The sequence below is a fragment of the Mustela nigripes genome, chromosome 17, assembly GCF_022355385.1.
Source record: "Mustela nigripes isolate SB6536 chromosome 17, MUSNIG.SB6536, whole genome shotgun sequence".
NCBI lineage: Eukaryota > Metazoa > Chordata > Mammalia > Carnivora > Mustelidae > Mustela > Mustela nigripes.
This window is the reverse complement of record NC_081573.1, coordinates 34279462-34422152: the sequence shown is the minus strand read 5'-3', so window position 1 is coordinate 34422152 and position 142691 is coordinate 34279462. Positions and strand designations below refer to the sequence as shown.

The 142691-nt window shown below is 44.8% G+C and overlaps 3 protein-coding genes, 1 long non-coding RNA gene, 1 other non-coding gene and 1 pseudogene across 12 annotated transcripts in view; 5 read left to right on the top strand and 1 right to left on the bottom strand.

Moving 5' to 3' along the window:
* The first annotated feature begins 39175 nt into the window (after positions 1-39175).
* GOT2 (glutamic-oxaloacetic transaminase 2) lies at positions 39176-67518 on the top strand. 2 transcript variants are annotated; one of them, XM_059381660.1, is made up of 11 exons: positions 39176-39398; positions 53099-53255; positions 54927-55055; positions 57852-57911; positions 58439-58600; positions 58827-58931; positions 60258-60408; positions 60898-61063; positions 65596-65746; positions 66303-66433; positions 66571-67518. In XM_059381660.1, exons 1-10 carry the CDS (start codon positions 39310-39312, stop codon positions 66423-66425), a joined length of 1293 nt encoding a protein of 430 aa, XP_059237643.1. In that variant the 5' UTR covers positions 39176-39309; the 3' UTR covers positions 66426-66433; positions 66571-67518. The 2 variants fall into 2 exon arrangements, with proteins under 2 accessions (XP_059237643.1, XP_059237642.1); XM_059381659.1 differs by having other exon boundaries at positions 39177-39398; positions 66303-67518.
* On the bottom strand, positions 46343-46464 carry LOC132006239 (small nucleolar RNA SNORA38). Its single transcript, XR_009401022.1, has one exon. It is a non-coding gene; the product is annotated as a small nucleolar RNA SNORA38 (small nucleolar RNA).
* LOC132005753 (ORM1-like protein 2) lies at positions 50426-50838 on the top strand (annotated as a pseudogene).
* A 4674-nt stretch (positions 67519-72192) lies between the features above and the next one.
* Positions 72193-82918, top strand: SLC38A7 (solute carrier family 38 member 7). 2 transcript variants are annotated; one of them, XM_059381693.1, is made up of 12 exons: positions 72193-72329; positions 72930-73065; positions 74407-74828; positions 75486-75684; positions 75924-76068; positions 77058-77156; positions 77765-77822; positions 78042-78156; positions 79491-79638; positions 80018-80217; positions 80927-80981; positions 82702-82918. In XM_059381693.1, the coding sequence occupies exons 3-12, from the start codon at positions 74559-74561 to the stop codon at positions 82802-82804; spliced, it is 1392 nt and encodes a 463-aa protein (XP_059237676.1). In that variant the 5' UTR covers positions 72193-72329; positions 72930-73065; positions 74407-74558; the 3' UTR covers positions 82805-82918. The 2 variants fall into 2 exon arrangements, with proteins under 2 accessions (XP_059237676.1, XP_059237675.1); XM_059381692.1 differs by having other exon boundaries at positions 72270-72329; positions 72927-73065.
* Positions 82919-82927: 9 nt separating this feature from the next.
* On the top strand, positions 82928-84632 carry LOC132005008 (uncharacterized). The gene is made up of 2 exons (XR_009400698.1): positions 82928-83308; positions 83429-84632. It is a non-coding gene; the product is annotated as an uncharacterized LOC132005008 (long non-coding RNA).
* Positions 84633-111947: 27315 nt separating this feature from the next.
* CNOT1 (CCR4-NOT transcription complex subunit 1) overlaps positions 111948-142691 on the top strand; it is a 113087-nt gene continuing 82343 nt past the window's right edge. For all 6 annotated transcript variants that reach the window (XM_059382605.1, XM_059382601.1, XM_059382606.1 and 3 more), the window contains exons 1-2: positions 111948-112083; positions 140949-141224. In XM_059382605.1, the coding sequence (XP_059238588.1) occupies positions 141123-141224 (102 nt within the window). In that variant the 5' untranslated portion in view covers positions 111948-112083; positions 140949-141122. The remainder of the gene's footprint in view (positions 112084-140948; positions 141225-142691) is intronic.

The following is a 142691-nucleotide window of genomic DNA, read 5'->3' as shown; positions in this document are numbered from 1 at the left end:
AATTAACTCATTTGGACCCAAATATAAAATTAAGACTTCTAGAAAAGTACATAGGAGAAAAATCTTTGTGTGACCTTGGTTTAGACAAAGATTTATTATATATGACACCAAAAGCACAATCCATAAAAAACAAATTGATAAACCGAACTTCACAAAAACTGAAGGCTTCTTCAAAAGTCACTACTGAGAGAATTAAAAGACAACCTATAGGGCACCTGGGTGGCTCAGCTGATTAAGCATTTGACTTCATCTCCGGGTCCTGGAATTGAGCCCCTCAGTGGGCTCTGCAATCAGCGTGAGTCTGCTTGTCCCTCTTCCTTTGCCTCTACCCCTACTAAAGCATTCTCTCTCCCTCTTTCTTTCTCTCAAATAAAAACTTTTTTAAAAATGACAACCCACTTGGGACGCCTGGGTGGCTCAGTTGGTTGGACGACTGCCTTCGGCTCGGGTCATGATCCCGGAGTCCTGGGATCGAGTCCCACATAGGGCTCCCAGCTCCGTGGGGAGTCTGCTTCTCCCTCTGACCTTCTCCTCGCTCATGCTCTCTCTCACTGTCTCTCTCTCAAATAAATAAATAAAATCTTAAAAAAAAAAAATGACAACCCACAAACTTGTGAAAAAATTGGAAAGCATATATCTGATAAAGGACTTGTTTCCAGAATATATTTTTTAAAAACCCTCAAGTGTCAAAACTAAGAGCATAGAGGCGCCTGGGTGGCTCAGCCATTAAGCATCTGCGTTTGGCTCAGGTCATGATCCCAGGGTCCTGGGATCGAGCCCCGCATCAGGCTCCTTGCTCCATGGGAAGCCTGCTTCTCCCTCTCCCTCACCTACTCCCCATGCTTGTGTTCTCTCTCTGTCAAGTAAATCTTTTAACAGTCTTTTAAAAAAAAAAAAAAAAAAAAAAAAGATACGAGAACAAGCAACCTAAATTTTTAAATTAGCAAAAGATTTAAGCAAACTCTTTAGCCAAAAAAAGATATATGAGGGGCGCCTGGGTGGCTCAGTGGGTTGGGCCTCTGCCTTAGGCTCTGGTCGTGGTTCAGGGTTCTAGGGTCAAGCCCCGCATCAGGCTCTCTGCTCAGCGGGAAGCCTGCTTCGCCCCCTCTCTCTCTGCCTGCTTCTCTGCCTACTTGTGATCTCGGTTTGTCAAATAAATAAATAAAATCTTAAAAAAAAAAAAAGATATATGAATGGCAAATGAGCACATGAAAGGATGTTTAATGGAGGGCCTAAGTGACTCAGTCAGTCAAGCACATCTGCCTTTGGCTCCGGTCATAAACCTGGGGTTCCAGGATCAAGCCCCATGTTGGGCTCCCTACTCAGTGGGGAGTCTACTTTTCCTTCTCCCTCTGGCACTCCCCCTGCTTGTGTGTTCTCTCTCTCTCCCCTTCTCTCTCTCTCTCTCTCAAATAAATTAATACATAAAATCTTTAAAAAAAGAAAAGATGTTCACCATCACTAGTCATTAAGGAAATGTAAACTATAAACCACAAGGACATAGCTCTACACACTTTTAAACTTAAAAGATGAACCACACCAAGTATTGGCAAGGACGCAGAGAAACTGAAATTCTCATACACTGCTGGTGTGAATGTAAAATGGTAGAATCACTTCAGAAACAGTTGGGGTTACATCCACAAAAGAGACTGCTACTTAGCAATAAAAAGAATGGTCTCAGATATACACAAAAGGTACGCAGAGTAATCAGGTCAAGTAAAAGAAGGAAGATGAAAAGGTTTTTAATGAAAAAAAATTTTAAACTATACTGTGCAATTCTATTGATATAAATTCCAGAAAATGCAAACCAACTTGTACAGAAAGCAGAGCATTCATTTTAAGGGTGGCAAGTGGGGGTTAGGATGAAGAGGGACAAGAAGAAAGACATATAAAGGGAAATGAGAAAAACTAGGTCTAGGACGGACACGTTCACTCCCTTGATTGTGGTATTGGGTTCACAGGTATATACATATGTCAAATTTTATTAAATTACATACTTAAATATTTCTGCCCTATATTAACTATATATAATAACTTCTATAACTTACTTTTTAATTTAATTAATAATTTATACAACTATGCCTCAATAAAAATGGGCACATGACATTTTATTATCATAAAACCCTAAAACATATCTTAATAAATCCAAAGAAATATCTAAGGTAGAAAGAATTTCAGGGACACCAGCTGGTTCAATTAATGGAGCATATGACTCTTGATCTCAGGGTTGCAAGTTCAAGCACTATGTTAGGTGCAGAGATGACTTTAAAAAAATAAAATCTTTTTAAAAATAAAAATAAAAAATATGGGGCACCTGGGTGCCTCAGTCAGGTAAGCATCTGACTCTTGATTTTGGCTCAGGTCATGATCTCAGGGTCATGAGCTCAAACCCCATGTTGGGCTCTGAGCTCAGCAGGGGGTCGGCTTGAGCTTCTCTCCATCTCCCTCTACCACCTCCCCGCCACTGCATTCACAAGCGCTCTCTCTCTCTCTCTCTCTCAAATAAATAAATAAATCTTTAAAAAAATAAAAATAAAAAATAGAGTAGAAGGAATTCCTGTTGCTATGTTAGAGGGAGGTATTTAGGGGAAGTGGAATCTTCAGTTCCTGTAAGTTTCTAAAAGTCTGGCATGGCTAAAATACCTTATATACCACACCACAACCAAAGGTAATTACTTATTTGTCTTGTGAGTATTAACAGGAGTAAAATCTAAAATGAAAATCTAGGAGTGCCTGGGTGGCTCAGTGGGTTAAGCCACTGCCTTCAGCTCAGGTCATGATCTCGGGGTCCTGGGATCAAGCCATGCATCAGGCCATTTGCTCAGCAAGGAACCTGCTTCTCTCTCTCTCTTTCTCTCTCTCTTCCTGCCTCTCTGCCTAACTGTAATCTCTCTCTGTCAAATAAATAAATAAAATCTTAAAAAAATAAAATGAAAATCTACAGAATTTCAAGGAGTTTATTTCAACCATCCATACAAGGACTCTTTCCCTCTTGAGACCGTAATACCTGGAACAACAACAACAACCAAAAAAAAAAAGGATTTCAGTGGAAAATGCCTTGAGCTTAAGTTTCTTTTCAGTTACCAAGACATTCCATCACAATCATGAGAATTCCCACGAATCATTTCAGCACATATTGGGGCTCTACTTAAAAGCTGACATCCCAGTGATACTGCCTGTAATCAATTTCATTCATCTTCGAGCACTTCAAGACTGTCTTTCTAGCACTCAGGTTTGTAAGCCAAACCATAATAATTACCAGAGATTTCCGTGACTGAATTCCTCTCCGTGGTCAACTAATTGCGCACGCTGCAAGAGAAACTGTGTGGGACAAAGGGCGGGGATCCATGCAAACCCTCCCCAAGGCCACAGAAAAGAAGGAGACATTTAGAAATTCTACACTCTTGGGGATGCCTGGGTGGCTCAGTTGGTTGGACGACTGCCTTTGGCTCAGGTCATGATCCCCGAGTCCCAGGATCGAGTCCCCCATTGGGCTCCTAGCTCCACGGGGAGTCTGCTTCTCTCTCTAACCTTCTCCTCACTCATGCTCTCTCTCTCACGGTCTCTCTCTCAAATAAATAAATAAAATATTTTAAAAAAGAAAGAAGGAGGGAAGGAAGGAAGGAAGAAAAAGAAATTCTACACTCTTGTTTCAAAAGTTGATATTCTCTTTGGGGGGTGGGAGCAGTGAATGCAGACAAAACAGAAGTAAACGGTTATACTGAAATCCTCTAGGAAAGGGGACCAGGAGTAGAGCTCAGAAAGTGGGCTTTTACTTTTTACTGTACCTTATAGTATTTTTTAAAGATTTTATTTATTTATTTGACACAGAAAGAGAGACCACAAGTAGGCAGAGCAGCAGGCAGGCAGAGAGGGGGAAGCAGGCTCCCCACTGAGCAGAGATCCCGATGCGGGGCTCGATCCCAGGACCCTGAGATCATGACCTGAGCTAAAGGCAGAGGCTTAACCCACTGAGCTATCCAGGCACTGTTTTTTTAATTTTCTAACTCTTCTTGTGTGTAACTCTTTTCCATTGGCAGGGGATATCTATGGGATTTAAGATCCTTTTGTATTCATGTTTATAGTCTTTTGTATCATATCTTTTAATAAATGTAATTTTTAATAATGTTCATCCTCCTTTGTGTCCATTCAGAACCAGAAGAGATCACAGACATCTCTTAATCTAAGACCAACCAGCACCTGGGTGGCTCAGTGGGTTAATCTAAGACCAACCATTCTACAGATGCAATACTTGATGCTCAGGATAGAGAACCAGGCTCCTCAAGTCTCTACCCAGTAACTAGAATGGTCCATTCAGGATCTAACGCCTCTGGGCTTTCAATACATTCTATCAAATTTCCCTTCTGCATCTACATATTAATTTTCCATAATAAAAATTTTTAAACTGTAAGTGCACCAATTTTCTGGAAGCCACACCTTGAAAGAAAAATGCACCAAAATTGAAAACTCAAAAGAGAAGTAATTGTAGGGATTTAAGAAGGTGAATTAGGGGGGAGCCTGGGTGGCTCAGGGGTTAAAGCCTCTGCCTTCAGCTCGGGTCATGATCCCAGGGTCCTGGGGTTGAGTCAGGTTCTCTGCTCCGCGGGGAGCCTGCTTCCTCCTCTCTCTGCCTGCCTCTCTGCCTACTTGTGATCACTGCCTGTCAAATAAATAAATAAAATCTTAAAAAAAAAGAAGAAGAAGAAGAAGAAGGTGAATTAGGGGAAATTTTGTTGCAATCCCTGACTTTCTCTAAAGCAACATTGTGGGGGAGGGGTGAGGCACATGTTCTGTGTGGCTCTAAAAGGAAATACTAGGTCCCATGAATGGAAGTCCAAGAGTGTAAATGTGACCCAGCTCTCCACAATGGAGTGGTGTGTGTGTGTATGCTTGCACACATGCACACACAGTGATTTGGGGACTAACATGCCAGCTGTGTTGGAGAAAGAGCTAGACATGAGAAGAGGGATAACCTGGATGTGCTTCAAAGTCTTCTCCCCTAAGGGCCCAAGCTGGAGCTCTACACAGCGAGGCGGCTCCTACACACAGGCCACCTCATTAGATCATTCCTTTCCCTTTCCCTTGCCTCCTTTCATCTGGAAGACACTACCTCGTCCCCTACAGATCTCCCCATGGAGTAAATGAGTTACGGTTGGCTTCACAGAAATAGAAACTTAAATCAGCAGCAACAATTACTGGGCAGTAAGCAAAGTAAAACCCCTGGGCCCCACAAACAGCCAAGGATCAGAAAACTCCCAAAGTTCTCCCAAAGAGAACTAGGCAATGCTCGGAAAATGATGAGGCCTCTTTGGTACCACCCCGTCTTTCCTTTTCCTTATACAATCAGTCTCATTGGGATTTTGGTGCTTTTATTTTTTTGTCTGTTTTCTCGGGTTTTTTGCCCTCATTATAAAGCATCTTGGTTCAAAAAGCAGCAAAGCAATTAAAATGATCTTAGCCAAAGAGTGCTGGGTCTTTAATGCAAGGTTAAACAAATACAGGTTCCAAACTTCCTGAGGGCAAGATTCACCTTTCTGTGAGGAATAAAGTAAGAGGTGAGAGTGACCAGAATGAGAATTGGGCTGAATATTAAGTATGATCAAAAAAAAAAGAAAAAAAAGCTATTGGGGCGCCTGGGTGGCTCAGTGGGTTGAGCCTCTGCCTTCGGCTCAGGTCATGATCTCAGGGTCCTGGGATCGAGTCCCGCATCGGGCTCTCTGCTCAGCAGGGAGTCTGCTTCCTCCCTCTCTCTCTCTGCCTGCCTCTCTGCCTACTTGTGATCTCTCTGTCAAATAAATAAATAAAATCTTTAAAAAACTATTTTAGCTCATTGGTAAGTTCTCTTATTAACTTATTTACATATATAATGGCTTTATACACAAACACACACACACACATACACACACACACACACACACACAGTATGTGAAAAACATGAGCTTTGACCAGATAGACAAGGTCTTTGAACGTTGGTAAAGTGACCTGCTTTCTGAGTCTCAAGTTTACCAAGTGTAAATGGGAAAAAAATAATAAATTTCTGCTGGTCACCTTCGTATTAAGCTGGTTGCGGGTATCCTTACTTAAATAATACAAAAGACCCTAAAACTCAGCCTGTCCAAACCTTCCGTGAGCCTGTGCAATATTCTAAAGTTCTCCGTTCCTTACCGCATCACCACACACAGAGCCATAAATCTGAGTCACAGTAAATCTGTTATGTTTCTTCTTCCTTACCCACCCACACTGTTCCAACTACCAAGCCTTGCACTTTAAAAATTAGTCAAGCAACGTGTGGTTTGGACTCAGGTCATGTTCTCATCTCAGGGTCATGAGCTCAAGCCCCATGTCAGGCTCCACACTTAGTGCAGAGTCTGACTGAAATTCTCTCCCTCTCCCTCTACCCCTCCTCCCCGCTCATGCGCTCAAGTGCTCTCTTTCATAAATAAACAAACAAACAAATAAATAAATAAATAAAATCTCTTTTGATTAAATAAAAGATAAATAAAAATGAGTATTCCAAGAGATGCCAGGGTCCATCAGTGAAGTATGTGATTCTTGATCTTGGGGTTGTATGCTCAAGCCCTACACTGGGTGTAGAAATCACTTGAAAATAAAATCCTTAAATAAATAAATATCATGCATTTATTAAAAATAAGATTGGAAATGGATGCATTCCTAGAAACATATAAACTACCACAACTGAGCCAGGAAGAAATAGAAAGCCTGAACCAGTAAGGAGATTGAAACAGTCATTAAAAATCTCCAAACAAACAAAAGCCCAGGGCCAGACAGCTTCCCCGGGGGAATTCTACCAAACATTTAAAGAACTAATTCCTATTCTCCTGAAACTGTTCCAAAAAATAAAAATGGAAGGAAAACTTCCAAACTCATTTTAAGAGGCCAGCATCACCTTAATCCCCAAACCAGACAAGGATCCCATCAAAAAAGAGAGCTATAGACCAATATCCTTGATGGATCAGAAAACTCCCAAAGTTCTCCCAAAGAGAACTAGGCAATGCTCGGAAAATGATGAGGCCTCTTTGGTACCACCCCGTCTTTCCTTTTCCTTATACAATTAGTCTCATTGGGATTTTGGTGCTTTTATGCGAAAATTCTCACCAAAATACTAGCCAATAGGATTCAACAGTACATTAAAAGGATCATTCACCACGACCAAGTGGGATTTATTCCAGGGCTGCAAGGTTGGTTCAACATCCGCAAATCAATCAATGTGATACAACACATCAATAAAAGAAAGAACAAGAACCATATGATACTCTCAATAGATGCTGAAAAAGCATTTGACAAAGTACAGCATCCCTTCCTGATCAAAACTCTTCAAAGTGTAGGGATAGAGGGCACCTACCTCAATATTATCAAAGCCATTTATGAAAAACCCACTGCAAATATCATTCTCAATGGAGAAAAACTGAAAGCTTTTCGGCTAAGGTCAGGAACACGGCAGGGATGTCCATTATCACCACTGCTATTCAACATAGTACTAGAAGTTCTAGCCTCAGCAATCAGACAACAAAAGGAAATTAAAGGCATCCAAATCGGCAAAGAAGAAGTCAAACTATCACTCTTTGCAGATGATATGATACTATATGTGGAAAACCCAAAAGACTCCACTCCAAAACTGCTAGAACTTGTACAGGAATTCAGTAAAGTGTCAGGATATAAAATCAATGCACAGAAATCAGTTGCATTTCTCTACACCAACAACAAGACAGAAGAAAGAGAAATTAAGGAGTCAATCCCATTTACACTTGCACCCAAAACCATAAGATACCTAGGAATAAACCTAACCAAAGAGGCACAGAATCTATACTCAGAAAACTATAAAGTACTCATGAAAGAAATTGAGGAAGACACAAAGAAATGGAAAAATGTTCCATGCTCCTGGATTGGAAGAATAAATATTATGAAAATGTCTATGCTACCTAAAGCAATCTACACATTTAATGCAATTCTTATCAAAGTACCATCCATCTTTTTCAAAGAAATGGAACAAATAATCCTGAAATTTATTTGGAACCAGAAAAGACCTCGAATAGCCAAAGGAATATTGAAAAAGAAAGCCAAAGTTGGTGGCATCACAATTCTGGACCTCAAGCTCTATTACAAAGCTGTCATCATCAAGACAGCATGGTACTGGCACAAAAACAGACACATAGATCAATGGAACAGAATAGAGAGCCCAGAAATAGACCCTCAACTCTACAGTCAACTAATCTTCAACAAAGCAGGAAAGAATGTCCCAAGGAAAAAAGACAGCCTCTTCAATAAATGGTGTTGGGAAAATTGGACAGCCGCATGCAGAAAAATGAAATTGGACCATTTCCTTACACCACACATGAAAATAGACTCAAAATGGATGAAGGACCTCAATGTGAGAAAGGAATCCATCAAAATCGTTGAGCAGAACACAGGCAGCAACCTCTTCGACCTCAGCCGCAGCAACATCTTCCTAGGAACATTGCCAAAGGTAAGGGAAGCGAGGGCAAAAATGAACTATTGGGATTTTATCAAGATCAAAAGCTTTTGCACAGCAAAGGAAACAGTTAACAAAACCAAAAGACAACTGACAGAATGGGAGAAGATATTTACAAACGACATATCAGATAAAGGACTAGTGTCCAAAATCTATAAAGAACTTAGCAAACTCAACACCCAAAGAACAAATAATCCAATCAAGACATGGGCAGAGGACATGAACGAACAGACATTTCTGCAAAGAAGACATCCAGATGGCCAACAGACATATGAAAAAGTGCTCCATATCACTTGGCATCAGGGAAATACAAATCAAAACCACAATGAGATATCACCTCACACCAGTCAAATGGCTATAATTAACAAGTCAGGAAATGACAGATGCTGGCAAGGATGCAGAGAAAGGGGAACCCTCCTCCACTGTTGGTGGGAATGCAAGCTGGTGCAACCACTCTGGAAAACAGCATGGAGGTTCCTCAAAATGTTGAAAATAGAACTGCCCTATGACCCAGCAATTGCACTACTGGGTATTTACCCTAAAGAAACAAACGTAGTGATCCGAAGGGGCACGTACACCCGAATGTTTATAGCAGCAATGTCCACAGCCAAACTATGGAAAGAACCTAGATGTCCATCAACAGATGAATGGATCAAGAAGATGTGGTATATATACATAATGGAATACTATGCAGCCATCAAAAGAAATGAAATCTTGCCATTTGCAACAACGTGGATGGAACTAGAGTGTATCATGCTTAGCGAAATAAAAGCAGAGAAAAACAATTATCATATGATCTCCCTGATATGAGGAAGTGGTGATGCAACATGGGGGCTTAAGGGGGTAGGAGAAGAATCAATGAAACAAGATGGGATTGGGAGGGAAACAAACCATAAGTGACTCTTAATCTCACAAAACAAACTGAGGATTGCTGGGGGGAGGGGGTTTGGGAGAAGGGGGGTGGGGTTATGGACATTGGGGAGGGTATGTGCTTTGGTGAGTGCTGTGAAGTGTGTAAATCTGGCGATTCACAGACCTGTACCCCTGGTGATAAAAATATATTATAAGTTTATAAAAAATAAAAAATTTTTTAAAAAGTTACAAAAGTAAAGAAAAAAAATAAGATTGAAAAATATCTAATTCCTTGGGATGATGTTCCAAAAACAGGTATACACACACATACACACACACACTCACACACACGAAGCAGAAAGTAGAAGAGAGAGAGGGCAAGAGGGAGGGAGATAGAAACAAACTACAAGTTATTTTTAGTAACTACCCAAAAAGTGTTGGGAGTGGAGTTGTTTTTATTTTTCCCTTTTTGCTTATTGGTACCCTGTAAATTTTCTAGGACTATTAATCCAAGGAGAAAGTTCTGTTTTCTAATGATGAGAATTAGCTAAGGACAAGATTCCTTTGATGGAAACCTTTGATACAAACCCTGTAGTTGTTTCGAGACCAAAAGTAGCAGCCGTGGTTAGGACAGACTCAGAGCCACACTTCCTGGCCTACACTCGGGCCCTGCCACTTCTCATTATGGAATCTTCAATGAGCCCACTTACCCTCCGACTCTCAGTCTCTTCATCTGTAAAATGGGGACAAAATCAATACCAACTACGTAGGGTCAGTGTGACAATTAAATGGATTAACAAAGGGTGCCTCGGGGCGCCTGGGTGGCTCAGTGGGTTAAGCCGCTGCCTTCAGCTCAGGTCATGATCTCAGGGTCCTGGGATAGAGTCCCGCATCGGGTTCTCTGCTCAGCGGGGAGCCTGCTTCCCTCTCTCTCTCTGCCTGCCTCTCCGTCTACTTGTGATTTCTCTCTGTCAAATAAATAAAATCTTAAAAAAAAAAAAAAAAAAAAAAGGGTGCCTGGATGGCTCTGTTGGTTGAGTGTCTGCCTTCAGCTCAGGTCAGGGGGTAGTCTGCTTCTCCCTCTCCCTCTGCACCTCCCCCCTGCTCACTCTCTCTCTCTCATACAATCTCACTCTCTCTCTCAAATAAATAAATAAATCTTTAAAAAATATTTCACCTCAAATTAGAAGCCAACCTGGCTAAAGATAACTCTAACCATGTCATATATATTTTTTTTTAAGATTCACTCATTTATGGGGCATCTGGGTGTCTCAATCATTAAACCTCTGCTTTGGCTCAGGTTATGATCTCAGGGTCCTGGGATCAAGCCCCACATCGGGCTCCTTGCTCAGTAGGGAGCCTGCTTCCTCCTGCCTCTCTGCCTGCTTGTGATCTCTGTCTGTCAAATAAATAAATAAAATTTTTTTAAGAGATTCTTAGAAAATAATTACAGAATGAGGTTACATTTGATAAAGTCCAAAAACAAGACATGAATAGATGGTTAACAAAATGGAACGTTAACAAAAACATAAAGACACACGTAGAGTATACCTAGAGCCAGTATCAGCGCGCCTCAGAAGAGGAAACCTTGGCAATGAGTAGTGACAGCTTCCTCAGAACAATTCTAGGAGGTAGGTTCTAGAGACAGACAAGGAACGGAGGATGTTCAAGAGAACTGCTCAAGGTCACAAGGTCAGTTGTGGAGACAACACTCAAACCAGTGTCTGTTAGACTGCAGAGTATGTGTTCTTTCCATGACACTAAGCTCTCTGCTCAACCTGCTGAATTCTCCTACACATGCAAGAGATTTCTCTCCTGGTCAGTCCTACCTATTATCTCAAGCTATGCCTGGCCATTACTGATTCAAGTATAACTTTAAAATGTTCACACACACCCCCATGTTGGCAGAGGCCTGCCACGCTTCAGGCGGGAAGATGATCCAAAATAAATCCATATGTTCTGTGCTTTGGTCTATCTTGTGTCTGACCCAATTTCCTGCTTCCCAAGCCTGATTTAGTCCCAGGAGCACCTCCCTTGGCTGCCCCAGGGCAGTAGGAAAGAAATACAACACTGGGGGGTGAGGGGCGCACCTGGGTGGCTCAGTGAGTTAAGTCTCTGCCTCTGGCTCAGGTCATGATCTCAAGGTCCTGGGATCGAGTCCCACACCGGGCTCTCTGCTCAGCAGGGAGCCTGCCTCCCCCTCTCTCTCTGCCTGCCTCTCTGCCTACTTGTGATCTGTGTCAAATAAATAAATAAAATCTTTTAAAAAAAAGAAAGAAAGAAATACAACAGTGGGGATCGTATACACAGGTTGCCCACATTCACTCAAACAACCAAAAGAGAGTATGGAAATCGGGAAATCATATTCCAAGGCCTATGTCCTCGCATTCCCATTCCCCACCATATAAGACAGAAAACTACAATTGCAATGCCCATCACAGAAAACCAAACATCAATGCTGGCGTCTAGACCAGGATTTAAAGCTTTGAAACACAGATATCTGTGCTCTGATCTGTAAAAGGGGTTGTCAACGAGGAGTCAAAATAATAAGCGTAATTTGCATGGCCCGTTGTAAGACAGGATGCGTCTATCAGTAGTATGGAATAGCATACTATTGTTTCAGCATGGGAAAACAGGTGATAACAGAGGGATCTGGGAAGTCCTCCCCGAATTCTCTGGGCTCCTACATGGGTCCTTTCCCTTCAGCCTGGGATGCGTGTGGACAACTTAGATTTATAACCTGGCGTTTAACAAAGCCCCTGTGCAGAGACATGGTGTAATCTGCCACTCAACCTCAAGGGGCTGCCAAGCTTAGGGTGAATGCTGAGGGAGAGCCTCAGTCACGAGGCAGAGTGAGATTAGGCGCTCAGCATTACGGAGTCTGATCCCAGCTGCCCTTCCCCAGGCCTCAGAATCCACATACCCAGATCAGAAGCAAATGAAAAACAAGAGAGCAAGCAGTAAGTTAACAACCCACTTCAGAAGTGACTGCATTCGTTCTGTGGAGCAGCTACTTAAATTCGGGTGTTTCCCGCTCCTTTGCCACTGTGTGTAATTCTAATCAGGATGAAAGTCCTTCATCATTGCCACGTTACAGAAGCTTCTATCCTAAACCTGTGAGGACTCTTACAAAAGGAAATATCGTGGGTTTGCTGGCCTCTGCAAAGGGAACAAGCTACCAGCTCACAGCTCCGTCCCGGACTTACTCCTGATGCTGCCAGGCAGTACCATCAGAGCAGTACGCCCACCTCTTCCTTATGCATGTGGTCTACGTGACCTTCCTTCCACCTACCCGTGCCTAAAGGTCATCAAAGTCCTCCCTCCTGCTCTGACTCAGGTCAGAACACGTATCATGACTTTCTGCTGTGCTGGTCATGTAATTGTTCACTTTTCTTCTATGTAAAGCAGTTGGTCAAGGCCATCAGGCATTTAATGCCCTGGTGCAGGGCAGAGCCTTTTATGAGGTTAATGAGAGAATGTCACGGGGAAAGACATGGACAGGAGATCTGCACAGTGAATGCAGCAGGCTGTGAAAGTGACTAAGCTCTGTTTGGGTTTGATTGAGAGTAACAAAGAGAAGAAGAGAAAATCATGTTATTGGTGTACAGTATCTTGCAAAATTAATGAAAAGGAAAAGTATGTTTCCTTATATTTATTTTTATTATTTTTTTAAAGATTTTTATTCATTTGAGAGAGAGCAAGAAAACATGAGCAAGGTGAGGGGCAGAGAAAGCAGCAGATGCCCCACCAGGTAGGGAGCCCAACGTGGGGCTCGATCCCAGAACTCTGGGATCATAACCTGAGCAGAAGGCAGATGCTTAATGGACTGAGCCATCCAGATGCCCCTCATGTTTCTTCATTATAAAGAACAACTCTACCCTTTGGATCAATTCATGCAATCCACGTTGGCTCTCCATCAGGTCTATAGCATTGTCTGAAGTCAATTCAGTAACCTAAAATGTAAATTATATATTCCCCGAGTCTGTCCCATTTCTACTCTCCGAGTTACTCTGGCTGGATATTCTACACCCATCGCTGACTCCTTCCTCAACCATCCCACCCGTCATTATCTCTACTATTCCATACCCCCTGCTCCATCCCAACGGTCAGGAAAAAGCTCCAGACCTACATCCGCTCTCCACTAGCTCACTGAGAAAGTACTCAAAGCTCTGTCCATCCTGCGTTTCAACGCATCAAGTCTATCTCTGTGATTTGTAACCTTTTCAAAAAAAAATTCTGATTCCAAAACACTAAGTCTTCCCAGTCTCCACAAAATAAAAGCCCAAATATCCCAGACTCCTTGAACACATATGCTCATGACGGTTCCCACCGGCAAGAAATCCTCAGCCCACTAATCCGTGTAAATCATCCTCCAGCATCCGGGTCCAGGGACCCCTCTCCTGAAGACTCCCCTGACCTCCCAGACAGAAAGGATCTTTCCCTTCTGTCAACTGTACCGCCCTCTCTCATAGCATTTATTACAGTGTGACGAGCTCTTCGCCATTTCACTCAACTTCCTCTCCCGGTGCAACAACAAATCAGTCTCCGAGGAGTCTGAATCCTGACTTGGCCGTTTATTAGATCTTTGACCCGGAGTTCCTCATTTAACCTCCACCAGCCTCTGTTGGCTGGCTTGTAGAAGAGGGGGGAGAAAGATTCCTATCTCACTGGGTTAGAATGAGGATTTAGTGAGGTAATACACATTTAGCCTGCTGTCTGACATAAAAGGGCTCACTAAATTTTAGCTATGGTTCTTATTTATGTGTATGTGTGGAAGTTACTCTCCAAAAAAGGGTTGCCACCGAGTCTTTCCCTCTCTGGAATGGTGTGCTACTTCACCCTTCAAATCTACTTCCTCCTCTCCTGGGTCACGGCTAGCAGCGTGACTTCCCTTATCGATGACATACAGCCGAAATGATGCCATTTCTGCTCCTTTCCTCCTTTTTTCTTTCTAAATTTAAATTTAAATAAAATCTAAAGATCTTATTTACTTATTTGGTAGACAGAGATTACAAGTAGTCAGAGAGACAGGCAGAAAGAGAAGGAAGCAGTTTCCCTACGGAGCAGAGAGTCCAATGCGGGGCTTGATCCCAGGACCCTGAGATCATGACCTGAGCAGAAGGCAGAGGCTTTAACCCACTGAGCCACCCAGGAACCCCTGCTCCTTTCCTTTAAGAAGCCTGCCAGTTTCTGCTTTCTCACTGGTGAAGTCTGCCACGTTGCTATAAAGACACTTGGACTAGGGACGCCTGGGTGGCTCAGTTTCTTGGACGACTGCTTTTGGCTCAGGTCATGATCCTGGAGTCCCAGGATCGAGTCCCGCATCGGGCTTCCAGGTCCACGGGGAGTCTGCTTCTTCCTCTGACCTTCTCCTAGCTCACGCTCTCTCTCACTGCCTCTCTCCCAAATAAATAAATAAAATCTTTAAAAAAAAAAAAAAAAGACACTTGGGCTAGACACTTAGACTAGACACTATTTAAAAAAGAGAGAGAGAAAGGCCACATGAAAGAACACTGAGCCACCGGACACAGGAGTCAGGGAATATTGGACCTCCCGGCCAAGCATCTGCAAGAGACACCCTCTGAGCAAGATAAGCAGATGACCTTTCCCACTGAGTCCTGGCAAACCCACAGCCAACCCATGGGTTTGTGGGAAATCATACATTACTATATAGATAACTAAAACAATGCCCACCCACTTTCTCTTCTACTAGACAGTGAGCTCCTTAAGGGCAAGGACCATATCAAGTTTATATTTGTATTAGCAGTTCCTAGACAGAAATCTCAATAAATGTGTTTTACCAATACACCCGTAGATGATGTAAGTGGTTTAGGCAGAGCGTTTGAACAGAAAGCTGTTGAATGAATTCTTTCCCATCTCTTTATGAGGATACTGTACACACGGAATCAAAGCCCAGGGTACGAAAATATGAATACGGTCTGACATCTAAATGAAGGGGCTCCTTGGGATGCCTGGGTGGCTCAGTTGGTTGGACGACAGCCTTCGGCTCAGGTCATGATCCCGGAATCGCAGGATCAAATCCCACATCGGGCTCCCAGCTCCATGGGGAGTCTGCTTCTCCCTCTGACCTTCTCCTCGCTCATGCTCTCTCTCACTGTCTCTCTCTCTCAAATAAATAAATAAAATCTTTTAAAAATAAATAAATAAATATATAAAGGGGCCCCATCTTTGGAAATTCATGTTTAACATTTTGGTTAAACAGGTCTCTTCCAAATCAGCCTGGCTGCCTGCCAACTTCTGAGACAGAGGCAACCCGGGTAACCAGAGGAAGGGAAGAGGGAAACTTGGATTTATTGCACCAAGTTGAAATTACAGAGGGAAACAGACGGGAGATAAAATGTTCCATGAAGTTTACATGTTTCTGCCATTCATTCAGTGATCACTGCTCACCATCTGTCTTCACTCTGGCAAGTGGGTCTTTAAACATCAAAAGAGCCTCCTTCTGTGACTACTACCAAATGTACCTCTGAAGGTTGTACCTAGTCTAACAGGGCCTGAAGGCCTGAAGGCCTGAAGGCCTAAAAAGACATTACCTCTTTTAAAACGGGGGAAGGAGGGCTGTCACCTGACTGACACAGTCAGTAGAGCACATGACTCTTGATCTCAGGGTCATGAGTTCAAGCCGCACATGAGCAAAGAGCTTACTTTAAAAAAAAAATTTTTTTTAAGTCATCTCTGGCACCTTTTTCTCTTTTTCCAGCTTTGACCTGAACCGTCACCCTCTCACTTTGTTTTTACAGCTCTTTTCTGATACAGAATCTTGCACGTGTCCTAGAACTCTAACTGTATAACAGTAGTTCAGACCCCAAGCTCTCCTCACCAATCACGGTATCATATTTTTGTGAATTTTCCTACTTCTGGGTACTGTGGACAAAGTGAAAATTCTCATTTATATGGCCCAGCCACAACATCCTATGTAAGCCTTTATAATCTCTCTAGTCCCTATGTATGCATATGAACCATCAAATGGCACTCATATCTCATCTCTTAGTCAACATTTTACATGGATCCTTTGGAAATGGGATAGGAAGGAAAAAAAATAATAAAAGGACATGGCCTTCCTAATTGGAGTCGATGCTAATGAAACCCTACATCCAATGTTCTCATCAGCATTCACACTTCGTTTTTCATTATGTAAAAAGGTATGTTTTCCCCAATAATTTTTGTTAATTCCCAAGGTAGTCACATTCTCATCGCCACTCCTCCCTGCCATTTCCTGAGCGCACTGAATTCTGTTCCTGTTCTTGATTATGCCACATGTGCATTTACTGAGCCTCGAATATCTTTTTTATATCCTCAAATACTTCTTGAGTCTTTCATAGGAGATGTGACAAAACCCAGTTACTATTGTCAGGACATAAAGACCAAGTGGGACTGACGGAAAAATCAATAGGCGATTAAAGGCTGTAGTGAGTGTTCCTATAGGAAAAGTAAAATGTGTTCTGTAAGCACCTCATTCTTTTTTTTTTTTTTTTAAGATTTTATTTATTTATTTGACAGACAGAGATATCACAAGTAGGCAGAAAGGCAGGCAGAGAGAGAGGGGGAAGCAGGCTCCCTCTGAGCAGGGAGCCCAATGCAGGGCTTGATCCCAGGACCCTGGGATCATAACCTGAGCCGAAGGCAGAGGCTTTAACGCACTGAGCCACCCAGGTGCCCCGTGTAAGCACCTCATTCTGAGAGGGAGCCGGGAGGGTCAGAAACAGCCTTGCAAGCAGGTGAGACCTAGAAGCAAGTGATACCCAAATTCTTGTACTCAAAGTGTAGCCCATGAAAATAGATGAAGCCACAATTATAGTCAGAGATTTCAGTATCTCTTCCAATAACTGATAGAATGGGTAGATAGGAAATCAGCAAAGATACATCAGACTTGACCAATTATCAGCCAACTTATAAAACACTTGATCAAATAACATTGGAATATACATTCTTCTCAAATGTATAAGGAAAAATAACAAAAAAAAAAAACAGGAAACAAATACCTTATCCTGGGCTATAAATCATGTCCCAATTATTTCAAAAGGACTCAATTCATATAAAGTATGTTCTCTAACCATATAAAAAATTAAATTAGAAATCAATAACAAAGTTCTCTGGAAAATCCCAAAACATTTAGAAACTAAATGATATAAGTCTAAATAACCCTTGGGTCAAAAATAAAATCAAAAAGGAAATTGGAAAGTATTTGAACAGGATGAAAATGAAAAGACAACATATCAGAATTTATGGAGTGCCACCAAAACATTACTAAGAGAGGCATTTATAAGACGAAATGCCTAGGGGTGCCTGGGTGACTGAGTTGATTAAGTGTCTAGCTCTTGATTTCAGCTCAGGCCATGATCTCAGGGTTGTGAGATCAAGCTGGGCATGGAGCCAGCTTAAGATTCTCTCTCTGAGGGTGCCTGGGTGGCTCAGTGGGTTAAGCCTCTGCCTTCGGCTCAGGTCATGATCCTGGGGTCCTGGGATTGAGCCCCGCATCGGGCTCTCTGCTTGGCAGAAAGCCTGCTTCCTCCCTCTCTCTCTGCATGCCTCTCTGCCTACTTGTGATCTCTGCCTGTCAAATAAATAAATAAAATCTTTAAAAAGAAAAAAAGACCTGTAAAAAAAGATTCTCTCTCTGTAGGAGTGACTGGGTGGCTCAGTCGGTTCAGCGTCTGCTTTCAGCTGGGCTCATGATTGTGGGTCCCTGGGATTGAGCCCCATGTCGGGTCCCCTGCTTGGCGCGGGGAGGCTGCTTTTCCCTCTCCCTCTCTCTCTCTCTGACTCTCCCCTCTGCTTGTTCTCTCAAGTAAATAAATAAAATCTTAAAAAAAAAATTCTCTCTCTCTCCATCTACCCCCCACAAAGACTAAATACCTACATTAGAAAAAAAAGTCTCAAATCAATAACTTCAGCTTTCACCTTAATAACCAGAATAAGAAGTAAAACCAAATCAAGCAGAAAATAAAGGAAATAATAGACATCCAACTGGAATAAATAAAACAGAAAACAAAAAGCCAATAAAGAAAAACAATAAACTAAAACCTGTTAAGAGAATATCAATAAAATTAATAAAACTCTGGCCAGAATGATTAAAGGAGAAAAGGCACATGACCAATATCAGGAATCAAAGGGTTCCATCATTTAAGCTTCCGTAAATATTAAAGGATAAAACGCAAACAATGAATCATGGAACACTACATCAAAAACAAATGATGTACTGTATAGTGACTAACATAAAAAAATAAAATTAAAAATTTAAAAAAGCAAATACTGGAGTACCTGGGTAGTTCAGCCGGTTAAGCGTTCTATTCTTGATCTCAGCTCAGGTCTTGATCTCAGGGACATGAGTTCAAGCCTCATATTATGTTCCATGGGCATGGAGCCTACTTAAAATTAAAAAAAAAAAAAAGCAAATATAATGAACAAGTTTAAGACAAAGTATTCAAAAATTTAACTGAAATAGATAAATTTCTTTTTTTTAATATTTTATTTATTTATTTGACAGAGAGAGAGAGATCACAAGTAGGCAGAGAGGCAGGCAGAGAGAGAGGGAGAAGCAGGCTCCCCGCTGAGCAGAGAACCCAATGCGGGGCTCGACCCCAGGACCCTGGGATCATGACCTGAGCCAAAGGCAGAAGCTTTAACCCACTGAGCCACCCAGGCGCCCCTGAAATAGATAAATTTCTTATGAGACACAAATTAACAAAACTCATTAAAGAAAACTTAGGTAGCCTGAAAATTGCCATCCATAAAAGGAATTTAAATTGTAATTTAAAACACTCCACAAAGAAAACTTCAGGGCCAGATGGCTTCCTTGGTGCTTTCTACCAAATATTTTAGGAAAAAATCATGGCTGTTCTATACAAATTTCTTTAAAAATGAAAGAGAAGGGAAGACTTCCCAACTTATTCCAAGGGCCATTCCTGACACCAAAGTCAAAAAATAACATTATAAGATAAGAAACAGACAAACAGGGACGTCTGGGTGGCTCAGTGGGTTAAGCCGCTGCCTTCAGCTCAGGTCATGATCTCAGGGTCCTGGGACCGAGTCCTGCTTCAGGCTCCTTGCTCAGCGGGGAACCTGCTTCTCTCTCTGCCTCTCTGCCTACTTGTGATCTCTCTGTCAAATAAATAGATAAAATCTTTTTTAAAAAAGAAAAGAAAAGAAAACCATAAGGAAGAGAAAATATATTTAGGTATTTATTAAAGAAATCCACATATAAATAAATGGACCCACACAGTTGAAGCCTACATTGCTCAAGGGTCAACTATGTAGGGAACCTTAAGGACAGTATACACACACACACACACACACACACACACACCAATTAGAACTAATAAATAAATCCAGTGAAGTTGCAGGATACAAAATCACATTCAAAAATCACTGCATTTCTACCCAGGGGTTTAAAACCACATTTGGACTGTCAGCAAAAAGAGGGAAGAGAAAGCAAATGAAGCCTTGTTAAAATATGATGGAGAAGATTTGATTTTTGACAATTCCCAGAAGACCTAGAAGGGGGAATTCTAAAGTTGTCTTTAAAGCTCCTGGGTCATGTCCAGCATTTCTAAAATAACTGAACTTCTTCCTGGGGGAGTGAGGGGTGATTCCAGCAGGCAGGTTGGAACTAAACACCACATGTAAATAAGGCTTGTCACCTTACAGTCTTTTGGGAAGGCAGATGGAGGATAGGTTTTGAGAATGTCCTTCTATAGGTTCTCTGTGCTGAACCAAGGCAAAAAGACCCCAGTATCCTCAACTCCAGGGTTCTCTAGTACCCAGTCTCTTGTAAACCCAAAAGGAGCCAATAATGTGCCTGAACCATCTAACCATAACAGAATCCATCTGCCCTCCACACTGGGCGGACGGACACACACACACACACACACACACACACACACCTTCCAGTGCTCACCTGCTTTTCTGACCCATTGGCTGCCCTGCTCTGGAAAAGGAATACTGGTTATTTAGGAATTTTGATCAGAAGTTAATGTAGACGTACATTCAGGCCACTATCATTGTCACAAAGATTTACCAGACAGTGGAACAAACAATAATATTTTGAGATATTTTAAATCTATGGTCTGCTTTCCCAATTTCACTTCCTAGGACACAAGCAAGGGACTGGTCATATCACCATTGCCTCAGGAGAAAAGCAACCTGAAGCAGAAGTCAGAGAGAGAGTCCCCTGATATTTTTATCTAAATTTTAAGCCACAGGAAGAAGAGAAACCAGAAGCATGAGCGCATTAGGAATAGGTGACAGGTCATCTTATGTGTTGATTGAACTGGACTTAGGGATGGCCGTAGAGCTGGTAAAACACTTCTGGGTGTATCTGGGAGGGCTTTTGGAGGAGACTGGCATTTGAGTTGGTAGACTGTAAAGCAGATTTTAATCCCCTGTGTGGTGGGCATCGCCCAGTCCACTGAGGTCCTGAATAGAAGCAAAGGGTGAAGGAAGGGCATGTTGCGCTTTTCACTTAAACTGAATCATTCAACTTTTCCTGCCCTCAGACCCTGGCAATCCTGGTTCTTGGGTCTCCAGTTCTAGATCAGGATTTACGTGATCAGCTCCTCCAGTTCTCAGACTAGCTCCCCTCAGACTAAGACTGGGACTTACACCGTTGACTCCCCTGGTCTTCAGGACTTTGGGCTTGGACTGGAACTCTGTCACCAGCTTTCCTGGGCCTCCAGCTTGCAGACATCAGATGATGGGACTTGTCAGCCTCCATAATAGTGTAAGCCAATCCCTCGTAATAAATCTCTATAGAGAGACAGATCCTACTGAATCTGTTTCTCTTAAGAACCATAATACAGGCTACTGGTTAGAAGGAGAACAGCAGAGAAGCTTCCTCCTAGACTAGAAAATCTTCCTCTGGGCTAAGGAGCACAGGAAAAGGGGAAAGAAGGTTGTCTGTGACGCTAGACTCAGAGGAGCAGGAGAGGGCCTCTGTTCCAGCAGGGGTACCCCAGAGTTGGTCCTGTGGGGTGCATTCTGACACTTTTACCACCAGATGGCAGCATCCACCCACAGATGCTACAACCTGTCAAGCCCATCTCCAATACTCGGGAATTTGCTTACAGAACACTTATAGGGTCCTGATCCCTTGCCTCCTGTTAAAAGGTCAGGAGGATGATTCAGAAAACATCTCGTGATAGGGGGCAGCCCTCTCCACACCTCCACAGGGGCACACCGACCCCTGCACTCCTGCACTGTTACCTACCATATAGGCGTTGCTATTTTAAACACATATCCACCACAAAAAATGGCCAAGCTGAGAAAAAGGCCTTTTAACCACCAAATCTCAAGGTTCAGAGGGAGCTTGCATCTGTTCCTTAGTTCCTATTTTAAATATAGAAGCCACTAGAGAGGGATGCCTGGGTGATTCAGTCAGTTATGCCTTAGGCTCAGGTCATGATCTGAGGGTCCTGGAATCAAGTCCCGCATCAGGCTCCCACATTTGTCTCTCTGGAAAATAAATTAATAAATAAAATCCTTACAAAAATATTTTTAAGAAAAAAGAAAGTTTATGGGGCGCCTGGGTGGCTCAGTTGGTAGACCATGTGACTCTTGATCTCAGGGTTATAAGTTCAAGCCCCACATTGGGCATAAAGCTCAGTTTATAAATAAATAAATTTTTTTTTAAAAAAAGCTTACATGCTGATGAGGCCTTGCAGGTGCTCCTGTGATTACAGAAAACTGCATTTTATGCAACACCTGTGAGAATTCATGCTGACTGGAATTGCACATTCCAATCCATTTAGCCATGGCTTCTCTTTGCTAAGAAAATGTGTACTCAGTATTTGGCAAAATTTGATTAATTCGACTGGATCTTATTTATAATAGGGAAAAAAGTTGCAAGTGACACTCAATTCTTTTCAGAGTACTGGATATTCTCGTTCCCTCCTCCCCTTTGTTAAGCTGTGACAGTAGAAAGAACAGGGTTAGGAATGAGACAAATTCGGTTTGAATTTCTTTTCTGTCACTCGGTAGTACAGGGCAATGGAGAAGTAGCTGAACTTCACTGAGAATCAGTTTCCTGAAGTAACAAAAGGGAATAAATCTTCCTCACAGTGCTTGGCACAGGGAAGTGCTCGGTGAGTCTGAGTGAATCATTTATTTGTGGGTTTCCTGCAGTCCCTGGACAGGCAAAGTGCAACCCCCTGGTTGACGTTGAAACTGTTATTTAACATGCTCTGTCTCCAGTGACTTCTTTTTTAAAATACTGATTTTATTTGTTTGTTTGTTTGTTTGTTTGTCAGAGAGAGAGAGAGCACAATCAGGGGAGCAGCAGACAGAGGGAGAAGCAGGCTCCCCGATGAGCAGGAAGCCTGATGTAGGACTCAATCCCAGGACCCTGGGACCACGACCTGAGCCAAAAGCAGACTCCTGAGCCATCCAGGCGGCCCTAAACTCTACATTATATGAAAACTGCCATACTTGTTCTAAAAAGTGTTCATATATAAAATAAAATAAACTGCATCCTGAGTTTAACTTTAAATGATACATAAACCTGACCCCAGAGTCCTTTTTTATATATACTACTGCCAACCACAGGATCATGATAGTCAACAAATCCATACGGGCTTAGGTTGCATTAATACAATACTGAAGTTCTAAACAACAGAAAGGGTCATCACACTCTGACTTAGACCTCTCCTAATGGGGCTAAGTTCTTGTTAAATCTGTGACAGGTTGTGTTTAACTGAAGAATGGATACTGATGTGAAGTTCTTATCGTAGGGCACATGATGAGTTTTATTAACCAGAGAAGAGACATCAGGATGGCCAAAGGCCCCAGGCCAGACACCTCCAGGGTCTTGAGCTGTTTCTCCTGCCAAGAGCAGAAGAAGAGATGATTTAATAATGGAGATACAGCACCTGTCCTCAAATACACATAGTATTTCTCTTCCCACTTTGGTGATCAGATGCACACCTACAAACTGAAGGTACACAGAGTCTGTCTCATTAAAAGCAAGAACACTGTCACACCAAGTGCTGTCCCACATATGGATTAGGTGGCCTAATCAGGGCACCAGTAAATATTTGATGCATCAATGAGATGCATAAGCAGAAACTTCTTCCATATACGAGATATGCTACGCCAAATTTTAGGGGCATAATGGCGTTGGAGGTAGGCTCTGTTTCTGCCCTCACAGGGCCTTTGCAGCGAAAACAGGGCCAAAAAAAAAAACAAAAAAACAAAACAACAACAACAAAAAAAAAAAACCAGGGAAACTTAACTATAAAGCATGAAATGTACTATAATAAACACAGAATGAAAGGAGCCCCATCCAAGGGGCACCTGACCCTGACTCGGAGTAGTCAGAAAAGGATCCTCAGAGAATGGTTACCTAATGTGAGACCTAGCAAATGGGAGTTAATTATATAAAGAAGATGGAGAAAAGGGAGGCTGTTGCACTAACAATGCTCCTTCCCAAACACTGTTTTCTATGACCTCTTTCTCATATGCGACCTTTATAAACACCAAGAAAAAACTGCCCGTTGTTCTCAGTTATGCTGTGTAACAGGCATAATATTTTGTGGCTTAAAATCACAATCATTTATATGCTCACGACCCTGCATCTTGGCTGGGCTCCTCCATGTGGCTGCAGTTACTGGACAGCTCAACTCGAAGGCACTGCCCACATGGCATCAGTCAGGGCCCCCCGGTTTTCCTGCACTAGCCTCCCACCCCCCCGGAAGGCTGGGTAGAGAGCTTCTTCACACGGTGGTGCTGAGGCTGCTTTCCAAGAGGGTGAAGGAGGAAACAGACTCGTCTTTTCCATGGGAGGAGCTGCAAAGCTCTGGCTCTGTTTTTCAATCGACCACAAGTATGCTGAGAAAACATAAAATGGAAGAATTCACGGAAGAGGGGCGCCTGGGTGGCTCAGTGGGTTAAGCCTCTGCCTTTGGCTCAGGTCATGATCCCAGGGTCCTGGGATCGAGCCCCGCATCGGGCTCTCTGCTCAGCAGGGAGCCTGCTTCCACCTTTCTATCTACCTGCCTCTCTGCCTGCTTGTGATCTCTGTGAAATAAATAAATAAAATCTTAAAAAAAGAAAGAGAGAGAATTCATGGAAGACTCCAGAAAAGAACTCATTCTAAAGAACGAGGAAGAGTTTGCTGAGGAAAGCAGGAGTGCACAGCCCTACGGTGGCAGGGAGGTGTTAGGAAGCACATGCGACCTGCCTGGGGAAAGACGTGGCAGGAAAAGAACTGTCCCGATGTGCATTTGGCTGCTTAGGACATGAGTGATATACCTTGACCATGTCCAGTCAAGGACAAAAGCATGAAGTCCGCTATGACCAATGCAGCAGTTTGCCAAGACAACATTTTCATCAGGGGAGTTAGGGAAAGACTCTTTCCCTTCTGTATGTGAGATGATATTTCACAGATGCCGCATGACATAACAACCAAACTACTTATTCCCGTGGACCCGTCAGGACCCTGATTCTCTGTACTTTCTGTGCCCCTTACGTGATCCAGGTGAACCCGAGTCCTTGTTTAGAACACATCGATTCACTCAGGTTAGAAGAGAGGGGAGCATCCTCAGCAAGTACCATGACCCCACCTGACGTGGTCACGGACACCGAAGCCAGAGGACCAGTATGAAAGCAGACATGAAGGGAAATGGTGAACATCTAACCCAACACATGGGATCTCCCTCGAATTGTTTTTATACACAGTACTTTTTCTCTGTGCCCTCAGTCAGATGGAAGAAGAAGCTTCCTGGCTAACAGGCTAGAGAAAGAACTGAGATAGCAATCCTAGAATTAACCAGTTTTGGCAAAGCCAGGATAAAGATGACTGAGATTGGGGCGCCTGGGTGGCTCAATGGGTTAAGCCTCTGCCTTCAGCTCGGGTCGTGATCTCGGGGTCCTGGGATCGAGTCCCGCATAGGGCTCTCTGCTCATCGGAAAGCCTGCTTCCCCCTCTCTCTCTGACTCTCTGACTACTTGTGAGTTCTCTGTGTGTCAAATAAATAAATAAAATCTTTAAAATTAAAAAAAAAAAAGATGACTGAGATTGCCCAGAGTCATGTGAACCGAATGTCTTAAGCCACTAAGAACAGACAGTAAACATTTCCTCACATTAATGGTTGCTCTGTGAGCAGGAGCTGTGGAGGCCAAGAAAAACAAGGCTGTACCCATCTCGAGTCTAGCCCTGACATAAGTGCAGCCATCTTGATGTTCCAGATGATCACAAAATATTTCTTGGGTTCTGACCTACTCAGGTTGGCACTTTAAACAGTCCCTCTCTCCTTTAATGATTGATTTAAACCCCTGGACTCAGCTGCCTCTGTCTTTCGTAACTCCCCTACACATTCCCTAACTGATCAATGTTGACCCGAGTAGGTAGGGACAACTCTACGCCCCTACTCAGCAGGAAGAAGTTACAGAAGATGAGACCTTCCACCTTCAACAACCTTAAAGATTTAAGGGTCAAAATTGTTCAGGGGGAAATGTGGAGGCCGAGAAAATCAAGGTTTAGCTTTAGCATAAGTACAGCCATCTTAGCTCCGGCAGCCATCTCAGACCCCTGTGCCCAAGGGCTGAACTTTTCCCCCACCCTGCTTTAGTAACCCCCACCCCATTTTGATTCCAGGTAGCCCCACCCTGCTTTAGTTCCAGAGACCCCCCACCCTGATTTGGTTCCAGAGACCCCCCCCCACCCCACTTTGGTTCCTGCTTTAGAAACAGGAACCCATAAATACCCCAGCCTTAACTAAGCTCAGAGTCCAAGTCCCTACTCTACTTTGTTGGGTATACTTGGGCCCAAGCTTAAGCTTGTGGAATAAACCCTCCTGTGATTGCATCGGTGTTTGGCTCCTTGGTGGTCTCTCCGACACGAAAACTCGGGCACTATGGAACTAATCTGACTCAGGATGAAAATGTAGTCACCAAAGACCACATATTATTATTGTATGATTCCATTTATACAAGAAGGCCCGGAAAAGGCAAATTCGAAGAGACAGAAAGTAAGATTAGTGACTGCCTTGTCAGGGTGGGGGAGGGAAGAAATGGAGGGTAGCTGCTAAAAGAATACAAAATTTCTTTGAGGGGTGATGAAAATGTTTAAAAAATTGTAACTATGGTTATATGACTCTGTGGATATATTAAAAACTACTAATTTGTACATTTTGTATTTTCTTTTTATAACCCCACAATCGAGAGTCACACGCTCTGTCAGCGGAGTCAGCCAGCCACTCTGAATGGTGCACTTTAAAGAGTTAATTATATAGCATGTGAATGATGTCTCAGTAATGCTGTTCCAGAAAATTAAAGTCAAAAACTCTCTCTCCATGCAAATCCTGTAATCTGGAGGCTGTGAACTATCCTCTGAGCAGAACGTGGTGCTCAGAAGGTCTTTTCCAAAATCAGGAGGGAACAGAGTCTCCACGCAAAAATAAATGTAAGTGTTTTCTGCTTCCTAACAGTGCCCTTTGTTTAATGTAAAGGAAGCATCTATAGACATGCAGGCAGAAAATCCAGTAACTTTTGATAACTACCAGCTGGAATTTACACAATCCAATTAACCTATCCGCTGACAAAAACTCTCCCTTTGTTTTGTTTTGTGGGGAGAAGTGGAGTGTCCTGGAGGTGGGGAGAGCGAAGACCTGCTGATTCGATGCATTTTGTAGTAGATTAGCAAGACTAAAAACGTGTCCCTGGGCCTCAGGCTGACTGCAGTTTGCCGAGATAGGAGGGAATCCCTCAAGGAAACACACGTCTGGGGCTACTTAACGCTGCACAGTGGATTCATCACTCAGTCGTCCTTCCAGCAAAAGCAAATCACCTCCTGTGTTGCACAAGGCTCTAAAGAAATTAGACAAGTTAGGGGAGCCTGGGGGGCTCAGTGGGTTAAGCGCGCAACTCTTGATCTCAGCTCAGGTCTTTGATCTTAGGGTCATGAGTTCAACCCCCACATGGGGCAACTGAAAGGAAGGGAGGGAGGAAAAGAAAGAAAGAAATTAGACAAGTGATTCTAACGAACAGCCAATAGTTAAGCTGAAAGTTAGCAAGATGGCACCACCCAGGGCCAGGGATTTCTCTTGGGTGACCTGATCAAAAATGAGCATAGGCAGTCATGATGACACGCATCGTTTTTAAGAGCTTTCACATACTACAGTCTCCAGTGATACTCCTTTAGTCATGGTTAGGAAACCATTTTAATAACATTATTTGCACATGAGGAAACAGAGGTTCAGAAACAGCAGGTGCATTTAGCAGACAGGGCTTTGATTTTGCAGACATGGAGCTCTTAGTTCAAATGCCATCAATACAATTTACTAGCCTTCTGACTTTTCGCAAGTTTTTGCAACTTTTCTGAATTTCAGTCTCCTCAACTTAACAGTGTTGGGTCCGTGGTCAAAGGAGCGAGACTGATACAAAGCAAAGGTCAAGCAAAGCTTTATTTCACGCCAGCATCAAGAATCAAACTGACTGGCCAGGGACGTCTCTTGCAAAAAGGCTATGACCCTCTGCCTTACAGACTAGCTTTTAAGGGCAAAGGTCACGTGGTTGGACCTGGCCACCCACAGGTGACCAGTGAGTTGTAACACAGAAAAAGCTGCACAGTTCTGCTAGGTCACACCTAAGTGACCAATTGAATTACAGTTTACCCTATAGTAGATATTTGAATAGCCTATCACCTTGGTCAGAATGGGCACCCAAGAGGCACCCAAAGGGCAGGGCCCATACTCCTTGGTAGCTAGGAGACAGTATGCGATCCCATGGATTGAATGCCTCCACCTGGCCTGACCCATCCTTGTATTTGGGCTTTGTTACCTGGGACTGGTTTACGGGACTTGTTTTTTTGTTTTTTTTTAAATTTTATTTATTTGACAGAGAGAGATCACAAGTAGGCAGAGAGGCAGGCAGAGAGAGAGAGAGAGGAGGAAGCAGGCTGCCTGCAGAGCAGAGAGCCGGATGTGGGACTCGATCCCAGGACCCTGAGATCATGACCTGAGCTGAAGGCAGAGGCCTAACCCACTGAGCCACCCAGGTGCCCCCAGGACTTGTTTTTAAGTAAGTTCCCTGAAGGGGTAGGGGCAGGGCCAAGATGGAGCTGCTCTGGCTAAATAGGCCCTTACAACAGCAACAGTGATAATGCATCTCTCATAGGCTTGTGTGAAATAGAGGAGAACTTACTCACCCACATGTGCACATGCACATGTATGCACGCATGTATGCGCGCACGCACACACACACACACAGAATGCCTGGCACTTCAACAGAGTTTAGCAATTGGTGACTAAGCCGTGTCCTCTGGAGTCAGACTACTTCAGTCAAAATTGCAGGCCTGCCATGTGCCAAGTTCACAAATTTAAGAAGTATGGCATCTCACACCACATTTCCTTACCTACAAAATGGGTCAATAGTAGCAGCTGCCCATAGGTTTGTTGTGAAATTTAAAGATGACAAAGGGGGACACCTGGGTGGCTCAGTTGGTTAAGCTCCTGCCTTCAGCTCAGGTCATGAACTCAGGGTCTTGGGATGGAGCCCCGAATCAGGCTCCCTGCTCAGTAGGGAGCCTGCTCCCCCCTCCCTCTCTGCTTACTTGTGATCTCTTTCTCTCTGTCAAATAAATAAACAAAATCTTTAAAAAAATTTAAACCACCATAAGATACCTCTTTATACACACTAAGATGGCCATAATTTTCTGAAAAAAAAAGAAGTGGTGAGGATGTGGAAAAATTCAAAAATTCAAATTCAAAAAAAAATTCAAAAAATTCAAAAATTCATACGCTGCTGGTGGGAATATAAAATGGTGGAGCCTCTGGGAAATAGAGTCTGGAAGTTCCTCAAAAAGTTAAATATAGAGTAACCATATGACCCAGCAATTCCACTCCTGGGTGTACATCCAGAAAAAAGGAGACCTGATCATATAAAACCTTGCACATGAATATTCATAACGGCATATATTCATAATAGCTAAAAAAGTGAAAACAAGCTGACATCCATCAACTGACAGATGGATATAAACAAAATGTGGTATATAGAACAGAATATTATGTGGCCCCAAAAAGAAATGAGGAGCAGATGTACACTCCACCATGAATGAACTTTGGAAACATTACTGAGAGAAGCCAGACAGAGAAGACATGCATCGTATGAGGGCATGCGGGGGAGGGAATGGAGATATGACTGCTGAGGGTTGGAGGTTTCTATCTGGGGTGATGAACATGTTCTGGAACTAGATGGTGACAGTTGTACAGTCTTGTGAATATGCTGAAAACAACTGAATGGTATACTTTCACATGGCTTATTTATGGTATGTGAATGGCATGTGAATTATATCTCAGTTTTAAAAAGAGAGACCATGGAAGCTGACATGAAGGTCACTATAGGAGGGCTTCCTCACTGCTAAGCATGGGACCTCTCAGGCTTTGACCATGTTTCCAGGGAAGCTATGTTGATTGCAAGGCCAGCGTGGCTTGTGCAAAATCGTCATGCAAAAACTGTGTTGGTCACGTGACTTGAGTTACAGAGCTCTTGCAACAGGTTTTGAATGTCAGAGAACATCTTGAACTCTGTTTGGATAGAAGGCTTTCTGCCATGACCACAAGGCACTCGTAAAATTTTACCCCTCTCTTGTCCCCTAGCATTATGTGCCATCAGGAAAGTATATAAAGGTTCATTCACATCTCTAGTAGAAAACGTTTTACATTGATCATTAACTCATTAATTCATTTATTTTCCCAGTACTTTGACTTATACAAGGTCAAATAGTTCATACTTTAAGTTTAGATGTCCGTATTATTGTTGGGAGACAAGTCTCCCTGGAATTCTCACTTTCTGCGTGCTCTAGGTCTTTTGAGCCAAAGATGTGTTTGAACAGCAAACAGCCTTGGAAGCTAGAAATATGTTCCCTCCTGAGAGACTTGGATATTACCTCCCCAGAGATGTCCCAGTAATAAAGATAAGCCTTCTCTCTCCCTGGGAGATTTGCTCATACTCCAGGCTAATTGAGTAATCTCTCTCTTCAGAGGAGAAGGACAGGTCATTAGTTTCCTCATTTCAGGGCTCCTCTTCCGTGGGACGCCCCATAACATGTGCAGGTAACACGCAGCCCTCACCACATTTCCCCACCAACTTGGAACATAGGAAGTGTTGCCTTGGCTCCTGGTTTGGCCATGAGTAATACACCTGTGTCACTGACCCAGGGGGCACATGATTTCTGTCAGTATATGCATATAAAATTGTGCCAGGCCAATTCATAAGCTTGCAAGTAAGGTAAAACCTCAGGACTTTCACGATTTCTAACTTAATGTTTTATAAAATGCGGAATAACAATGCTTAGATAGCATCTTAAGGGTTTGGATCAAGCCATGTGAATAATGCACTTAGCTTATTATGTCAGTCACTTTTGCCTTATTTTACTAATTAGTCTACTAAACACACAAAGTTAGGGGCACAGTAGACAACAAGAAAGAGATTTGGTTCTTGGATTTCTGTCTGAAAACATGACTTTGAATTCTGGCTCCACCACTAACCAGATTTGTGACAAAGGACAAGTCATCCCTCTCCCAGACCTTTGTGCTCTCATCTGCTAAAGTAGAATACTGGGAAATGTCAATATTTAAAAGATGCTTTCCTAGAAGCATTAGACTCATTAGATTATTCTGGGCAGGGAAGGGGTTCTGTGGACGCAGACATCTGGGAGACTTTGCAACTGGTAAGTCTCCCCTAAAAATCTGTAAGGCATAGAGTAAAAAGCCAGAGAGCCCTGCAGAAAAGAAGACTGTTTGATTTGAATTAAGCCAAGTTTCCAAAATGTCATTTGACCCTTTCTTCCTCATGACACCAAACTAGCAGCCCATGGATTGTATCGTAGAAAATGCTGGACCAGGTGATCTAAGGGTCTTTCAAAGGTCAACAACCTTTTACCTCTCTATCATTTACCCATGTCTGATGTTTCTTTCTATAGTTTCAAGCTCAGGGTATGAGTGACAATGATCTTCTTGTGGACAGGAACCATACCTTTCACTCCTAAACCACGCAGCATAGGCAACTAAAAGGTCCCTACTGACGCAGAGCCACAGCAGTCAAACGCACACCCATCAGCGAGCACACAAAAGAAGATAGTCACATTGGAAGTTTATAAATGAACTGTCCAACATTCTTACTGCCACCAAACACCCCTGTTGGGAAAACATTTCTTTAGGAATCAGATGTGGGGGGAGCCGCATGTGACCATGAACCCTTTTTCCAGCCTTGTAAACAGCTAAATCCAATAAGAATGATGCTCTGGGGGCGCCTGGGTGGCTCAGTGGGTTGAGCCGCTGCCTTCGGCTCAGGTCATGATCTCAGGGTCCTGGGATTGAGTCCCACATCGGGCTCTCTGCTCGGCGGGGGGCCTGCTTCTCTCTCTCTCTGCCTGCCTCTCCATCTACTTGTGATTTCTCTCTGTCAAATAAATACATAAAATCATTAAAAAAAAAAAAAAAAGAATGATGCTCTGGAACCTGGAAGCTTTGGATTCTCATTCTGCCTAAACCATGAACTCACTCCTGACTTGAAGAGAGTCCTCTTCCTTATCAAATCGTGCATTTTCTCCATCTAGAGAGAGTTTCTTCTTTTTTTTTAAGATTTTATTTGTCAAAGATTTTATTTGGGCAAGAGAGAGAGCACAAGTAGGCACAGTGGCAGGTAAAGGGAGAAGGAAAGAAGCAGACTCCCCACTGAGCAGGGAGCGCCATGTGGGGCTCCACTCCAGGACTGTGAGACCATGAGCTGAGCTGAAGGCAGAGGCTTAACCAACTGAGCCATCCAGATGCCCCAAAATGGCATTTCTTTTGATCCAGCAACTCCACGGTCAGTGCAGCCTTCTGCAGCAGCCTTCTGGTGCCGTGCATATGCATGAGCCTCATAGCCTCCAACATGCACAGCTGGAGATGGGAACAGCTCAAGCCCATCTGGGCCTTTTCAAAAAGCCTGCATCACACCTCTTATGCTCAATGCCCACAATGATGTCACTCTTAACTACTTGGGAAATGCTGTCTCCAGTTTGGGGGACAGCCTGTGTCCACTAAATCAATGGCCTGGACTGCTGTGATCCTGAAATTTTCCTTATTTATTTATTTATTTATTTATTTGACAGACAGAGATCACAAGTATGCAGGGGCGGGGGGAAGCAGGCTCCCTGCTGAACAGAGAGCCCGATATGGGGCTCAATCTCAGGACCCCAAGCTCATGACCTGAGTTGAAGGCAGAGAGGCTTAACCCGCTGAGCCACCCAAGCGCCCCGAAATTTTTCTTTTTTTAATAATTTTTTTAAATAACAAAAACACTCATTTCAGTTGTTTGAAGGAGGTGACTTCAACCTCCAAAAGCAAAGAGAGCTACACCTGGGCCTAGAAGTAATGACAGACACATGGCTTAGGTTAAGGCAAAAGAACAATTTCAAGTTTGAGTTCAAATTTGTTCTTTTGTGTATGTGTGGCTCTGTCAGGGCCTTAGCAAGATTAAAGCACAGCTTACTTGGGGGAACTAAATGCTAGGAATGTGTACATTGGGTTCCACTTCTCTGAACTATGCTGAGGAGCTCAAATCCTCTTAACCACTGAGCGCGGGCAATCTCTCCTCAGGGCAGCATCGAGCCTTGGCTTTGAGGTCACTGATGGCACCCTGTCCCTGCCCTCCCTGCTGGGGCTTGTTTGAATCCCCTAAGTCACCTTCTCAGGGCCACGACACTTACAGAGAGAGGAACAAGGAAGACCTGGTTGGCTCTGATGTCACCGATCTGTGACTTTGAGACAGTCTTGTGGCCTCTCTGAGCCTCCCACACTCTACTTCCCTACAAAATGGGGCTGATAATCACACGGTGGAAACCTCAGACTGCTGGTGGGACATCTCTTACCCATCTCCAGCTCATGGGATATCTGGAGGGATCTTGACTTTGTCCATCTACCTTGTCCCTGGTATCTTCCAGGCTTGACAAGGGCCACACCATCATCCTGGTAATAATGTCCTTTCTGTTTTGTTTTGTTTTTTTCTTAGTAAACTGCTACTCATTCTTCTAGAATCCAGTCAAGTGTTTCCTCCTCCAAATGGCTTTTCTTGACATCCCAGGCTGATGGCCCCGTACTGGCAACAGAAGCACTTCCGTTTACATTTGCTACTGCACTTAGAGAACTAAAATCACAGTTTCCACCTTTAAGATGCTCACAGACAGATGCACCATATTCTTTAATAATTGGCCTTTTTTGGAATGTCCCCTCTCGGGTGGCTAATACATGGCTAGGCACATCATGGTTGGTGACTGAAAGTGAAAGTACTTGAGGGTACAGGGGACACCAAGACAGTACAAGGATCCAAGAGGTGTGGGGGCAGCACTGGCATTGTCTGTGGCACTGGAGGAGGCCAGCAGGAGGTCAGCACCTGCCTCTCTTCATGGTCGGCAGATCCTGCAAGACCTCTCAAGGGTGGTATGGAAGCAGAGGGGGGATTGGCCATATGTTTTAGAAGGAGCCCACTGGCTGCTACATGCAAAATGTATAGAAGGAGCAAGACTAGAGTCAAAGAGTCCAGTGAGTGGCTTTTGGTGCGGCTCAAGACAGGGCTGATGGCGCTGGTCATGTGGATGGCAAGAGGCAGGAGGTTTCCATCCCCTGTGGTAAGGAGAAAGCCGGGGCTGAATCCAGCTCTGCCCCTCCATGGCTACGGACTTCAGGTGCCAACTTCACAGCATCACTGTGAAGAATATGTGAGGAAATAAATGCTTTAGTAGCAGCAGTGTGCCAGGCATGTTCTGGAGGTGAACTGGGGAGTATGGCAGGCGAGAGAGCGCCAGCCAGATCAAGGATGTCTCTTGGATTTCTGGCTTAAGGAAATAGGCTCGTAAGTCAGAAATGACTCAACTATGAGCATGTCAGGTCTTCGGACAGGTAGGAGCAGGACACACTTGGGATCTGTGGGTGGAACTTGTTTAGGCCCTCGTATCTCAGCCCTAGCTCTGCGGCCTGGTCCTCACTCACTCCCGTGGGCAGGACAGGGTGGGTGCAGCACAGGCAGCCAGAAAGAGTGGAACTCCTTGGAAAGAACAACAGGTCAGTTATCTGAGAGGCTAGGCCTTATCAGAGGTGCTCTGGATGGCCCTGGGCAAGTCACTTCACCGTCATGCATGTGAATAGAGGAGACATTTCCCAGACACTGAGAGCTGGAAAGGACGGATGGGGACCTTGAAACATTTCTTCATTCAAGGTCCTAGTCATGTGCCACTTCCTCCATGTCACCCCTCCTGGTTCCCCAGCCAGCAAGAACCACTCTCCACTCAGGGCTCCTAAAACCAACACCCCTGAGCACTTACAAGGCTCTGTCTGGCCCCCGCCCACCCCACAGTGCTCCTTTCCCCATGAGCCGCTCTGCTCCCCCTGGCTGGGGTGGCTGGTCCCAGCACCCGGTGAGTCCAGACTGCAGCTCCTGCTGTCATGATCCTAGCCAACAGGGGAGGAAAACCAGGTGGCTGGTTTTCCTTCGAGTGAAAAGTCCGAGTGTGAAGCAGAAACAAGGGAAATCAAGGCATACCTGTACAACAGGGCTGTACAACAGGGGCACCACAGAGGGATACCATTAATAAAGAATTTTTAAATCATTTATTAATATCCTTAGAGTGATCAGGTGGAGAAGGGTGGATGTATTTCTCCAAAGTAATTTCACAGGTGCAGAAAAGTGTTTGCAGACACTCTGTGAGCCAGTGGGAGAGGTTTCTAGAGGGCCCACGAGTTAGAGACCAGGATACTCTGGGGTTCAGGAGATGCTCTCCCACCCCAAGGAAGGTCACAGTCACCAGAAACTACCCCCTCCTGCCTCTTGCTAGGAGGAGGCTGACTGTGGCAGGGCAGGGCCTTCCCCTAGACATCCCCAAGCTGTTCTTCTGAGGCTCTGCATGCCTCCTGGGGCAGGCTGGGCAGAGAGGGAAGGGGTTGTGAGGATACAGAAGACTTTGGTCAGTTCAGAGAAAGGGTTACCTCTTCAGATGAGAGTGGTCCTCTCAACCAGCACCACCCCTTCTCCACCCAAGGCAGCCAAGGCAGCCCAGCATCCCCTGCCCTGACCCAGCTTGGCCTCCTCTGTCCTCCTCTGTGGCCTCCTCAGGGGGCCACAGAGCTTCTTGCCTGATGGGTTTGAAAGCTGGCACACAACTACTCCCCACCACTCCCACATACCCAATACCCACATGCAAATGGACACATACATAGACATCCGCAGAGACAACTGACACTCATTTCCATATTCACAAGGTCGTACTCAAACATAATCGCCCCAAATGTACATGCATGCCCTCCATAAACACCAAAGACATGCATGTGCATATACAGCTACACAAACACACACACACACACACACGGGCACTTCAAGTGTTCTGGCTTTCCAGATTTTGTATACAGCCATATACCTAACCCCTCTTTCCACTGCAGCATTCACTTGCCCAGGGAAGGTCACTCAGCAGGACGGGGTGAGAGGGAGTCTGGGAGGGGGAGTCAATGCAGAGGTATAAAAGCCAGGCCCCACTGGGCACCTGGGTGGCTCAGATGATTAAGTGTCTGCCTTCGGCTCAGGTCATGATCCCGGGTTCCTGGGATCGAACCCCGCATCAGGCTCCCTGCTCAGTGGGGAGCCTGCTTTTCCCTCTGCCTCTCTCTCTCTGTCTCTCATGAATAAATAAATAAAATCTTTAAAAAAAAAAAAAAAAAAAAGCCAGGCCTCATTGCCCCAGATCAGGACAACTTTTGGGGGCTGTTACGGTCTCAGAACCTTGTTACTGCTCTTGGCATAGCTTCTTCTTCTACCCAATTCTGCTTCAATCGAGCCCCCAGATGTTGATCATCAGAAGGCTCCCCAAAAGAGTCATAAGTCTGTGCAGAACTCTCCTGTTCTTTTAGGGTCTTCAGTCCTCTGGACGGGAAGAGACCAGCTCTTTTCTACCTGCAGCCTGAAGGCTGACCCACAGTATCTACCCTCTAGTCTGGGCCTGGAGAAGAAGGCTGGACGGAGAGGATTCCTGGACAGGCTGCCAGAGGCCTGACTCGGGACCAGGAGCAGACTGAAGATCCTCCCAAGTGTCTTTAATTGGGTGACGTTGGTAAAGGGAATCTACCCTTCATCTATGCTTTTGATTCTAGTCTCAAACCCCAGCTGGCTATGGGACCTCCGGCAATTCTTCCCTCTCTGGCCTCAGATTTTCCGTATGTGTAGTGGGAAGCCTGGAACTGGGGACACAGCTTCCTGGGACACCTGTAAAGAGCTGGCAAAGTATGGTTTAGATCTGTGCTACTCAAAATCTGGTCCACTGCTTCGGCCTCACCTGGGAACTTATTAGAAGAGCAGAAGGGCAGGCGCCTCCCACGATCGGCGGAATCAGAATCTGCATTTTCCCAAGATGCCTGGGTGGTGCTGATGCACACTGCTATCATAGAAGCACTGTCCTAAATGAGCTTGGAAAGCCTTTCCGTTTCTGGAGGTCTATAAAATACAACTTGAACAGGATCGGAGTAGAGAACATGGGGCTTTTGGTTGAGAGGAGTTATTGATTTGCCAGGGAAGCTTTTCCTTTGTCAACCCCTGGTGACAAAGGTATCTCCCTGATTTCCATAGCTAGAACTGAGGCCTGCTTGGAGACCCTCCCCTGGATCCCTCTCCTCCATCTGATCTTTACCACGTTCTGTCTCCTCCCTCTTAGCTCCTTTAAAAGATGGCTAGTGTGAGGCACCTGGGTATAGGAGCCTTCTCTCTACCTGGTTGGTCTCCCTACCTTGTAAGGGTTGACCCTTCCCACCTATTTTTCCCACCAGTAACTCAAACTAGCTGTTGTATGAGAAAGTTCAATGTATATATTACAGAGACCAGTATAAAAAATACATACATCCAAAATGCTGACCACTGTTAATATTATCTGTAATATGTTATGAAGCAAATATGGCAAAGTTGTACCATTCCCTCCAAAAGGCAAGCACCCTCTTAAACCCTCCTGATCCTGTACTGAATATATCCTTCGTGTGTTTTTTGTCAAACTTTTACATATGTTTACAAATGACTGTATAAAATGATTTTTGCATATGTTAGAATTTTATCTAAATGGTTCTGCAACTTGCTTTTTTTGTTTTCGAGGTTTATCTATGTTGATACCCATAAATTGAGATCATTCAGGGCCTCCTGGGTGGCTCAGATGGTTAAGCATCTGCCTTTGGCTCAGGTCATGATTCCAAGGTCCTGGGATGAGCCCCACAACAGGGTCCCTGCTCAACATGGAGCCTGTTTCTCCCTCTCCCTCTGCTAGTCCCTCTGCTGTTTCCCCTGCTTGTGCTCGCTCTCTCTCTCTGTCAAATAAATAAGCCTTTTTCAAAAAGTGAGCTCATTCACATCAATAGTTCTGTAGTACACCATCATGTAACTATAACAGCACATCTATTTAACTACTGATGAGCAACTCGGTTTCTCCTGTGCTTTTCTTTTGTAAACAATGCCCGTATCCTACGCATGTGTGAGGACTCTAAGGCCTATACTTGCAATTATAATTGCTGGGTCTTAAAAACAGTGATTGTTATGGGTTGAAATGAATCCCCCCAAAATATAGGTTTAAGTTCCAATCTCAGGTATCTGAGAATGTGATTAATTTGCAAGCTGAGTCTTTGCAGATACAATTTCATCAACTTAAGATGAAAGCAATAAGGTGGGTCCTGATCCAATAGGAGTCATATCCTACAAGAAAAGACCCAGCCGTACACACAGGAAGAAAATACGATGTAAAGACAGAGGCAGAGATTGAGTGATGTAACTACAAGCCAAGGAGCTGCTTGATGGCAAGGACTGCTCGTAACTGCCAGAAGCTGAAAGAGAGGCAAGGAACAGATTCCCATTCCAGAGACTCCAGAAGGAATGACCCTTGCTAACACCTCGGTGTGGGGCTTCTAGCCTCCAGAAGTGTAAAAGAATAACTTTCTGTTGTTTCAAATCATCCAGGTGTGGTACTTTGTTACAGCAGCTGTAAGAAGCTAATGGAGTGCTGGAATCAAAAGTCCTGGCCTCTAGGAGCATAGGTTAAGGCCAGATAGAGAGCAGATGAGTCTGGGACAGTCAGCAGGGGCCAGACTGGGAAAGACCTAGAATACGACCTTGGATAGGTGTTTGGATTATTCACTCAGGCAAGGAGATAAATTGTAAAGGGACACAGTTCTACTTGGGATTTTTAGAAGTGTCAGAGAAACAGCCGTTCTTTCGAGCCGACTTGATTGAATCATTCAACTTCTGATATCTCCAATGTACTCATTTTTCCCTTCAGAAATGATTAATTCCCTTCCACACACAACTGCAAGGATTTGAAAAACACAAGTTTGTCATTAATAACCACGGGTTATCTTGTGCTGCTAAACCAGGCCGTTTTTAGACATAATCGGCTAATCTCACTTAATCCTCACAAATACCCCCCACGAGACGGCCCCGTTATCCTCTACAAACATGGATAAAGAAACTCGGGAAGAAGGTGAGGCGATTTGCACTTCACGAAACATCCCCCTAAAGATTGAGGACTGGCAACATTGCCTACGGGGCTGTACGGCAGGAGGCAAATTACTTTGCCTACATCAGCCTACATTTTCCCAGCTTTTAAACTGGCGTGATAGCGGCCGTACTGTCTGGTCCGTCGTGATCAAACGAAAGCTTTTCAGGCGCTGCGAACCACGACAAACCGCACCGTCACCATACTCGGGGACCACGTGGCGCGGGAGTGCAGACTCCACGGCGAGCCCACACACCGCGCGGTGCAGGAGGCCTCGCTGTCTGCGCTCCGGGCGCCAGGGTGCGCTGTGACGACGCTCCGGACGACGGACGACGGACGGCCGCTCTAGCCGCCCCGGGGAAGTCGCTGTCCTTACCTTCAGCGGGAGCCCGCGCCTCGGTGTCTGCGTCCGCTGGCGCTGCGCTCCGTCCTGCAGCTACCCACTGCCTTCTTGCCGCCCACCATGGCCCTGCTGCACTCTGGCCGCGTCCTCGCCGGGGTCGCCGCCGCTTTCCACCCAGGCCTCGCTGCTGCGGCTTCTGCCAGAGCCAGGTAAGCAGGGGAGGCGGAGAAGGAACCGTGGACAATAGGCCTGCCCACCCGGGCTGCGGACGCCCCAGGACTTCCACCCCTGCCCCCCAAGCACAAGCGCGAGTATCACACACACGCTTTCTCTGACGCCCCCTCGGCTTCACTGGGGGCTGATAATTGAGCGTCGGGGCCTCGAAATGACGGTCGGGGTCCTACAGCCCTCCCCTCCCTCGCCCCCCAGGACCGTAGGAGAGCGTGCCCACGCGTTCCCCGGGGGTTAGAAAGTGTGGCCCTCTACGGCACCCGGACTCCCATTCACGGGTTGGGGGGGGGGGTCACGAGACGCGAGTTCGGCGCCGTGGGGTGGGGGAAGGGTGGCGAGGGGAGAACACACGGGGCCGCAGTGCCGGCCGGCCTGGCGCCGATTGGCTGCGCCCCCGAGACTGCCTCGCGCCGATTGGCTGCGGCGCGGAGGGGCGCGGGTGTCCTTGATGGGCTACCCTGGGGCACGGCGGGACTCACCTGTCCCGGCCTCGTTGGGGCCTGAGCAGGGTTGGCAGGCCTGGGGCGTGCAGCTGGTCGTGGGCCCGGGGATGGGAAGTACATGGCAGGAAGGCTCCCGGGGCTCCGGCTTTCGGGCCCAGCTTTCGTTCCTGCATCCACTGACCTTGGTGCGTGGCATCCTTTCTCCCTACCCCTCACCCCAACCCCGTGTTATTGCCTCAGTTGCCGGTGACCCCTGGGTCGTGTGGCCTTCACGTGGAAAAGAGTCAAGGTGTAGTTCACCTCCTGTTTGTTTGACTGTAGGGAGGTCCCGGTTCTTCCTCTTCACCTCACTCTGCACTCATTTATTAAGTAAGTAGTTCGTCACCTGTTTCTCAAAGCCAGGTGCTGGATCAGATGCTAAGTTTGAGCGAGAGACCGGTGTCGCTCAAAAAAATTTCAAAAATGTAATTTCACACTGTGTGCTAAGTGGTGCAACAAAAAAGTACGTAGTTTAGAACAAATTAGCAATTCCTTCTCAGTGGAGACCTGAGCCAGGCAATTAATTCACTCAAGAAGGCAATTTGGTGGGGCGCCTGGGTGGCTCAGTGGGTTAAGCCTCTGCTTTCGGTTCAGGTCATGATCTCAAGATCCTGGGATGGAGCCCCACATCAGGCTCTGCTCAGCGGGGAGCCTGCTTCCCCCTCTCTCTGCCTGCCTCTCTGCCTACTTGTGATCTCTCTCTCTCTCTGTGTCAAATAAATAAATAAAATAAAATTTTTAAAAAGGCGGAAATTTGGAACAGTATCCTAAAGTACCTCGTAATGAGGAACCTACTCTCCAACTCACCTCCAGGTAGATACTGGCTACAAGGAGCAAAGCTTTGGCCCTTATGGGTGCCTTGATTGTTTGCATGTCCTCTTCAAGCCAGGGGAACAGTTTGTCCTTTATGCAGCCTCCTGTTGGCAGTACAGTTTTGCTTGGGCTCTCACATTTTCTCTCTCCCTGATTTAGCTCCTCCTTGGCCCCTTGTCAAGGTATGCTCTTTAAACCAGCCTATCTAGTGGACCAGATTGAGAGAGGGTTTATCATTTATGCAACTAATACGGAGAAGAGAAAGGGGTGTCTGAAATGATGGGCAAGAGAAAAGTCTTTCAACATTGTAGTGATCTTACAGTAATTACTGTTGTATAGATTTTGTTGGGTGGCTTAAAGTACTTGGTGAAAATCCCTATGGGTGTGACCTTTTAGTCATTCTTTGAGTGGCTGACTCACTTTTCTTTTCTGTCTTTTCACAATGAGAATGTAAGTTCCGTGAGAGCAGAAACCTTACCGACTTTGTTCACTGATGTAAAGTCTTAAAATATTTGAGCATTTGAAGCTGAGAAGGTGTTGTTCAGGTTTAAACAATGATACATGATTGAGTGATAGGGCCAGATTCCGTAACTGGCAGACTGGTAACTGTTCAGACAAAAAAGTGAGAACCTGCATTGCTGCCACTGTGAAAGCGATCTTTACCAAAATCCAAAGCAAAAACATGTAAAATAAACCCAGCTAATTGAAGTTTCTTTTCCTTTCTTTTTTAAACAGCTCATTTTGGGGCACCTAGGTGGCTCAGTGGGTAAAAGCCTCTGCCTTCGGCTCAGGTCATGATCCCAGGGTGCTGGGATCAAGCTCATTGGGCTCTCTGCTCAGCGGGGGAGCCTGCTTCCCTTTCATTCTCTCTCTGCCTGCCTCTCCACCTACTTGTGAACTCTGTCAAATAAATAAATAAAATCTTTAAAAATAAATAAATAGGGGCACCTGGGTGGCTCAGTGGGTTAAAGCCTCTGCCTTTGGCTCAGGTCATGATCCCAGGGTCCTGGGATTGAGCCCCGCATAAGGCTTTCTGCTCAGCAAGGAGCCTGCTTCCCTTCCTCTCTCTCTGCCTGCCTCTCTGCCAACTTGTGATCTCTGTCAAATAAATATATTTTTAAAAATCTTTAAAAATAAATAAATAAATAAATTAGCTCATTTTACTACAAGTCAACCTTGGCAGTCACTATTCTAAAGAACTGAGGATTTATCCTATGAAGTAGTTAATTGGTGTTGGGTCATTTAGATGGAACTCTAAGTTCAAATGTTTCATTTAGCTGCGTTTTTTAAACAGAAAGCACTCAACATTTAACCTTCTCTTCCTGACAGCTGTGAAAACATAGTGACATGAGATCAGCCTTAATCCCAGGTCAATGAAGAAAGGAAAATATGCTCATGAATTTGGTTTATAAAATGATCTGTTCTTAATTACTCTGGTTATTTAATATTTAGTGAAATAACTAAAGGAGTATCATGAGACCTTTTACAAAGGCAGTGTGCTCTTGCTCTCTCAAATAAGTAAAAATTTTAAAAGGGGGGGTACTTCTGGGCTATTCAGTCGGTTGAACGTTTGACTCGGTTTTTTTGACTTGGGTCATGATCTCAGTGTCATGGAATTGAGCCCCATAGATGGGCTCTGCACTCAGTGGAGGGTCTGCCTAAAGAGTCTCTCCCTCTGCACCTCCCTACCCTCATACTCACTAGCTCGCTCTCAGATAAATGAATAAAAATCTTGGGGTGGGAGGAAGGCAGTGTACAATAGTAGTATAATAACTAGTAATAGAAATCAGGATTATAGTATCATCTTTGCCATTTTTAGCTCATGATCATGAACAAATTAACTTCTCTCCTTATTTTAAAATAAGAATATGAGGGGCACCTGGGTGGCTCAGTTGGTTAAGCATCTGCCTTCAGCTCAGGTAATGATCCCAGGGTCCTGGGATCAAGCCCTGCATCGGGCTCCCTGCTCAGTGGAGAGTCCGCTTCTCCCTCTCACCTTCCTCTGTGCTTGTGCTCTCTGTCTCTTTCTCTCTGTGTGTCTCAAATAAATAAATAAAATCTTTTAAAAGAAGAAGAAGAATGTGAGGAAAAGCATATTTTTAAACTACAAAGCACCAGAGAGGTTCCCAGAAAAATTGCAAGGCCTTTGAATTAGAAATATTTTATTTGAATAGTTTTTACCTAATGTGTTTTGGTTTGCTGGTCAGCATTGCTCAATGACTGAGGCTTTGCATTTTTGTCCAAAGTACATTGGTAGGAATCAGTTTGTAGGCCACAGGTTATCACCATCAGTTTTGTCCCTAGAACATTGTTTTCATCTGTTACTGTCCCTTGAAAACATCATGGTTCTTACATTGTGTGCATAGTCTTTACCCTTTTAAGGAATGGAGTAATGAAGGGCACAGAGATTCTGAACATGATGTAGAACTAATCGAATCGAGTATCCCTGCTCCTATATTTAGATTAAGATTCAATATTGTAAAATTGCTTTTAGAATTTTTAAAAGATACCACTCTATTTTTTTTAAAGATTTTATTATTTGACAGAGATCACAAGTAGGCAGAGAGGCAGGCAGTGGGGTGGCGGTGCAGGCTCCCTGCTAAGCAGAGAGCCTGATGTGGAGCTGGATCCCAGGACCCTGAGATCATGACCAGAGCTGAAGGCAGAGGCTTTAACCCACTGAGCCACCGAGGCGCCCCAAAAGATACCACTCTTGATGAGATCTCTGCCAGAAAACTCAAGGGTATGGTTTCAATGAGAATCTCTGTGCTCAATAAACTTTTGAAAGAACTTGATGGGGGTGCCTGTGTGGCTTAGTGGGTTAAACCTCTGCCTTTGGCTCGGGTCATGATCTCAGGGTCTTGGGATCAAGCCCCATGTCGGGCGCTTTGCTCTGCGGGGAGCCTGCTTCCACCTCTCTCTCTGCCTGCCTCTCTGCCTACTTGTGATCTCTCTCTCTCTGTCAAATAAATAAAATCTTTTTTGAAAAAAAAAGAAAGAACTTGATTAATAAGTACTTTTCGCACCATTTAATAAGAATGGTGCCTTCTGTCCTTGTAGCTTGAGGCAGCAGTCCTGTCATTGTTGGTTAAAGGCCTTAGAGACAGAGATACCTTTTTTAAAAATGAAAATTGCTTACTGGAAGTTTTCTATAATATGTCCTTGGCATTCAAAGTATTCCTTTCCCTCATCAGTTAATGACAGTGACATATAGAGGCAGGTGGCTACATGTCTTCAGGATCTGAATTGTGGGTAGGAAATAAAGGAAGCTTTCTTCAGGCCCAAGTCAGAAGTTGCTTCAAGGTATTTGTTTCTTACTGTTGCTTAGACACTGGAACAGCTAAGCAGCCTACAACAATGAAAAACAAGAGAGGGATTTTGAGTCCTGGCAATAGAGACAGTGAGGGAAAAGGATGGTAATAATGTCCCCCAGGACTGTAGAAAAACTAAGAAGAAATAATTGAAAAGCAAGAAAGACCTGTATTTGGTCGTAAAAATTATGACCGTATGATTCTTGACTTTTATCTACATACTTGCCTCATGAGACAGGATACTCAGGGCACGATAGTTACAAATGAAAGCATAGAAGTAATAATTTAGTAGCAGTGATACTAGCTAACAGCAAACACTCACTCTGTTCCAGGCTCTTAGTGTTTTATATTTAATAACTCCCTTCATCCTTCTGGGGCGCCTGGGTGGCTCAGTGGGTTAAAGCCTCTGCCTTTGGCTCAGTTCATGATCCCAGGGTCCTGGGATCGAGCCCCACATTGGGCTCTCTGCTCAGCGGGGAGCATGCTTCCCCCTCTCTCTGCCTGCCTGCCTCTCTGCCTACTGTGATCTCTCTGTCAGATGAATAAATAAAATCTTAAAAAAAAAAAACCCTCCATTCATCCTTCTAACACCCCTGTAGGATAGGAACTGCTATGCCCTCACTTTACAGATAAGGAAAGTTGAAACTTAGAACTTAATTGGCTTGCCTGTGCTCACCCAAGCTGGTAGGCCGCTGAGCTGTTACTTGACTCCATACAGGTTGCCCAGTACTAACATTTCTAAGGCAAGCTGATAAAAGCCTGGGAAATCCAAAAATGGAATAATTTATTCTTCATTAACAGAATTAACTATATGTAACAATTACAGCTGCTAATACTCAGGCAGTTTTCAAGGAGTCAGAAGAGCATAAATTTAACTCTAGTGCTGTGCTGAGCCATCCAGTGTGCCTCATGGAGGAGTGAGGTGCGTGAGTGCTCACTGGCTACTAACAAGTTCAACAACAAAACCATTTTCAAGGGGCGCCTGGGTGGCTCAGTGGGTTAAAGCCTCTGCCTTCAGCTCAGGTCATGATCCCAGGGTCCTGGGATCGAGCCTTGAATCAGGCTCTCTGTTCCCCAGGGAGCCTGCTTCCTCCTCTCTCTCTCTGCCTGCCTCTCTGCCTGCTTGTGATCTCTGTCAAATAAATAAATAAAATCTTAGAAAGAAAGAAAGAAAGAAAGAAAGAAAAACCATTTTCAAGAAGGAAGTTCTCACTGAGCTTGTCAGCATGGTGAGCACAGAGAACTCTCCCTGTGCTGTGTAAAACATTTGATTGGCTAAGATGGCTTCCCTAGCTTCCACCTGTCACTTCAACACCCCACCACCACCACCACCACCAAGCTCTTTTTCACCTTTAACCTTTATTCTTAGGTCTCTGCTGGGAGCGCCTTGTTTCCTCCTGTCATCCTTAGCACTCACCTCATATGACACCTCCTCCTGGAAGTATCCCTAGGCCTGTTCTTTCTCTTCCTTCCCCAGGTTATTAGGGCCTGCCTCAAGGCTATGAAAAATAATATTCTGTGCTCTGAGCCTGACTTTATCACTGTACGTCCCCCCCTCCACTGTAGCGTGCATTGTTTAGAACTCCCTGGAGGTCACCCCCCTGGGCCAATGTGGTTGTGAGGGGTGGTTTTACTCTTCTTTATATTCCCAGCTCTTCGCACATAGCCCATGCTCAGTGACTGGGATTTAGGAGATCATAAAGACCTTGTTTTCCATAATATGAAACTGTAAAAAGCTTTTTGCTTATTTGCCATGAAGAAAAGGAGTAGAATAATCTTTTTTTCAGAACAGTAATTCACCATGAGTAAAACCTCAGTTTTGATATATTAATGCTGCCTGGTGCCAAGAGAGTGTTTATTGGAAACATGAATGGAGCTCCTTGGGTGCCCTCTTAGAAATCTCAAAGTAGTTTTAGGTGAAAGATAGCCTGAAAGTTTATGTTTTCTATATTTAGGATTCAATATGGGAAGGCCAAGTCAAAAAAACTGTTAGGTATTTGATCACTTAGTTAAGATAAGATTGTGAGTGCCTGAGAATTAATCACTGTCTTAATTAAAATGACAGAACTTTAAAATTAAACATGTGACTTGATTATGAAACCATTTCATATGTGAGGAACTATGTTTTGTGTTTTGTTTTTTCCTTTAACAGGGACATAAGAGAGTCAACACAAAGCATAGAGAAGTAGTCTAGTAAAACAAAGAATCTCCACTACCTAGACAGATTACACAGGAGGTAAAAAAATTACGTTTTGTGTTACAGGTAAAGTCATTAATCACTTAACCAAGGAAGACTGAGCAAACTTTTTTTTTCTTCCCTCTTGTATGGTTCATCCTGAGCCTGCAGGGAGCAAGCTGGCCCCAGACTTCTCCAGTTCCGCATTTCTTTGCCTCCAATTCTTACGTGTCCAAAGATAGGACACACCTTTGCAGGTGGGAAGACTGAGCAACTTTTAAAAATGTTAACACCTAGGTGGCTCAGTTGGTTGAGTCTGCCCTTTGCTCAGGTCATGATTCCAGGCTTCTGGGATTAAGCCCCACGTTGGGCTCTCTGCTCAGCGGGGAATCTGCTTCTCCTTCTGCTGCCCTCCCTGATCTCTTCCTCAAAAAAGAAAATTTCATAATAAATAATAATAAATAATAAATTTCATAAAATCTTTCATAGCTTTTCAGACTCAGTTCTAACGAATTAAGACAAAATTCATTTTCCAAGTTTTGTCCTTAAATGCTCTTTCATATTTATTTAGAACAAGCTGATACTTCAACACAGTGTAACAGTTTCTGAGTTTTATTTTCTGATACAGTAAAATATTGGTGTTACACTACACATAAATAAAAGCTGTTTCAGGCCCTCAACAAGTGTAAAGAATAAAAAAGGATCCAAAGACCAAAATGTTTGAGGACCTTTGCTTTAGGACAACACAGTTTGTTTTTTTCCTTTGGAAAACAAAAACATATACAACATTGCATATCTCTGTCACAGTTGATCCTTTCATATTCTCAGCCACTCGTTAAGGAAGTTACTTTCACAGACAAAACCGAAGGGAGGGTTCTTTTTTTTTTTTTTTTTTTAAAGATTTTATTTATTTATCAGAGAGAGAAGGGGAGAGAGCGAGCACAGGCAGACAGAATGGCAGGCAGAGGCAGAGGGAGAAGCAGGCTCCCCGCTGAGCAAGGAGCCTGATGTGGGACTCGATCCCAGGACGCTGGGATCATGACCTGAGCCGAAGGCAGCTGCTTAACCAACTGAGCCACCCAGGCGTCCCATGAAGGGAGGGTTCTAATGTCAGTCCTACACAAGCATTTTAGAAGACCAGTCGACACATAGTTCAGCTTCTACAGCCACACATATATCCTTTTTAAACTTTCTATGTATATATATACATATATGTATATGTGTATATATTTTTTCCCCTTAAAATGAAAACAAAGAACATGTTCACTAAAGTGACCCAAAGCTCTGGACTTCTAGTTTCCAGAACTGTGAGAAAATAAATTTGTTGTTTAACCTTCCCCCCCAAAATTGTTTTAATTAATAAAATCACCCAAGGCTATAACCTCTCAAGCACATATAAAAATAGGAAATAAAATATATAAAAACTATGCTTAGTAATCAGTGTGTCTGTATCCTGTCTTACTTAGAAATTATCTACGTTTCCATTGATTAACCCATTAATTCATAATTATATTAGTCTAAGATTTTTTAAGTTACTTAAAGATCTCGGAAATTATCTTCAAGCAGCCATATTAGAAAATAAAATGACTGTTCTCCTAACCACTCATAACTCCAGTCTAATGAGCAAAATATCAAAGTCCGATAGATATCCTGTAGTATGCCTGGCCAGTACTCCCCAAAACTGTCAGAGTGATCAAAAATAAGAAGTATCTAAAAATGCCACCATGAAGAACAGCCCAAGGAGACATGACAAGTGAATGCAATATGATATCCTGGGTGGACCTTTAGAACAGAAATAGGACATTGGGTGAAAACTGAAGAAATCTGAATAAAGTGTGGATTTAATAATGTGTCAATATTGGTTCATTACTTGTAACAAATGTACTCTACTAATATAAAATGTAAGTAATAAGAGGGGATTCTTGGTGGGGGAGCAGGTGTTGGGAACTCTATAGCAGCTGCTTAATTTTCTATAAATCTCAAATTCTTCTATGGGGTGCTTGGGTGGCTCAGGCAGCTGAGCATCTGGCTTCATTCAGCTCAGGTCATGATCCTAGGATCCTAGGATTGAGCCTCGCATCGGGCTCTCTGCTTAGCAGGGAATATGCTTTTCCCTTTCCCTCTCTCTCAAATAAATAAAATCTTTCTTAAAAAAAATAAAGCTTCTAAAAAATTTAACTTACTGGGGTGCCTGGGTTACTCAGTCTAAGGTTAAGCCTCCAACTCTTGGTTTCAGCTTAGATGTTGTTCTTGGGGTCATGAGTTAAGGCCCACATTGGGGTCCATGCTGGGGGTAAAGTTACGAATGAATGAATCAAAAAAAGAGGAAAAAAAGGGGCTCCTGGGTGGCTCAGTCAGTTAAGCATCTGCCTTGGGCTCAGGTAATGATCTCAGGGTCCTCAGATAAAGCCCCACAGCTGGCTCCCTGCTCAACAGGGAATCTCCTCCCTCTTTCTTCCCCTCACTTGTGTACCCTCCTTCCTCTCTCTCCTCAAATAAATAAAAATCTTTTAAAAAGGGGACTCCTTGGGCGCCTGCATGGCTCAGTTGGTTGGGTGACTGCCTTTGGCTCAGGTCATGATCCCGGGCTTCCAGGATCGAGTCCCGCATCAGGCTCCCAGCTCCTTGTGGAGTCCGCTTCTCCCTCTGACCTCCTCCTCTCTCATGCTCTCTCTCACTCATTTTCTCTCAAATAAATAAATAAAATCCTCAATAAATAAATAAATAAAAGGGGGCTCCTGGGTGGCTCAGTCAGTTAAGTGTCTGCCTTCAGCTTCGGCCATAATCTCAGGCTCCATCTCAGCATGGACTATAGGCTCCCCTGCTTGGCAGGGAACCTGCTTCTCCATCTGCCTGCCTCTCCCCCTGCTTGTGGTTGCTCACTTCTCTCTCTCTTTCTCTCTGACAAATAAATAAAATCTTTAAAAAAAAAAAAGAAGAAGAAGAAGAAGCAAGTTAGCTTATAGTCCAGTAAACCAATGTAAATTTAGGAAAAGCAAAGCCACATAGAATAAAGTGTATGCCTGTATCATACTTAACATGAACAAATTAAAGACCTAACTAGTTCTATTAAATCAGTTAAACTAGTCTCAAAGGGTTTATAAGACTGATGTGAACTTGAATTTTTTAAACATTTCCGAGTTAGTATCCTTAAGAAAAAAACTTTTCTCTAGCACATTTAAAGTACTAGAAATACAGTCTCTTTACACAGTTAGAACAGAACACCTTTGAGATTTTTTTTAAGTGGAGCCCAGTGTAGGACTTGAACTCAGGACCCTGAGATCGAAATCTGAGCTGAGTTCAAAAGTCAGGCCCTTAATGGACTGAACCACCCAGGTTCCCCAAGATTTTTTTTTTCCCCCAAGATTTTTATGATCTAAATTTATCAGTACCCGACAGAGCTGGAAAACATTTCACATTCAGACACTCAGAAGGAAAACAAAAAAACCTTTCTCAATTACTGACACATAGAGGTCTTATAGCTCTACAGGTCTACAGCTTTGGCCACAGAACAAGAGTAAACACAAATGAAAACCTCACAATTCTGATAAAGAGCTGCAAAAAAAAATATTTTTTTGAAGATTTTATTAGGGAGGGGCAGCTGGGTGGCTCAGTTGGTTAAGCAACTGCCTTCGGCTCAGGTCGTGATCCTGGAGTCCTGGGATTGAGTCCCACATCGGGCTCCCTGCTCAGCAGAGAGTCTGCTTCTCCCGTTGACCTCTCTCCTCTCAGGGTCTCTCTGTCTCTCTCAAATAAATAAAATCATTTAAAAATTAAAAAAAAAAAAAAGATTTTATTAGGTAATCTCTATTAGACCCAACGTGAGACTCAGACCCACCCACCACTCCAGGATCAAGAGTCCCATGCTCTACCAACTGAGCCAGCCAGGCGCCGCAGAGCTGCAAAATTCTTGATTAAGCTTCAAATAAACAAAATCAAACAACAAACCAGATTATGCATCATCTCTCACCCAACAGAGACTGGATCTCTGCTACCCGTTTTCAGAGATTACTGAATGATGAGATCATAAAACCAGATTTACCATCATTGCTACTGATGAGGACTGGCTTATCGGCCTTAGGTGAACCAGAAACAAAGCCCCAGATTAGTAGCAGTAGGAAACAAGCCAAAGAAACAATTTTTGCCTCAGGCTCCTTCCTGGAGACCACAGGTGTGGAAGCCAGTGCCCTGCCTCTGTTGGAGGGGCTTCTGAACCCAGGAGAATGAAGGTCAGGGTGGCACACAGCAAAGTAAACCCCAGCGCTTGAGTGATGAAGTCAGGGCATCTGGCTGGCCTGCATTGTCTTGGTAGGACTGCCTCATGTTCTACTCCGCATTCCTGTTGTCTAGACCTGACCGACGCTGACTGACGCCATCCATAACTTGCCTGTGGTGTCTTAATATACAGTGAAAGGGACACCCTTTAAAACCCCTCACTAAGGGGTGACACACTGGAAACAGATGGACTGTAGGCTCCAGTTTACGTCTTCCAACAAATTCCTCAGCCTTTCTCCCACTGTCCTCTACCTCCTGGCCAGTTTCTGCACCTCATCTACACAGCCTCATTGCTCAGCATACTGCTGCCTAAGTTACCCAGTTCTGTGGGCTTTGTGTCTTTGGCATCAACAAATACTGAGGATAACACTCGACCAAAGGGCTAGAACATCCTTTCCTTCTCCATATGTATAACCTTTTGTATCTTTAAAGCCTGAAAGCTCTACAACTTTTGCCAACCTTTCTCTTCCCAGGGAAGAGAATAGATTAGAAAACAAGGCTACCTGGGCCCAGCCCTGCCAAGAGCAGGTTTCTTGGAATCAGGAAAAGCAGGAAAGATAAAGGCTAAATCGCTCCCCCCTCCCCCCACACACACAGTAAGAAGCCATGTTTGGGCAGCTTGTTTGCTGATTAAGTTTTTCCAGATCAGCATCCCCACCACCTTCCAGCTCTATTTTGCTGTGTGTTTTCCTTATAATAAAGGTAATTTTGAGGGGCACTGGGTGGCTCAGTGGGTTAAAGGGTAAAGCCTCTGCTTTCGGCTCGGGTCATGATCCCAGGGTCCTGGGATGGAGCCCCACATCGGGCTCTCTGCTCAGCGGGGAGCCTGCTTCCCCCTCTCTCTCTGCCTGCTTGTGATCTCTGTCTGTCAAAAAGATAAATAAAATCTTTAAAAAAATAATAACAATAATAATAATTTTGAGGGGCACCTGGGTGGCTCAGTTGGTGATGCATCCCAGGTCTTGGTTTTGGCTCAGGTCATGATCTTAGTCGTGAGATTGAGCCCCACATCAGACTCGGTGCTAGGTGTGAAGCTTACTTAAGAGTTTCTCCCTCTGCCCCTCCCCTACACCCCCCCCCAACACTCTAAAAGAAAATGTAATTCTTTTTCCCAAAAATAAAGTTATTTTTCAGAGAGAGCACAAGCAGGGGGAGCAGCAGTCGGAGGGAGAAGCAAGCTCCCTCCTGAGCAAGGAGCCCATTGTGGGACTCAATCCCAGAACCCTGGGTTCATGACCTGAGCAGAAGGCAGATGCTTAACTGACTGAGCCACCTAGGGTCCCAAGAAAATAAAGTTCTGTTGCCTCTTGAGATTACCTCAGGACACCAAGGAAAGATGAAGTGTACTTCCCTAACAGTGTAGTTCACCTGGTCCAGGTGGATGACCCCCCCCACCCCAAGACTATTAAGGGATAATTTTTTTAAACATTTTTATTCAAATTCAATTAATTAACACATAATGTGTTATTGGTTTCAGAGGTGCAGGCCTGTGATTCATCAGTCTTCTATAACAGTGTGCATTACATCACATGCTGTCCTTAATGTCTGTTATCCGGTTACCCCTCCCCTCAGCCCCCTCCCCAGGGGATAATTTTTTAAGGCAAAATCATGACTCTCATAAACACAGAATAATAAACATTGTCCAGCATTTTAATTAAGTAGTGAGAGGATGAATAGGTTGTTACATGTAGTTCTTGCTGATTTTTAATTCCGAAATACCTCGAAATTCTGTCTTCCTCTCTGCCCCTCCTGCCTTGTCCTGGTTTAGGCCCCAATCCCTTTATCTCTTTTGCTAAGTAATGAACCAGTGATCCTTCTGCATCCGCTTTTAACACTCTACATTCAGTACCCCTCCTTGCGACCAGATGGGCTCTAAAAAGGCAAGGCTGTTCATGTCACTCCACTTACCTGATCAACCCGCTTCCTCCTGCCCCCCAAAAAACTTCAATAACTGTACATGGTCTCACCATATCCAAGCTGGAACACGGGAACCTATGTTTTTAACAACCTCTGCAAATGCTACCCTTTAACAAGTTTGAGAACAGGCTAAAACCCAAGCACCTTTATGGGGCGCGGGGAGGGGGGGTGGTCACGTAACGTTCAAGGACCGAGCAAGCAACGGTCCCTGCTTGCTTCTCTCTCTTTTCTTTTCTTTTCTTTTTTTTTTTTTTTTTTAATTTATTTGACAGAGCGCACTAGTAGGCAGAGAGGCAGGCAGAGAGAGAGGAAGGGAAGCAGGCTCCCCACCAAAGCAGAGAGCCTGATGTGGGACTCGATCCCAGGACCCCGGGATCACGACCTGAGCTGAAGGCAGCAGCTTAACTCCCTGAGCCACCCAGGCGCCCCTTGCTTGCTTCTCTTATGTTATCTTTTACCACTCTCAGTTTCTCACAGCCAAATTACATGAAATAGTCTTTGCCTGGGAATTTAGATCAGATTTGGACTGTGAAAGCCTACATATGCACCCTGTCCTCCCCAGGATGATTGGGGTGTCCCTCTTCTGCTCCTCATTTTATTTGCATTTGGTATTCTGCCCTCCTCTGCAAAGTGCTCTGGCAGATTTGAGATGTCTCTGGCCATGGAAATCCAGCTACTGTATTTTCTTTTATTTCTCATTTCAGCTCTTGGTGGACCCATGTGGAAATGGGGCCCCCAGATCCCATCCTGGGAGTCACAGAAGCCTTTAAGAGAGACACCAACAGCAAAAAGATGAATCTGGGAGTTGGTGCCTACCGGGATGATAATGGAAAGCCGTATGTGCTCCCTAGTGTCCGGAAAGTAAGTTTGCCATCTATCTCCTGCCTTCTTGGGATGGATCAACTGAAGAGAGCTCCTTGAGAGTGACAGAAAGAGCGCCAGGCTGGGAGTCAGGAGACCTGGTTCCAGTTCTGGCACCAGCTGCTTAAATCACTCGGGTTTCTGGGCTCTGGGCTCCTTGCTGTAAAAGTGACAGATTGGAACTATGTGGTCTTTCTCGAGATTGAATTTAAGTGATTATCTGTAAAGCAGGCATAGTGTCATATTTAATCCTGAGGGTGCACAAAAGGACTAAGAATTTAAGCATTGCCTCTTGGTAATAAGAATAGCCCTTTGTGGGTGAGGGTTGCTGCCGTTATTTTCCATTTCTCTCATGGTGATGGCCTTAATAAGCTCTCCCACACAGGCATGCTCTGTCCCTTCATACTGAACTACAGAATAATTCGCTCTATTTTTATGACATGTTTATCACTGTTCTTTCTGTTGGTAATCACTATAACTTTAAATAGTCAATTCCCTTAGAACAGTTTTTTTAAGGAAAGCATGTGTTCCCTTTCCATCTACACCTCCTCTGTTGATATATCAATGCTCTGTCACTTCCGAAAATGGGCTGGTGATGCATCCTTCCTCCATAGAGCAGAACTGGGCACCGTGAGTGAAAGTTACAAAGGAATACTTCCGGGTCAGGGTATAGCACTCCGTAATCATCTGAGCTGACTGCCCTGAAGCCAGCAGGCTCAGGCCCTCAGGAGCCAATGAAGTAAGAACATGGGCTGAATGAACCCCTGAAAGAAGAAGTATCTAAGTCTGTGGGAGTGTGAGTTAAGGGTCACCTCTGGAGCTCTCAGAGTAGACAAAAAGGGTTTGAGAAACCATTGTGATGAGAAGACTTACTGGCAACTGCTGGCTGCTGGGTCTCAGGTCATGCAGGGATTGCCTTGGTCTCAGTCTGACAGGATTAGTCAGGATTAGTCTGCTGGTTTGCAAGCTGGAATACCACCACACGCTTCCATGCATTCCTTTGTCAGGTCTTCAGCCAGTAGTGAGAGTTGTAGCAACAGTTGTCCCCCCATTCAACAGATGAAGAAAGTGAAGCTCAGGAAGGTTACTAATTTGAGTTGCTCAGGGTCACACAAGTAGTGAGGATTGGTCTCACGTCTGTCTCCAAAGCAGAAGAGATGTGGCTAGTACAATTAACTCTTTGAAGTTCTTAGACTGGCATTATACCTTGAAATACTTTCTTATGTATTTAGTTTGATTTTATCATCTTATATCTCTTTTAAGTGTTGCTCATAAACTTTGTTCTTGTGCATTCCAGGAATGTCATATGTTAAATATTAACCAAGAAAACATTGTGTACCCACCCATGTAAAACCTAACTGTAAAAAAAATACAATTTTTTAAATCACAAATATTTGTGTTCTACATTATAAAATACCAAGTAATCTTTTTTTTTTTTCTTTTTTGGTGTATATTTTCAAATTTTTATTTAAATCGCAGTTAACATACAGTATCATACTAGTTTCAGGTGTAGTACTTAGCTTTTTTTCTTGAACAGTATTTCTGAATAAAAACAAGGCTATACTTCCTTTATCTTTAATATATAAACTAAATTTATTAAACATTAAATCTTAATCATTGTAATTCCAGGTAAGAAGAAGAAACTAAGCAGATACCTTTTCTCTTGTCTAGGCAGAGGCCCAGATTGCTGCAAAAAATTTGGACAAAGAATATCTACCCATTGCAGGACTTGCTGAGTTTTGTAAGGCATCTGCAGAGCTGGCCCTGGGTGAGAACAACGAAGTGTTGAAAAGTAGCCGGGTAAGCAGAGCAGACTTTGGCATCATACAGAGTCTGTTTTTAAATTTAATAGTTTAAACAAATTTGAGATAATTTAAATAAATAAGATATATCACTTTGTGTGTAATGATGATTTTGAGGTGACCGCACTATTGCTAATATCTCTTCTTGAAAAAGTAAGTTGATACTTATAAATTAAAAGATTTCATGTAGGGGCGCCTGGGTGGCTCAATGGGTTTAAGCCTCTGCCTTCAGCTCAGGTCATGATCTCGGGGTCCTGGGCTCGAGCCCCGTATTGGGCTCTCTGCTCAGCAGGGAGCCTGCTTCCCCCTCTCTTTCTCAGCCTCCTGCTCTGCCTACTTGTGATCTCTGTCTGTCAAATAAATAAATAAAATCTTAAAAAAAAAAAAAATGCCAAACTAGGTGCACCTGGGTGGCTCTGTCGTTTGGGTGTCTGCCTTCAGCTCAGGTCGTGGTCCTAGGGTCCTGGGATTGAGCCCTGCTTCAGACTATCTGCTCGGTGGGGAACCTGCTTCTCCTTCCCCCTCTGACTCTTCCCTCTGCTCATTCTCACTCTCTGTCTCAAATGAGTAAATAAATCTGAAAAAAAAAAAGATGAAATGCCAAACTATGCCCAGTTTTAGGCCTATAATTAGCCACTACTCTCATGTTCTCGGCTTCCAGCTCAGATGGAAGAAGCACACAGGCACGTCTCTTGGGGCCAGGACCAGTCTGGCACTCCTCCGCTGCCCCTTCACAGCCAGTTTAGACATTAAAAGAAAGCAGCTCTTCTCCCATCCTGCCACCTCCCTTGTCTCTCGGGTCCAGAAGACCATCCTGCAGCTGTGACAGGGGGAGTACACATGTCTTCCTGGGGGTCCTCTTAAGGCAGAAGAAGATGGTACTGTACACAGACTTCGCACAAGTAGAGGTCTTTGTGCACCCCCAGAGAGCCCTTCCTGTAGAAGAGGAGCAAGCCCTAGGCTGCTGGGATGCCTCCAGGCCATTCAATAGCACAGTGACGAGGGGCCTCGGCAGTGATGAGGGGCCTCAGAGCACTGTAGTTCCCTTTCCTTTGAAACAAATGTTTATTAATGGATACATTTGTATGTTTAAATATTTGTTTTCCTGGCCAAGTCCTGAGAAAAACAAAGTAGCAGAACTAAGCCAACATTTCTCCCCTTCCACCCGGGAGAGCAGAATAAATACAGTTTATTCACAAGGCTGGTCTAAGTCCACAGGTTAGATCATGAACTCAAGAGTAAAGCTACAACCTCCTACTGAGACAGTAATGATCCTGATCCACAGTTTGATATCCATGCAATCAACTGCCTATTAATCCCTCATGAAAGCTTCCATTTCTTCTGTAATTTTTGCTTATCTCTGTCGGTCTAGCTAAAGTAACAGCAGCATGTCTCATAAATTGCTGTACCTTTATGAATTATTAATATTATCATATCCACAGTTAGGTTTGTTTGGTTTTTCTGGATCTTGTAAAGATTTTATTTATTTATTTATTTATTTATTTATTTATTTATTTATTTATTTTAAAGATTTTATTTATTTATTTAACAGACAGAGATCACAAGTACGCAGAGAGGCAGACAGAGAGAGGGAGGAGGAAGTAGGCTCCCTGCGGAGCAGAGAGCCTGATGTGGGGCTTGATCTCAGGACCCTGAGATCATGACCTGAGCTGAAGGCAGAGGCTTAACCCACTGAGCCACCCAGGCGTGCCAAGATTTTATTTTATTATTATTTTTTTAAGATTTTATTTATTTATTGAGAGAGAGACAGTGAAAGAGAGCATGAGCGAGGAGAAGGTCAGAGAGCGAAGCATACTCCCCATGGAGCTGGGAGTCTGATGCAGGACTTGATCCCGGGACTCCGGGATCATGACCTGATCCGAAGGCAGTCATCCAACCAACTGAGCCACCCAGGCGTCCCAGATTTTATTTTTTTAAGTAACCATTTCATCCACTGTAGGGCTCAACCCCAAGATCAAGAGTCCCATGCTCTACCAACTGAGCCTGCCAGTTTCCCCCACAGTTTGATTTTTATTTCTGTCACGGCAAAGTTCACAGGGACAAACTTCGTTCCGTAAAGAGTTTGTTATGCTCTCCCCCCTCCACCTGTTTCTTCTCCTGCCCCCCCTGGCCAGAAAATAAGTTTATGTTTAAGAGAACCTTAAACATCTATAGTGCCATAGGAAAAAAAAAATCTGTGATTTCTTATTCCTTAAAGTTGACTGATTTGAAGAAACAGATTACCTCAGGCACCTTCCTATTACTCAAAAGATAATGTTTTCAGATTATGAAAACTCAGAGAATGGAACTTCTGAGCCTTTAAAATGTAGTGATCCTTATCATTCTCATAATGATAAGTTAACTTGCTTTTCAAGGAACTTTGATGTTCAGGTATCGTTCAGTAATGTAGTGACTTTTCTTAGTGGTTTTTTTTGGTCTCTGTATAAATGAACCCTTTCTCATGTGGGAGGAGCAGTTGTATCCTGACCATTTCTCCTATTATACGGTATGATACTGATAACAAGCCATGAGGAGTTAACTTCTTGGTCAGCAAAGATGTTGGAAACTGAAGAGATGGCTCTTTTGAGAACTCACAAGGAGAGTCCGTCTGTCTCTTAGCAAATTGGGAAATGAAACAGTAGTGCTATTCTCTCATTTCCCAGGACCATCTGAAACGTCTTCAGCAGGAAGAAAACTGAGTGTACAGAGCAGTGCCTCTCTGGGCTTGGCCTCAGTTCTGTTATGGGCCTGTAGAGAGTATCATACCTCACTGACCGTGCTCTCTCTCCTTCAGTATGTCACCGTGCAGACCATTTCTGGAACTGGGGCCTTGAGGATTGGAGCCAGTTTTCTGGTGAGTCTGGAAACTGCTTCAGGGATGAGCTGTAAGTTGAGGATGGTGGGGTTTCCTATTGCCTGTGTGTTTGATGACCTCTCTCCCCAAAGTTGGAAGAGTTCCTGTTCTCTGACGAATAGAGTCAGGGGTAAGAAAAGTAAAGATACTTAGAAGAAATTACAAGGAAGATAGAATAATAATAATAATAAATCTTATTTATTGAGCACATATCTGTTACTACCAGCTTTTGTTTTAACTCATTTAATCCTTTAATCTTTATGAAGAAGATTCATTTACCGCCATTTTACAAACAAAGACAGGCCCAGACAAGCCCTTGGCTACACAGCGAATATACTCATCAGAGCTTACATTCCAGCTCACATGGTCTTGCTGCTGAGTCATTACTATCTCTCACTCATAAAGATAAGATGAGGTTCAATAGAGAAAAATGTCTTCCTCTTAATGTCTTCTTCCTAAAATGTATCAACTCTTCTTATTTTTTTCCTCTTCTTCACTTATCCATTCCCTTTCATCCCATTTTTTAGCAAAGATTTTTTAAGTTCAGCCGAGATGTCTTTCTGCCCAAACCGTCCTGGGGAAATCACACACCGATCTTCAGGGACGCAGGCATGCAGCTACATGGTTATCGATACTATGACCCCAAGACGTGCGGCTTTGACTTCACAGGCGCTCTAGAGGACATTTCGGTAAGTGTGACTTTCAGGGCAAGGGTGAAGGAACAGGAAACAAACCTCCTTGTGGAGATATGATGTTTCACAGCTGGGTCTCAGTATCTGAGTAATAATACTGGGAATGAACTTATTTCCAGATCTCAGATTATCTTTGTTAGTGATCAAAATAGTGACTCTGTGGCATTTCAGGTAAGTTATCTCCTTTCAGAGCTGCATAGTCACCTCTTGGTTGTCTCTTTAGAAAATGCCACAGCAAAGTGTTCTTCTCCTGCATGCCTGTGCCCACAATCCTACGGGAGTGGACCCCCGCCCTGAGCAGTGGAAGGAGATAGCAACAGTGGTGAAGGTAAGGAGAATGAGCTGACTAGCCACAGTTCTGTGTTCAGTAACTGGGCAAAGTCTTAATGAGAATTAATTACCCTTGAGCCCACATTAAGTTGTCAGGAAAGAGCTGCTTACTTATTAATTAGCAATTTGGGTTTTGTTTTGGGGTTGTTTTTTGTTTGTTTGTTTGTTTGTTTGTTTGTTTTTAAGATCTTCATTTATTTGAGAGGGAGAGTGCACGTACATGCATGCAAGTCGGGGGAGGTGCAGAGGAAGGGAGAAAATGTCAAGCAGACTCTGCTGAGTGCATAACCCAGCACAGGGCTTGATCCCACAACTCTGAGATCACAACTGGAGCTGAAACCTAGTCAGCCGCATAACCAACCAAGCCACCTAGGTGCCCTGCAGTTCTTAATTGATGGTACAGGAGCAGCTTGGAGATAATTTCTGTTCCTCAGCCTGATGCTGGGAATTCTGAGGACTCTTGTCATTGGCCAGCCTGGCCAGTGGGCATCCATTGGCCCTAGGAGGTCTATAATTGGCACCTACATTTGTCCTGGCCAGGATTACATGTTCATCCTTTATACACTTTGTCATGTCCCCTGTCCTGGCCTGTTTCCTCAGCATGGCCGTTATCTTTCACAGGCTCAACTGTCAAAGAAGGCACTAGTCAAAATTTCAAGGAAGGAGGGGTACCTGACTGGCTCAGTTGGTAGAGCATGCAACTCATGACCTCGGGGTTATGAGTTCAAGCTCCACATTGGAGGAAGAGTTCACTTAAAAAAAAAAAAAAAAAAAAATTCCAATAGAGGACGGTATTCTTGTTGCCCGGTGTCTTCATTTTTGCTTCTTTTGGTCTCCCTTTCTTTACATTCTGTTAAACCTAAGGTTCAAACAGAATGAAACAGAGGGGGGAAAAGAAAAAGAGCATTCACAGAGCACTTTGAAGATGAGATGGTTCTCATGAGTCCTGGGTAAAAGATGAGACTGCTGGAGTTACATTAGCCCCAGAAGAGACTGATGTTGGTCCTGTGTTGACTGGACCAGAGTAATTGCCCAGAATCCTCTGGGCCTGAAAAGAGCTTCCTGTTAGACCAAGCAGCTTTCTGGGAAGATTAAAATTAAGAGTACCTTTTCTTAATGTCTTCTTAGGGACCATATCCACCAAAGTAAAGAAAAATATATGATGATGTCTTAACTCAAGGAACATTAAACATCTCCAAATTGCCACCAGGGGAGAAGACTGCTCACTCTGTGAGGCAGATACGGTCCCCATAAGCACAGGCAAGCATGTGGGGCATCTTGAGACAGACTGCCTAAAGCTTTGCTCTTCTCTTTTCCTTCCCAGAAAAACAATCTCTTTGCATTCTTTGACATGGCCTACCAAGGCTTTGCCAGTGGTGACGGTAACAAGGATGCCTGGGCTGTACGCTACTTCATCGAACAGGGCATTAATGTTTGTCTCTGCCAGTCCTATGCCAAGAACATGGGCTTATACGGTAAGCTCAAGGATCCAGCACATGGTGTGTGTGTCCTGATAAGACTGAAGAAGTGCTGGAAGAGGATGCCACAGAGATACCAGTTTGTGGGGGGGGTGCACGTGTCCATGTGTGTCCCTGTGTGTGTGTGTGTGTGAGTGTGTGTGTGTGTGTTACCCAGAGAAGACAGGTAACCTGGATTTTACTTATCTTAGACACATCTTCGTTCATGTCTCTGAACTCCTCCAGCAGAGGAAACTAATAACTGCTTCTCTAAACAAGAAATGATGGCTCCACAAGCCAAGAAGATGGATGTCATAGAAAGAGACCTTTTGAGTACTCAGACCTCCTGTTGCCTCTAGATTCACCTTACTGGTTGTCGAAAGCTTTTAAACAGATATTTTTGGGGCACTTCTGACAGAAGCATAATATGTAGCACATTGAATCATGACTTGCTTTCGCATGTGAGACTGGAAAACTGAACAACAAGGTCCATGTGTGTCTCTCCAGGTGAGCGCGTGGGAGCCTTCACTGTGGTCTGCAAAGATGCTGATGAAGCCAAAAGGGTGGAGTCGCAGCTGAAGATCTTGATCCGTCCCATGTATTCCAACCCTCCCATCAATGGGGCCCGGATTGCCTCCACCATCCTGACCAGCCCTGACCTGCGAAAACAATGGTAACGGCTCATTGCTGCTCCCCCTGCCCCCGCCACCTGCCTTTCCCACCACCGAGCTTTCAGAGCTTGTTTATAGTCGGCAAGTTGTGATGTACAGTCTCCCCCAGCTTCCCTGTGTGGGCGGGGAGGAGGAGAGAGGGGTACGATTCTGTTAGCTCATTTAGATACATCGGAGACAAACATAATTCAAGAAACGGCAGGGTTTTTTTATTCCATTATCTCCATTTTAAGTAAAACCTGCCCCCTACTCAACTGAGGCTCAAATTGAAGTACCTTACATAGGAAAACTTAAATTTTTAAGAACAACGTATTTTTTGTTTTTATCGTAATAATAGCTACCTCTGAATCAGTATTTCTGCTTCTTTTTTGTTTTTATTAGCCTTTCCGTCTGAATCTCTTGGCACCTGTGCTCAGACTTAGTGTCACTCAGTCTCTTTGACCACAGTCCACATAAGACATATTTTGTATCATGAACCCACATCCCTGTAAATGTACACATAGCTGAAACAGTTGTCAAAAACTCAGTACTGGGGCGCCTGGGTGGCTCAGTGGATTAAAGCCTCTGCCTTCGGCTCAGGTCATGATCCCAGGTCCTGGGATTGAGCCCCGCATCGGGCTCTCTGGTCGGCCGGAAGCCTGCTTCCTCCTCTCTCTGCCTGCTTGTGATCTCTGTCGAATAAATAAACAAAATCTTAAAAAAAAAAAAAAAAACAACTCAGTACTTAGGCTTTAGAACTGTGTTCTAGTATTTTCTAAATGCCAGTTGCATCCAACTACTTGAGCATTAATGGGTCATGCCACACAATTTAGAAACCTTGCTCTAGATCAGAGGTTGGAAAACTGTTCTGTGGGTCAAATCTAGTCTGCCCCCTATTCTTACAGAGTTCATTCGGACACAGCCATACTCATTTTTGATGAATTACATATGGCTGCTTTTGTGCCAAACAGAAGAGTTTAGTAGTTGTGACAGGGAGCAAATGGCCCGCAAAACCTAACAACGTTTATAATTCAGCCCTTTATAAGAAGTTTGCCATGTTAACTGTACTGGAACTTAAAAAAATTTGAAAATGAGAAGTTTGCCAACTCCTGCTCTATATATTTCAAAGTTAATAAAAAGCCAAGATGCCCATGAACAATGTGATTTGTCAGATAAGAGTTTATCTTTGGAGCTGGTTAATTGAGAGGCTAGAAGATCCCTGAGCAGCTTCTCAGGGAGAAAAGCTAAATCTGTTGTCTGCTGTCTGCAAGAAACTTTATCTGCAGCCCCCCAGCTTATCACATGACAGCTATTCTTTCTAATTTAAATTACTCCTATGGAACATTGAACTAAGCCTGGTTCAGGGTAGTTCTTTTTAGTCAAATATACTCATGGAGGGCTTACCAAGAAACTGACTACTTTTTTATTTGTACTTTTTTCCCGTTATAAAATTCTTAGGTAAGTATATTTCAGAAAGTTTGGGAGAGGGAAAAAACTCACTGTAAATCTAGTCATTAAAGCCCACCTTTTGTCTTTCTTCACTGTTTTCCATCATGGTAACATACAATGTACTTTACTCGTATCTATATATGATGTAGGTTTGGTGGTGGTTTTGTCTCTTTGAGTTACTCTAACCTTTTTTTTTTTGAACTTCATATTTTTAAGTGGTTTCTTGTATTTCCTAATGGTTATCAAGATGTCATTTTTTTTTTTAACGTGTGCACTTCAGTACACCTTTGAAGTCTTGTTGTTGTACTAAGGTAACAAAGGAACTGTGCGAGATGAGTGAGGCATTTCGGCCTGTGGGTAGTTTATTACCAGGTGAGAAAGGTAATAATACAGCCTTGATACAAGAGACAAAGAATAAATGCGGACCAAAGGAAGGGCTGTTGATTCTAACTGGGTATAAAGGAGGATATAATGAAGACAGCAGCCTGTGAGCTGTGCCTTGAAGGGAGAAGAAGGCTTTCCCCCGCCAACCAAATAAAGAGTTAAGGAGAACTGAACAGAGCTGTGCCTGAGGACAGGCACGGGAACACATTGTGCATTCTGTAGGGCATGCTTTGGAAGTCCCAGGGAGGGGAGTTTCTGTGGCCTTGACTCTGAGGGGGAGGAGGATAGAGAAGGCAGCAAAGCTGGGAAGTTGGGCACAAGTGATGAAGCACCTTCACCGAGATCTTGAGAAATCCGAACTTCATTCTCTGGGTACCAGTGAGCACGGAAGGGTTTTGCTGTTCTGGAGTTGCCCTGGATCTAGCTGTGGTCAGAGCCTCCATGCTTTTAGGATGGAGCTGGACAGAGATGGGACCGTAGGGAATTTAAAATCAACTATCATCCCTAGAGGAGTTGGGAGCTAGAGCTCCATCCAGGAATCACGCTGCTGGTGAAGTGTTGCCAGCTTTTTACAGAGAGGAAACACCCGTTTTTATGTGGAAGTGCCCAATTTTAAATGTTTACCTGAGTCAAATAAAAATTACTAATACTTTCTTTGACTTCTGATTGGCAGTTGTGACCCATCGTAACTGTGTATGACATCATCATAGATGGTTTAAGAACATGAACACGTTAGAACAGGGAGGTAAACTAGAAATATTTTTAGTCATCTAGTTGGGCAAGAATTTCCCCTAGAGCCATAGGTCTAGAATGGCAAGGGGAGATTCTAAGGAAGGCGATGATGTCCAGAATCAAGTGAGCCATGTGTATCAGAGGACTGCCTTCAGTTGCCAGATAGGACTGTCCCTCCCTCCCTGGGCTTTCAATGCGGCACTGTTCTGTTGGTTCTTAAATTGTCCTGCCTTGTTCCATAGTTGGTGGTTCACAAGTTTGTTCCCAGTTTTGGTTTTAAGATTTAAAGGCAAGGACTGTGTCTGAACCCTCCCTTCTCACCACCTAGCATATGGCTTGGCACATCATAGGTTTCCAATGCACTGTCTTAACTGCAAAAGCAGGAGTCTGTATTCCATCCATGTTAAAAATAAGGTCATAGTTTACTATTTAAAACACAACTCTGGGGGCGCCTGGGTGGCTCAATGGGTTAAGTGTCTGCCTTCAGCTCAGGTCATGATCCTGGGCTCCCAGGATCGAGCCCCACGTCAGGCTCCCTGCCCAGTGGGGAGGCTGCTGCTTTTTCTCCCTCTGCTCCTCCCCAATTCATGCTTACTCGCTCTTTCTCTCCCTCCACCAAATAAATAAAATGAAATCTTAAGAAAAAAAAAAAAAAAAACACAACTTTTCCACTTTTCCCACTGCATAAACAATAGAGAGCCTTAGCCTTCCTAGATTTGAGTCACTTGTTCTTTTTTTTCTTTTTCTTTTTCTTTTTTTTTTTTTTTTAAGATTTATTCATTTATTTGAGAGTACAGGGTTGAGGTAGGACAGAAGGAGAGGGAGAATTCCAAGCAGTCTGCATGCTGAGCACAGAGCCTGACACAGGGCTCAATCAACTCCAAGATCATGACCTGAGCTGAAATGAAGAGTCACATGCTTAACCAACTGAGCCATCCAGACACCCCTCATCATTCTTTTATTATTATTATTATTATTGTTTTATAAACATACAATGTATTATTAGCCCCAGGAGTACAGGTCTGTGAATCGCCAGGTTTACACACTTCACAGCAGTCACCATAGCACATACCCTCCCCAGTGTCCATCACCCAACCACCCTCTCCAGGCCCCCCTCCGCCTGGCAACCCTCAGTTTGTTTTGTGAGATTGAGTCATTTATGGTTTTTCTCCCTCCCAATCCCATCTTGTTTCATTTATTCTTTTCCTACCCCCAAACCCCCCACATTGCATCTCCACTTCCTCATATCAGGGAGATCATATGATAGTTGTCTTTCTCTGCTTGACTTATTTCACTAAGCATGATACGCTCTAGTTCCATCCACGTCGTCGCAAATGGCAAGATTTCATTTCTTTTGATGGCTGCATAGTATTCCATTGTGTATATATACCACATCTTTATCCATTCATCTGTTGATGGACATCTAGGTTCTTTCCATAGTTTGGCTATTGTGGACATGGCCACTATAAACATTCGGGTGCACATGCCCCTTCAGATCACTAAGTTTGTATCTTTAGGGTAAATACCCAGTAGTGCAGTTGCTGGGTCATAAGGTAGTTCTATTTTCAACTTTATGAGGAAACTCCCTGCTGTTTTCCAGAGTGGTTGCACCAGCTTGCATTCCCACCAATAGTGTAGGAGGGTTCCCCTTTCTCCGCATCCTCACCAGCATCTGTCATTTCTTGACTTGTTAAGGTTAGCCATTCTGACTGGTATGAGGTGGTATCTCATTGTGGTTTTGAACCCCGCGTCATTCTTAATAACTACATCACCTTAGTCATTAGTGTAGTGATAGAAAACAATGCAGTAAAATAGCTTTTTACTTGCTGAACCAGTGACAGCATCTGACTTGGGCTAGGACAAAGAATTAAGGCACACTGGGGAAACAGCCCAGGAACGTAAAATTGCTATGAGCTCTGTCTTATTTGTTGGCATTTGTCTAGAACTGAGCTGCATCCCGGGGTTCTTTTTGGTTTTTTTTGTTTTACAGGTTGCAGGAAGTAAAAGGCATGGCCGACCGCATCATTAGCATGCGGACTCAGCTGGTGTCCAACCTCAAGAAGGAGGGTTCCTCCCACAACTGGCAGCACATCACTGACCAGATTGGCATGTTCTGTTTCACGGGACTAAAGCCCGAGCAGGTGAGAGGGCCCTGATTTCTCCTCAACTGACCAACTGATCAGTCCTCACAAACGAGAATTCCTCACAGATCCCTTACCTATTCTCAGGTTACCATTAAAACGGTCCTTTTGGAACCCTGTTAGGTAAAGGAAGAGTGTAGCATTCATTTGGTTTTGTTAATAGTCATTTCTCTGTCTGTATCCCCCGTGAGGCTGCAAACTGCTGAAAAGCAGAGCAGGTTTTGGTCATTCTTTGGACCACTGCGGCTTCTCTGAAGAAATCCCAGAACAAGCAGGAGCCTGAATATTGATAGGAGACATAGCTGAGCTCTTCCATAGCTGGATTCTGGATCTGTTTTTTCTTCAAATGCTCGATCTAAGATTTGTTTTCACCTGTTCACACCTCAGAATTCAGCATCCGACTTTAAGATGGCTTTTTATCCTTCTCTCTATGCTAGCCCACCAAATTCTGGGAATAGGGTTTAAGCAAGAAAATTGAGTTTCTGTTTTCCTGTTTTAATGCATGGGCTGGGCAAATCCCACTGCCTAGAATGCTCCTGAACTCTCTTTTCTGCAGGTGGAGAGGCTGACCAAGGAGTTCTCCATCTACATGACAAAGGACGGCCGCATCTCTGTAGCAGGGGTCACCTCTGGCAATGTGGGCTACCTTGCCCATGCCATTCACCAGGTCACCAAGTAATTTCCCTGGTGAGAGACAACCTTCCTGCCTACGACCCCTGCTGTTGTGAAATTCACACAGAGAGAAGAGGAGGGTGGATGGTGGTGAGCAGGTCCTATCTTTCAACCACAGTAGTTAACACTCAACCACTGAATGTGTTTCGCAGAAAAGAACGCGTAGTGAAATAGGGCAGAGGCATCTGCGGCGGGTGTCTGAAACTCTGTGGCTCAAAACCAAACTTCTGCTCATCCTTGAACCTCAGCTATTCCAAAAGAGTTTACATGTACGAGGAAGACCGAAACCCTATTGATCATGCCATTGCAATATTCCAGAAGCTTTAACTGCAGCACCTTAGGGCGTTGGGGCACCTCTAGATCCGGCATGAGAACAGCACCCGCAAGAGGTGTGTGGGAAGAGCCCGCTCCGACATTCGCAGGCGACCTCACGTGTGTCCCCCTGCGATCCAGCAAGCTTATCAGCGGACCTTGTGACAGAAGTCATGTTTCATGAAAACCAGCAAGTCTGCCGCTGCAGCGAGGAAAATAAAAAGATGCTGTTTCCTGTCTTATTTAAGAAGAAAAAAAAGGTTCTTTTCAATACTTTCAGGCATTTTAATGTTCTTCTCTTTTCCCTGATCATTGCTGTTCTTTTCCTTAGCCACAGAGATCTAAAACTAGCCTGCATTTTCATCCTGCGCTACTGCTTGACTGACTACCTGCCCCATCCTAGAGGCTGTCCTTATTTGAAGAACAAAGGAGATAATGTACTGCGCCTCCCATACCCTCACCTTACTCGTCAGAGAATAGCCCAGAGTAGGTAATGGCCCTTGAGGCCAGCATCATCTTCAGTGATTGGTTGTCTACTGTCGGGTGTCGCCTCTGCCCGGTTGGACCCCTTTGTTGAGTGCAGTTGTGCTGTCTGTCATCTCACATCATGAGCGGGCGATGCAGGGCAGAACCAGGAGAGCGGATCCCTGCGCTTCGGTTTTAACCTCTTTGTGCTGCCAGCTGGGCTCAGGTTTTACCCTTTGGAAAGATAACCACCATCTGCTCCAGTCATGTAGACTTCTTGCAGCTTGGTTTCTCTGTTCAAAATAAAGTTACTACAGACCCCACCGCTGTCTCCTGTGGTATGTTTTTCTTTAATGGAAGGAAAGGGTAGGAGTGGCCGGATGTCCCAGAAGTTTGCTGGTCTGTTCAGCTGCCTGTAAGCCAGGAGGTGGGTGAGCTGTTCCAGATGTAAACAAAAGCCATGTCTTGGTCTTGCCATTTGGCTTTTCCAGTCCAACAATGTTGAAAATGTGGGTATAATCCTTTGGACTTTGGGAAACAAGTGGAATACCTTGAAAGAAACTATAGATAGAACAGGAGTAAAGAAACGGGGCAGTGGCGACTTTAAGTGTCTATAGGAGCCAAGTAGGTAACAGAAGCAAACAATGAATGTAAAGTAAAAAAGGGATGTGAAATAGAAGGTAACTGGTGAGCAGCCTCCATCCTCAGTGTTGAGGAGTCGTAGGGAAATGATAGCACCGAGAGAAAGTTCAGGATTGCGGGTCTTGTGGTTTTTGTTTTTTAAGATTTTATTTATTTGACAGCACAGGCAGAGGGAGAAGCAGGCTCCCCACTGAGCAGGGAGCCTGATGGGAGACTCCATCCCAGAACCCTGGGATCATGACCTGAGCCGAAGGCAGACGCTTAACCAACTGAGCCACCCAGGCGCTCAGGTCGTAACTTTTTTTTTTTTTTTTTTTAAGATTTTATTTATTTATTTGACAGAGAGAGATCAGAAGCAGGCAGAGAGAGAGAGAGAAGGAAGCAGGCTCCCAGCTGAGCAGAGAGCCCGATGTGGGGCTCGATCCCAGGACCCTGGGATCATGACCCAAGCCAAAGGCAGTGGCTTAACCCACTGAGCCACCCAGGCACCCCCGTAACTTTTTTTTTAATAAAAATGGAAACTATGGGAGGTCTACCGATGTTTAAAAGTTGTCAACTAATTCAGTTTGTCGTAAAATGATTTGCAACCAAGATGCATATAGTAGGTTGCCAGTGCACAACCTTTAAGATGAAGTCATGTGCTCTGTTGGCAGACATCTAGCACCTGCTTAGCATCAGTCCTGCTCAAGGTTATTCTGTCCCTTCTGCTTAGTGCTAGGAACCATTCAAGATGGGCCAGCTACTGAGCAGACAGTGGAACAGGACTCAGGCCCATCCACAGTGTTTTTTGACAGGGAGGGGGAGAGAGGAAAGTGAGCTCTTGTTTTTCTTCGCTCCCCAAAGGGAAGAGTACACTGAGGAGCAGGGGGCTCTTCTGTGATCCTCTTGCTAATGGAAATAACCCAGCCAAAGGAAGTGAATGGGCCAGGTTACCGGGTGTCTTGGAAATATTTTAAAAGGAAAAGCAATAAATAATATTAACTGATCCATAAAGGGACTGACTGCTAAGTCTCTTGTCTGGAACCAAAGGATGAAAGTTGGCTGCCAAGCCCTCAACCAAAAAAGGAACTTAACCACCCTGCTGACTTGTTATTTTTAAACATGTATTACCAGCACACCCTGGACTAAGTCCCATTCCTCACTGAAAACAGTGGTGTGAACCTGATGCTTCTCTCCACTGTTCAGACTGCTTCACCCGTTCCGAGTTTCTCAGGCTCTTAAGATGTTAGTGTGCTTGCACGTGATGGGGGAGGTGGTTTGCCCACTCAGAAGAGTCATGCCTTTGTTCTGTTACAATTTAAGGTATAATAGTTTCCAAATCTGTGTTGATTTTTTAAATATTGGTTTCCTGTTCTTACCTTTGGGCATTCTGACTCAGTATTTCTGAAATAAGGCTTGGGAGTCTATTTTTTAAAATAAGAGAAAGATGGGGCGCCTGGGTGGCTCAGTGGGTTGAGCCGCTGCCTTCGGCTCAGGTCATGATCTCAGGGTCCTGGGATCGAGTCCCGCATCGGGCTCTCTGCTCAGCAGGGAGCCTGCTTCCCTCTCTCTCTCTCTCACTGCCTGCCTCTCCATCTACTTGTGATTTCTCTCTGTCAAATAAATAAATAAATAAATCTTTAAAAAAAAAAAAATAATAAAAATAAAATAAGAGAAAGAAAACTTCCCAGGTGGTTCATATATAGCTGACCCATGGGCAGCCATTGGACACCATTAGATGAGACTGCTTCAGGCTTACATCTAAACCAAAGCCAGCTCATTTATACTCCTTGAAGAAAACAATTTTTAAAAATTTTATTTATTCGTCAGAGAGCATGCGCACACAAGCAGGGGGAGTTGCAGGCTCCCCACTGAGCAAGGAGCTGGATGCAGACTCGATCCCAAGACCCTGGGATCATGACCTGAGCGGAAGGCAGGCTCTTAACTGACTGAGCCACCCAGGCGTCCCACCTTGAAAAGAGTTTCTGAAACTTTCCTTACTTAGGAAAGGAAAGGGATTTTTACTTAGGAATTTGGTGGGATTTTTTTTTCGTTTTTTGGGTTTTTTCTCGTTTTTTGGGATTTTTTTTCGTTTTTTGGGTTTTTTCTCTGAAATTACTAGTTTACTGTTTTTAAAGAAGATTTTATTTATTTATTTGTCAGAGAGATAACAAGCAGAGGAGCAGCAGGCAGAGGGAAAAGCAAGACTCCCCGCTGAACAAGGAGCAAGATGCAAAACTCAGATCCCAGGACCCTGTGATCATGACCTGAGCCAAAGGCAAAGGCTTAACCAGCTGAGCCACCCAGGCGTTCCACTAGTTTACTCTTACAACCAGTAACTAAAAGACCAACTTTTTCAAAACAATCTTATTTTTTTTAAAGTTGAGATTAATACTGCAACTTACATATCTGATAAGGGACTTCTATACAGAATATATAAAGAACCAGCACAAATCAATAATCAAAAGACAACTCGATGGGCGCCTGGGTGGCTCAGTGGGTTAAGCCGCTGCCTTCAGCTCAGGTCATGATCTCAGGGTCCTGGGATCTAGTCCCGCATCGGGCTCTCTGCTCGGCAGGGAGCCTGCTTCCCTCTCTCTCTCTCTGCCTGCCTCTCCATCTACTTGTGATTTCTCTCTGTCAAATAAATAAAATCTTTTAAAAAAATTAAATTAAATTAAAAAAAAAAGACAACTCAAGTAATGACGGGGAAAGGGGTCTGAATAGACAATTCTCCAGAAAAGATATACTGATAGCCAATAAGCTACTAACAGCAGGGAAATACAAATCAAAACCTCAATGAGAATCTGTTCAGACCTGCTAGGATGGGTATAAGATAAAGAGGTATCAAGGCTATGAGAAATTGGTAACTCATACACTGCTCCTAGGAATGTAAAAGGGTGCAGCGGTTTTGGAAAGCAGTCTGGCAATTTCTCAAAAGTTCAAACAGTTAACATTTGACCCAGCAATTCTACTACTATGTAAATACTGAAGATAAATGAAAACATGCACCCATACAAAACCTGCATGTGAGTGTCTGTCGCACTGTTATTCACAAGAGCCAGAAACTGAAAACAACACAAATGTCCAGTCAGTTGGTGAAAGAATAAACAAAATGGGGAATAGCTCAACAATGGACTGTTAACCAGCAATAAAAAAGGATGAAGTACTAATACATGCTCCAGCATGGAGGAACCTTGAAAACAGCAGAAGGCAAATGTTGTAGGTAATGAGAAAGTCACATATATCAGTCTGAGGTGCATGTTCTTGTGACACAAAGTCACATATGACTGTTTTTATGAAATGTCAAGAATGGGCAACTCCACAGAAGCAGAGAGTAGATTAGTAGTTTCCAGGGGCTTAGAGAAAGGAGGAGTGGAGAGTGACTACTCATAGTTACAGAGTTTAGGAAGAGTGATAGCAGTGTTCTGAAATTAGGTAGGTTGCAAAACTCTGAATATACTAAAAACGACTGTACTAGACACTTAAAAAGGTTGAATTTGGGGGCTCCTAGGTGACTGGGTCCATTAAGCATGCAACTCTCGATTTTGGCTCAAGTCATGATCCCAGGGTCTTAGGATCAAGCCCCACATGGAGCTCCCTCCACACCTCTCCCGCTGCTCACTCTGGGTGTGTGTGTTTCTCTCTAAAACAAATAAATCTTTTTTAAAATTTATTTTGTTGAAGATTTTACTTATTTATTTATATTATTTATTTATTATTAGCGCAAGTGGAAGGGAGGGCAGAGGGAGAAGCAGTCTCCCCATGGAGCAGGGAGCCTGATGTAGAACTTCATCCCAGGACCCTGGGATCAGCAGAAGGCTGACAAGGCACTGAGCCACCAGGCACCCCAATAAATCTTTTTTTAAAAAATAAAAAGGGTGAAATTTATGGTAAAATGCCTTAAGTCCAATAGTTACTTATGTTTCAAAAATTTGCAAATAGCTCAGATATCCTGCAAATGATTAGTTACACAAACTGGCATATACACCGCTTGGAATGTTCCTCAGTAATAAAACATAGAGGTTGATACACAACTTGGATGGATCTCTGGGGGATTATGCTGAATACAGAAAGCCAATCCTGACTACAGACTGTTTCATTCTATTTATATAACTTTTTTTTTTTTTTTTTTTAGATTTCTATTTATTTATTTGGGAGAGAGAGAGAAAGTTCAAGAAGGGAGGGGGCAGAAGAAGAGGAAGCAGCAGACTCCCCACTGAGCAAGGAACCTGACGCGGGGCCCATGGAATCATGACCTGAGCCAAAAGCAGACGCTTAAGCAGCTGAACCACCCAGGATTAAAACTAACAGGATCAGCATGGTGAGCTGGGCCGGGAGAGGACCTCAGGTCATTACTGTGGGGTTGGGGATTCACGCAGCTGGCGCCATCCAAGACGAAAGCCGGCGGAAAACTACAACTCCCAGCGTCTCTCTCGCCGCTGGATCTCGGGCGGTCACGTGACCACGGCTCACGTGTCCCTGCTGCCGGCTCGGGCGTGAAGCACTGTAGGTAGGTGGCCGGAGCAGAGGGTGTGGAGTTAAGTCCCGGGCCTGCGGTCCCCGCTGCGGCAGTGTCCTCCCCACTCCTTGCAGGGCTCTGAAGCCCGAAGTCCTGGGTCCCCCGCCCGCCCTCGGTTGTGCCGGGTGTGCCCCGCGGTGATCCCGGACGGTCTCCACCTGGTGCTAGGCCGGGATCCAGTACGGGAGCGCCTCCCTGTCCTCCCTCACAGCAGCCCTTTCACCTTGCTTGGTGCCTGAGGCGAGCCCTGGGTGCGCCCCGGGTGCGCCCTGGCCCACTTCCTAGTGCAGCCCACCCTGCGTGTTTCTGGGATCCAGCCACAGGCTGGACAGGGCGCCCGTTCCCATTGGAATGTGAGGGGGCCCAAGGCAGTGGTTACAACTCTGGCTTGAGCCTGTGGACATCAAGCTTGTAGTTCTGACTCTGCCAACTACTGGCTGTGACATTACTCTAGTCTTTTTCCTTCCCTGGGCCTGATCCCCTCACTGATCTGGTGCTCTGATCTGTGAGTTAGCGTCACAGCTGCTCAGTTCCCTTCCCTCTGCTGACCAGCACAGAAACAGCTCAAACTCTTCTCTCTGCTGACAGCAGATTTTAGGTGAAGTTTTGAGAAAGAAGAAATTGGGGCCAGAGGGAAGTGAGGAAAATCAGATCCCAGATCTTTGGAGAGAAAGAGCTGTAAGGAACAACACACCCTCTACCACAGACCGTCAGGTGGAAATAGCAGGTAAGCTGGGGGTTGTGGAGCTGAGGACTTTTGGGGGAAGGAGAGCTGAGAAATCTTGGACCAGTGCAGAGACCTCTGTGTCTGAGATGCAAGCAGGGTGGATGAGGAGGTCTCACGGCTCTGGGGAATGCTGACTTCACACGGCTCTCTCTCGAGCTGTACTGGAAAGCTGGGAGCTCCAAACTCTACCTCCACTACCCACAGCTTTGATTTTTTGCTGAGTTACTGGTTGGGTAACAGGTTGCAATAAGAGGAAGCCCTTTGGCATCTGACTGATCTTTCTGGACTTGGAGCTGGCAGAGAGAGAGTTCCTCTGGAGCTGGGTTCCTTGGGTGCGTGCTTGGTGACGGTTGTCTGAGAGCACCCACATTCTTACTTTAACCTCTGAGGAGTATACGAGTCCCATTTTTGTTCAGCCATCACCAGGAGGAGAAATGAGAAACATCTGACAATCTACGGGCTCTCATTAGTCATTCTAACCGCCCCCCCCCCACCGTAGTGTACTGAGGGCATCAGAGGGTTGCCTCTGATGGGCAGTGGTTAGGTCACTTGCCCAGGAAAAAAACGCGAATTAGCCTTGAATTTTGAAGGGCTTTGGAAGCTAAGCAGAATTTAGACTCTGGGCCAGAGGGAGGTGTATGGGACTGTAATACACGGAAATACTGACAGTTCTAGGTGAGGGCTGTTCTTGCAATCCTGTGAGTAGAAACCGGCTGATAGATAGAGATCCAAATCCTGTTCTCCTTCTTGCTAATATGTGACCCTGGGTCAGTGATATGATCTCTCTGAACCTTATGACCACTGTGGTAAGAATTGAATGAGATAAGATATGTCCGGGGCACCTGGGTGGCTCAGTGGGTTAAAGCCTCTGCCTTCGGCTCAGATCATGATCCCAGGGTCCTGGGATCGAGCCCCAATCGGGCTCTCTGCTGGGCGGGGAGCCTGCTTCCTCCTCTCTCTCTGCCTGCTTCTCTGACTACTTGTGATCTCTGTCTGTCAAATAAATAAATAAAAATCTTTAAAATTTTTTTTTAAAAAAGAGAGATAAGACATGTCTGTGATACTCCTGCCCAGCGTGTAGCCTCTCTGTAGTGCTGATATGTTAGTACGCCTCTGTTTTATGTTTATCTCTTACTGACCTTAAGGGTCTGTAAGTCTGAAGCAAGCAGGATTTGCATGGGCTATATTTCTGTCTCCGCCACCCTACACTCTGGCTACCAGTGACGTGTTCTGCACAGAGACACACCTGGATTTGAATCTCAGCCATCTGACCTTCAGAATGTCGGTTCAGCTTCCTGTGCCCCTCTCAGGATAACAGTAGTACCTGTCTCTCCCATCTAGGTTGAGAAGAGCTGGGGCTCAGAGGCCACCTGGAGTAATAGTCCCAAACAGGCTGGTGCCGCCCTCCAGCTGAAGGTGTTCCCTCAGCTGCCCCAAGAATGTGATTGTGAAGCCAAATCTGCAGATCCAGTGGGAAGCAGGCTCCCGGGGCCATGGCCCAGGTCAGCATCAACAGTGACCTCGGCGAGTGGGGCTCGAGCATGGACTCTGGGGAGCGGGCCCGTCTGCTGCAGAGTCCCTGTGTGGACACGGCCCCCAAGAGTGAAGGGGAGGCCTCTCCTGAGGGTCTGGACAGAGGTACCACTTCCACCCTTGGGGCCATCTTCATCGTTGTCAACGCCTGCCTAGGTGCAGGGCTGCTCAACTTCCCGGCTGCCTTCAGCACGGCAGGTGGGGTGGCGGCCGGTGTCGCACTGCAGATGGTGAGTGCACTCGCTGCTCAGGTGGAAATTCAGTTCAGGGGCTGGGGCAAGGCTCTTGACTTCATTCAGAAGGGAGGTTTTACGTCTGAGATAGTGGTAGGTGACACCTGCCACCTCTGTCCCCACCCACACCCTTGGCAGACAGTACTAATCAATTCCAGCATTCTTTCCTCTGAGCCCAGAGGAGGCTTCAGAGCGCTTCCCAGCAGTCAGGGAAATTTGGACATCAGCTGCGTATTGAATAATTGTGTAGTTTATGTCTTAAAAGCAGGCCCTTGTCTTTTAAAACTACATGCTGAAATATTTACTGGTGAAATAATTTAGTAGCCTGTATTTCCTTCCAAATAATCCAGAGCGGGAGAGGGCATAGCAGAAACACGATGGGCCATGAACTGGTTATTTTTGAAGCTGAGTGGTGGGTGAATGGGGGTTCATGATACCATCCTGTCTACTTTTGTGTACGTTTGAAATTTTCCATAAGACTTTATTTCTGTTTTGAGAGAAAACCTCAATTCAGCAGCCTCCAGCCATCTGGTAAAGTTGCCGGCAAGATTAGTGAGCCGGCTTCGGGCATTGGCCCAGTCAACACTGTGCAAGCCCGGGCTGCCGGTTGCTGCCAGGCCTTCTGCACAGCCTCTGGCTCTGTCCTGCCTGCAGGGCATGCTGGTCTTCATCATCAGTGGCCTCGTCATCCTGGCCTACTGCTCCCAGGCCAGCAACGAGAGGACCTACCAGGAGGTGGTGTGGGCCGTGTGTGGCAAGCTGACAGGAGTGCTCTGCGAGGTGACCATTGCCATCTACACCTTTGGCACCTGCATCGCCTTCCTCATCATCATTGGGGACCAACAAGACAAGAGTGAGGCTCCCCCTCGGGACCTACTTCATCCCTCCCCCTCAGCGCTGGTGCTCCCCGGGGGAGGGGACAGGCACAAAGACCTGCCCAGGGCCTGACTTGGACCGGCATTCTTCTGCGAATCCTCCCTCCTGGTTGCTGAGCCCATTACACTGATGGAGGTCCTAAGGCTCACCGGAGGGGAGGGGAGGACCACAGCCTGCAGGAGCCCAGAGTGATATTCCCCCTTCTTTCCTGTGCAGTTATAGCTGTGATGGCAAAGGAGCCTGAGGGGACCGGTGGCAGCCCCTGGTACACAGACCGAAAGTTCACCATCAGCCTCACGGCCTTTCTCTTCATCCTGCCCCTTTCCATCCCCAGAGAGATCGGCTTCCAGAAATATGCCAGGTTCGGAGGCCCCACCCCAGCTCAGGCCAGACGGAAGCTCCTATCACAGGCAGCTAGAGACCCAGGCACTGCTAGAGAAGCCGTCTCCTTCTGGGGCAGCAAGAGTGGGCAAGGCAGGGTGGAGCAAGGCTTGCAAGGCTTCTGGCCTAAGGTTTCCTTTTGTGTCAGCCACAAGAAAGACAGTGGCCCTTTGCATCAGTGAGAGACTCTGCCCCAAATGTCCTGGTCAAAGAAGGGACAGATGATAATCAAGAGTGCGAAGGCAGCTTCCCGGCAGGGCTGTGGTTTTCCCAGGGAGAGTGGATTTGTGATCATTTGATATTGTCAAACCTGGCCCAGTGTTCCATGTAGCTTGGTAGGAAGGGAGAAGACTGGCTTCCTGGCTCAAGGTCTGAAAAGCTGTGCGATTCTGAGCGTTTCCTGCAGTCTGTATTTGACAGGGTCACACTCGGCTATCTCCGGGGTCCCCTTTCATGTTGACATCCCAGCCCTTTTCCCTCCAGCGCCTCCTAGTTCTCAAGGGCCCTACTCGCATCTGTCACCAAGCACGGGCTGCACTGATGGAAGTAACAGATGGGCTTTGAGGCCCAGAGCTCTGAGCCATGGAGCTGAACCAGTGCATTTCCTCATGGTTAGAAATGTCAGTCTGGCCCCCTCTTGGGAACCAGCTCCTTCTGAGCTGTGACCAGTTTCTCTAAAACTTACTTTTTTTTTTTTTTTTTTTTTTAAGTTTGTTTATTTCTACACCCAACATGAGGCTCAAACTCATGACCCCAGGATCGAGTCTTATGCTCTTCTGACTGAGCCAGCCAGGCACCCCTCTAAAACTTATTTCTTGTGCATTATTTTAATCTTTGTTTGGAATAGTCCCCCAATTCATTCAGTAGACACTGTGATCACTAGAGCTGAGGGTGGATATTCCCTGGGGTGAAATCAGAGAGGGAAGCTGGGGTTGGGGAAGATGAAACTCAATCCATTCTTTCTGGCAGCTTCTTGAGCGTCGTGGGCACCTGGTACGTCACTGCCATCATTATCATCAAATATATCTGGCCAGATAAAGAGATGACCCCAGGGGACATCCTGACCAGGTGGGTAAGAACCCCCAGGGGAAGCCACCACTTGGGCCCCAGGAGGTGCTGGGCCACCTAGGTGCTCTTCTTAAGGCTCATTGGCTCACCAGAGCTTGACTCATCCGTCATTGTAGGAAGGAGGCGGGAGGTCCTTATCTCTTTTTATTGGAGGGAAGAGTGAGGACCAGGGACAGGGAAACTTTGCCACCAATATCCAACAGATGAGTCGTCATGAGACAAGACCTCTGGTTACAGAGACTACCACAGTGGACTTGGAAGTTTTTGCAACTTGTGCTCATTTAATTTCTTTATCTTCTGTATGAGGAGAAACCAGTTTTGTCATTTAAGACAAAAAAAAGTTTCCTGTTTTTGAAAAAGAGAGAAAAGGTCCAGTACAGGAGCCAGAAATTCAGGATTTTGGTCTCTGCAGGGTCTTCCACAGCCCCAGTTTGCTGACCTGTGAAATGGAGATGTGCCCTCTCCCTGTTTCCAGACTTAGAGGGGGTTGAATGTGTAGAATAGTGGTCGGGGAGGGTCCTGGTGGCCTGAGTGAAGCAGGACATGGGGGTGTTCGGTGGCTCTGCGTGGGGTACACATGCAGCAGATTCTTGTGTCTTTGTCCACAGGCCAGCTTCCTGGGTGGCTGTGTTCAATGCTATGCCCACCATCTGCTTCGGATTTCAGGTGCCGGTTGCAAGGATCCTGTCACCCTCTCAGCTCATTCCCCATTCCGGGCTGGACCCCACATTACAGGGAGGATGGGGACATCCTGGGAGGAAAGACAAAAGTCAGGGCCCTGGGGGTTGTCCTTTGTCCCCGTGGCTTTTGTCCTCCAACATACCTCCTTCCGGAAACCAGGGAAGGGATCACTTTGCCTCATAACTGTGACCTTCATCCTGACAGTGCCATGTGAGCAGCGTGCCCGTCTTCAACAGCATGCGGCAGCCCAAGGTGAAGACTTGGGGTGGGGTGGTGACAGCCGCCATGGTCATCGCCCTCGCTGTCTACATGGGCACGGGTGAGTGCTCCCCTCCAGTGGCTGGACTTGAAGTGCTCCCAGTTTCCGTCTTTGCCTCTCTGTCCTCTGGCCCAGGTCTCCTGGGGGACAGCCCTGCACTTCCAGCATATCAAACACTTCTGTAGGCGTTGGCTTGAACTCGGGCTGCCTTAGGCCTCCTCCCACCCGAATGAGAGAGGTGTATTCATGCATTCATTCAGCAGGTCTCATTCAGTCCCTAGTAAGGGCCAGGAACTGTTCCCAGCATGGGGGATGCTGTGAAGATTGACAGCCGTGGTCCTGCTCTCATGGAATTGATGGTCTAGCCAGAGAGAGCCTTACACAGTAAATCAGGAATCAGTAAGGCATTCTAGACAGTGGTGAGTGCCACTGTGATAGTCAAACAGGGAAGTTGTGAGTGGGCCTGGGAAAGGTGGGGATGGCCACCATGGATCACAGAAAGGGGATGGTTCACAGAGGCTTCCTCCCTGAGCGGGTGGCAACTGGGAAGGCCCTAGTGATGAGGAGCCAGAATCTGAAGGGCTGGGAGAAGAGCATTCCAGACAGAAAAGCCAAAAATGCCAAGCCCCTGAGGCAGGGACAGAAAGGCCTGGAGTGGACAGAGTTGGGGGCAGGCAGGAAGGCCAGACAGGGCCTGTTGGGCCTATTGGGCCTGAGGACTATTGGGAGCCAGAGAGGAAGCATTTCAAGCAGGGACACATCTTGGCAAAATATGGCTATGGGTGCCATGCAGGGAATGGTTTAGATGACAGTGCAGGACCAGAAGACAAGGAAGCCCAGGCCCTGTGATTCTTTCCGCAGGTGTTATGGGGCCAGCACTGCTCTACCTCTGAAGACAAAGCCAGGAACAGGAAAGGCAAATAGGCAGAGCCCCTGCCCTCCTGGGGATCGTGTTCTGGTTGGGGAGACACATGATGAACAAGTGTTAAAAACAAAATGCAGAGAGAAAGTAGCAGTCTGAGGAAGATAGAGCAGGGTGACGTGAGTGAGTGCCCAGGGCCGGGGGTCATTGTGGATGGGCTGGGTGGGCGCGTTCTCTGAGGAACGGACATCTGAGCAGCGACCTGAAGGTGCGGGGAGGGGGGTGTGAAGGGCTGGGCAGACAGAATGTTCGTGCAGAGGAGTGTGCTGGGTGAGCTCAAGATGACAAAGGTGGCAGTGGGGATGGAATGGGAGAAGTCAGGGAGGAGGCCTTGGGTCCCACCCCGACACCGTCTTAGCCTCCAGAGCTGCTCCAGCACCCTCCCCGTATGATGCTGCACCCAGGAGTAAAAGGTCCATCCCCTTACCCTCCCAGGATCACCTCTGCCCAGCCCTCTTGTCCCTGTCCTCAGGCATCTGTGGCTTCCTGACCTTTGGAGCTGCTGTGGACCCCGACGTGCTGCTGTCCTACCCTTCTGAGGACATGGCTGTGGCCGTTGCCCGCGCCTTCATCATCCTGAGCGTGCTCACCTCCTACCCCATCCTGCACTTCTGTGGGCGGTGAGCACCCTCCCCACCCCATGGGGGTGCTCCCTCCCTGTCCCCCTCTCCCTTTTTGAAAGCCCTTTGAACATGGTCCTTTGACCTTCTCTGAGTCCTCTAAGGACCTGTAGTCCAGGTCCTTTCCTGAACACCTAGCCTTGTAGGTACCTGAGGAGAATAATAGCATGAGTTCCCAGGGGGCGAAGACATCCTGGGCCAGGCCAGGCACTGAGTGTATCACATCCACCATCTCCTCCAGTCCTCATGGAGTACCGCTAGGCCCACTCCACACAACAGGAAACAGGCGCAGAGCTTAGGGCCATACCCCCAGTCTGTTGGCTTGAGGTCTCGCTCCAGGAACTGGAGGGGGACCTCTGAGCCACGTCCTTGCGGGCAGGGCGGTGGTCGAAGGCCTGTGGCTGCGCTATCAGGGGATGCCCGTGGAGGAGGACGTGGGGCGCGAGCGGCGGCGGCGCATGCTGCAGACCCTTGTCTGGTTCCTGCTCACCCTGCTGCTGGCACTCTTCATCCCTGACATCGGCAAGGTCATCTCGGTCATCGGAGGCCTGGCCGCCTGCTTCATCTTTGTCTTCCCAGGTGGGGACCCTCAGCCCCCTCCCCCCACAGTACTGGCCCCCGGGTCTCCCGGCCTCAGGCTCCGTGGCTGAGCCCCGCCCCTCCTGAAAAGAAGGTCCAGATGCTTTCTCCACTTTGCTGATGAGGCGATGAGGGGAAGTCAACAGACTCAAGGCTTGAGTAGCAGCTTATTTGACCCAGCCTGCACTCCTAACCTTTCCTTCACACATTGGTCGCTGTGTGACAATGAGGGGTCGGGCTGGTTCGGCTTGGGATAGCCCAGAGGCTGATGGGGTCTGGTGGCCGCACACTGATGCAGAGGTCAGGAGATGTTGGACACATGATGTGTGCCACCAGGTCCCTGGGAAATGGTCTCTTGGGCCCAGCCACGAATTCTGCCTGTACCCACCTTACTCCTCCCTGGGAGACCAGTTGGAAAGGCGTTGCCACATTGCTTGGAGCAGGGGCGGCCACGCCTGCTCAGAAGGGCACGGGGAAGGGCCCCAGGTGTGGTGGGAGCTGCTGCCCCTGAGCTCTGTGGCTCACGTGCAGCCCATGGGGTGCCTGTCAGGTGCCTCAGCTGTGCGGGGAGTGGAGGCGGAGATGGGGTATTGGGGAGGAACACACCAGGCCCTTCTCGACTCACTGTCACCACCTCTTGATAAAGGGGGAGGGGAGGCCTCAGTGAAGGAACCCACCCGAGCTCTGGGGGCCGCCTCTTCTCTTCCAGGACTGTGCCTCATTCAAGCCAAACTGTCTGAGATGGAAGAAGTCAAGCCAGCCAGGTAAAGCAGGGCACCCCTGTGGTCCTGTCAGGGAGGTGCTGGATGAGAGATGGTCCGGCGGGGGCAGGGGGGCCGGAAACAAGTATCAAGAGACTTGTAAACTTGAAAGCCATAAGAGTTTTCTAAATCCCTTTTTAAATGGGTGGCGCATGCTGGTTGTAACAGCTTCAATGCTACTGGAGGACTTCAGAGGAGAGCGTGGAAGTCCCTCTTCCCCCCTGCAGCGCCCTCCCCGCCGCACCGCACCCCTTCTCCTGAGAGAGTTCTGTGTGCATGAAGCATGCGTGTGTATGCACAAGCATGTGACACTCTGTGTCTAGTTGGGGTTCTCCAAAAATGGCTTCATGCCAAACTCTCCTACAGTTTGCGGTTCACTTAACCATGTGTCTTAGAGATCACTGTCAGCACAGGAAGATCCGTCCACTTCTTCCCTCTTTTGAGGACTGCAGTGTTCTGTTTTGTGGATGCATGAGGACTCTTATACGTGGGCGATTTGGCACACCTGTTTTGAAGATCTTAGTAGGATCAATTCTTAGAAGGGAATTGCTGAATCATGGGATGTGCTCCTTTTGACTTTGGCACATGGGTTCAAATCTCCCTCTAGAAAGGCAGTACCAGTCAGAGTCCTAGCAGCAGAGAGTGAGAGCACCTCTTCTGCACAGCCCTGCCAGGATTGTATGAACAGTCTTTTAAATTTCTGTTAGTCTGATAGATGAAAAATATGACATTTTTTAAAAAGATATTTTATTTATTTATTTGACCGACAGATCACAAGTAGGCAGAGAGGCAGGCAGAGAGGGAGGAAGGGGAAGCAGGCTCCTTGATGAGCAGAGATCGTGATGTGGGGCTCGATCCCAGGACCCTGGGATCATGACCCAAGCTGAAGGCAGAGGCTTTAACCCACTGAGCCACTCAGGTGCCCCTGACATTGTTTTAATATCCACGTTTTCTTGAATAGCACAGAGGTTGAAAACTGGTTGCAAGCTTTTTGAAAAAAAATTAATGTGCAAGTAATTTAAAATATAAGTCTAAGGAAGAAAATTAAAAACTTTAAAAATATAAGTCTAAAGGGGCGCCTGGGTGGCTCAGTGGTTAAGCCGCTGCCTTCGGCTCAGGTCATGATCTCAGGGTCCTGGGATCGAGTCCCGCATCGGGCTCTCTGCTCAGCAGGGAGCCTGCTTCCTCCTCTCTCTCTGCCTGCCTCTCTGCCTATTTGTGATTTCTCTCTGTCAAATAAATAAATAAAATCTTTAAAAATATATATATATAAGTCTAAGGAAGAAAATTAAAATCATTCTGAATCTCAGTACCCTGTCGTACCCTCTTAATGCCCTGTTGCTTTCTTTGATGCATTGATTTGCAGATGTCTGCTTTTTTTTTTTTTTTTTTTTTTTTTTGTAAATGGTATGGGTCACATTCTACATGAACTGCTTTTCCCTGAACATATTTCCATCAGAATACATGCATTCTGATCCTGGTTCTGCTCTTGGCTTGCTGTGACCAGTCCATGAATCCTGTTAGGTCTAGGTCTACTGACCCATGGTCTAGGGATCATATAATCTGGTCCCGCATACCTTTGTATGAAAAGCCACTTAGAAGTAGGAAGTGCCTACCCACAGGAGAAGTGGTATAAGTTATTACAATAATTAACTGATAGATAAAGTCTGCAAAGTTAAGGATGGGTTGACTGACTAGGCCCCTCTCTTCCTCTGTCCTACAGCTGGTGGGCGCTGGTCAGTTATGGTGTCCTCTTGGTCACCCTGGGAGCCTTCATCTTCGGCCAGACCACAGCCAACGCCATCTTTGTGGATCTCTTGGCATAACCACTGCCTCCAGGCAACACATGGCCTTTGCCGCTGGACCCAGGAACCCATCTCTTCAAGCTGTGGGGCCACCCTGAGTCCAACATCATTCCCCCTTTACTGGTGGGATGACATCTGGACATCCTTTTCCGGGGACAGTTCTGGAGTGAGATCAGGCCTCCCCCCTCTGGACAGATCAGACCTGGCTCCCTCCTGCTTTCCAGTCCCAGCAGTGTGAGGATGGGCAGGGGAAGGTCCTGGGTCACAGAAGAACCTTCCTTGCCCTCCAGCTCTCAATTCTCCATGCCTGAAAAACACAGGGAAGAGTGTCAGAACATCTCAGAAAAAAAGAACCCAGTCTGACCTGACTCTGGAGAAAGAGTGTGGGCACAGGACCACCGCCATCCTCCACAGAGCAGCCTGTCCTGAGCAGGAGCTGCGCTCGTCACCCCGGGACCCCATGCCTGCCCGTTTGTCAGCCACTTGGCCCACAGTGGCTTCTCTGGGATCGGGCAACTTCCAAAGGTAGCACAAAAGTCCTACAGATGCACAGAGGTAGATAGAGTCATGCCTTGTCCACCCCATCCTGGGGCCTCTTTCCCCAAACCTGAGGGTCCAGGCATCCCTGTCTTCCTCTGTTCGCAGACATCATCAAGTCTAATGTTTACAAACGGTGCCAGCCCGGCTCCGAACCAGAGGCCGGGGGCCGTGCCATGCCGCCACGGTGCTGTGAGGACTCCTCGGTTAGTTTTTCCCTTGGCAGGACGTCTGCTTTTCTCTCTCCGATTCCAGGTGGGCCCCTCGTTTCAGAGGCACAGGTTGGGTGATAAAGAAGGCTGGAACCTTCCAAACCCATGCAGGCTGGGCTAGACAGGGTCCGGGGGAGCCTCTCTGATAGCTTCTCTTTCATTGACTGCTTCTCTTCTGCCTGCTCTCTAGTCATCTCTCTCCTGTCAGCCCTAGCAAGGTAGCCCTCAGAGAAGAGCAGCTGAGTTGTCACTGACTGGGCAATATTTGAGTATAGTCACACCAGTGTGGAAGTTTCCCTTCCGGTCCAGATCTGGTCTGTTCCCTCCCTTCATTGTTTCTTCACCCCCTACCCCATTTTTCTAGCTCAGTCTCTCCTCACATAAGCCTGGGGGTAGTAGACCTCCCTTCTCTTGCCCGCTTCTGCAGCTCCAGGGGTCCACCGGGCCAGCCTCAGCCACCTGTCAATCACACTGAGGTCACACATGGGTTGTGCCCCAGATGGGGTGAGGAGGGACACTGTTCTCCTGGTCTGATTCCCATTTTTCCTTCTCCGGCTGTTCACCTCGACCAAACCCAGGCATTGAATCGAGCTTCCTCCACCGGGAACTCACAGCATTTCCTCAGCCCCTCCTGCCCAAAACCTCCATAGCCCAGGTGAGCGGGACCCCCACCCAGCAGCCCACCACTCAGGGCAGTGAGCTCACAGAAGCAGAGGCAGGCTGGCGGCGAAGTAGGCTTCTCCTCAGTTCCCAACCTGGATGACCACCTTTCCTCACATCCCCGTGCCCCCCTCCACCCATCCTCAGCCCCTGCATAGTGCCAGGCCCTTCCAGCGCCCATCCCTGCCAAGGCTAGGAGGTCCAGTCAGCAGGGCTGCACAGCCCCCTGAGGTTGGATTTCAGCTAAGGGATGGGGGATGTAAGGGGAGTCCTCGCACAGAAACAGACCTGTCAGGAGAAGGAGCTGGAATCTGGCCATTTGGCCTAACCTCAGGAGCCCCCTGCCCTGCCCTCCCTGCCAGGGTATTTTACGGTTTCTTTTCTACTCGTGCACATTCATACCAGGGAAGATGGTTAATAAAAAGAGGCTGTGCTGCTGAGCTGTGTGGCCTCCGTCTGGTGCTGGGGACAGAGTCCAGGCCACTGACTGGAGGGAGGTAGGGGGGGTTGGGGGAGAGTAGGCGGGGACTTTTGGCCTTAATCGACTTTGACCCGTCTCAGGCATGAGTACTGCCATGCTCCCTTCATCGAGATGGGAACATATAAGTGGTTTGTGAGGACTCCCCTTTCCTCCACATCCCACCAGCCCTTCCCTGCCAACCTGGGGACTCCCCCCCCCCCGCCCCCCGGGCTCCTGTCCTGCTGCCTCTGCCTTGGTTCAAGCCCTCTTCGAATTTTCCCCACACCATATGGCTTCAGACCGGGCTCTCCGCTGCGTGTCTGGCTGACCTCCCGTTCTGGGATGAGCTTCAAACTCCTGGACAACCCCCGTCATCCCTTCCGAGGCCTGTGTTGAGCAGGCCCCGGTTACAGAGCCCAGGCTCTCACTGCTCAGGGCTGGCAGGAAGGCACTCTGCAAAACAGCAGGTCCACTCGGACAGATGGGTAAGACGGATGCCAAGCATGTGGTCACACAAGTGCATACTTGCGATTTGTGATATGTGCCAAGAAGAAAATAGAATGTTCTCTTTGGGGGCCTGAAACTTGTCTGGGGAGTTGGGGAAACCTTCCTGGAGGAAGCAGCATTTGAGCCGGCCCCTGAGTGATGAGTAGGAATAAACTAAATGAAAACAAGTAAGAAAACCTTTCCAGGCCATGGGAACTGCATGTGCAAAAGCCCTGGGGGGAAGAATCTGGTGTTTGGTACTTGGTATTTGAAGAACTGAAAAGTGGGTGTTGTCTGCCAGGTATTGCCCGGGTGTGGGAGAGGAGCCGTGAGGCAGGGAGACTTGCCTGTAGGGTGAAGTCTAACCAGCTCATCTTCCACCACACTGCCTTTCCCTCCTGGTGGGAGTGGGGACTCTCCAGGAAAATACGTCTGAAGTGGCCCAGTACTTTTGAAAGGCTGGAGGGATGAGACAGCTTTGGGTCATACTTTACAAGGGACCATGAAGACCCAAGCTTGAGGTTTGGTTTCACGTTCTCTGAGTGAATAGAGAGAATGAAGGTTTTCACCGACGTTAAAGGCAAACAGTAGTGTTCATCCATTCAATCATGATACTCAAGATACTCCCCATCTTGTTCACCATACGTGTAAGCACTGGTCTTAGGTCTCCATTACGCTGTAATCTCCATGGGAGCAAGGGTATAGCTCCTGTTCAAAAAACAAAATTAAGGGGTACCTGGCTGGCTCAGTTAAGTGTCCAACTCAATTTCGGCTCAGGTCATGATCTCAGGGCTGAAATGGAGCCCCATAGTGGCTCTGTGCCCAGCATGGAGCCTGCTTAGAATTCTCTTGCTCTCCATCTGCCCCTCTCCTCTACCCCTCCCTCTTAAAAAAAAATTTCAACTGAGTAAATATGAATATCAAGTAGGCTTTATTAGGCAATTCATGGATCAGGCAGTATCCTATGAAGCAAGTACTAAGATGCTCCAAGGAGTTGTGCAAAATGGAAGGTTCTTAAGCCAGTCTGTCCCAAGTGCTGGGAAGCCTGCTGACCGGTAGCTCTGGGCAGATCGTGGCAGCCCTGTGGGCTTCTGTTTTCCCAGCTCTCAAATCAGAATGATAATCGCGGACCCTATTTGCCTCCCAGGGGAAAAGGGAGACAACGTAAAGATGGTACATGGAAAAATGACAGAAGTGCTTTGTAGCCAGAGATCCATATGAGAACTCAGTATCTCTTCAGGAAGAGGAACTGGGGATCGCCTACCACTTTGCAGGAGGCAGGGCACTCCTCAAGCTTTAAGGTACAGACAACATTTTTATATATTTTATTTATTTTATTTATCCTTCTTAGGATACAAATTCTGATTAAGGAGGCCTAGGTCTGAAGTATGTGTTGATGGTTGTTGGGTTTTATTTATTTATTTATTTATTTATTTATTTATTTATTTGAGAGAGGGGAAGGGGCAAAAGGAGAGAGGGAGAGAGAATCCCAAGCAGACAACCCGCTGAACCCCACATGGGATTCAGTCTCAGGATCCTGAGATCATGACATGAGCAGAAGCCATGAGCCAGAGGCTCACCCGACTGAGCCACCCAGGCACCCCATGAAGTCTGTATTGCTAATGCTCCCTATGTTGCCTAGGCTCTGGTCCTTGGACCCCACTTTGAGGAACAGAGGACTGGTGGGCAGAGCAAGGCTTTAGCCTCGCACAGACCTGGTGGGTGGATCTTAGTCATGCTTTTTATACTGCGGAAACTCGGAATCAGTTCCGGTCTCTCAACCCTGCTCTAAAGTGGGAGTGATGGTGCCCACTTTGTAGACCTCAACATTGTAAATCCAAGGACAAGTGGCGTAATGAAATGCCTGGAAGCTGGTGGGATTATGTTGATCCTTTCCCTCTGCTAGAAGGGAGGAAAAGTAACTGCAGTGTCTTCTTTTGGTCAATAGAGGTCACTTTTGTGTGTTTCTTCTCATGAAATCGGAGACTCCTCTTCGCTGAGTCACTAGAGCTCCTTGTGATTTGGCTCCTGCCTAGGACCCCTGAGGGATGCCCCAAAATTGGGGGCAGGACCACCTCTAGATTCTGCCCTCCAGTCTGGTGGGGGAATCAGGCCAATCAAACAATCCCAGAAACCAGTTACATAGGTACATATGCTAGATACAGACTAGATATTCCAAATCCAGATTTGGTAATAATTCACTGCTTGATACAATGAAAAAATATTTCAGTAGGTGTAGACAAAGGCCAGAGACATTGTAGCCAGGAAGAAGGCAGACACACTGTACTGTGAAGGAACACTTTGTGTTTCCTGGGAGGGAAGACTCTTCATTCCTCCATTAAAAATGAAATTCATGTGTTTCCAGTCCAGCATGTAAGAAGCTTGGATGTGGCCACTCCATTCTAACAAGTAAAAAGCTGAGCAAGCTGCAGCCAACAACTCCTCTTAGATGGGTAAGATGCCAGATTACAGGGCACCCTGCTGCACCCCCCAAAACTGGAGAGAGTGACATCCAATTATGAGACAGAAGCCCTTGTGGGCAGAAACCCATGCCAGGGCAGGGCCCCCAGAGCTGTAGCTGATGAATGGCTGGAGGTTTAGTGTGCACAAATCTAAGAGAGAAAACACAGGGGGACCCAGTCATGGGGAGGGGGCCCATTTTGGTCATTTTACTTCCTGGAACTCTGCAGGTTCTCATAGGAAATGTCAGAGGAAAATCCCCTAGAGTTTCCAGGAGGGGAGAGTAGAAGACACGTTTTGAAACATGCCAGAGCATTCTGTTCTTGAACAAGATCTGCCCTCAGAGGAAACTTAACATTTAACCAGAGCCTAACCTGCTGGGATTTTTATCAGAGCCTAACTGACCTAAGGGAAGGGAAATACCCAACTCCAGCCAGCTCTAGCGTTCCCTGTGGAGGAGAGGGAATAGAGAGGTCCAGCCTACTCTACTGGCTCTGCCCCATCTAGAAAACACGGGGGAGAGAGATAAGAACCCTGTGTGAGGTTCACAAGCCAGGGGCACACAGAATCACTGAAGCCTGCGGCTGAGTCATAGGATTACAGAATGCTGCCCTTCCTCCAACACCTGGCCACTCTTTCATGCAAAGCCTATGTAGAGGTGACTGGGTGGCTCAGTTGGTTAAGCATCTGCCTTCAGCTCAGGTCATGATCCCAGTGTCCTGGGATCAAGCCCCATATCGGACTCCCTGTTTGGTGGGGAGCCTGCTTCTCCTCTCCCTCTGCTGCTCCCCCTGCTTGTGCTTGCTCTCTCTCTCTCCCTCTCTCTCAAATAAATAAATATTTTAAAAAGAGAAAAAAGGAAAAGCCTATGTACAGCAGTTCCTTTTACCCAGTCCATTATGTCCAGTCATCAAAAAATAATTATGAGACCAATTAAAGGCCAAAAATATGGTTATATATGGCAAGGATTATGGAATTAACAGACAAGGAATTTTTTTTACTTTTTAAAAAGATTTTATTCACTTATTTGAGAGAAAGCATGAACAAGTGTGGTGGGGAGGGGGCAGAGGGAGAAGGAGAAGCAGGGCCAAGCAGGGAGCCCGAGGTGGTGGGCTTGATCCCAGGACTCCTGGATCATGACCCAAGCCAAAGACAGACACTTGACCAACTGAGCCTTCCAGGTGCCCCCAGACAAGGAATTTAAAACAATGATGAGCAATAGGCCAAAAGAGCTCTGGTGGATAAAGTAGATAGCATGTAAGAATACATGGGCAGTGCATGCAGAAAGATAGAAATTCTAAGAACCAATAAGAAATACAAGAGATAAAAAACACAGGAAGAGAGATGAAGAATGCATTTCATGGGTGTATTAGTAGATTAGATACAGCTGAGGAAAGACTCTCTGAGCTTCAGGATTTCTCAGTGGAAATGTCCAAAACTGAACAGTAAATAGAAAAAAGACTAAAAACAAAACAAAAACAGAAATCCAAAAACTATCAGGGACTACCATACACATCATGGGAGTACTAGAAGAAGAGAGAAAGGAACAGAAAAAAAATTTTTTTGAAAAAATAATGACTGAGAATTCCCCTTAAATTAACGTCACACACCAAATCACAGATCCAGGAAGGTCAGAGAACACCAAGCAGCATAAGTGCCAAAAAATATGACACCTAGGGGTACCTGGCTGGCTCAGTTGGTGATAGGATTCTTGATGTCAGGGTTGTGAGTTTGAGCCCCACATTGAGTATAAAGGTTACTTTAAGAAAAAAATGACACCTAGTCATATCATTTCCAAAATATAAAAAGTCAAAGATAAATTTAAAAACCCTAAAAGAGCTGGGGCAGGTGGAGTGGGGAAATGTAAGGAGAATACCTATAGAGAAGTAAAGATAAGAACTATAGGGGTGGCTGGGTGGCTCAGTGGGTTAAACCTCTGCTTTCGGCTCAGGTCATGATTTCAGGGTCCTGGGATTGAGCCCTGCATCCGGGTCTCTGCTTGGTGGGGAGCCTGCTTCCTCCTGTCCCTCTGCCTGCCTCTCTGCCTACTTGTGATCTCACTCTCTGTCAAATAAATAAATAAAATCTTAAAAAAAAAAAAAAAAAGAACTACATCTAAGGGGTACCTGGGTGGCTCAGTCAGTTAAGTGTCTGCCTTTGGCTTGACTAATGATGTGGGGGTCCTGAGATCAAGCCCCGCATTGGGCTTTGCACTCGGTGGGCAGTCTGTTTCCCTCTCGCTCCCTCTCACTCTCCCTCTGTACTCTCCCTCTCTCTCAAGTGAGTAAATAAAATCTAAAAAATAAGAAAAAGAAAAAGAAAAAACTGCATCTGATTTCTCCTCAGACACGATACAACTGAGAAGAGAGTGGAGTAAAATATTTTAAATATTGAAAGAAAAAAAAACAATCTAGCATTCTGTACCCTATGAAATTATCCTTCAGAGATGAAAGAAAGGTGTGCCTGGGTGGCTCAGTCGGTTAAGTGTCCTACTCTTGGTCTCAGTTCAGGCCCTAATCTCAGAACTTGACTTCAAGTTCTGCCTTGGGCTCCATACTGGGTGGAGACTACTTTTTTTAAAAAATGGAGAGGGGTGCCTGGGTGGCTCAGTGGGTTAAAGCCTCTGCCTTCGGCTCAGGTCATGGTCCCAGGGTCCTGGGATCGAGCCCCACATTGGGCTGTCTGCTCAGCGGGGAGCCTGCTTCCTTCTCTCTCTCTGCCTGCCTCTCTGCCTACTTTTGATCTCTGTCTGTCAAATAAATAAATAAATAAATAATCTAAAACAAAACAAAACACGAATAAATAATCTAATTTTTGGAGAGGGGGGAAAATGAAGAAAGGTAGTCAAAAGGTAAAAATGATCCATTATAAGATGGGTAGGTTCTGAGAATATAATAAACAGCCTGGTTATGAAGTTAATAATACTGGATTGTGTATTTGAAAGTTGTTGGTGGAGTAAACCTTAAAAGTTCTCATCATAAGGAAAAAAATGTAGCTATGTGAGGTAATGGATGTTAACTAAACTTGTGATAATCATTTCAGAAAATACAGTGATCTTTTTAAAAGTTTGATTTCTTTTTCCCTTTTTATCTTTTTTCTTTCTCCCTTTTTAAAAAAAAATTTTAAATAATCTCTATGCCCAACATGGGGCTTGAACTCATGACGCTGAGCTCAAGAGTCGCACACCCCACCAACTGAGACAGCCAAGGCACCCCTTTCTTTTTGCTTTTTAAATTGCAAATATATATAGTCCTTATTAATATGTAAGTCCTTATATATTATTCTTATTAAGGATTGTCCTTATTAAGAATTCAAACCATAGGGGGACCTGAGTGGCTCAGTCAGTTAAGCATCTGCCTTCAGCTCAGGTCACGATCCCAGGATCCTGGAATCAAGCCCCACATCAGGCTCCCTGCTCAGCGGGGAGCCTGCTTCTCCCTCTCCCTCTGCCTGCCGCTCTGCCTACTTATGCTCTTCCTCTCTAGCTCTCTGTCAGATAAATAAATAAAATTTTTAAAAAGAGAGAGAGAATTCAAGCCGTAGAGAAGTTTGGTGTACTCCAGGGTTAATTTTATTGTTTAAAATAGGCATTATTATCCCCATTTTATAGGCAGGAGAACAAACTACCCTGAGGCCTTCCAGGCATTAGGAAACAGAGTGTGGACTAGAATTCAGAATTTTTTGTTTCTAAGGGCAGGGTTGTCCCCCTGACTGTATAGCTTCCTGGCAGAAGGACCCTACCTCCTACCCTGAGCTAATCAAGAAGAAACCTGCAAAGGCCTTGGCAAAACTCTCAGCAGACAGACCCTGATCCACATCGGACAGAACATTCAGTCTGATGCATGAGAGAGGACTGCCCTTGACTTCACCCGCAGCACTTGCTGTCACGCTGCACCTGTCTCACCCACCCAAGAGAGTGTACATATCTAAGTGCAAATATATAAGTTAGTCTAGAGGTAACTCTGAATTGGCTCTGACTTCATTAAGTGATTCAGGCCAACTACACAGCACTCTGTGATTTTTTTTTTTTTTCCCAATAGGCTGCACACCCAGTGTGGGGCTCCAACTCAGGACCCAGACACCAAGAGTCACATGCTCTACTGACTGAGCCAGCCAGGGGCCCCAGCACACTATGGTGTTTTTAAACAAAATAAGCAGCAGGATGTCTCTCACCAGGAGTGGATGACAACTCAGAGGAGATGGGTAGCCCTGAGAGTGTTCCTGCCAGTGCTTCCCATGCTCGGCCTTCAGGGTTCTGATTTGCCTTTGCAGGAATCCCAAAATAGGGAGTGCCTCACCCTTTTACTTGTTTGTTTACTTATTTATTTATTTATTCATAATTTTATTTGACCTTTGTCAAAGGATTGCTGTATCCAGGGAGCTATTACAGGTCACCAAACTTTGGTTTTCAAACGGGAACGAACACATTAGGAGCATTTCCTGGGCATTTGAGCTCAGATTTCTGCCCAGCCCCGCCAAGTTCCTACTGCGCGTGCACAACTGGAAAGCTACAAGAAGTGGGAAGAGGTGGGATGAGAGAACCTGAAAGCTTTTGCCCCCATCCGGGTGAGCCAAACTGTAAAACATAAACTGGGAACTCTTCCCCCAAATCAGAATAGAGCTCACTGGCTTGTCAGAGCTGGCTGGTACTTGGTAATTCTCTTCCCCGGAGTGGGTTGTAATGGTGCCTACAACTCCCTATGGTATGGCATGGGGGTGTTCCCCAGCTTTCAGATGCCAGAGGGCGCAAGCTCAGGTCTCACATGCTGTACTGTAAGTTTTCAGCATGTTGGGTGTCAAAATAATTGGACCCTGTGACCAGAAGTGTAATATACTGTGGTTTTACCCTTAACCCTGGAAGGACCTTGGACTGACTCCTCTCTGCAGGTCTAGAAACTTCCCGCATGCTTCTGGGCATTGCCTTAACACCCTCCACCTCTACTCACCCTGCTGGGGAACACGTGGCCCCCAGGGGTGTGATGCTGCCAACATGAGCAACCCTGTCTGAAAATACCAGTATCACATGGCCACCCCAGTAAGTGGTTGGTCAGGTGGGTATAAGATCGTTAGGGCTGTGCCCTCTGGTCTGGAGATCATTACCAGTATCACTTCTCCCCACCTTTCCAGCCAGTCCAGTTCACTTTCATCTGTTGCCTAGACTATTATAATATCCTTCTAATTTGGTGATTTTTAAAAAAGATTTTACGTATTTATTTGAGATAGAGAGCACAAACAGGTTGCGGGGGTATAGAGGCAGAGGAAGAAGCAGTTCCCGCTGAGCAAGGAACCCCATGTCAGATTCCAGGACCGCAGGATCATGTCGTGAGCTGAACACAGATGCTTAACTGACTGAGCCATCCAGGCACCCCTAATTTGGTGATTCTAAAGCCTCTGCCTTGGCCCTTCCAGCCAACTTAGTAGTCTTTTTTTGTTTGTTTTTTAAGATTTGTTTATTAGAGAGAGAGAGCAATTGTGCAGGAGGGGGATGGGCAGAGGGAGAGGAAGAGAGAATCTGAAGCAGACTCCGTGCAGAGCATGAGCCAGACTCTGGGCACAATTCCACGACCTATGGGGTAATAACCTGAGCCAAAACCAAGAGCTGGACACCCAACTGACTGTGTCCCCCAGGCACCTCCTTCATAGTGTTCTTAAGCAAACACCTTTAGTGCATGTGATTGATTAACTCAGCCTTCCTCTGTATATCTATAGATCACACATTGTTTCCCAGAAAGACTCAGAACTAAACCCTCTGACACAATACTATAACCACCACTACTATATCCACCACCACCATCATAACCACAACTGCCACCAACAACGCCACCACCATCACAACCACCACCACCATCACAACCACCACCACCACCAACACCACCACAACCACCACCAACAACAATAGCATCACCATTACAACCACCACCATCGCAGCTCTGGTTCAGCCTCACCTGCAGACTCACCAGATGTCAACCTCAGGGCCTTTGCACTTTCTGGTCCCCGGCCTGGGACCCTGTGCCACTAGAAGCCTGCTCAGCTCATTCAGATCTCCGCTCAGATCCTCCTCAGAGAGATCTCCCCAAACAAAAGTAGCTGCCCACTCCTTTGTCACTCCAGCAACTTGTTCTGCTTCATTACTTTTCACAGCACTTTGGTTGCCTGGCTTGCTTTATTTATTTATTATTGCTCATCCCCTGCCCCTCCCTGTTTTAGTACAAGATCAACAAATGCAGGAACTTGCTGTTTTTGCTGCTACCTTCCCAATGCCTAGCACACAGGAGGCACTGAATGACTATTTGTTGAATAAATGAACTCCTCCTATGCCCAGCACTGAGTATTTTTCAGACTTTGTCTTATTTTACCCTCCAAAGTACCTCCACTATTGTTATCCTCATTTTACAGATGAAGGAACTGAAGCTTAGAGAGGTTTCATCATAGTGCAAGGTTATCTAGGGTATAGAGGCCACTTTAGGCAACAAGCTTGAGAAATGGAAAAGCTAAGTGAGGCCAGGGACACACAGTGACGACCGGGCTGAATGCAAACAGATTCATCAGGGAGCCCACCTCAAAATACCCACAGGCCCTCGCTGACCAATGGGGTACTTACTTGGTACAACCAGGCACAGGGACCAAAAAAGGGAATTCTGTACATTCCCATACCTGCTCATTGTTCCCCTTCACTACAGCCCCTACCCTTGCCTCCCAACAGATAGTCTCCCCTTGGCTGCCCTGCCCACTGCTCTCTTGAAGTGCACTAGATAAAATTCTGTCTTTGTTCTGCCTCAGGTGAATGCTTTCACTGCCCATGCCATCGCCTCCACCCGACTGGGTTGCCCCACGTTTGGTGGCCCTTATGGGGCCCCTCTGCCAACCTTGGGGACTCTCCTCAGAATCTCCAGGTATTTCTGGGGACTTTCCTTCAGGGGACTGAGTCTAGTACTCTTTGGGGAACTGACAGTCTCTGCTGAGGTTATTCCAATGTGAAGTCCAAGGAGGAACCTGCCAGACTACCCTTGCCCAAAAGCTTGAGGGATTTCCCCTCCTGCCCTTTGGAGGGATCCTTGCCTCCCTCTCCTTAGGCCCTTGGGTGGTCTAACCCTATCCCTCCTCAGATGACTGAAGATCTCTGGCCAGGGTGGCTCCCAAGTGTGCTCTGAAGGTCTAACAGTAGAGGGGTTGGACTGTCCCTGCCCGTGATGCTGAAGGACCGCCTTCCTCCCCTCTCCCACTCCATCCCTCCGGAGGCCTCCGTTCCCTCCCTGTGGCTCAGCTGGCAGCAGCAGCTCATCCAGGGTGAATCTACACCCGTTCTGGACTCAGTTGGGATCCTTTCCTGATGCTGGCTGCCTCTCAGCCACCTTGCTTCTTTAGGGCCTTACCTTTCTTCCTTTGTTCCGACAGGGTCAGCTGCCATCCTGGTCTGTGGGCAGAATATGTTCCTAAGAGTCAGTGGCAGGTCCTCCCCGTCCTTTTTCTGACCCAGTTTGCTCCCCCCGTGTCTAGCTTTCCCTGTTGCAGGGGACACCCCAGCAGGGATTCCAATTACCACTTGCCACCACCTTATCTCCTTGCTGGGTTGCCCCACTGGAGTCAGTTGCCCTGGGGAAAAAAAGTCCTTTTTCAGGTCAATAGGGTCCCCCCCACACACACTGAAATTGTGACCACTAGTTGGCGCTCCATTCCCTTTAGTGGGCACCTCTTTGAGAATCCCTCCCAGTTTGGGACAAATCCCCTCTATTCCTTTAGACTTGCCCTTTGGCTGTAATCTTTTTAAATTTTTATTTATTTATTTTTTTAAAGATTTTATTTATTCAGGGTGCCTGGGTGGCTCAGTGGGTTAAAGCCTCTGCATTCCGCTCAGGTCATGGTCCCGGAGTCCTGGGATCGAGCCCCACATCGGGCTCTCTGCTGGGTGGGGAGCCTGCTTCCTCCTCTCTCTCTGCCTGCTTCTCTGCCTACTTGTGATCTCTGTCTCTGTCAAATGAATAAGTAAAATCTTTTTAAAAAAAATTTACTTATTCATTTGACAGAGATTGCAAGTAGGCAGGAGGCAAGCAGAGAGAGAGAGAGAGAAGCAGGGTCCCTGCTGAGCAGAGAGCCCGACTCTGGGCTCGATCCCAGGATCCTGAGATCACGACCTGAGCGGAAGGCAGAAGCTTAACCCACTGAGCCACCCAGGTGCCCCCCTTTGGCTGCAATCTTAAACACTGGAACAAATTTGACCCCCCTCACAAAGACCTAAGGAAAAAGGTCTCATCTTTTTATGTAATGTTTCCTGGCCGCAGGGCGAATTCTCAGATCAAAAGGTAGGGCCCCTCCATGGAACTCTGTTTGATAAACACAAATACAAGAAAATGTCCATAATTTGATTTCAGTAGGCTTCCTCCCTTTGGGACTTTGCAACCCAAAAGATGGTTTTCCTGAAAAGGAACCTGGTCTTGGCTATCCTGGCTTCTTCCCTCAGGACCCCTGGCCTCAATAGCTGTGCTCCTAGTAATTGGTTCCCTCTCTTTAATCTCTTTGTTAAATGTGTCTCTTCTAGAATCCAACAATTCCACGTACAAATGATGATGGTTCGGCCAAGATTCCAGCCCATCCCACTGGAGGATCCCGTGGACCTGGCCACCAAGAAGTTTCACTCAAATCACCTATCAGCACATTAATGTAATTCCATGCATTTGGTCTAACCCCCCCATGGACCAACAAATTTAGGTAAGGACAGCGTGCTCCCCTCTTCCCCCCTGCCGCCTGGTCCAGCATGAAGCAGCTACTGAAAATGAGACCTTTACCCAAATGCCAAAGATTTGTCACTGTCAATCTGTCAGGGGGTGGGGGACTATAGCGGCTGCTTTTGGGCAGTAGGGTTGAGGAATGGAAAGCTGAGTGAGGCCGCTGGTCCGCGGGGACAACTGAGCTGAATGCAAATAGGTTCATTAGGCAGCCCACCTCAAAATACCCAAAGGCCCTCGCTGATCAACAGACTACGGACAAATGGACACAGAAACTGAAAAAAGAACATTTTATACATTCCTATACCTCCTCACTCCTCCCCTTAGCTCTAGACCCCACCAGTGTCTCCTTTGCTTGCCGGCACAGTCTCTCCTTGGTTGTCCTGCCCACTGCTCTCCTGCAGCGCACTAGATGATCTGTTGTCTCCTTTCTTTTTTTTTTTTTTTAAGATTTTATTTATTTTATTTGTCATAGAGAGAGAAGCGAGAGCGAGCACAGGCAGACAGAGTGGCAGCAGAGGCAGAGGGAGAAGCAGGCTCCCCGCCAAGCAAGGAGCCCGATGTGGGACTCAATCCCAGGAGGCTGGGATCATGACCTGAGCCGAAGGCAACCGCTTAACAAACTGAGCCACCCAGGCGTCCCCTGTTGTCTCCTTTGTTCTGCCTCAGGTGAATCCTTTCCTGCCCTGCCACCTGCCTCCACCCCATCCGGTCGCCCCACCCAGGGCAGAGCTGGAATATGTCTCCAAGGAGGCGGACTTGAGTGCTTCTGTGCCAGGGCGACGGTGGACTGTGGACAGCACGGTCTGAACCTGAAAGGAAGCAGGAGGGTGTGGCGCTCAGGATGGTGGGAATAGGGGACAGGCAGCACTTCCCCAGGGGACCCCTCCTTCCCCCGTCTGGAGCTGGTGTGTCCTTGAGTCCTTATTTCTTGAGACTATCATATGGTGATGGTAAGGCAGAGAGCAGGACAAGGAGGAACGATCTAAACGCCCCTCCTCTCTGTCCTGCCTCCCCAGGTAATTCTTCTGAAAACTTCCCATTGGAGTACCGGGTGGAGCCTGGGCAGCTGTGACAGGACAGCTCCAGGTGGAAAGGACTTCCAGATCCTTTGAGCCAACCCTTCTGTTTTGTAGAGGGCATTCATCCTGTGGTCTAGAAAAGGGGGGAAAACATAGTCTGTATGTGAAGGGGATGAGCAGAGTTACAGAAATGGATGAGGGGTATAAAACGTGAAAAGAGTTTGTGGAATTCCAAGAACATCTCTATGGGGATTCACTAAGTTTGTGGGGCCTGAGTGTGGAATAGTGGGATTGGGGGAGGGTACAGCTGAGGCTTTCCACCTCACAACCCTCTCCTCCGCTCACTGCCTTCACCTCCTGATGAATCAGTGCCTTACCCTGTACTTGCAGCTGAACCCAAATTACACGAGGCAGGGTCTCCCTCTCCGCCTGGGGAACCGTGCCCGAGAACCCGAGATCCGGCAGCCACCGGTAAAGGCATGACAGCGAATCTGGAATCTCACAGGGCTGAGGGGTCTCCTTGGGAAGAGGCAGGACAGAGATAGCAGGTATCAACTGTAGGCCAGGGGGTGCCTGGGTGGTTCAGTCAGTCAAGCGTGGGACTCTGGATTTTGGCTCAGGTCATGTGCCTTGACATAGGACTCCGTGCTGGGCATGGAGCTGCCTGAAGAGCCTCACCCTCTCCCTCTGCCTCTGCCCCTCCCCAACTTTCCCACCCTCTCTAAAAATCATGAATGGATGAATAAATAAATGGAGGGCAGGATGTTTGTTCACTGTTATAATCCCAGCACCTGTACAGGGTCTGGAACACAGGAAGTATCAAATATTTTTTAGAAGAAGAAGTAGTTGAGGGAGAGGCACCTGTTGTAGTTGGAAGCAGAGGGCGTAGAGGTGGGGACCCTAGAGTCAGAAAGAGGGTTGGGAGACCTGTAATCCTGGGGGAGTGGGTAGGTCCATGTCCAGGAGGAACTTCTTGCAGACCCTGGGAATCCCAGTTCCTAGCTGCTTCTCCCTACAGCTCCCAGCTTAGTTCTCAGGACTGACGCAGCATGTGACATGGCCACTTTCTGCCAGGAGCTGTGGCACCATGACCTTTGTGCCGTTTTGTCTATAAAGGGGACACTGACCTGGCGTGCAACTTCCTGGGTGGGGAGCTGTGTGTGGAGGCCTGGAAGCAATAGGTGGGACATGGTGCCCCTGAGGAAGCCGGGTGGGCGGGGAAAGGTTACAGCCCTTCATTCTTCCAGAAGTCAGCAGCCTGGGGAACGGTGCCTTGGGTGCCCCTCTGAATGGGGCTCTCCCTGGATACTTCTGCCTTAGAGAAGAACATTAGGAAGAGGAGGCCTCAGGAGATCAAAGGCCAAGTGTATCTTCCTTCCTTTCAGAAAACAAAGGAGACCTTGTGCTTCCAGCTATCTAAAATCTGAGGAGAGATAACTTCTTTCCAAAACAAGTTCACTAGCATTTAAATGTGTACCAACCTCTGCATCTTCAGAACCAAACCAAACCAAACCCAAATCTCCTTTCCCTTCCAGTTACAGCTCCCACTTGGATCTGGTTTCCGCCCCCTCATTCCACAGAAATGGCCCTCTCCAAGGTCACCACTGGTGCTGTCACACAGCCCAAGGCTTCGTCAATCCCTTCCTCTCTGGACTGCACAAAAGCATGGAGTCCCTCCATGCTCTTGGTTTCTGTGACCCTCCTTAGCTTCTCCTAGTCCTCAACCTCCTGGGCCGGGCTGTTCCAAGGCGCTAGCCATCTTGGAAGAAACAGAAAGAAAGAAAGAAAAGATTTTGGGGGGCCTGGGTGGTGCAGTTGGTTAAACATCCGCCTTTGGCTTGGGTTGTGATCCCAGGGTTCTGGGACTGAGGTCCGTGTTGGGCTCCCTGCTGAGCTTCTCCCTCTCCCCCTGCTGCTCCCCCACCCCGGCTTGTGCTCACTCTTCCTGTCTCAAATAAATAACTAAGTAAAATCTTAAAAAAAATAAAAATAAAAAAAGATTGTAATAGCCCCTGGGTGGTGCAGTGGGTTAAGCGTCTGACTCCGTTTCAGCTCAGGTCATGAGTCAGCTCAGCATGGACTCGGCTTGACCGTCTCTCCCTCCCTCCCTCCCTGTCCCTCCTGCTCTTGCTGTCTCTCTCTCTCTGTTTTTTATCTCTATCTCCAATAAATAAATAAAATCTTAAAAAATAAAATAAAGCCTTTAATTTATTGGAGAAAGAGAGAGAGAGAGGCAGCCTCCCCACAGAGTGGAGAGCCCTACTTGGGGCTGGATCCCAGGACCCTGAGATCATGACCTGAGCCAAAGGCAGACACTTAACTGACTGAGCCACCCAGGTGTCCCTATTTTCTCTCTCTCATTACTAGGTTAAATTATTTATAATAGATTCAGTGCCCCGCATGGAGCCTAACATGTGCCTTAACGCGCGACCCTGAGATCAACACTTGAGCTGAAACAAGAGTTGGAGGGTTAACCGACAGAGCTACCCAGACCCCCCAAAGATTTTATTTTTTTCAAGTAAGCTCTACACACACCGTGGGACTCAAACTCACAACCCCAAGATCAAGTGTCCTAGGCCCTTCCAACTGAGGCAGCCAGGAGCCCCGGGGCACTTCTCTCCTTAACTGTGAGCAAGGCAGCTCTTCTCAGGGCCCTGGAGCCTCTGCTCTTTGAAGCTCCCTCCTCCCCAGCACAGCCCTCCTCTTGGTCACTTTAGTCCCCGTCAGAAGTCCCACCCTCAGCTCTATCTCCAGCCACTTTAGCCCGGGGGCCAATCAATCTCTCCACCTGGGCGAATCACAGGTAACTTCAACCCCAAAACTGAACGCGCCATCACTGCCCCCAAACTCACTCCTGGTCTCCCTGCTTCGGGTGGGGGAGGTATGTCACCTGGGGTAGAGAATCCTCTGCTTTTTTCCCACTCATCTTTCATACCCCATCAGTTGCCAAAGCCCCACACTTTTACCTCCCACATCTCTGGTGACCTCATGTCCCTCTGTCATCATCACCACCCCCACTTCTGGCCTCTGGCAGCAGCTTCCTGGTTAGTCTCCCAGGCACTTCTCAGTTTGGGCACTCACCCTCTTCCCAGGGCACAGCCAGTGTGACCTTAAAACAATGACAGTGTTAGTATGTCACCTGTTCTACCCCACCCTTCAAAGGCTTCAGAGAGCCCTCAGTTTGTTTCTTTGTTTGTTTCTTGATTTATTGTTAGTCATCTCTACAACCAATGTGGGGCTCCAACCCTGAGAGCGAGAGTCACATGCTGAGCCAGTCAGGCGCCCCTCCCTAAGCCCTCAACAGAAGGCTGACTGGGGCTGCTCTGGCAGGTAGCCTGCTCTGGCAGGAGCCTGCTACCTCTCTAGCTCCATCTCTCCTGGCCTTGCAATTCCTCAGAGATGTTCCGAGATGCCAGCATCATCCCTGTAAGGCTCAGCCCTTTGCTGGGATGCATCCTCTCTCTGTCACTCTATCTAGAGAACTACTCCTTCCATCTTCATAGACAGTTTTTGAATCCCTGGACTTGGTTGTAGACTCCCCAAAGCTCACTGTGATTCCCCATTTATTTATTTATTTATTTATTTACTTTATTAAAGATTTTATTTATCTATTTGTCAGAGAAAGCACAAGGAGGACGAGCTGAGGGCAGAGGGAGAAGCAGGCTTCCCACCAAGCAGGGAGCCTGATACTGGGCTCTATCCTGGAACCCTGGGATCATGACCTGAGTCGATGGCAGACGCTTAACCGACTGAGTCTCCCAGTGCCCCTGTGCTTCCCCATTTATTAACCTTTGTCACATTGGCAATTCGTTATTTGACAGCTGCCTTCTCTGCTAGTCTGTGAGCGGCAGCAAGCAGGCTCTAAAGGGCTTGTACTCTTCTGAGCTACATTCTAGGACAGAGTGGATGTCTCATCAATGATTATTTGTGGAAGAAGTGAGAGTTCTGCCCCGGTAGATGAGGGGTGGTGACTCGTAAGTACCCAATGTTCCATCTCTAAATTCCCTCAGAGCCAGAAGCTGTGAGAGAAAACCCAAAGAGGGGTTGGTTGGTCTGAAGGCTACTTAAAGGAGAAATCTCCTTGCAGAGGTTGTGGAGAACACAGCTGCTGAGTGACCCACTTCCGTGGTCTCCCAGATGGTGAGCCCCTGCCATCCCTGGTTCTAGAACAAACAGGCTGTTGGCTTCTTTAAAGAACAGGGGAAGATCTCATTCCTCATGACCAAGATAAGGCCACCCAACTCCTAACCATTGCTTCACCAGCACTTTCTCAGGATAAATGACTCAGGACTCAGTCTGGGCTAGATCCTCCTGGGCATAGGGTGGGAAGCTCTTCACCCTTCAGTGAGTGAAAGGTGCCAAATAGGACCCAGCTAGAAAGAACTGGAGTCCTGGCTTGAGATTCCATCAGGACTGGTGTTCTGGACCTAAAGACAGTGGCAGTTTGGGGAACTGAGGAAAGTAGATGCAGTTAGAGTCCCCATTGCTTGGAGAATACAATTAGGAAGACCAAGGTGAGGGTCATAAAGTCCCTATTCAAATACCACCTTCTCCATCAAGCCCCAGACTTCTCCGTGTTCTCCCTCTCTCTCTATCCAGGCCACTGTAGAATAAGAAAAAAAAAAAAAAAAGGTTACTACCTTTTCTGCTTTAAAAAAAAGTTTCTATAAAATGTGAACTCTAGAATAGTGATTTTCAAAGTTTAAAACATATCAGCATCACTAGGAGGGTGGTGGGTCCCTGGGCTCCACCTACAGAGTTTGGGAGGTCTGAGCTGGAGCAGAAAGGAATGTGCATTTCTGACAAGTTCCCGGATGGTGTTGCCGGTGCTGAGTAGGGAACCACACTCTGAGAAACACTGCTCTATGGAAACATATACTAGTCAGATAATTGGTACTATTTCGCCTTTCTTCTGAATAGGGCTCAGGTGTCATAGTCCTCCAATATCAACCTGTTCAGGCTCTGGAGACATTCAGGTGCTTCCTGAAGAACACCCTTTTCTTGTGATCTTCCTCAGCTGGGGTAAGGTTCCCCAGAGGCTGGAGTCTTCCTCTCTGTGCAGAAGCAGAAGTCTGCTCCTTTTTTTTTTTTTTTTTAAAGATTTTATTTATTTTTTTGACAGACAGAGATCACAAGTAGGCAGAGAGACGGTGAGGAGTGGGGGAAGCAGGCTCCCCGCTGAGCAATCCAGGACCCTGAGACCATGACCTGAGCCGAAGGCAGAGGCTTAACCCATTGAGCCACCTAGGTGCCCAGAAGTCTGCTTCTTTTGGGGGTATATCCCCTTCCACGCACTTTCACTCCTCTTCTCCAAAGCTCCATGCTGCTCTCATTAATAAAGTGAAATCTGGGAAGAGGGAAGGGGGAAGACAAAATAGGTCTGTGTGATGAGGATAGACAGATGTCCGGATGTCTCCAGAAACTGCTGGATTCCAGGCAAGGTCCTGCCTCTCATTTGCTATGGGATCTTAATAGAGTCACTAACCTTTTCTGAGTCTCTATTTTCCAATATGCAGAGGGACCGGAAACCTTCTCCGGCTCTATCTTGCCTCCCAGAGTTGATGGAGGGATCTGATCCTTGGCATCGCTTTGGAAAGAGTAAAGCTCAACACAGGTCTCACTTTAAGAGGCTTTCTCACATAAAGTTAACTTTATGGGAAAGCTACTTCCTCATACCTTTACCCATCCACTCTCTTTTGAACAGATGTTTCTGCTTTTTGTCTATTGTCTGCATCAAGATGACAGGACAAGATGACAGGACTACATATTGCATATGATCAACGGCCTATTAAAAAAGAAATGATTTGGGGCACCTGGGTGGCTCAGTTGATTAAGCATCTGACTTTGGCTTGGGTAACATCTTGCTCTCGGCGTCCTGGTATGGAGCCCTGCACAAGCCAGCCCAGGTTGGGCTCTGTGCTTAGTGGGGAAGTCGGGTTCCCTCTTCCTCTCTCTCTGTCTCTCAAATAAATACATAAAATATTTTTAAATTTTTATTTATTTATTATTATTATTTTTAAAGTAGTTTATTTATTGGACAGAGAAAGCGAACAAGAGAACACAAGCAGGAGAAGTAGCAGAGGGAGAAGGAGAAGCAGGTTTCCCACTGAGGAGGGAGCCCAATGTGGGGGCCCATCCCCAGGACCCTGGGATCATGACCTGAGCTGAAGGCAGACAGTTAACCAATTGAGCCACCCTGAGGCCCCAAATAAATAAAATCTTAAAAAAAAAAAAGAAAGAAAGAAAGAAATGTGGGAACCTGGGTGGCTCAGTGGATTGAGCATCTGACTTCAGCTCAGGTCATGATCTCAGGATCCTGGGATCAAGCCCCATGTTGGGGTTTCTGCTAAGCAGAGAGTCTGCTTCTTCCTCTTCCTTTGTTCTTTCTTTCTCTCTCTCAAATAAATAAATAATATCTTTAAGAAAAAAAAAAAAAGAAAAAAGAAAAGAAATGATTCTCTGGAGTTGATACTCTTCAAGAGTCATTCATTTATTCATTTATGTATTCCATATTTTAGAACACCTAGTATGAGTCAATTACCATTTAGCTGATGGCTAAAAATTAAACAGCCCAAAATACAAGTAAACTTATTGCTATAGACTCGAATGTCTGTGTCTGCCAAAATTTGTAGGTTAATCCTAACCCCCAGTGTGATGATAGTAGGAGGTGGGACCTTTGGAAAATGATCAGGTCATGAGGATGGAGCACTTGTGAATGAGATTCGTGCCCTTATGAAGGAGAGCCCAGAGAGCTCCCTTGCCCACCATGGAAGGTTACATCAGAAAGATGGCCTGGCTGGTTCAGTGGGTGGAGCATGTGAGTCTTGATCTCAGGGTTGTGAGTTTGAGGTCCATGTTGGGTGTAGAGTTTACCTAAAATAAAATCTTTTTTTTTTTTTAAAGATTTTATTTATTTATTTATTTGGGAGATAGAGCGAGAGTGAGAGAGAGAGAGAGAGAGCGCACAAGCAGGGTGTAGCAGCAGAGGGAAAGAGAGAAGCAGGCTCTCCGCTGTGGAGGGAGTCCCATGCAGGGCTGATTGCAGGACCCCAAGATCATGACCTCAACTGAAGACAGAAGGCAGAAGCCCAACTGACGGAGCTACACAGGCGCACCTAAAAATAAAATCTTAAAAAAAAAAAAAGAAGATGGCCATCTTCTACCAGACACCAAACTTGCTGGTACCTTGATCTTGAACTTCCCAGCTTTCAGAATTGTCAGAAATATATTTCTGTTGTTCAGAAGTCGCTTGGTTTTGGTATTTGGTTATAACGGCTTGAATGGACTAAGATCCTTCTCAAAACACTTTTTTAAAAAATTTGAATCTGGATATTGTTTCATCTTTCACTACTCTAAAACAAACCAAGCACCACAGGGCAACAAAGACAAATATAGGCATATACCTATTTTTAGTGAGTGAATGAGACTACTTAAGTTCAGATTTTAGAGCTGGAATGGGCCTCAAAATAGAGAGGCCAATGTTTTATTCTAGAGATCTTTTGATATTATTTTCCCTGCAGGTTCTGAATTTGGAAATTTTTACCTACCAGAAATTAATGAATTTAGTAAAAGAGTGGGGAAGGATATGCATTTTAAAATACTGAAAGCTGTTCATAGGAACCCAGTAGTATATTTGAGTTTAAGGATTCCTGGTCATGAACAGTCTTTTCAGGTCAGTGGGTTTGGCTGTTTAGCCCACCTTTTTTGGGAGCAGGGATGGGTGATTTGTTTAATGTATGTATCCTGGAAGAGTTTTAGCGAAAGTATTTCTCCTGGACCATTTTCCAGTGTTGAGATTTGTTTTCAAAAGATTTTATTGGGGCGCCTGGGTGGCTCAGTGGGTTAAGCCTCTGCCTTTGGCTCGGGTCATGATCCCAGGGTCCTGGGATCGAGCCCCGCATCGGGCTCCCTGCTTAGTGGGGAGCCTGCTTCCCTTCCTCTCTCTCTGCCTGCCTCTCTGCCTACTTGTGATCTCTTGTCTTTCAAATAAATAAATAAATTCTTTAAAAAAAATTAAAAAAGATTTTATTTATTTATTTGACATAGAGAGCCAGAGAGCACAAGCAGGGGAAGCTACAGAGGGAGAGAAAGAGAAATAAGCTCCCCACTGAGGAAGGAGCCTGATGCAAGACTTTTTCCCTGGCACCCTGGGGTCATGACCTGAGCCAAAGGCAGATGCTCAACTAACTGAGCCACTCAGGTTGCCCTGAAAAATTTTTTAAAGATTTTATTTATATATTTTAGAGAGAGAAAGGGAGATGGAGGGGGGTGGGAGCTAGAGGGACAGGCAGGGAAAGAGAGAGAGAGAGAGAAGCAGACTCCCTACTGAGCAGAGAGCCCAGCAAAGGGCTTGATCCCACAGCCCTGAGATCATGACCTGAGCCAAAATGAGGAGTCAGATGCTTAACAGACCAAGCCACCCAGGTGCCCCCCAGCATTGAGATGTTTGACCCATTTGTTCTATAGGTAACATACAGCCTTCATTTGCTCACTGCTTTTTTTTTTTTTTCTAAAGATTTTATTTATTTATTTGACAGAGAGAAATCACAAGTAGATGGAGAGGCAGGCAGAGAGAGAGAGAGGGAAGCAGGCTCCCTGCTGAGCAGAGAGCCCGATGCGGGACTCGATCCCAGGACCCTGAGATCATGACCTGAGCCGAAGGCAGCGGCTTAACCCACTGAGCCACCCAGGCGCCCCTGCTCACTGCTTTTTACCTGGTTTGTCTTTGCTCCTCCAAAGAGCGACTACAAATGACTGTAAAAGGCGGGGACCTTTTTTTCCCCTCAGATTCCTAAAACTCTATGCTGTATTTGGCAGAGATTAAATGTTTGATGGACTTACACCTTAATGAGGGAAATATGGAGTGCTGAAGAGGAGTTTGGAGGACTATCCTCGACTTACGGCTCTTCTCCCATCTCCCATTCAGGATATGATGTGAGTTTAGGCCTCTAAGTTCCCTAAGATGATAGTAGAGATGAATGTTAGGTTAAAAATGTTAAGTCGAGGGACGCCTGGGTGGCTCAGTTGGTTGGATGACTGCCTTCGGCTCAGGTCATGATCCTGGAGTCCTGGGATCAAGTCCCGAATCGGGCTCCCAGCTCCCTGGGGAGTCTGCTTCTCCCTCTGACCTTCTCCTCGCTCATGCTCTCTCTCACTGTCTCTCTCTCAAAAAAAAAAAAAAATAAATAAAATCTTAAAAATGTTAAGTCGAGGGAAGGGAGCAAAAAAAAAAGAAAAAAAATGTTACGTTTAAGTTGGGGCTGAGATAGTTCCCTGAGAAGTCTTAATAATAAATGAACTAACTGCCAAAGGAGGAGTCCAGATGGGCAAAGGATGAAGAGTTTGGGCTCATGGTTCAGCTTCCAGGCAATCACTTCAAACAGCACGTCTCTAATCAGGGACGACACAGAAAATCAGAGCAGAGCCACAGATTCTGTCCAGCTCAGAATTCTTTCGGTGTCCTAAGTTGTATTCATCTGCCTAGAGCCCAGGCAGGCTTCTTAGACTTGCCCCAATTTGTTTGCAAGCATCCATTTAGATAATTCTAAAGAATCTGTGAACCAGAGGAGTTGATATGTGGCCTTTCCTTTTACTTCCTAGCTTCTTCCTTGTTTTCTCATGAAAAGAGACGGGGGGATAAATAAAACTTAAATTAAATCAGAAACTCCTATATAGTCCTGGGACAAATTTCCTGTTAAGGAGAGAATCTAATGATTTAAACGTAAACTCAACTGGAAAACACCAAACACACAGCAGTATTTTCAAAACCTGTACCACTTGGGTGTCTGGGTGGCTCAGTGGGTTAAGCCGCTGTTTTCGGCTCAGGTCATGATCTCAGGGTCCTGGGATTGAGTACCACATCGGGCTCTCTGCTCAGCAGGGACCCTGCTTCCCTCTCTCTCTCTCTGACTGCCTCTCTGTCTACTTGTGATCTCTCTGTCAAATAAATAAATAAATAAATAATCTTAAAAAAAAAAAAAAAACCCTGTATCACTAACTCATAACACCTTGTCAGATGGCATGTTGCCTTTTTTTTTTTTTTTTTTGGTTTGGAGAATATCTGGTTGCTAATGGGCCATTGAACGCTATGGCTACGAGGCAACCTGGGCAGGGGTTTTTCTGAACTACAGCTGAGAGTATGGTGCCTGAGCCTGTGAGCCCTAAAGCCTGACGGTTTGGGTCCCAACTTTAGTTCTGCCATTGACTAGGTATTTGACTTCAAGTAAGGGACTCAACCTATCTAAGCCTCCATTTTATGATCTGTAAAATGGGGTAAATAACTCAGTCCCTACCTCACAGGGTCCTTATGTGTGGATGGGACAAAGCATGTAAAATTATACTGTTAGAACATATGGGGGGTGCCTGGGTGGCTCAGTGGGTTAAAGCGTCTGCCTTTGGCTCAGGTCATGATATCAGGGTCCTGGGATCGAGCCCCGCATCAGGCTCTCTGCTCAGCAGGGAGTCTGCTTCCTCCTCTCTCTCTCTCTGACTGCCTCTCTGCCTACTTGTGATCTCTGTCAAATAAATGAATAAATAAATAATATTAAAAAAAGAACATATGGGTTAATTGAAGAAATCTACACATGCATAAGAATTCCAGCACCCCACAGCAAGTCTTTGGCTTCCTAGGAGTCAACAGCTCACAACAACTCACGAGAGCCATGTAATGCTTGTCCAATACCCTCAGAGCAGAGAAGAAGAGGGAAAAAATGGTCCAGGGAGGGGAAGTGACCTTCCCAACGTTACACAGAAAGTTAGGGGGACAGCCTGGTTTAGGACTCGGGTTTCAGAATTTCTCCATGAGCTTTTTGCAGTGTGCCTCCCTGGACATCCTCCCCTCAGGACAGAGCCACCAAAGTAATACCAAAGCCTGTGTACCTGGGGAGTTACAGCTTTGTTGCTAGGCAGTGGTGGTGGGCTGGAAGGAGATCAGAATTTAGGGTTAGGGTGTCAGGGAGTTGCTTCGGATAAGACGGAGAATCATAAGGTAGTCAAAACTATTGTGAATTGAATTTACTGAATCGCCTGATAAATGGGACTGAAAAACAGGAGCATGAAATAATAAGGCTTATATTTCTGCTTACCCTTCTTCCAAGCACCTCAAAATTAATAGAGTTCACAAAGATCTTAAAGTCTCAAAGTCCTTTGTCTTCTGGGTAAATTTACCTCCACCACCTGCAACCCAATTCAATAAGGTGTCATAAGGGTTTTGTTTCCTAACAGGTAGGTTTCCTCCTCCAGGCTATTTTAGGAAACAATTTAAAGAGTTTGTAAAGTTCTTCCAGAGCCCGGGATGCACAATTAATTGGAGGGTGAAGGACTGAAAGAAGGCTGTGGAAGGAGGCCAGGTGAGTAATTAACAGCTGGCTGAAATATCCTGTTTCTAAATACGTTTGAACCCCTGGATACATAATTGCTGAGTTACGTAAGGTGATTCAATCCTTTGTGAAGGTCTCTAGTAAAATAGTTTGTCTGGGCGTGATTTCCTACTATGTCTTTCAGTAAAATGAAAAAGGTACACCAGATGATCTCCATCACCTCTTACAGTTTGTGAACATTCTACTAGTCTCCTTGCTTTCTAGTAGGGACAGAAGCCACCCAGAATTCTTGACAACACACAGTTGAAGGACTTTGATCTTCTGTTGCATGAATCCTGCAGGTACCTGGCTAAGTCCTCATGACAGGTTAAATTCTAGGAGTGTTATTCATGTAATTTCAAGGGAGGGACTGGTAGTGGGTTTAAGAATGTCTTGGAACAGCCCCAGTATAAAGTAGCAAACCATTTTCCTAGCAAAAACAGGCCAAAGTGGGGAAAGGCAACTCAGTTTTATTTCAACTTATTTTAGGAGCTCTCGGTTTGAGGGCTGAACTAGTTGTAGAATTATCAAGTTGACCTTAGATAGTTGACCTTTGTGGGTCTCACTTTGTCTTCTTTTTTTGTTAAAGAAAAATAATAAATTACACAAACAAAACACGAATATATCCTCTTTGTAAACAGTTCAAACAGTGTGGTAATATATAGAATAAAAAACAAAAGTTCCCTTTACCCTTCCCCATTCCACTGCCCTCCCCAGGGATAACCAGATAACCACTGGTGTCAGTTTAATTGGGATGTGTATCTTCCCAAGCCTTTCTTCTTCTTCTTTTTTTAAGATTTTATTTTTAAGTCATCTCTATATCTAATGTGGGGCTCAAACTCACAACTCCAAGATCAACAGTCCTATGCTCTACTGATGGAACCAGCCAGGTGCTCCTTTCTAAATTTTTTTTAAGCATTCAGTAATATGTAAATAGGGACAAAGTTATTTTTTTCCTACTCAAATGGTAACGTACTGATTATGCTATTTTTTTTCTATTGTGCACCTTTTTTTTCACTTAGCAATAAATCTTGGAATCATGCCATATCAGTACATATAAATTTGCCTCATTTAAAAAAAAATTTATTTATTTATTTGACAGAGAGAGAGAGATCACAAGTAGGCAGGGAGGGAGGCAGAGAGAGAAGGGGAAGCAGGCTCCCCGCTGAGCAGAGAGCCCTGTGCAGGGCTTGATCCCAGGACCCTGGGATCATGACCTGAGCTGAAGGCAGAGGCTTAACCCACTGAGCCACCCAGGCACCCCTATTTGCCTCATTCTTTTAAAAAACTTTATAGTATTCCATTATATGAATGTAGCATGCATTGATTTAACCGGTTCCCTATTGTTTCCAATTTTGGGAGGCCCCCTACATGATGTGTCAGTGAATTTCTAAACATTCCTATCTGTACAAATTTGCAATATTCACCTGTGGAATAAGTCCTAGACATGGAATTACTGGTCATTCAGTTTTGAGAAACTTGGCCCAAATGCTGCTATCCACAGAGGTTTTGGCAATTTTATATGGCAACATGGAATACAAAGGTGTATTCTTTAGCCTTGGTCAGTTTAAGGGGTCTTTCACTATTAACATTATAAAGTAAGTCTTCTTCTCTGTTTCCTCATATTTCAACATTCGTTTGTGTGTCTACCACACGGTAGGTGCTGTGTTAGGTGCTGAGAATATAGCTATAAATTAGACCAAAGCAATCCTTGCCCTTGCTGTATGTGGCGTCTCTGGGTCTCATACAGTTGCTTGAAAACAGAAGACACTGAGTAAATGTTTGCTGAAAGAGCTGGCCTCCAACCGAGGAAAGGCAGATGTCAAAAAGTATTTTGGACATTATGCGAAGTGAAATAAGCCGGTTACAAAAAGACAAATACGGCACGATTCCACCTATATGAGGTATCTGAAGTAGTCAAACTCTTAGAAATAGAAAGTAGAATGGCACTTGTCAGGGATTGGATGGAGGGAACTCGTAGTTGTTCAATGGGTATAAGAGTTTCTGTTTTACAAAATGAAAAAGTTCTAGAGATCAGTTGTCCAATACGCATATAGTTAATCTTACTGTACAGAACATTTAATATAGTTAAGGTAAATTTTATGGTAAGTGTTTGGCCACCATTTAAAAAAGAAGTATTTTTAGACACAAGAGGTAGTGAGACAGATGGCTGGGAAACAAGCTGAGTCTAGCCTAGGATGGGGTGATGAGGAGGGTAGGTTTTCTCCAAAACATAGAAAAAACCCAACCAGTCCACACTTCGTTCCCGGTTCTCCCACCTTTGTCTGGAAACAGGTGACCCTAAAATCTTACATTCTGCTCTTGATAAATCGTAGCAAAGTTATGTTTCTATGCTTTTTCTTCTGAGAGCCTCTCTGATAACCTGATAGGTATCCGTTCTGATACCGCTTACAGGGCGTAAGCCAAAAGAGAATCTTAGCTTCCTATCTTTCTGTAAGCGGTCGCTTCTTCAATAGGCAGAACTGGATAAGGAGAAAGTTCTGATCAAGTGAGGCAAACTGGGACCAAGTAGGAGACTACATTCCCCAGCATGCGCTGCTCTCTTAGGACGCAATGACGGAAGAAGACGCGATACTTTAGCGCCAGGAATGGGGCGCGGAATGAGGGACAACTACACATCCCAGAACGCAAAGCGCCCCCACTCTAGTTACAGTCCGGCTTGCTTTTGGGTAACTGGCGTTCGCGGCTAAAGGGACGCGGGGGCGAAAATGCAGCCTCGCTGTGTACGGGACTTGACACTGCCAAAGAGCAAGGAGAGGCGGGGAAAGTGCCTCAAGCCCACTCAAAGTAGCTCCCGCGCACGTTGGCGAGGGTTTATGGGCCCCCTCCCTTATTTATTGTTTCTCAGAGGCAATGCCAGGCCCCTATTGGTCGAAGACCTCGAGGGCAGGTGGGAAGTCTGTGAAGCCCCAAATCGAAGTTATCTGCGTCTCCCCATTGGTCTTCCTGTCGAGCGCAGGCGCGAGGGCTCCGTCTTCAATCCCCAGGGACGGGTGAGCGGCAATTGGCCAAAGCCCGCGAAGTAGGAGTCCGGATTGGTAGTTGCTAGCAGGAGCCTGGTTTCTTCCTTGACTTCTGCGAGTGAAAGTGTGTGATTGGTTTAAATCCGCGGGCACCTGGCGGTGATTGGGCGGGAGTCACGGGCTGGGTACGATCATTGGCTGATGCTCGGGCCATCCCTCCTCGGGCGGGCAGCGAATGATGAAATGGGAACGGGGAGGGGAAAGGCCGCGACGTGAGCGCGCGACCTCCGGCGCCATTTTGTAGAGAAACAAGCGGAGTTAACCGAAGAGGGGGTCGAGGAGAGCCGGAGTCGGGGACTCAGGAGTTTCCTGTGTCCAGCGCTGCCGGAACCGCCTGAGGTGAGGTGGGCCAGGGTCGGTGGCTGGGGCCGGCTGGTGGTGTCAGCTGCGGAACGCGAGCGCCGGTGGACGAAGGAACGGGGGTGGTCCAGGGGCCATTGGGAGCGTTCCCCGGAGCTCCGGGGAGTGAGGGGCAGTCGGGACGGGGAAGTGGCGAGGCGGGAGAGGGCGGACTCTTCCCACGGCTCGCGGAGTCTTTGGGCTCTGAAGAGCAGAGGCCGGGACGAAGGCTTCACGGAGCTGAGGGCAGAGCGCGGGGTGGTCCCCCCGGCCCGGGCCTGGAGGCTCTGAGGGCGGCGGTGGCGGCAGTTCGGGCGGCTGGGCCTCGCTTCGCGCGGGCTGCACCCTCCTCAGAGCCCACGAGCTCTTCAACTGCCCCTTTCTCTCTGGGCTTCCGGATGGGTGCAGTTGGCTTCGGCCCCCGAGGCCTAGTTCCAGAGGCCAGGGTCCGTGTTTGGAGTAGTTGCAGGCTCCTGGTTCTTTCTGGTCGACCTGGAGCTGGCAGTCCCCCTCCCTCTGCCCCCAGCACGTTGTCAAACCCCCGGTGTTTCGAGTATCCGCCGGTGGGAGGGGCGGGCGGGAGCCAGTACTTCCTCATTACTTCTTGCCACAGGTTTTGTTCCACTCGCGCGCCGGGGCGCTCAGACTTTTCTCCGAAGTCGGCCCTCACTCACTTGGGCCGGTGTCTGAGATGTAGTGGCGGTTTTGCTCTCCCACGGGAAGTGTCCCCTTAGAGAGCCGAACGTTTGTAGGCCTCGACGCTGGGGAAGGATTTCCTTCCTTCCTACAGGTCGTGTAGGGAGGTTGCTTAAGGCCAAACGAAACACTCTTATTCCATACCAGTCCCTCTTGCAGAATTCACCCAACTAGCCTCACACAGATGACTACCCCCGTTAGGAGCACGATTTGCAGTTAAAAATAAAAAAAAAGATGCCTGATAACCTGTGAGTTTGGAAATGCTGTGTTTAAAATAAACTTTGAGAAGTAAACTTTTACCCTGAAGCCACGCAATCAAACGCCACATTTCTTAGGACTCTAATAAAAAGTCTGCGTTCTTCCTGTAAGCTGAGTAATGATACTTAATTTTTCTCCTTATTTCTTTATAATTCTATTGCCTTGGGAGATTTATTTTAACAGCGAATAATTTGAGTAAATACACTTGAGTATTTTGCCGGGGGGGGGGGGGGGAATTCTGGCCATTGCTTTCATGACAATCCGTTTGATAGGAATACGTAGGACCCCCCCCCCCCAAAAAAAGGGAGGACAGGTCAAAAATTAGAAAGCAGGGCAAACACATGAACAAACCGGTTTATGTTGAGGTATTTGGGTATAATATGTTAGTAATCTGTGGCTCAGGTTGACATTCTCACCCTTCTAAAGCTGGGCAGAATAGTATTTTAGCTATTAATAAGATATATGGTAACAGTTTAAATTGTCTTGTTTTAGGACACTGCAGATTGTTACCTTGTCTAAGGAGAAAATGAGCTGATGATACATAAAGTTTTTGCTTCTAGTTGTACTTTGAAATGGTAGCATGTTGATAAAACCTGTTGAGTTGAGAGGGTTGGTCCCTTTTCAACAAGTGTGGGTCCCAAGTCCTTCATTGGAAAATTAACTCTAGAATCAAGGCACAAACACTTGACCATTAATAACTGAAAACATTTCCCTTTCTTGCCTAAGATTGTATGTAACCTTAGAAGGCAGGGTTTTGTGGCATGTGGTGGAACTGAACTGAAATGCACTTGGTTTCTAAACACAGATGGATTAGTTTTTGGCTTAGGTTTTGTTCTTTTTTCTTTTTCTTTCCTTTTTTAAATCTCTCTCTCTCTTTAGTCTCTGAGTTTCTGCTGGGCTTGTTTAAATCCCGGTCTCTTCAACATGGAATCTTGTCAGGCTAAGTACTGTGACATTCTTCTAACTTGGGGTTATGTCATTTAAAAACAAACTACTGTGTGAAGGCAGGAGAGGAAATGCTTGCTATCTCTTCAAGACATTTCTTGAAGACTAATCGCATATTACTCTTGCATGTTGCTTTTTCTAAGCATGTTTTTGGTTAGATTCTGATAAGCAGTCATGAAAAGCTTTCTTTTTAACCAGCCTAAGGTGATGAACTTGAATTTTTATTTCATTCTACGAGGTAGCAAATCTTTTTGGCATTCAGTGCCATGGTAGGGAATTTATCCATAGTAATTCTAATTGAATGCTCACATGTTCTTTAAGATACTAATTTTTGGTAAGATGTTGTTTATACTTCTGGAATGACCGAAAATAATAGCCTGCCATTTTGAAATGCTGTGTTTTATGAACTTAGTATCCTTTATTAAAGTACAAAACTAACTTTCAAGTCATTTAAAAATATTAGCTGAGGCACTTCTTAAATGGCTCTGTGACCAAACTGAACTTCCTGCTGGGACCTTTCAAAATGGCATCCCACTGAGTCTTATTTTAAGACCTTATATATAGAAAAATCCTACAGTTTCTTTTCTGTTTGCTCACAATTTTAAGAGGCGTGTTTCAAAGCTAAAATGGGCTCAAAACCTTTATGCAATAATTTAATGTACTTTTCACTCTTACATTTGTAAGAATGTAGTAAAGCAAATAAAATAAATTGTTTATTGAAAAGCCCGTTTAAGGGACCCCTGGGTGGCTCAGTGGGTCAGTGTCTGCCTTCCATTCAGGTCATCAAGTCCCATATCAGGCTCCTTGCTCAGTGGGGACCCTGCTTTTCCCTCTGCCCACCATTCTTCCTGCTTGTGTGCTCTCCCTTTTTCTCCCTTTCCCCCTCTGACAAATAAATAAAATCCGGGGTGGGGGGGGAGAAGCACCTTTAAGAACTCAGTAATTAGAGGTGTAGACTTAATCTGAAACCCTGTGTTGAGATTTGAAGGAAATGCAGCGTCTTTGGAAGTGTAGATTTAAGAAATGCATTTCTGTGTTTAATGTTGGAAAGCTCAGCATAAATCTCCAGGATAAAATGTTTCGGTTAATTTTGTTAACAGTTGTTAGGAGGAAATTCGTAAAATGTTGACTGAGATGTTAAACTGTCTGCAGGAGAAGTGTGTGTGTGTGTGTGTGTGTGGTGCTAATTATATAAAATATAAAAGGGAGTGAAGGCGTATTTTGAAAACCTCATCTTACTGTTCTTAATCCTCATCAAGAGCTCAGCATTTTCCATTTCAGATAGTTTTAAAGTTTGTCACCTTGGATTTATAACTCAGTTTTGAAATGCAATGTTAGTTTTAAATTTTTAGACTAATCATAAGAACAGTTAACCCTTCGTTTCAGACCCTTTCTTTCCTTTATCTATCCTCAACTTGGGCTTGAACTCATGATGCCAAGATCAAGAGCCCTGTGCTCTATTTACTGAGCCAACCTGCCCACCCCCCCAGCTTGCCTTTTTTTGCAATAGCTATATTTCTTTTCTTGCTTTTTTTCTTTTGAAAGAGCTTATTTATTTTAGAGAGAGTGCATGAGTGAGCAGGGGGAGGGGGCACAGAGAGGGAGAGAATCCCAAGCAGACTTGGGGCTTAATCCCAGACCCAGAGGTCGTGACCTGTCCTGAACTGAAATCAAGAGTTGGCACTCAACTGACTGAGCCACCCAGTCAGCACCCCTTTGCAGTAGCTTACTAATCTTCAGTATCTTTCCCTCATGATTTGTTTGTTTTTAAAATTACATACATAATATGTAAATGCATTCCAAATGTAAATAATTCCAGGAATATAGTTAACTCTTTACTGCCGAATTGCCTCCTAAATCACTGGTTTGAAAACAGTGATCCTCTGCTCAGAAGTCCTTCACATCCCATGCTGGGTGCTGTGTAAGTGTTGATCCCTCCCTACCTGTGGCATCATTTTAGTCTTTTTTTTTTTTTAAAGATTTTATTTATTTATTTGAGGGAAAATGAGTGAGAGAGAGCATGAGAGAGGAGAAGGTCAGAGGGAGAAGCAGACTCCCCAAGGAGCTGGGAGCCTGATGCGGGATTTGATCCTGGAAGTCCAGGATCATGACCTGAGCCGAAGGCAGTTGCTCAACCAACTGAGCCACCCAGGCGCCCATCATATTACTGTCTTACGCTATAGTCACAAGACTGTTTGTAGTTCCTAAAACATCTTTGCCTCTTCTATATGTAATGTCATTGTGTCTACCAAAACATCTGTCATTCAAACTTGTATGTGTCTATATACATCTCTGCCCTGATTTTCCTATACCTCTTGGGCAGTTTCACTTACCTATAGCATATACTGTTTTGCTTCATAAGTTTTCTGCCTCATAGTGGGTAATCCCCCCACCCCCCCCAAACATGTTACTGCCCTGAATTGTAATTGAGTGATGCTTCATTTTTACACTTGGGTAGATTTATAGTGTTTTTCTTGGGACTGTATACTTCTAATTCTGTTGATATCTTTTAGATGGTTAAACTTTAAAAGCTAGCCATATAGAATTATGGTATCATCCTTTAGGAAAGTGAAGCCAAGGAAGGTAAGGTGACTTTCTTAGTTTAAGGTCAGGCAGACCAGGTTTTCCTGCTCTACCCTAATGCTCATTCTGTCTTTCCACATTCCGCTTGAGTTCAGTACAAGGGAAAGAATGATGTATGAATTCATCAAAAAAGAGCATAGGGTCACCTGGGTGGCAAGGTCGGTTAAGTGTCCAGTTCTTTCTTTCTTTTTTTTAATCCACTGAGCCACCCAGGTGCCCCCTTCTTTTTTTTTTTTAAAAAAGATTTATTTATTTGAGAGAACTTGTCAGAGCAAGGGAAGGGGAAGCTGACTTTGCTAAGTGCACAGCTCAGTGAGGGGCTTGATCTCATGACCCTGAGATCATGACCTGAGCTGAAATCAAGAGTTGGATGTTAAACCAACTGAGCTCCAGGCGGCTGACTCTTGACCTCAGCTCAGGTCTTGATCTCAGGGTTGTGAATTCAAGCTCTCCTTTATGCTTTTTTTTAAAATTTTATTTTATTTTTTTTTAGTCTTCGTGGTTAACCATTTGTTTTTTGAGAGTATCATTGTATAATTAAAATCTCTGGAGTCTTTAGCACATCATGACTATCTCTATTAATAATAATTCTACAGAATTAAACTGTTTCTTAGGTAATTACCTAGGGAGATTTTTTTTTTCTTTGCTCCTAATCTGTGTTTCCCCCCATTTTATTGACATAATTGACTCACAGCACTGTATAAGTTTCATATGCATAGTGTAACAGCTTGACCTAGATATATTGTGAGATACTGCCAATATTTATTTGGATGAGATTTTCTTTTTTTTGGAAGAGATTTTCTTAGTTGTGACCAAAGCAAATACAGATATTTTTTTTCCTCAGCAGTTTTTTTGTAGTACAAGACAAAAGATTTGAATGTTTCTTCTTTTCAGTGTGAAAATGTAAAACTCATAACTGACACAAAGGTGGTCTTTCCTGTTACAGTTACTGTGAGTGGTCATATTTAACTCAGTGTAAATTAACTTGCACTTCCTTTAAGATCTCCAAAGTATAGGGAGGGATTTAGGTTTTAATGAATAAGTTTTTTCTTGGTATAGTTGCATATGTATATAATATATATATATACTTAATATGTATATATTTAACCTATCTATATTCTTTTTTTTTTTAAAGATTTTATTTATTTATTTGTCAGAGATAGAGGGAGAGAGAGTGAGTGAGCACAGGCAGACAGAGAGGCAGGCAGAGGGAGAAGCAGGCTCCCCGCCCGAGCAAGGAGCCCGATGTGGGACTCGATCCCAGGACCCTAGGATCATGACCTGAGCCGAAGGCAGCTGCTCAACCAACTGAGCCACCCAGGCGTCCCTAACCTATCTATATTCTTAAGATTTATTTATTTGAGAGAGTGAGAGTATGTGTAAGTGTGTAAGGAGGGGGACAGAGGGAGAGAAACAATCCCACATGGACTCCTGAGCAGAGAGCCTAGCTCCAGCCCAATCCACCCATGAGAACACAACCTGAGCCAAAACAAGCAGTTGGATACCCAACCAACTGAGCTACCCAGGCACCTTGGTGTAGTGATATTTTAAAAGTAGCTCAAAGTCGGGGCACCTGGTGGCTCAGTGGGTTGAGCCTCTGCCTTCGGCTCAGGTCATGATCTCAGGGTTCTGGGATGGAGCCTTGCATCGGGCTCTCTGCTCAGCAGGGAGCCTGCCCCCCCCCCCCCCCCGCCTGCCTTTCTGCCTACTTGTGATCTCTGCCAAATAAATGAATAAAATCTTAAAAAGATAGCTCAAAGAAGGGTACTTTTAGTAGTCAAGTATATTGACTTATGTAGCTTTATAATTTTGTAATTACTATTACAAAATATTACTATAATTTTGTAATTACAGATGCTTCTGAATATTCAGTTGATTCCACAGCAGGAACTTGATTGTTTCCTAATTTTGTAGTAGACATACTTCTTGGTTCACTTTCTCAGTTTTTAAAAAATAGGGGTTTATTGGTGTTTTCGATAGGCTCAGTCTGTAGAGCATGGGTCTCTAGGTCTCTGGGTCATGAGTTCAAGCCCCACGCTGGCTATAGAGCTTACTTAAAAAAACAAATGAAAAAGATAGGGATTTATTTGCTAACTATGTCATACTGTGCTGGTGTATGGATTGGATCAAGTCTTGTAAAATTCTGGAAAGTATAAAAGACTATTAAATGTTCTTTAAGGGTTACTATTAAGATTCTATTGAGTCTGGTAAAACTGCTTATTCAAAGTAGCATGGTTAGGAAGCAGTTCAGCTCTTGCTCCATTTGTTATTCCCTCATTTCAAACCTGTTTACTACTTGTTGACCATTATACCTTTGAATATTTCCTTAACTCTTGTCAGGTGGGTTCCCAAAAAAATGTTTTATACTAGGCTTTTCTAAGCTCAGTAATACATAATTCTGGGATGTTCATGATTGGATTATTCCCACTTGTTTGTGTTCTTTAGTTTGGGTAATAGTTACCATGTGTATACCCACAGTTATGGCATGAATATATTTTTCTTTTTAAAAAGATTTTATTTATTTATTTGGCAGACAGAGATCACAAGTAGGCAGAGAGGCAGGCAGAGAGAGCAGAAAGCAGGCTCCCTGCAGAGCAGAGAGCCTGATGTGGGACTCGATCCCAGGACCCTGGGATCATGACCTGAGCTGAAGGCAGAGGCTTTAACCCACTGAGCCACCCACGCACCCCATGGCATGAATATCTCAAGACTATTCCCCTTCCCTTGGGTGACTGGCTGGTTCAGTTGGTAGAGTCTGTGGTTCTTGATCTTGGGGTCATGAGTTTGAGCCCCACATTGGGTGTAGAGATTACTTAAAAATACATACATTAAAAAAGGAAACAAATAGTGTTTAAAAAAAAAAGGGAGACACCTTGCTGGCTTAGTTGGTAGAGGTTTCAAATTTTCTTAAAAAATTTTTTTTTTTATTTGAGAGAGATGGAGCAGGAGCTAGAAGGAGAGGGAGAAGCAGACTCCTGCTGAGGAGAGAGCAAAGCCAGATGCAGGGCTCTATCCTGGGACCATGACCCAAGCATAAGGCAGATGATTAGCCGACTGAGCCACCCAGGCACCCCGACCTTGCAAATCTTGATCTTGGGGTTGTAGATTTGAGCCCCATGTTGGGTATAGAGATTGGTTAAAAATAAAGTCTTGGGGGGACACTTGAGTGGCTTGGTTGGTTGGGCATCTGTCTTGGTCATGACCAATCCCCACGTTGGGCTCCCTGCATAGTGGGAGGCCTCCTTTTCCCTCTTCCATTCCCCCTGCTTGTGTTCCCTCTTTCAGTCTCTCTCTGTCGAATAAATAAATAAAATCTTTTTTTTTTTTTTTTAAAGATTTTATTTATTTATTTGACAGAGAGAGATCACAAATAGGCAGAGAGGCAGGCAGAGAGAGAAAGAGGAGGAAGCAGGCTCCCTGCTGAGCAGAGAGCCTGATGCGGGACTCGATCCCAGGACCCTGAGATCATGACCTGAGCTGAAGGCAGCGGCGTAACCCACTGAGCCACCCAGGCGCCCAATAAATAAAATCTTTAAAAAAAAAAATATGGGGAGCTTGGGTGGTTAAGTCAGTTAAGTGACTTGATGATTTCACGTCAGGTTTGTGAGATCAAGCCCTGCATCCAGGCTCTGAGCTTTGATGGAGTCTGCTTAAGATTCCCTCTCTCCCTTCCCCCACACCTCTGCCTCTCTCTCTAAATAAATAATAATGAAAATAAAATCTTAAATACTCCTCTTCCCTTTTCAAACAGGCAAACATGCCAGAGATTGTAGGCATTGAGGTTATCTGTCCAAATGTAAAATGTAGAAATTATATGAAAATATTTAGTCATGCCCAGTCACTAAGCCTTATGGCAACCACAAAACATTGGTACGATACCTTAATATACTAACTTAGTTGTGGAATATTTGTATAAAACTTTGTAGAGGTCTTCTGTGTGTGAGTTTCAGTGACTAATTCTCTCATAATGTGCTATTATTATCTACCTTGCTTCTACCCTTGGTCCCCTATAGTTTGTTTTCAGTTCATCATCTAAAGTGATTCTTCCATTTTGAAAATCCTATCTTGTTATCCTGTTGAAAACCACCTGTTGATTCTCCATTTGTCTTTAGTAAAAGCCAGAGTCCTTCATTACTTACAGGATTTAACTCTGCCCTATACCTCCTCACATATTCTGCCTTCTCCCCAACTTATTCATTCTCTCTGCCTCCTGTCCCCCCACCCCTATTGGTTTCCTTCAAGTACCCTTGGCCTCCTTGCTTTTTGCCTTACACATGCCATGCACTCTCTTAGGAAGCCTTTGCACCAACTGACCAGTCCTTCTGCCTAGAACATTTTTTCTCTGATCTGTGTGCATGGCTAAACACCCCCCCACCCCCGTCATCGGGGAGCCTGCTTCTCTCCCTCTGATGTGTTCTGTGCTTGTGCTCTGTCAGATGAATAAAGAAAATCTTTTCTTTTCTTTAAAAGATCTTATTTATTTATTTATTTGTCAGAGAAAGACAGAGAGGGAACACAAGCAGTGGCAGAGGAGGAAGCAGGCTTCCCACACAGTGGGGATCCCGATGCGTGGCTCTATCCCAGTACCCTTGGATCATGACCTGAGCTGAAGGCAGACGTGTAATGAATGACTGAGCTACCCAGCTGCCCCTAAATAAATAAAATCTTTAAAACAAACAAAAAAAGACTTCTTTTTCAGTAAGGCTCTCTCTGGCCACCACACTAATTGCAGCCCTTCAGTCTCCCTATTTGGTTCCCTTTACCTTGCTGTTTTCTTGTCTGTAGTACTTAGCATCTCCTAACATGTTTCTCATATATATATATTTTTTTTTTTAATTTATTTTTATTAGGGAGAGAGAGGTCACATGTAGGCAGAGAGGAAAACAGAGAGAGTGGGGAAAGCAGGCCTCCCGCTGAGCAGAGAGACCGATGTGGGGCCCAATCCTAGGACGCCGAGATCATGACCCGAGCCGAAGGTAGAGGCTTAACCCACTGAGCCACCCAGGCACCCCTCATATATATTTTTTAAAGATTTCATTTATTTATTTGACAGAGCAAGAGAGGGAACACAAGCAGGGAGTGGGAGAGGGAGAAGCAGGCCTCCCGCTGAGCAGGGAACCTGATGTGGGGCTCGACCCCAGAATCCTGGGAGCCAAAGGCAGATGCTTAATGACTGAGCCACCCAGGTGCCCCTCATATGTACTTTTTAATATTTCATTTTTTAAAAAGATTTTACTTATTTGAGAGAGAGAGCAGAAGTAGGGGGATCAGCAGAGGGAGAGGGAGAAGTGTACTCCCCTCTGAGCAGGGAGCCTGATTCGGGGCTGATCCCAGGACCCTGGGACCACAACCCAAGCCTAAGGCAGATGCTCAACCAATTAAGCCACCTAGGCGGCTCTTTTCATTTTTTAAAGTAATTTCTCCTCCCATTTCGGGGTCGAATTCACAATCCTGAGATCAAGAGACATGCTATACTGACTGAGCCAGCCAGGTTCCCCCCTTTCATTATTTCTTAAGATTATTATTTCTCACCTCCAGTGGAAATGCAGTAATTTATGAATGTCTGTTCACCCATATGTTTCAAATACCTGACACATGTAAGTACTCAATAAATATTTGACTGGGTTAATAACGTATAATAAAGTTTCATAAACTGTTTTCTGTGATAAGTTGTGGTAGCCACTTAATATAAGTCGTATAATTTCTTATTGTCTGATGAATTTAAGTTGTGCTTGGCTTTGTGTTAACTTTGTGGAGAGCCAGACTTGAGGTGCTCACATCTGGGGCTTACCCTACAGAAAATCGATGCAAAGCCATTTTCTTAGCAAGGGCACTATTGGTGTTTGGGCAGGATAGTTCTTTGTGGCGGTGTCCATCTTTGGTTATTTCATCTCTAATTCTCATTAAGTGCCAGTGTCTCTCCTACTCCTACAAATTTCGGAATGCTTTTGGAGATTACATTGCCTTCTAGTTTATTCCAGTAAATAACCTCTTGAGGAAGATTTCTTTTCATCGTTCTTTTATTTACTTTAGAGTCAATTATTTTTGGTGTAAATTACAAATTTCTTAAAATTGAATTTTGCAGTGTCCCAAATGAGAAAACTGCATGAAGAGGAGGAATAGTGTATTTCACTGATTCTAAAACATTGTCAACATTTTAATGACTCTGAAATTGGATGTATCATAATCTTTTTTTTTTAAATTTTTATTTATTTATTTGACAGAGAGCACAAGCAAGTGGAGTAGCAGGGAGAGGGAGAAGCAGGCTCCCTGCTGAACAAGGAGCCTGACGCGGGGCTCAATCCCAGGACCATCAAGACCTGAGCTGAAGGCAGTCACATAATATGCCCACCCATATTTGGGCACCCCAATGTTTCATGTTAGAAAAGTATTACCAAGTAAACTTTCTTAATGACACATAAGTAGAGATGCTTCTGTAGTTAAAGACTAATTAATCTTGGGGCGCCTGGGTGGCCCAGTTGGTTAAGCATCTGGTTCTTGATCTCCGCTCAGGTCTTGATCTCTCCAGGTTGTGAGCTCAAGCTCTGTGTTGGGCTCCATGCTGGGTATGGGAATGGGCATGGGCACGGGCACAGAGCCTACTTAAAACAAAAACAAGACAAAGACTAACCTGAAATGAGATTATGGAAAATTATCTCTATTTCATGGGTGATGAAGATGAAAGAAGTTTCCCAAACTTTGGCTACATTTTGCTTGCTGTTATATCTAGTCAAATTGTATTTTAGGGAACTAGAAATTGATACAGTAATGGATTTATCAGGGTTCTGGAATGTTTTCAGTGCTCTCAAAGCCGGTTGGCAGTGATGGTGAGGAAGAGCTGTGGAATAAACCCAAGGCATGTATGTCTCTGGGAGCCAATGTAAGGGATAATACGCAGGAAACAATAGTGAGAGTGTGATTAAATTTTATAGTGCATCATAGATACTAAAGAGGAAGAGAGATAGATTAGTAGATTATCCTGTAGATGATCTGAAGTGGTTGGGGGAGATTTTGGAGGGGCTAGGGCTTGAGCTAGGCCTGGTCTTATTACCTCATGCATTGTCCACTTACGGAGGATTCTTAGCCTGACTCCTGGTAACCACTAACTTCCCTCTCTTAAAAGTTATTAATGATCACTTAGTTGCTAATTCCAGTAATTTATAATTCCCATATACTTTTTGTACATTGCCAACTATACCTTTATTTATTTATTTTTAAAGATTTTATTTATTTATTTGACAGAGAGACACAACGAGAGAGGGAACACAAGAAGGGGGAGTGGGAGAGGGAGAAGCAGGCTTCTCGCTGAGCAGAGAGCCTGACGCGGACCTCCATCCTAGGACCCTGGGATCATGACCTGAGCTGAAGGCAGATGCTTAACAATTGAGCCACCCAGGTCCCCCTATACGTTTATTTTTAAAAATATTTTTATTTTTGGGGGCGCCTGGGTGGCTCAGTGGTTTGGGCTGCTGCCTTCGGCTTGGGTCATGATCTCAGGGTCCTGGGATCGAGCCCCGCATCGGGCTCCCTGCTCCGCAGGAAGCCTTCTTCCCTCTCTCTCTCTCTCTCTCTCTCTGCCTGCCTCTCTGCCTACTTGTGATCTCTGTCTGTCAAATAAATAAATCTTTAAAAAAAAATATTTTTATTTTTGAGAGAGAGCAAACATGTGCATGCAGGTTGAGCGGGGAGAGGCTGCAGGAAAGGGTGAGAGAGAATCTCAAAAAGACTCCCTGCTTATTCACCTTGACATCCTTTGTTGTTTAATTCTTTAGAATCTTAATAATTTTTTTTATCCTGAGAGATTAAACAGTAGACTTGTTAAGAAAACAAAAGTGAAAATGTAAACAAAATTTTAAAATAAAGTTAAAAAAAAAAAAACAACTCTCTGCTTAGTGGAAAGCTCATCACAGGACTTGAGATCATGACCTGAGGTAAAATCAAGAGTCAGATGTGTAACTAACTGAGCCACTCAGGTGCCTCTGACAACTATACCTTTGTAAAATCTCTCCCCCATGGTTTTCATAGCGTATGGATGTATTAGTTATTGGTTGTGGCATAGCAAAGTACCCCCAAATTCAGCCATTTAAAACTTGTTCTTTATTTCACAGACACAGTTGGCTGATTGCTTTTGACTCAGTGTCTTTCACAAAGTTGCAGTGCAGGTATCCACAGGCAGTAGTCAGCCCAAGGCTGAAGGGTGGAGAGTTCTTATAAACTCACTCACCTGGCAGTTGGCAGGCTTCAAATCCTTGCTGACTGTTGGTTGGCAGACATCTGTTGCTTGTCACATGTGCCTTCTCCATAGGGTTACTCACAGGATGGCAACTTGCTTTTCTTGGAGCACAGGCTCAGAGAGTTAAACAAGGTAGAAGTCAGTCTTTTTGTAGTTGAATCTTTGAAAGGACTGTTTTCTTCTTTTGAAACCACTCTTAAGTAAGGTCCATCCCACTTGTAAGGGGAGGGGATTACATAAGGATAGACCTTATCTATCCTTATGCAGGGATTGTTGGGGTTATTTTAGAGGCTGCCTGCCACAGTGGACATTTGTCAAAGATTCGTCCTTGGAACTCTTTTTAGGGAATGTTATCTGTTCATAGGTTTTACTTATTGCCGCAAAGTCGAGGAGGACTCTGCTTGGCTTCTGATAATATGCAGTCCAAGTTTCTTCTGCCTGTCTAGCTACTCTGCATTTCCCTTCTTGAGTTTATCTTTTTTCTTTTCTTTTTTAAAAAAATTTTATTTAGTTTTTTATTCATGAGAGACAGGCAGAGGCAGAGGGGAGAAGCAGGTTCCAGGGAGCCTGTTGCAATACTCAATCCCAGGACCCTGAAATCATCACTTGAGCCAAAGGCAGACACTTAACTGACTGAGCCACTCAGGCATCCCGAGTTCCTTCCTCTTTTCCAGCCACCTTTAAAATGCTAAGCTTTTTTAGGATTCTAAAACCCTTATTTTCTTTCTATACTTCTCCTTTGCTGTTTCTTTTTTATTTTATTTTTTTACTTATTTGGGAGAGAGACAGAGACCGAGAGGAGAGCACAAGCAGGGGGAGAGGCAGAGAGAGAGAAAGAAGCAGACTCCCGACTGAGCTGAGAGCCTGACATGGGGCTGGATCCCAGGACTAGAGATCATGACCTGAGCCGAAGGCAGACACCCAACCATCTGAGCTGTGCAGGCTCAGATGTCTCTCTCTCTCTCTTTTTTTTTTTTTTTTAAGGATTTTATTTATTTATTTGTCAGAGAGCAAGCGAGAGTGAGCGAGAGCAAGCACAGGCAGACAGAATGGCAGGCAGAGTCAGAGGGAGAAGCAGGCTCCCTGCGGAGCAAGGAGCCCGATGTGGGACTCTATCCCAGGACGCTGGGATCATGACCTGAGCTGAAGGCAGCTGCTTAACCAACTGAGCCACCCAGGCGTCCCTCAGATGTCTCTTTTAAATGTTGATAACTCCCAAATCTTTTATTTGCAGCTCACCCTTGCTGTGCTGCAGGCTGAAATTCTCAACCAACTGGTGGGTTTCATTTGTATGTGTCACTCCAGATATGTCCGAAATAGAATTCCTCATTTTCTTTCTTGCCATGTAAACTTTCTCTTCTCAGTTTTATGTCAGAAGTAAGTGGAACCCAGATGCTTAGTGGAAATGTTTTTGACTTTTCTTTTGGTTCACCTTTTTTGCTTATTGTTTCAGAATCCTTGCAGTTCTTTGCTGAATGCATTCACTTCTCTTCCCTTCTAATATGTATATTTTTAAATATTTTATTTATTTGAAAGAGAGCCCGAGCAGGGGTTGGGGCAAAGGCAGAGGAAGAGAGAATCTTAAGCAGGTTCCATGCTCAGCGGGGAAGCCCAGCATGGAGCTTGATCTCAGGACTCTGAGATCATGACATGAGCTGAAATCAAGAGTCGGAGGCTTAACTGGCTAAGCCACCCAGGTGTCTAGCTTCTAAATTTTTTTTTACCTGATCCTGTCCTTTGTTAGTAGGCAAAGTGGGTTACTGTTATATCAAACAACCCCAAAATATCAGTGGTTTAACAGAGTAGATATTTCTATTCAGATAACTTTCGTTGAGAATGTTCATTAGGTTACCTTTCTTGTGGTAATTCAGGAACCCAGGCTCCTTCCATCTTAGGCACTGCTTTTCTCTAGAGGGAGGGTCCAGAGTAGGTTTTATGGACAAGGTCTGGAAGTGGCTGGTATCATTTTTTGGCTTGCATTTCGTTGGCTAGAACTCGGGGTTTCTTGGCCACACCTATGCAAGAGAGGCTGAGAAATGTAATCTAGCAATTTAGCCAGGTAGAGGGAAGAGATTGGGTGAACATGTAGCTAGTGTCTCCTATTCCCTTATTCCCTAAAATATATTCCCTGTAGCTTCTAGGATTGTCTTTTTTTTTTTTTTTTTAAGATATTTATTTATTTGAGAGAGTTCACAAGCTGGGGGGAGGGGTTAGAGGGAGAAGTAGATTCCCCGCTGAGCAGGCAGCCTGATGTGGGACTCCATCCCAGAACCCTGGGATTATGACCTGAGCCAAAGGCAAACACTCAACTGACTGAGTCACCCAGGTGCCCCCCAGGATCATCTTTATGACAGAATCCAGAAGTCTGAAATGGGTTCTATACATATGAGAAAGGAAAGCCACAAATTTGGTGTCATTTAACTCCAGAAGACATTTCATTTTGGCCGGTGGCAGGGTTAGTGTGTGGGGGTTGTACTTAAGGCTGTGATTTATTACAGCAAAAGGATACAGAGCAAAATAAAAGGGAAAAGTCCTGTAAGGTGAAGTCTGAGGAAACTAGACTCATGCTTTCAAGCTGAACCTCTCCCAGTGCCTTTCCCAGTGGAGTCATATGGGGCATACTTAATTCCTCCAGCAAGGAATTGTGACAACACATGTGTGTGAAATGTTGCCCAGCAGGGGAAGCGTGTTAGAGAATCAATGCCTAGGATTGTTACTGGGGACTTGTCATGTGAGCACCTTTTGGCTACGACATACTAAAATTCGAGGTTCTCTGAAGGAAGGCCAGGTGTTCAGCATAAATCACATTTTTGGGTAGAGTTTAGGCACAGGGAGCCACTCTTAATTAGTTCTGGGAGTGGGGATTAGTTTTTCCCCATTCAAGTTATGACAGCAGCCAAAGGCCAACTTGTTAAGTCTAAGGATAGCAGTCTCAGGCATTCTGTGTTAACTGTTTTCTGCTCATTGAATGAGGTGGATGGTCTCCATGGGAAGGGATTTTGTATAATCTTGGAATACGCAAAACTTTGTTGACCTGATATTTTACTTAAATTACTTTTCTATTTCAGTAGGGGAAAAAAATTGCAGTTTCCTTCCTAGCTCCTTTCATCTATCCTTTCAGATAGTTATTTTTGTATCATTTTAGATGCTCTGCATATAAGGACATATACATATGCAGAATGCTGTTCTGTAACTTGCTTTCCTCCCAATAGATAATTTCCATTCTTTCTAACTCCTTTTTTAAGTTATTACATAATATTCCTTTTTATGATTTACTTAACCATTGCCCTTTTGATAGATATTTAGGTCATTTTCAGATGCTATGATGTTAAATAGTTGTTTGTTTCATGGAGGAAAAGGGAATGAATATAAAGATGACTGCTGAGTATTCAGTGCAGAATTGGGGCTTTAGGGTTCTAAAACTCCTTTTACTCATCTTTTATGTAAGGTTGGAGATACCAGGGTTTGTTTATTTTAGGAATTGGTATTAAATTCCTAAAATTGGTAGGAATTGGTATTAAAACAATTATTTAGGCAGTGATTTTGGAGGTGCAACACAGGGGGTTTTGTTTTTGTTTTTTGTTTTTTTAAATCATCTTACCTCTGCTGTCCAGTTCTTTAATGTTCTCTTAAATACTGTCTTTAGGGATGTCTGGGTGGCTCAGTCAGTTTAGTGGCTGCCTCTTGATTTTGACTCAGGTCATGATCTCAGGGTTGTGAGATAGTTGGGTTCATTCTGGGTGTGGAGCCTGCTTAAGATTCTCTCTCCCTCTCCCTTTGTGGGTACCCCCCCCCCCACCTCCCATTTGCTTGGAAGATCTCTTTCTAAAAATAAGCATAGAGATAGAGATATATATAGGTACAGATATGGAGGGGCATAAGGCTGGCACAGTTGGTAGAGTATGCAACTTTTGATCTTGGGGTTTTAAGTTCATGTCCCATGGTGGGTGTAGAGGTCCCTTAAAAATAAATTAAAAAAAAAAATGGTGAACAGGGGCACCTGGGTGGCTCAGTTGGTTAAGTGTCTGCCTTTGGCTCAGGTCATTATCCCAGAGTTCTGGGATCAAGCCCTGAATCAGGCTCCCTGCTCAGTGGAGAGCCTCCTGCCACTCTTGCCTGCTTGTGTGCTCTATCAAATAAAGAAATAAAATCTTAAAAAAAAAAAAAAAGGTGAGCAAATACTTAAGTCTCATTATGCTACAATTTGACCTTGAAAATTCTCAACTCTGGAAAGTACCATTCCAATTTAGAAGTAGTCTAGCTGAGCGATTTCTTCTCATTTTCTCCAATTATGGAAATACATCTACATCTGAAATCAAGAGTCGTATGCTTAACTGACTGAGCCACCCAGGTGTCCCTGGGTGTTGGAGTTTTAATAAACTGGTAGTGTTGGGTCTTGCCTATTTAGCTTCTTGAAGTACCTGTTGATATTTAAACCTAGAGCAAGTTATGTGATAATGCCAGGATTGCTGGGTAAGTGCAATGGGAGATCAAATTGCCTTTACAAAGGTATCTTTGGCCCAACTGGAAGTTAAGGAGAGAAAAAGGAACAAATGTGAAGGGCTTTCCTTGTCATCTTAGTAGAGATTGCATTAAGGTTTGATACTCCTCTTCTTCTTCCTCTTCTTCTTCCTCTTCCTCTTCTTCTTCCTCTTCTTCTTCTTCTTCCTCTTCTTCCTCTTCCTCTTCTTCTTCTTCTCCTTCTCCTTCTCCTTCTCCTTCTCCTCCTCCTTTTCCTCCTCCTTCTCCTCCTTCTCCTCCTCCTTCTCCTCCTCCTCCTCCTTCTCCTTCTCCTTCTTCTTCTTCTGAGAGAACACGAGAGGCAGGAGGGTCAGAGGGAGAAGCAGGCTCCTGGCAGAGCAGGGAGCTGGATGTGGAACTCCGTCCCGGGACTCCAGGATCATGACCTGAGCTGAAGGCAGTTTCTTAACCTACTGAGCCACCCAGGCACCCAGTTTGATACACTTTTTTTTTTTTTTTTAATATTTATTTATTTGACAGAGCGAGAGATCTCAAGTAGGCAGAGAGGCAGGCAGAGAGAGGGGGAAGCATGCTCCCCACTGAGCAGAGAGCCCGATGTGGGGCTTGATCCCAGGATCCCGAGATCATGACCTGAGTGGTTAAGCAGAGCCAGAGGGGGAAAGGAGCAGAGGGAGAAGCAGACTCCCCCTGCCCTGTGTGGAGCCTGATGTGGGGCCCACTCCCAGGACCCTGAGATCATGACCTGAGCTGAAGTTAGACACTCAACTAACTGAGCCATCTAGGTGCCCTGGTTTGGTATACTTTTAAAAAAACATTTTCGGGGTGCCTGGGTGGCTCAGTGGGTTAAAAAGCCTCTGCTTTCAGCTCAGGTCATGGTCTCAGGATCCTGGGATCAAGCCCCTCATCAGGCTCTCTGCTTGGCAGGGAGCCTGCTTCCTCCTCTCTCTCTCTGCCTACTTGTGATCTCTGTCTGTCAAATAAATAAATAAAATCTTTAAAACAAACAAACATATTTTCCACAGCTATTAGTAAGGTTAGTGGTTCTCAACCTTTAAAATGAGTAAGAGTAACCTGCAAAGTATGCTTAAAATACAGTGTTCTGGGGACGCCTGGGTGGCTCAGTTGGTTGGATGACTGCTTTCGGCTCAGGTCATGATCCCAGAGTCCCGGGTTCGAGTCCGGCATTGGGCTTCCAGCTCCACAGGGAGTCTGCTTCTCCCTCTGACCTTCTCCTAGCTCATGCTGTCTCTCACTGCCTCTCTCTCAAAAAAATAAATAAAATCTTAAAAAAAAAAATCTTTAAAAAAAATCTTTAAAAAAAATATTCTTTCCTCAAGGATTTTGATTCTGTTGGTGTAGGGTGGTGCTTAGGAGTCAGCATTTTATGTATGTATGTATGTATGTATGTATTTATTTGACAGAGATTACACGTAGGCAGAGAGGCAGGCAGAGAGAGGAGGAAGCAGGCTCCTGGCTGAGCAGAGAGCCCAGTGCAGGGCTGAGCCAAAGGCAGAGAGAGGCTTTAAACCACTGAGCCACCCAGATGCCCCAGGAGTCAGCATTTTAAATAGGTCTCTGTCCCATCTCCCAGATCTTTTTTTCTTTTAAATTTATTTAAGTAATTCCTAAACCCAGCATGGGCCTCGAACTCAAAACCCTGAGATAAAAATCGAGCCACCCAGGCACCCACCCATCTCCCAGTTCTTAAACACAGTTGCCTTCGTTGCATAGCAGAACAATAAAATCTGTATTTATTCTCTTAAGCCCCTTGAGATAGTGTTTACTTTTTTCTGTAGCATCTAAGGTATTCATATGGAATGGAGTTAGGCTCAAGCATTTGAATTAATAGGAGTGCCATTGTTAGCAAATGAAGGTTTTTTATAGAGTGTCCTGGAATGAAATGGAAGGAGATCATTTGGGAAATTTTATACAATCCTTATGAAATAAGGAATGGTGTAATAGTAAATTTTTCTAATTAAAAATATTTTCATAGTTTAATGAAATTGAACTTGTTTCTGCAGTCAGGTTTATGTCGGTTTTATGGTTTGAAAAGTCTACATACATTTTAATGATCTCCAGATTATTGACAGTTGTCAGAGAAATTTCATTTGCATAAATGTGGTATATTTAAGATATCTTTAGATCCATTCAAAGACTTAAAATTGGAATATTTAATGTTTATTTGAGAGATAGAATACAAGCTGGGGAAGGGGCAGAGGGAGAGTTTTTTTTTTTTTTTTTTAAGGATTTTACTTATTTGAGAGAGCACCCCCATATGTGTTAGCAGCTGGAAGAGGCAGAGGGAGAAAATCTTCAAGTAGACTCTCTGCTGAGTGTGGAGGCAACACAGGGCTCAATCCCAGGACCCTTGAGGTCATGACCTGAGCCAAAACCAAGAGCTGGACGCTCAGTACACTGTGCTACCCAGGCAACCCAACATTGAAATACTTAAAGGTGATGGCTCTTTATCTTCTTTTTGGACAAAATATGATAATTGATTTTTAAACATTTTTGAATGTATTTGAGCCCAGCAGTAAAAATAATTAGGTAAAAGTAATGATAAACATTTAATATGAGAATTTGTGTACATTGCACATTATAAGACATTACAGCTGTCTCACATGTCACCAAAACAGAGAAGACAAGAAATAATAGGAGTTTTAGTTCCTTCTCTCAAGAACCTGCTACTCAGCCTTTCCATATCATCATGCTGGACCAGTTAGTCACATCTTGGCTGGCCTGGCTGTACTCTGTGGCATATGTAAACTTCTCCAACAGTTCTGTGGGAGATTGACAGCTACTTGCTTTTCAGCAAACTCTTATAGCAGATGTTAGATGATAGAGCATCATCTATCTCATCCACTTTGCTTGTCCTGAATACTTCCTTCTGTTAACCAGCTGATGTTATCAAAGGGTAGACTGGTTTGAGCTGCTCTCCAGAGCAATCTAGGAGACTGTCTTGAGGCCGTAGAAGATTGTTACCTCTCAGCCCTTAAAGATCTACCATTTTGGGAAAGCTCTGCTTTAGATGAGGCCTTATTTTTACAAATGGGAGGGGGCGGTATAGAGGTTCAGTCACTTTTGATCTAGCCTTTTGTTATGTGTAGTTGCTTGTCCTGTGGGTTTAAATTTTGGATTTAAAAAAATTGCTACTACTTAAACTTCATTTTATAAAAACTACTTTATAGCCATAAAAGCTAAAATACTGTTGAGTATAAAGTCAGCTTTTAAAAATCTTAAAAAAAAAATAAAGTCAGCTTTTGGGGGACACCTGAGTGGCTCAGTCTGGTTGAGCTTCTGGTACCTGTTTTCAGCTCAGGCCATGATTCATGGTTGTGGGATTGAGCCCTGAGTGTGGTGCAGGGATTCTGCTTGAGATTCTTTCTTTGTCCCTCCCTCTGTGCTCTCCCTCTCTCTAAAATAAATTCTTTAAAGAAAGTCAGTTTTTGGAAATCACATTACATGCTTGTAATCTTTGTTTTAAGTTATAAAAGTAATACATGTCCCTCATCCCTAGTTTTTTTTTTTTATTTTTAAGATTTTATTTATTTATTTGACAGAGGGAGAGTACAAGTAGGCAGAGTGGCAGGCAGAAGAAGAGGGAGAGGTAGGCTCCCCACTGAGCAGGGAGCCCGATCATGACCTGAGCTAAAGGCAGCCACTCAACTGACTGAGCCACCCAGGCCAGGTGTCCTATCCCTAGTTTTATTAAGAAAAATTTCACATGTGCAGAAGGATGAAAATAGTACAGTGTAGAGCAACATACTTGCTTCCTAGATTCAACAATTAACATCTTACCATAATAACTTTTTCTGTTATTCGTATATTTCTCTCTCTCTTTTTTAAAAAGATTTTATTTATTTATTTGTCAGAGAGCACACGCACAAGCAGGGGGAGAGAGGAAACAGGCTCCCTGCTGAGCAAGGAGTCGGATACAGGACTCGATCCCAGGACCCTGGGATCATGACCTGAGCTGAATGCAGTGGCTTAACCGACTGAGCCACCAAGGCATCCCTGATATTCGTGTATTTTTTATTGAAGTATATTGGACAGTGTTAATTTCAGGTGTACAACATAGTGATGTGACAGTTCCATGTTACGCTTATCACAAGTGTTGCTACCGTCTGTCAACATACAACATTATTACTGTACTATTGATTATATTCTATATGGTTTACCTTTCATTCCTTCATTACTCATTCTGGAACTCTGAACCTCCTGCTCCCCCTCACCATTTTGCCCATCCCTATTTATGTATTTTTACTGGTTTGAAGATACATACACTTGCATATATCTCCTGAAAATTAAGACATCCTTTTTCTTTTTTTTTTAAGATTTATTTATTTATTTGACAGAGAGATCACAAGTAGGCAGAGGGGCAGGCAGAGAGCGTGGGGGAAGCAGGCTCCCCGCCAAGCAGAGACCTTGATGGGGCTCGATCCTAGAACTCTGGGATCATGACCTGAGCTGAAGGCAGAGGCTTAAGCCACTGAGCCACCCAGGTGTCCCCTCTTTTTTTTTTTTTTTAAGATTTTATTTATTTATTTGAGAGAGGAAGAGCACAGAAGGAGAGTGAGAGAAGCAGACTCACTGCTGAGCAGGATGCTGGATGTGGGCTCTATCCCAGGACCCTGAAATCATGACCTAAGCTGAAGGCAGCCGCTTAGCCAACTGAGCCGACCAGGTGCCTGAGGCATCCTTTAAAAAAAAAAAAAAAAGACATTCTTGCATAGACACACTACAGCTAAGAATATTAAATACTCTTATAAAAACTCCAGTTGCCTAAAGAATAACTTTTACAACTTTTAAGATTTATTTATTTATTTGAAGGCAGGAGAGTCCCAAACAGACTCTGCACAGAGGTCACAACCCAAGGCAAATCCAAGAGTTTGACACTCAGCCGACTGTGCTACCCTGTTTTTAATAACTTTTTTGAGTCATGATTTCATTAAGGTTCACATTTTGCTTTTGTATTGTAGTTTCATAATCAGAATAGACCCCATTTTTTCTCTCTCTACTGACCTTCTGAAAAGTACAGGCCAAAAAAAAGAAAAAGAAAAAAAAAGAAAAGAGCAGGCCAGTGGCCTGGTAGAATGAACCAGTACTTGCATTTATCTGATAAGATCTCCTGTGTAGTTTAAACCTTTCCCTTTAACCTTTTATTTCCTGGGAATTGATAGATACAGAGGTATTAGCCATATATTAATGTGGTTTATGTTTATGTGTCAAGGTGATAACTTCATATTGTAACACATCAGTAGACACATATGTTGGGCAGATTTACCATTAGTAATAAAGTACTTTTTTAGTTAAGGTAGTGACTGCCATAGCTGTATTATAAAGGCACATTTTTTTTTCTTTTGCAATTAGTAGGTAATTTGTTGGGTAGTAGTATGCAGCTGTGCCAGCAACCTTTTACCTGAGGTTTTTAAGGTAATTCTTGCCTGAATCAACTTTTTTAAAAAAATTTTTAAGATTTATTTATTTATTTGAGAGAGAGACACAGCATGAGAGGGGAGAAAGTCAGAGGGAGAAGCAGTCTCCCCACAGAGCTGGGATCCTGATGTGGGACTTGATCCCAGGACTCTGGGATCATGACCTGAGCTGAAGGCAGTCGCTTAACCAACTGAGCCACCCAGGTACCCCATGAATCAACTTTTTTAATTTAAAGATTTGTTTATTTGAGAGAGGGAGAGAGAAAGAGCATGCGGCGTGTGAGTGGGGCGAGGGGCAGAGGGAGAGGACGGAAAACCTCAAGCAGACTCCCTGCTGAGTGTAGAACCTGACTTGGGGCCTGATCCCACACCCATGAGATCATGACCTGAACCAAAACTGAGAATCAGACACTTAACTGACTGAGCTACCCAGGCACCCCTGTTTTGTTGTGTATAATCACTGTATTGTGTATTAGAGCTCTAGGACTTATTTATTGCAAATTTTTACCCTTAAACACTCATTTCTCCACCCCCTGATAACTACTTCACTCTGGTTTTTTTTTTTTTTTTTTAAGATTTTATTTATGACAGAGAGAGAGAGAGGGAACACAAGAACAGGGTTGCTGGAGAGGGAGAAGCAAGCTCCCACTGAGGAGGGAGCCTGATACAGAGCTTGATCCTAGGACGCTGAGATCATGACCTGGGCTGAAGGCAGATGCTTAACAACTGAGTCACCCAGGTACCCCTTGAGTTTGGTTTTTAAATTATTTATTTATTTAGATTGAGATAGAGTCTACAGAGAATATTATAATAGTGTCAGGTATACAACAAAGAATGATTCAGTATTTCTGTATATTGTGATGTGATCACTCTGATGAATATAGTTAACATCTAGCACTATCCAGGTGCAGTTTGTTAAGTGTCTAGCTCTTGCTCTCACCTCAGGTCTTAGATCCAAGGTTCTTGAGTTCAGGCCCTGTGTTGGGCTCTGTGCTGGGCTCCACCCTGGGCTTGGAGCCTGCTTAAAAAGAACAACAAATCTACTACCTCCCATAGGAAAAAAATTATTTTTCCCTTGTGATGAGAACTTTTAAGATTTACTCTATAATTACCATGGCCTATGTTACATCCTTAGGACTTAATCATTATAACTGAAAGTTACCTGTTGACCACCTTCATCATAACCACTACTACCACCATCACCCCCTTTTACTTCCCACCAACCACAATATTCTGTTTCTGAATTGTTTTTAAGATCCCATAATAATGGATATTATATAGTGTCTGTCTTATTCAGTCTTATTTATCTCAGCATAATGTTCTCAAGGCCTTCCATATTGTCACAAATGGCAGTATTTTTTTTTTTCCCTCCAGGACTGAAAAGTATTCCTCTGTGTGTGTGTGTTATCTTTTTCCATTCATCTATTGACAGACACTTAGGTTGTTTCCATAAATTTTTTTAAAGAGTTTATTTTTAAATGTTATTTGATTTTATTTTTTCTAAAAGATTTTATTTATTGATTTGACAGGGAGAGACACGATGAGAGAGGGAACACAACCAGATACACCAGTACCTCGGCATCTATCTCTCACATGGTGAGAGAGGGAGAAGCAGGCTTCCCGCCAAGCAGGAAGCCCGATTCAGGGCTCAGCCCTTGAACCCTGAAATCATGACCAGAGCCGAAGGCAGACACCCCTAAACATTTTATTTTTAAGTAATTTCTATACCCAGAGTGGGGCTTGAACTCACAACCTTGAGATCAAGAGTCACACGTTCTAACTGAGCCATCCATGCATCCTGGTTGTTTTCATATCTTGATTATTAGAATATTGGTGCAGTAAACATCAGAGTGCATATATCTCTTCAGTAACATCTTTTCATTACCTTTGGATTTATACCCAGAAGTGGATTGCTGGAATGTATGGTAATTTTATTTTTATTTTTATTTTTTAAGATTTTATTTATTTATTTGGCACAGAGAGCGCGATTACAAATTACAAGTAGTTAGGTAGAGATGGGGGGAAGAAGCAGGCTCCCTGCTGAGCAGAGGGCCCGATGCAGGGCTTGATCCCAGAACCCTGAGATCATGACCTGAGCCAAAGGCAGAGGCTTAACCCACTGAGCCACCCAGGTGCCCCTTTATCCTGATTTTGATATGCATTTCCCTTGATGATTAGTGATGAACACCTTTGCAGATACCTGTTTGCTACTTTGATGTTGTCTTTGGGAAAATGTCTGTTTAGGTTCTCTGCCCATTTTTTAATTGGATTTTGATTTTTTTGTTACTGAGTTGTAGGAGGGTTTATTTAAATTTTTTTAAATTTTTTAAAATAAGTTTAGTATAGAGGTGCCTGGGTGGCTTAGATGGTTGGGTGTTTGCCTTTGGTTCAGGTCATGATCTCCAGGTCCTGGGATCAAGCCCCATGTCTGGCTTTGAGCTCAGCAGGGAGTCTGCTTCTCTCTCCCTCTGGCTTTCCTCTTGTACTCTTTGTCTCTCAAATGAATTAAATAAATTTAGTACATTAACCTCTTACCTGGTACGTGTTTTGCAGATATTCTCTCATTCTGTAGGTTGCCTTTCCATTTTGTCTTTTCTTTGGTTGTGAAGAAACTTTTAATTTTGATGTCGCATTTGTTATTTTTTTCGTTTGCTGTGCTTTTGGTATCATGTTAAAAAATGAAATCATTGCCAAGACTTGCCCTGAAAGTTTCCTTTGTGTGTTTGTTTGTTTGTTTAAAGATTTTAATTTATTTGACAGAGATCACAAGTAGGCAGAGAGGCAGGCAGAGAGAGAGGGTGAAGCAGGCTCCCTGCTGAGCAGAGAGCTGGATGTGGGGCTCCATCCCAGGACCCTGGGACCATGACCCGAGCCGAAGGCAGAGGCTTTAATCCACTGAGCCATCCAGGTGCCCTCCTTTGTATGTTTTTGTCTAGGAATTTGTTTGGTATCAGGTCTTATGTTTAAGTCTTTGATCCATTTTGAGTTAATTTTTGTGAGTAGTGTAAGATAGAAGTCCACTTTGATTTTTCTGCATATAGTTATCCAGTTTTCCTAGTACTGTTTATTGAAGAGACTATCCTTTCTCCATTGGTTGCTTTGTCTCCCTTACCAAGTACTGTTTGACTGTATGTGCTTTCTGTTCTGTTGTTTTGGTCTGTGGGTCTGTTCTTATGCTGGTACCATATGGTTTTAGTTGCTGTAGCTTTGTAGTACAGTTGGAGTTCAAGAAGTGTGATGCCTCCAGTTTTGTTCTTTTATTGTGAAGACTTCATTTATTTATTTGACAGAGAGCAAGTGAGAGCCAGAGAGCACAGGCAGGGGGAACTGCAAAAGAAGAAGGAGGCTCTCTGCTGAGCCAGGGACCCTCATGCAGGGCTCAGTCCCAGAACTTTGGGATCATGACCTGAGCCGAAGGCAGATGCTTAAACAGTCTGAGCCACCCAGGAGCCCCTGGTTTTGTTCTCTTTCTCATGATTGCTTGGGCTTTTGGGGATCTTTTGTGGTTCCATACCAATTTAGGATTTTTTTCCTATTTATGTGAAAAATGCCATTGGAATTTTCATAGGGTTTGTGTTGAATCTACATGGCTTTGAGTGGCATGGACATTTTATTTATTTTTTTTTAATTAAAAATTTTAAAAGATTTTATTTATTTCACAGAGAGCACATTAACACCAAGGAGGGTGGAGGTGGGGGGAGAAGATTAGAGGGAGAAGGAGCCTGATGCATGGCTTGGCCCCAGGACCTCAGAATCATGACCTGAGCGAAAGGCAGATGCTTAGCGCACTGAGCCACCTAGGCACCCTTGACATGGACATTTTTTTTTTCCAAAAAATTTTTAAAATATTTTATTTATCACAAGTAGGCAGAGCGGCAGGCAGAGAAAGAGGGGGAAGCAGGCTCCCTGCTGAGCAGAGAGCCAGATTTGGAGCTCGATTCCAAGACCCTGAGATCATGACCTGGGCAAAAGGCAGAGGCTTAAACCACTGAGCCACCAAGGAACCATTCAGTTTTTAAATTAAAAAAAAAAATTATTTTATTTTTATTAGTTTTTTTTAGTGTGGGAGGGAGGGAGAGAGAGAGGATCTTAAGCAGGCACCATGCTTACTGCTGAGTCTGATATGGTGCTCTGTCTCACAATTCTGAGATCATGACCTGAACGGAAATCAAGTTTCAGATGCTTAACCTGCTGAATGGGTGGTGTGGACATTTAAGAGTATTAGCTCTTCTAATCTATTAACATTTGTATCCATTTGTTTGTGTCATCTTTGATTTCAACAGAGTTTTGTAGTTTCACTGTATAGTCAAGGGCTTTCTTTAGATTCAACTAAGACTTTTTTTTTTTTTTTTTTTTTTTAAGATTTATTTATTTGGGAATGCATTGAGCCAAAGGAGGGGCAGAGGGAGAGAATCTGAAGTCAAGCCAACTCTCTGCTGAGTGTTGGAGCCCGTTGCTGGCCAGACAACCTGGAGATAATGACCTGAGCTGAAATCGAGTCTGACACCTAACTGAGCCACCTGGGTGCTCCCGAAGAGTTACTTTTTACTGTTTTACTTCACTTTTTCTTTTTACTGAGATAGACTTACCTGAAAATATGTGTCCTTTGAGTTCTTGAGGCAAAAAGAACTCATAGGTATGGAGAGATACTTTTTTGGGGGGCGGGGATACATTCCTAATAGTGGAATTAAAGGTTTAAGGATAGCGCAATAAACACTTTTTGTAGTATTGCCAATTTAAATTTCAAGAAATGTTGTACACAATACCGTTGTTAAAAGTCTGATGAGTCCTCTTTTTGCCTGTCTTCTTGTTAGTATGTTCTCGAACTTGGATAATTTTATTGGTCTGATACAGAAAATGAGCTATGACCAGAACATGAAGAAAGCTTCTCTAAGATTTATAGCAGGCAAGTCTAGTTGCATGTAATGGATAGATAGTAATGCAATTTGTCTTTAACTTCTCACATGTTATTTAGAATGAACAAAAAACATCTTGGCACATTTTCAGGCCTCTCCTATTCTTTTTTGAGGAGCACGTGTAGGGATACGGTTGGTCCAGCTTTTGCTGTGTATAACATGAAACAGAACAAAACAATGTAGTGTTTCTAATTCGTTTAGAAATTGTTAAAGGTAAAGGTTTTAAATGCCCTTAAGAGGGTCTTTTAATCTTTGTGAATTTTCTGATTGTAATGAAATTATGAGCTGATTTCACAGCATGAAGTTGTATGTAAGTTCATCTGTTTTCAGATTTTTGTGTTTCAGCAGCAATACTTGATGAATTCATAAGAAAAATTTGTGGTTTCCCTCTCCCTCACTTTTTTTGTAATACAGAATAGTTACTTGGACTCAGCCCATGGTTGGAATTAAACTGATAAGCATCCTGTCATTTTCTGCTTTGGGCTTCCCTTTCTAAATCTTCCTAGTAAAATTCTCATCAATGTGGGAAGGAATTTGGGTTCTGAAGCCCTTACTTGCCTTTGAGACAGTGATTCAAATACCTGAAACATATACCCTAAGGTACAGCTGTAGGACCAAACTGATTGCAAAACCGTGCAGGAAAGTTAATGCACATTAACTTAGTTAAATAAATGGGATCTTGTAAATAGGCTGTAGATGCTCTGGGAAGAGGAACAGAAAATGGAAAATGTCAGATGAATGTTTTTTTCCATGAACCCTAATTCTAAGTACTTTCCTGTTTCTAAAGGGTATAGTATAAATAATCATTTTTTTTTTTTTTTTTTTTTTTTTTTAAAGATTTTATTTATTTATTTGACAGAGAGAAATCACAAGTAGGCAGAGAGGCAGGCAGAGAGAGAGAGAGAGAGAGGAGGAAGCAGGCTCTCTGCTGAGCAGAGAGCCCGATGCGGGACTTGATCCCGGGACCCCGAGATCATGACCTGAGCCAAAGGCAGCGGCTTAACCCACTGAGCCACCCAGGTGCCCCTAAATAATCATTTTGAAGTAGATTTATAAATAGACATCCAGATAATACAGGTTGTCTTGCTAAACTCCAGCTTTTTAAGGGGGGATACTTCTTTTTATATTGGCCCTGCCTACTTTTCAGACTTGGCATCTTCTGTAATTGGTGGTTGAGACATACTAATTTTTTTTCCCTGAGTCTTTAGTGGGATTTCAGGTACTAAGATGGAGAGATGATAATGTTTTAACTCTTTTTCTCCTAGTAAAAAACTAAATAAAAAATCTGATTTTTATCCTTTTCTTTTTTTAAAACAGGTGCCATGTTTCAGAACAGAGTAATACCCCTGGTAAAGAAGAACTGAAGACACTGTACAGACATCAGATATAGGCTAATTACAAGGAAAGCATTAACCTGCCTCTGAGGTGACTAAAGGGGAATAATGGTGATTTTGCGCCGGGCTCGGCCGCCTGCTTCCGCCCCAACCAGCAATGAATCTTGACTCGCTCTCGCTGGCCTTGTCTCAAATCAGCTACCTGGTGGACAATTTAACCAAGAAAAACTACCGAGCCAGCCAGCAGGAAATACAACATGTAAGTAAACATAGAAAACAAGTACCATTAAAGGAATGAGTGTATAGTAGAAAGAACGTTCTCCTCAGCTTTAATATATAAGAGATTTTATCCCAATCTTTTTTTTTTTTTTTTTTTTTTTTTAAGGAGTCACAGATACAAATTTTTCTGTAAAAATTATGAATACCTGACTTGGTTTAGTCTCATTTTTTTTCTTATCTACATTTTAAAATTGAGAGAGAGATATATATTTCACAAACTGTAAAGCTCCCCCTTATAAAATGTGCAATTCAGTAGTTTCTAGTGGATTCACAAAGTTACTTAATCATCACCATCTAAATCTAGAATGTTTTCATCGCCTCAAAAAGAAATACTTGAATCCATTAGCAGTTGCTCTCCCTCCCCTCTCCAGCTCCTGGCAACCACTAATCTTTCCGCTTTTCTGGATATTTCATATAGATGGAGTCATAACAGATGGGGCTTTTTGTGCCTGTTTTCTTTCACTTAGCGCAATGTTTTTAAGATTCATACATCTTGTTGGGGCACCTGGGTGGCTCAGTCAGTTAAATGTCCGATTCTTGATTTTGGCTCAGGTCAGGATCTCAGGGTGGTGAGATTGAGCTACTCCTCGGGCTCTGTGCTGGGTGTGGAGTCTGCTTAAGATTCTCTCCCTCACTTCCCCCCCTTTAAGAAAAAGATTCATCTATGTTGGAGTCTGTGTCCATACTTCCTTCCTTTTTATGGGTAATAATACGATGTGAATATTATTTATAAGAATAATAGTTCTTTGAATATTCTCCAGTTTATCTGTAAAATGGATATTTAATTTGTTTCCATTTTGTGGCTGTTGTGAGTAGTGTGGCTTTCAGCATTTGTTTATGAGTTTTTGGATGGATATTTGATTTTAATTTTTTGGGTATATGTGAAAGAATTGAATTGCTGGGTTATAGGATAACTCTCACTTCCTGAAGAATTTCCAGACTTTATCCAGGGTACCACATCTCTTCATTTCCACAAGTAGTGAATGAGGGTTCCAATTTTTCCTCATCCTCACTAACACTCATTATTTTTTGTCTTTGTTTATACTCATTCTAGTGGATGTGAACAGGTACCTCATTATTTTGCTTATGTAGCTAATGATGTTGAACATCTTTTCATAGGCATTTTGTGTATCTTTGGAGAAAATGTCAGTTCTCATCCTTTGCCCCCCAGTTTTTTTGCCATTGACCCCCTCCAATATTTACTCTTTTTAAAAGAAGATTTAATTTATTCATTAGAGAGAGTGAACGTGCTCATGAGTTGGGGAGGGGCAGTGGGAGAGGGGAAAGCAGACTCCCTGCTGAGCGGGGAGCCTGATGTGGGCTTCCGTGGGGCTTGATTCCAGGACCCTGAGATCATGATTTGAGCTGAAGACAGATGCATAATGGACTGAGCCACCCAGGTGTCCTGATTCCCCAAGTTTTAAAAATTAAACTGTTCTCAAGTACA

Coding starts and splice junctions, on each gene's coding strand:
- SLC38A7 (XM_059381693.1), top strand. CDS start 74,559: ATGGCCCAGGTCAGCATCAACAGTGACCTCGGCGAGTGGGGCTCGAGC. Junction 76,069..77,057: donor GGCTTCCAGAAATATGCCAG/GTTCGGAGGCCC, acceptor TCTTTCTGGCAG/CTTCTTGAGCGTCGTGGGCA. Junction 80,218..80,926: donor CTTCATCTTTGTCTTCCCAG/GTGGGGACCCTC, acceptor CTTCTCTTCCAG/GACTGTGCCTCATTCAAGCC.
- GOT2 (XM_059381660.1), top strand. CDS start 39,310: ATGGCCCTGCTGCACTCTGGCCGCGTCCTCGCCGGGGTCGCCGCCGCT. Junction 53,256..54,926: donor TGCTCCCTAGTGTCCGGAAA/GTAAGTTTGCCA, acceptor TCTCTTGTCTAG/GCAGAGGCCCAGATTGCTGC. Junction 57,912..58,438: donor GGATTGGAGCCAGTTTTCTG/GTGAGTCTGGAA, acceptor CCCATTTTTTAG/CAAAGATTTTTTAAGTTCAG.